This window comes from Candoia aspera, chromosome 1 (assembly GCF_035149785.1).
Source record: "Candoia aspera isolate rCanAsp1 chromosome 1, rCanAsp1.hap2, whole genome shotgun sequence".
NCBI classification, from domain to species: domain Eukaryota; kingdom Metazoa; phylum Chordata; class Lepidosauria; order Squamata; family Boidae; genus Candoia; species Candoia aspera.
Window position 1 is genome coordinate 173,974,093 of NC_086153.1, and position 114,708 is coordinate 174,088,800.

The 114,708-nt window shown below is 38.9% G+C and overlaps 4 protein-coding genes and 2 non-coding genes across 9 annotated transcripts in view; 3 read left to right on the forward strand and 3 right to left on the reverse strand.

Moving 5' to 3' along the window:
- CMKLR2 (chemerin chemokine-like receptor 2) overlaps positions 1 to 4,124 on the forward strand; it is a 17,272-nt gene extending 13,148 nt beyond the window's left edge. For all 3 annotated transcript variants that reach the window (XM_063317949.1, XM_063317951.1, XM_063317950.1), the window contains exons 2-3: positions 276 to 361; positions 1,412 to 4,124. In XM_063317949.1, the coding sequence (XP_063174019.1) occupies positions 1,442 to 2,521 (1,080 nt within the window). In that variant the 5' untranslated portion in view covers positions 276 to 361; positions 1,412 to 1,441 and the 3' untranslated portion in view covers positions 2,522 to 4,124. The remainder of the gene's footprint in view (positions 1 to 275; positions 362 to 1,411) is intronic.
- Positions 4,125 to 14,171: 10,047 nt separating this feature from the next.
- Positions 14,172 to 22,421, reverse strand: EEF1B2 (eukaryotic translation elongation factor 1 beta 2). The gene is made up of 6 exons (XM_063317959.1): positions 22,267 to 22,421; positions 21,016 to 21,138; positions 19,255 to 19,378; positions 16,176 to 16,242; positions 15,398 to 15,523; positions 14,172 to 14,361 (listed from the first exon to the last, which is right to left on the reverse strand). The coding sequence occupies exons 1-6, from the start codon at positions 22,344 to 22,346 to the stop codon at positions 14,207 to 14,209; spliced, it is 675 nt and encodes a 224-aa protein (XP_063174029.1). The 5' UTR covers positions 22,347 to 22,421; the 3' UTR covers positions 14,172 to 14,206.
- LOC134488691 (small nucleolar RNA SNORA41) lies at positions 15,768 to 15,901 on the reverse strand. Its single transcript, XR_010067010.1, has one exon. It is a non-coding gene; the product is annotated as a small nucleolar RNA SNORA41 (small nucleolar RNA).
- Positions 16,300 to 16,375, reverse strand: LOC134488680 (small nucleolar RNA SNORD51). The gene has a single exon (XR_010066999.1). It is a non-coding gene; the product is annotated as a small nucleolar RNA SNORD51 (small nucleolar RNA).
- A 130-nt stretch (positions 22,422 to 22,551) lies between the features above and the next one.
- NDUFS1 (NADH:ubiquinone oxidoreductase core subunit S1) lies at positions 22,552 to 54,123 on the forward strand. 2 transcript variants are annotated; one of them, XM_063317956.1, is made up of 19 exons: positions 22,552 to 22,712; positions 29,302 to 29,369; positions 30,848 to 30,939; positions 37,360 to 37,467; positions 38,600 to 38,676; positions 38,961 to 39,042; positions 39,133 to 39,263; positions 40,603 to 40,792; positions 41,392 to 41,522; positions 43,974 to 44,088; positions 44,971 to 45,116; positions 45,513 to 45,641; positions 46,454 to 46,583; positions 46,699 to 46,859; positions 48,743 to 48,897; positions 51,935 to 52,110; positions 52,770 to 52,907; positions 53,399 to 53,468; positions 53,790 to 54,123. In XM_063317956.1, exons 2-19 carry the CDS (start codon positions 29,306 to 29,308, stop codon positions 53,879 to 53,881), a joined length of 2,187 nt encoding a protein of 728 aa, XP_063174026.1. In that variant the 5' UTR covers positions 22,552 to 22,712; positions 29,302 to 29,305; the 3' UTR covers positions 53,882 to 54,123. The 2 variants fall into 2 exon arrangements, 1 of the variants encoding a protein (XP_063174026.1); XR_010068897.1 differs by having other exon boundaries at positions 22,553 to 22,712; positions 29,277 to 29,369; positions 52,770 to 53,468.
- A 7,262-nt stretch (positions 54,124 to 61,385) lies between these two features.
- Positions 61,386 to 98,552, forward strand: INO80D (INO80 complex subunit D). The gene is made up of 11 exons (XM_063317952.1): positions 61,386 to 61,527; positions 72,862 to 72,957; positions 73,049 to 73,295; positions 77,904 to 78,664; positions 78,950 to 79,058; positions 84,202 to 84,426; positions 86,994 to 87,097; positions 89,783 to 89,916; positions 90,827 to 91,044; positions 92,813 to 92,970; positions 95,658 to 98,552. Exons 3-11 carry the CDS (start codon positions 73,078 to 73,080, stop codon positions 96,827 to 96,829), a joined length of 3,099 nt encoding a protein of 1,032 aa, XP_063174022.1. The 5' UTR covers positions 61,386 to 61,527; positions 72,862 to 72,957; positions 73,049 to 73,077; the 3' UTR covers positions 96,830 to 98,552.
- The last annotated feature ends 16,156 nt before the right edge of the window (positions 98,553 to 114,708 follow it).

A 114,708-nucleotide genomic window follows, 5' to 3' on the forward strand; every position in this document is an offset into this window, starting at 1 on the left:
AGGGTTGTAAAGAGTTCACCTATGTTTTAATGGCATGGTATTCATAGAGTAGCAAACATTTGAGTTTCATAGAACTTTTCTATCTGACTTCCTTTCAGAAGGGTTCTGTGGAGGGGAAGGTGTTGCAGCAATTAATGTATTGTAAAGAAGCATCTCTTCTTAATTTAATTGTAATTTTATTTTTCCAGACAGTAAAGAATTTCTGTTTTAAACAATGTTGCTTTCTGACAATTTCAATTTTTTTCATGCTTTACCACTTTTGATTTGTCTTGCAGGTATTTATAGGACGGTACCCTATAGCTGTTGACTCAAACACTTTTGACAAGCAATAACCAGCCAAGCTTCCCAACTCTTTTGAGAGGTACTATGTTTTCCCTTCTTGCTGCTTTAAGTGCATGTTTCAGTATGTCTGCTTCTCCATATGCATTTTTTGTGTGTGCCTCTGAGTCAGTTTTTTGACTCCTGGTGACTGCCTTGACTAGTTCCTGCAGTTTTCTTGGGAAGATTTCAGAAGTGGTTTGCCATTGCCTCCTTCCCAGGCTCAGAGAGAGGGACTGGCCCAAAGTCTCCCAGCTGGCTTTGTGTCCAAGGTGGGACTAGAACTGACAGTTACTAGCCTGATGCCTTCACCACTATGCCATGTGTTTTACAGAAAGGATGGACTTTCACATGCAGAGCTGTACTTTGCATCATCATATTTTGTGAATTCAGAATTGGCTGAATTCATACCTCACACCAAGCCACAGATCAAGAAGTAAAAACTGCAAGCCTTCATTCATACATCATGTTAAGTCAGACCCAACAAAGCACATTATGGCTGATTTAGTGCAAGTGTGAACCCTGTCAACATCACAGGGAGCATTAAGGAAAAAGCACTGAAAGGAAAGGCAGTCAGTTTCTGTGACAGCTCTTCCCAACCTGTTTTTTTCTTTTTTTAATATATGTAATGGATTGGAACATCCATTTATAGAAATGTCAATGAGATACAAGGCAAGGTGTCTCTGGAAAATATATACAATGAGAATTTTAAAAAGCCTTCAAATCATAAGCAGAGCCTACTGGCATAAAACTATAGGCTCTTTCCTCAACTAGGCTCACACTTCCAAGGTTCAAGCAATCTTCCTTGTCCTTGGACAAAATGCTAGTTATAATCAGGAACGCGAGGTAGTCCAGATGAACTGTGCCCTGCACTGTTAGGTTGGGCAAAGTTGGTGCATGGATACCTTACTGTTTCCTGACATATTGCATTCTCGTATCTTTTAAGAATCCATCTACCATGCAGATCAATATTTGAAGACTGTTATGCATGGTTGAATCACTGAGCTGCATTGTGAGCCTACAGATACTAGCAAGTTGCTTTAAAGTGTCACTGTCATACTTGTAACTACCTGCTCTATCCCATTTCCCCCAGACCCAAGTTCCTGGGAGACAGAGTGTGGTCATGTCATCAGCTGACTTCCTGTACCAAGATAACTTCACTGACTACTTTGAGAATTTTGAAGAAGATCAACCACCCCAGTCCTACCTCAGTTATGCACAAATTGCTTCTCTTGTGTTACAGATGGTGGCTTTTCTCTTAGGAGTACCTGGCAATGCAATAGTTATCTGGATCATGGGCTTCAAATGGAATAAGACAGTTACTTCCATCTGGTTCCTCAACTTGGCAATTGCAGACTTAATATTTGTCTTTTTTCTGCCTCTTTATATTGCATATGTCATCATGGGCTTCCACTGGCCCTTTGGGAAATGGTTGTGCAAAGCAAATTCCTTTATTGCCTTGCTCAACATGTTTGCCAGTGTCTTCTTCCTGACAGCAATCAGCCTTGACCGCTATGTCCATCTGATCCACCCTGCCTTCTCCTATAAACATCGGACACTCAGGAATGCCTTTATCCTGATTCTATTCATTTGGATTTTGGCCACAGTTCTTGGAAGCCCAGCACTGTATTTCAGAGACACCCTTACATTACCAAAAAATGTCACCATATGCTATTACAACTTTCACCCACATGACTTTGATCTTATTGTACTCAGACATCATGCACTTACGTGGGTAAGGTTCATTTGTGGCTACCTCTTTCCTCTCTTAACTATGATTGTTTGTTACTCCCTTCTGATCAGCCAGGTTAAAAAAAGTGCATTATTAACCTCCAGCAGGCTCTTCTGGACTATTCTCATTGTTGTTGTGGTTTTTTTTGTTTGCTGGACCCCATATCACTTATTTAGCATTCTGGAATTGTCAGCTCATCATACTGCCTCTTTGCATGATTTGCTTCAGGATGCTGTCCCTCTTTCTGTTGGCTTTGCCTTCATGAATAGTTGCCTGAACCCCATCCTTTATGTCCTTCTCAGTAAGAAGCTCTCATCCTGTTTTAGTGTGACATTCTCAGAGCTGGTCAAACACACTCTGTGGGAAGTCAGCCGATCTGCAACAGTGAGCGATCATGTGCAGAATTCCATGATTCTGCAGTTGACTGAAGCCCCAGAGATAAAGCAGCCTCTGGAGGAAATCTTGCAGTGACTGCATCTCTCTTTGCAAACTACATTCAATTTGGCACCAGATTAACATCTGTCTGGGGACAAATATGTACATGAGCTTGGTAGATAAGTTTTTTTACAGGCTCTCTTAAGTACCTCTGCTTTTTGACAGGGCTCTCAGAGTTTATGTGCCTCTCTTAACTCCTGGCTATCACGATGCTGCAGACACAAAAACAGTCCCCATCCCAAGTCTGCTAACCCATCATTTCAAGGGGTTTGGATGATTCTAATCAGCCAAATAGTGATGAACATTGTATTTAATGGGACTTGGATCAATGTGAGTGTATGGCTGAAGGTCCCGACACATTGCTTGCAGGTATAATAACTCAAAGCTTCTGCAGTCTGTCTTTCTCACTGTTCATCCTTTAGGAGTTAGAAGGGAGCAGTCTCAGACTGGAAAAGTACAGCAATCTGAGAATAATCTTTGCTTTCCTTTCAGTTTCAACTGTGTGAATTTTTCAAGGCTGAGATTAAAAACGTTTAGAAAGGGAAACACACACAAGAAGAAACAAAAAGACGTTTTGTAGAAACGTAAGATTTTGAAGCAGATTCTGTGTCATAGTATTGCCTTATTTTTATCATTCTTCAAAATAAAAAGGGTATCAGTGGGGATCTCAGCGCAGGCTCTAGTCCTGTGCTATATATGTATGAGGAAGTCTTAGTATAATTACTTTCTCCTTTGCTGCCTAAAATGCACTATCTTACAATATTTATAGTAATACTCTCTGTTATGCTTCTGGCACAAATGAAAATGTACAATGTAAGCACAATTTCATCTCTTTTTTGTTACTGTTGTTGCTAGGATATATACGTTTACATATCTTAAATGAGTTTTATGTTACTGCTTTCAGGGAGGCACCTGAATTAGTAATCTTGCTAACAAGTTATCTCAATGATTAATACAGCTTGTTATTTTATGTACCACTAGAGCTGCACATAATGTTAACATTTTGCAGGGCAGCCCATGATTAAAGTGAGACATTTATACATGAAGTTTGTGGGCCATTAAAAGGTTTACACTCACCAGAATCCATGGGAATATTTGTATTTTCAGAAAGAAGCAGCAGCCTAGCAACTTTTATAATGTAACAGAAGAAAAATGGGATTCATAAATAAAGAAATGGGGGCTTTTAAAATTCAAGGAGTCATGCAATGAAGATAGATGTAATCATAAGCAATTAGAAAATGGCTTACAATGCCACTACCACTCATGGCTTTCAGATCAGACTCATAGCACTGTGAAATTTCTTCAGACTGACTAATTCCCCTGTTCACTGGATAATTCTTGCCTATATTCCACATCTGCTTGACCTTCCTTTTGGGGGCATTTCCATACTAATGTTGCTCCTACTATCCAAATGTTCTTATACAGTTCAAAGCTGTCCTGAAATCATGTTCACAACTGCTGAGTTCAAAATGCTGAGAACATGCATGGAACACCATTAACCAGCCAGCACATGCCTCCATCTGATCAAAGGAGAATGCAGAGATTTCAGCCAGTGTGTTCTGCTGTGAGCTACTCCAGGGCCCAGAGCAACAACATTCCATCTCTCTTCCACTGCATGAATAAAAGAAAATAAATTGCTGATGCCCCCTCTCCCGTCATGTTTTCAGTACATGCATTTATCTGGCTACGTACATGCATTTATGGCCAGCTGTTATAGCACAATGGTGAACAAACAGTATTTGGCATTTTGCAACCAGATGGTTCTCTCTGGTTGGAATGGAGAGAGAGGAACAAGATGCCGAAGCAGGGTGATGTTAGAGTTCCAGGCAATGGAAAGGCAGAGCACCCACAAGCTCCACAGAGAGAGAATGTGGCAAGCAATGCACCAACTTTCTCCAGTTTTAAATAAACCACCACTGAGCTGCTCCCCTCCCAGATTCAGTCCTTAAAGCCGTATGATACCAGAACGAGTTTCAAAAGGGGATAAAGCCTTCATGTGGAAGTGCCTTTCTTTTCTTTTGTTCACCAGTATTTTGCTTACTTGGCACTCTTTCTTCAGTAGGTACAACACATACAAAAAGGCGTTAGAATTTTTTTTTATTACCTTACCAGGTTCGTTTCTGAGCCGGGACCAAAGAAACAGGCAGTTGCATGAAATTAAGTTCTTTATTCTTCACCCAAGAGCAAAAGCAATGACAGCAAGCTGTTAGGTGGGCGGCCGCGCAGGACCCCCTCCTTACAGCACAGTATATAGTTTCCATTCAACTCCTCCTTCAGAATACCACCCCTTCCTCAGTTACCCATACTCCACTTTAACCTCATTCCGTATTAGGAATTTCCTTCCTTTCCTCTATCATCATTCCATATAAGGGACTTCCTTTCACCCTTGCTAGGGCACCTTGACCATTATTAAACAATGCCTTTCCTCTGGAGAAGCCATCCTTGGAATGTACACCTTATCTTGTTTCTATGGGCACAGCTATCTATCAAGGCCTGTAGGCCTGTGAGAAAGGAAGAGTGAGAAAGTCAACAAAACTCTTCAAGGAAATATAACATGGTTTCAGAGCCATAAGTGCAAATGTTTCTAATATATTACTAATAAATATAAAACATATGAATATGAAATATATTTGTATTTAAGTTCTATATATGTAAAATCTATCAAAGGGGTGAAGATTTGATTTCACAGTCAGGGCCACCATATTGATTTTTTTGACCACTCTCCTACAGGTGATCTGTAAGCTCTTTGTCACTTGGTTTTATTGCAGTAAGAATCATAGAATGGGTATTGATTTCATTAGGACTTAACTGCTCAGGGCTGTATGCTTTGTGCCTGGAACCATATTTCTATCCCATTTGTAGAAAATAACTGCTATGTGTGTATTTTCTCTGTATTCTGTTTCCTGGAGATGCATGGTAGAAACTGCTTAGAATAACATTTCCTGCAATATGTTAAGATGCATCATGGTATTCACAAATTAAAATGACAACATATGTAATAATTTTTAAATTTATTTGTTTTCTTTGGATGTGGTTTTATTTGCAAAACTTATCTTGTGGGCTTATTTGTAATACTAACAAACTTGCCAGCTGCCTTCTCTTCCATTCTGGATAAAGAATGCTTTTTCTGCCTGTCTCATTTTATTTCTTAAATGAAAGGAATATAGTGTCTGTTTAACTGGGGAATGTGCACGGTGCATGTGCATGCCAATTTTGAGCTTTTAAGAAGCCTAGTGTAAGTTGCAAGTAGTTCTTCCACCACAAGACTAAATTGTCACTGACTGAATTTATATATTATGCTAAAAAAAATTAAATCATTGTTTATTGAATAAGCCATAACTGGCTTCACATAATATACTAACACACAAACCATGGCTTATATACCACAGTGAGTAGTTTCATATATCACACTAAACTGGAACCAAACCCAATATGACTGAGTCAATGTATGATCCTAACCTCTGTTGTTTCCCTTATGTATTTCTTTCCTAGAATGTCTCCTTAATGGCTAATATGCTGTCTATTAAACCTAGGATACAGCTGAGCTCCCCAGGTTTGAGATGTAGATTAAGGTTTTGGTTGGCTTGTTTTCCTTAATCCATTTTAGACCAGCCTAAATAATAGTTCAACCACACCCACCTGATATTCAAAGATCAGTTTCTTTTTTCCATGTTATGGCAAAAGGTCCATGTTCAAATAAGCATGACTACAGTTATCACATCTTTTTTTGCTCCCAGATTCCATTTGCCTTAACTGAGAATATACACAGATAATGTATGCGTAATTATAATTCTTGCAAATTTGAATAGGTTGGAAATGGTAATAAATCCATGACTGAGGCACTGTGACTTTGCCAAAATAAGTCATTAAGCTGAATGGCAAATGACAAGGGTAGCATTAGAATGTACTTTAAAATCTTAGATGCTTTGACCACCTACCAAGTTGGATGATCACATTCTACTATTGATGATGGAAGTTTTAGTCCCACAACTGGAAAACCAAGCGTAGAAATGGCTGCATTAGATTGACATCTCTCATCAGTGGCTGAACTCAACATCACTACAAATCATGGGTTATGATGAAGTGTGATATGTGATCCTAGCCTAACCTAATCTAGGCTTCCTCAATCTGGTGTCTTTCAGATATGTTGGGACTACAACTCCTAGACTTGCTCCATCTGTTATTTCATTATATTTTATCTTCTGTAGATCACCCAGATAGCTATGAATTTCATCTTAGAGTATTCGGATTCCAGGCATTCCAACTTCTATCCATTTGAATGCATATTTAAGCAAGGAGACCTCATGGCAGAGAAGAGGAATTGTTCCATAGTCCTTTCTTCCCTTCCAAAATATGACTGCCTCCCTAGTTATGTACCACTTGCGTTAACTTGATCAATTGATCCCCAGTGGGTTGCTAGTAGACCTAGTCTCCCACAGAAAGCTTTGGAAAGATTTAAATGGTTTACTCATTCCTCAAATCTAAAAAAATAATTGGTGTCAGTGACAGACAATTTTATCCTTGATAAAACTGAAAGCATTTTAACCACTTGTTTTATGTCTTTCTATTAAAAGATCCATAAGTCTATGAAGATTGCTGGGATAGGTCTTTTCTCTGAGGTTTTTTTTTTTTTGCTTTTTCAGCTGCTTAGGGGGAACAAAGCCAACAAACTGCTGAAGCAGAGGTATTGCACCTGCTCTTCCATGTGGCTCAACTCAGCACTTTTTTTCAGAAAGACATCTAGTGTTTAACTTCTAACCCTCCATCCCTCAAATGAAGATATTTTCAGCAATGTGCAGATAGTTAAAAATAAAGTCCCAACCAAGCAGTTTAAAGTCTCTTTCCACAAAGCAACCAACCTATATTGCTGTTCAGTCCTAAAGGGTTATGTTGTGCATTATGTTATACACAAAATTACAGGGCATGGCTTTCGTTTTAAATTTGATTACTGTCTTTTTAATTCCAAATTATGGATTTCAGGAGTTGTACATTGCTCAGAGTCAGCGGATTGGAGTGGTCTATAAACCCTATAAGTAAGTAAGTGAATGAATGAATGAATGAATTCCCCACCACCACCAAAAGAACAAAGTTTACCATCCTATTTTTCTGATTTTGCCAAGGTCCAAGTTGCCGAACCTAACCGTAGAAGACAATAGCTTAATGAACATTGCAACAATCCTTTGGAGGTACCACTAACCATCTCACTGCACAAACAGAAGAAGGCTAACCTGTCACAACACCATAAAGGAGGCAGGGGGCTGAACTAGAATTAGTCTTAGCACATAGGCTGTTTGCTTATAACCATTTCAAAGTGGCAGTTCACCATTAATAATAATAATAATAATAATAATAATAATGCTTTATTGATTAGCCATTAAGCTATATCAGAATAGTTCATGCCTTCTTCGTTGCTCTACAGACATCTAGACGATTTAATGATTGAATAGGCATGTGAATTCAGGTCTTGTTTCCTTGACTGAAATATAGATTGAGATACTGGGTTGATTTTTATTAGGTGATTGAGGCAAAAAGAACAAATATGTATAGTTTGCTCCATGTAAAGACAATCAATGAGGGGATACCTCAACCATGTAAAGACAATCAAGAAGCGATACCTACCCTAATGAGCCATGACCAAGTATGGAGTTTTAAAATAGCTAGAGGCTAGAAGTGAAAGGGTGCACCCACATGAGATTTTGCTAATTGGAACTGACTGTAAACTTAGAGGGCGATTAATCCATCCCAATAGGACAAGGTCTGCAGACAAATGACACTGCCTTTTCTTTTTCAAGCAAAGCCGTCTTATTTAAGAGAGACTTCAGATCAAGATCTCTTAGCTACCATGGTATGAATGAGATTCAGATGGATGATACTGAATTAAGACCACTGTTTCCACTTCAGGGCAGCTTTCAGATTCCTTACGTTTATAGACCAGAAACTGGGAATTTTTTCAAGCCAAAAGATGCTCCACTGAATGCTATCCACTGAAACATTTGTGTGTCATGTTCGCCGTTCCAATGTTGCTGGTACATCGTAACGTTTCGCATGTCATTTCACTGATACGTGTTTCATCTGGGAAGGGCGGAGGATTCCATCTCGTGGAGTTGTTATCTGTTGGCTGCTGGGTTGGAATGTGTTTGGGTTATCTCATTTGTTCAAGGTTACTTTCCCAGGACATCAGCAGAAATGGTTACCAGCACCTGGGAGGGGGTGGTTGCTAAGGATGGGCGAGGGGAGGGATTACGTGTTGAGCTGAGGGATTTTAGTTTGTATTTGGCGCGCTTTTGCTCATTCTCAGCTTTCTCTGTATTTGCACACTATTCTTCTAATAAATCAGAGATCATTAAGTACCTGCTTGTGAGTCTGAGTCTATTGGGATAGGCAATCATTACATTGTGACATTAATATCACTTGTTTTGCTTTCACAGTCATTGAGAAACTTTCTGCTTGCGTTAAATTATAGCAGTTTTAAATGTACTGTGATTGAAATCCTCCAGTGAAAATGCATTCACAGTACAGAGAACCTTTACCAAAAGAGTTTGCTCTTCTCTAAAAATATTACAATGTATTTGGAAGTACCTACATGTAAGAGAAGCAGTGGAGTCACAATCTCTATGTGCAGCGAGTAAGGAAGATGACCTTGATGGAGATGTGCAGGAAACGTTATCTAGTCCAAGGGTCTGAAGTATGTTTTAATTCTAAAACAAGGAAATAGTATTCAGAAGTGCCTCAGGCAGACTGCCCTGATTCACTGGCGTATCAGGAGGAGGAGGAGGAAAAGCAAAATCGGACTTGCAGGATTCTGTTATTATAGCCACTCGCAATAAAAGTAATTTTAGCCTTCCCGTGGAGTTGATTTCCTGGTCTGGTCTACCTAGTGGGGCTGATACCACCTGTCTGATCACAACATTTGAAGTTCAGCTGTCCAATATAAGATTTGGGCTCAGGAAACCATCTGCAACAAAACATTTCTAATGAATCAAATCAGGTGTAACCTTAACTATATAATTAGTTCAATTATACAAAGGGTGGGGTATGAATATGAGCTTCACTGGCAGACCCCTTCTTCCAAGGGTTTCCCAGTAAAAGATACTTAATTTTGACTGTCACCAATCAAGATGAATCTGCTGATACTGCGTAGTCTATTCAGCTATGGGGTTCTAGTCTTTTTACAAAGACCTTTTCCTTGAACCAGGTCTTAGGGAAGCATTTGAATTTCTTACCAAATGTCCAGAAGCAAGCTATTTAACATACTTTATGCTTCTCCTGAAACAGAAGTGACAGCTGGGTAATGTAGGCTTGTATGTGGGGAAAGTTTCACAGCAAGTTCTCTTTTTAAGCCAAAATTGCATAAAGCAGAAAATGTGTTTTATTTTGACTGTAAAACAAAACAGTGCAACCTGAGAGTTCCAGCAAAATGATTCATATTGCTCATGGTTTGGCAGAAAAAACGGTGAGCCAGTGTGCATGTTCTCAGTTCCACCAGAACAAAGCTTGAAACAGGATTTGAATGTTTCACCCTGGGGGACTCATGCACAAATCCAGACCAGCACTAATGGCAGGAAATAGATACAGAAAGCATTCTTGGTTGCTATCACCTAGTGCTTATCCAGAGTTTGCAGCCCACATTTTCTAGCTCTAGCCTTCCTTGAACTCAGAGTACACCAATATCATTTGCCCTTTGTGTATGCTAACTGAAAGGAACATAGATTACTAGAAGGATCTCTGGGTTTTAGAACATTTTCAGAAGAGAAAGAAAAATCCTTTCCAATCAGTTACATCCTCTAGGGCACTAGGACATCCTGGCAGAAAATATTCAATTCTAGTCAGTCCAATAAGTTGCTTTTAAAAATGTTTCAGAATAACCCCCTTGCCTTTGCCCAACCTTACCCTGAAAACAGGAATATGGATTTCTCCTTCACTGCAGGATTTTAAAGGTTCATCTGCAGTGCAGATTTACTGTGGGGGGGGTGGGGGAGAGCAAGAAAGTAAGATGCTGCCCAGGAGTGAGGCCCACCCAAGGAGCAAATTCAAGTCAATCCTTGCCTGCCTGGATGCCAGCATTTACATCTAAAATATAAAGTACATTGGTTTAACAGATCAAAGGAGTCATGCTTGCGTCCTTGCTCAGCAAACAACCTTTCTTCTTGCATTTTCAGTGCCAAAGGGACAGACTGAAGAAATGCAGCAAACAGATCTCAAACCAATACTTTCAAACATACCTTTGCACCAAAGCATACTGTACCATAGAGTCACTTGGATTCATCAGCAGAATCCAAGAGTGCACACTTCCCTCAGGTTAGCAGGCCAACTAGTAAGGCCTTCTGGGTTTTTGAAGATGCGCTCCAAAGTCTCCGTGGAGAAAGAGGCACACGGGAATGCAATCCTCAGAATACAAAGATGAACAAACACCACTAAAAAAAGCAGAGGAAGCCAACCAACCAGCGTTCCATTTGTTTTTCAAATGCACTCCAAGTCAAAAACTCTAAAAGCACCTATCAAAGCCATCAGCACAGAATTTGGGGGAAGAAGATAACAACACTGATGATGGCTTTCTAGGCTGAAGTGTTCACGCATACTTTGTCCTGTGGATTGTGGAATGCTTGGAGTGCCTCCGAAGATAACAACACACAGCATACAGAAAGACATTCTGGATCTTAATATTAATGGGCCCAAGAACTTACACCCAGTGCATTTGCACATGTTCAGCAGGCCAGGTAGACCAACATTATACTACTACTTTTTGGCATTTACATCTCATCCACCATTTGTCTGTGAACTTTAGTATAATAATGCAAATGCATATGCATGTACAAACCGATGCCTGATATTACCTGCCACATTCTACCCGCTTTTCTTTTGAGGGCCACACATATTGACTCCCCACAGGAGTCCACGAAAGAACAACAGTGGCTTACTTTTCTGGCACTCAGCCAATGGCCTGATGAGTGGGGAAGAAGAGACCTCTTCCTTTTCTTGACTATGTGCTAGAACATCCTCTGTGCTATATATGAGTACTAGAGTACAACCCCGGCACTAGAGCACTTAGTTTGAATCAGCTGGTCCAGAGACTGAGAGCCGGCAACTTCCTCATTGGCCACGCATGAAGATAGGCCGTGGCAATGGGCCTGAGGTAGGAAAGGCAGCCACAGAAGAGATGATGGATTAATTCTACTGAAACTCAGATGGTGCAGGGATTAGATAAACCCACATGGGGCCTCATCCAGTGTAAGCCTCCCTTTCTGAAGTCCTGAAAGGGACAGCCCATCGGCACCTCTCAAGTAACATGAGCCAGGGACTCCATTGAAATCTGTATCCTTTCTGAGATATTAGTTACTAATAACTAATATCTGCTTATTAGTATAACTGGTTTCTAGCCAGTTTGGTCTAGTGGTTAAGGCACCGGGCTAGAAACCAGGAGCCTGAGAGTTCTAGTCCCGCCTTAGGCCTGAAAGCCAGCTGGGTGACCTCGGGCCAGTCCCTCTCCCTCAGCCCAGCTCACCTCACAGGGTTGCTGTTGTGGGGAAGGAGTATTAGGTATGTTCCCCACCTTGAGTTATTTATAAAAAATAATAAAGGCGGGATAGAAAATAAATAATTCAGCCCATGTAAAAAACTCTTTCAGATAAGAAAGTTATAGCTGGCTTAGCCATTTTAACTCTTTTCTGCCTGGTCCTTTAGTTCCCTCTAGTGTCCATCTGCAACCTTCATCAAGCCTCAATTCCTAATATGAATTTAGTTCCATTTCAGTCCTTTCCCATGAGTATATTACTTATAGTTTTTCAAATCTTACAGCAAAACTAACCAATACTCCAAATCTCTCTGGTCTCCCAATCCATTTAAAACTTTCTTAAATCAAAATCCCCCCCTTTTTGCCAATTGTGTATAATTTTATATTCTTGAGACTCTATTTAAAATTTCTTCAATCTGAAGGTAAAATTTACCAGGTGTCAAACTGAGCTGTTTTGAAGGTCTCTAATATCCATAAATTGGTTAACACTTATTATTTCCAAAAGTGATTAAAAAGTGAGTTTGGCGGGCTTTGTGTCCTTATGAGAACAAAGATGTCATCTCCTTTGGCACTCAAACCTGCAGGAGACCACTGTTTTATGGTCTCCTCATGAGGAGCTGCAATTCACAGCACTTGTGGGCAATCTCCTGATCTTTCCTTCTCCGGAGAAATTCAAAGGACTGGTCTACTTGCTGGCCTTTCGTTTTGCAGTGGTTGTCATCTCCTCTTGTTCATGGAGACGTCTTCAGCCAGCCATGACTCACACTGGAAGCCTTCAACTAGGAATTCTTGACAGCATTCACCCTTGGGTGACACGGGCTGACAAATGCTTCCTCAGTATCTAAGGGCTTCAGTCTCTGCACAACTCCAGTGAAATGAATGAAGTGAAATGAAGTGAAAATGCCAAAGTTCTGCTACCTTCAGAACCCACGTTCTCCTGGACTTTACTCAAGTACTTTTCTAAAGAAGCAAGGCCAGAACCCTGATCAATGGCCTGTGCCTATACTTAGAGGTTTATTGCAAAGACTGGCTCAAGTGCAGACACTGCCTCTGTCATGACTCTACACTCTCAAGAGGTCGAGATACAGAAGATGCCCTGAGTGCCTTGCAATTGGGTCTGAGATGGTTGCATTAGAGCATGAACTCTGTAACAATAGGTTACAATCCTGTGAAGGCTCATGGGCAATGTTTTTACTTGCTGCACCTATTTGGGGAGCAAAGCCTGGAATAAGGGCTGAAATACAGGGCCAGGGGATCACGCTCCCACTCCATAAGCCCTGGGGGGGGGGCAAAAAGCTCAAGCTTAGAGCAGCAAGGGAAGGAATGCAGCCTGGTTTCCGCTTGACAATCAGCTGCCAAGGGGATGCGGCCAGTGAAGGGGGGATCTAGAGCCCTATTCTCCTTCCCCAGCAGATAGGCCAGTTTCAGGATCACCCATGCTGCTCCTTGCTTGCATCAGGCTTTTGGCAAGTGAAAGCAAATTGTCCTTGGGACTGCTAGGAAGGGATGTCCTTGCTCTACAGCCAATGCCAGTAAGCCTAAGTCATTCTAAGCTCTTAGCAATCACATAGATTTCCTCCATGACGATCTGTCCCCAACCCGGTCTTTCAAGCTTTCCAATGGTAAACTCATCACCACCATACCTGAGTCCATCCACCTTGCTGGTGGTCCTCTTCTCTTTCCTTCCACCATTCCCAGCATTAGAGCCTTCTCCAGAGAGCTCGGTCTTTGCAGAATGTGTCCAAAGTATGATAATTTGAGCCTGGTTATTTTTGACTTGAGTGATAACTCTGGGTTGATTTGTTTGATGATCCATTTGTTTGTTTAGGGTACAGTGGGTTTAAGTTACTTCTCCTTAGGTGGTTCACATGTAACATTAAGTTTGAGGGGAGTCCCATGAAATGAGCCATCCCCCTCTCCTTTTACCCAGCAAAACTGTCAAACTCCTCCATTTCAGTGCTTTCAATGTCAGAGCAACCTATTATGTCAGGTAAAGAGCTATTCAATCAATCAGAGGATTTGGTTCAGCAGAGGTAGAATCACAACTTGGAATTCCTCTCAAGCATAGAAGAGTGGGACTATGGAAAACCCATCTCCTGCCTCTGAACTAGGTGAACCTCAGTTTTAAACTTGATTTTTTAAAGTTGAACAGTTGAAGAGAACAAAACACAACACTTCTGCTGCGATAGTTTTATTCCTAAAGCTACAACTTAAATTTTGTTGAAAGCGGCCACATCCATTGATTGTACATAATCTTCGAATGCAGTGATCTTTTCTTCCAACATATCCGTTCCAACTTTATCATCTTCAACTACACACTGAATTTGAAGCTTCTTTATCCCATAACCAACTGGAACTAGTTTAGCTAGAAAGATAATAAAACAACTGTTAAAACTGCTGATCTATTCTGCATATTTTCCCCCTATAATTGGTGCTCAATGTGGATGATGTGTAGAAGCAAGCATTCAGGAACCTGAATTACAGTTCCCCTTGTTTCAATCTCACTTAAGTACAGCAGCGGAGAAATGATTTTAGAAAGGGGAAGAGAAAGACACCTCCCATTCATCATTTTACAGAAGGAATCTGGTAGCACCTTCTTCTGTGATGTCTTTTACGAAAATGTGTTAGTCTGAAAAGGTGCCACCAGACTCCTGATTTATGGCTAAACAGGTTGACCTAACTTTGGTCCTACCACATTCATCATTTAAGTTTTAGATGCAGTAGAAAGTCAGTATTTTCCTCACTGAAACTTATCTCTATTGATAGGTTCCAATGGGGAAAATTACCTAAGTGCATTGAAGGCTGTCATATGCAGGAGCAGCAAGCAGTAATAAACACAGTTTAAGATAACGGGGTAATGACACTGATGTTTGTGAGGAGTTTAGAGAAGTTTGGTAAATTTAAAAGCTATGTCAGTGGCTGTGTACCACGTGTAGAACAGTGGGGTGGGAAGAGAGTAACTGATGCACTTAAAAAGAGTGCTAGCCCATCTACATCTGCCCATCGGGTACAAAGTGAGAGAGAGAATTATTAAACTTTTACTTAAGAGGTTCAATAGGGTGAAGTAATTCACCCCTATATGTGTCTCAGACTCTCAAACACAGATAAAGTGGTTGTAAGGTGAATTGCGTAAGTCATCAGAATTCAGTGATCTAGTCCACAATCCAGCCAAAATTCCATTCTGGGGCATTTAGTGGAGAAACTTGACTAGCCCCACCTGTTTAACAGTCCGAAGTTCTCAACAAACGGCCCATTATTCTGTGAAATGGAAACAAGAACCTCCACCAACTTCTGAGGACATGATTTAAGAAGCAATTCACCTGAATGCAGATCTTATACAAGTGAAGGGTACTCTAAAAGTAATAAGCCGTAATTGTTTCCATCACAAAGCAGTTACTTACAGGATCCCCACACCAGACCATCAGCCTGGATGCTTCGGACACAATCCTCCAATTTGGCCATGTCTGTTTCATCATCCCAAGGTTTTACATCTAATAAAATGGATGACTTGGCAACAAGTGCTGGTTCTACAGAAACCAAAGAGTAATTCAATAAAAGCAGGAGGTTGTTTTATGTGCATTCAGGAACTTAGACCAACTGCACTGTAACAAATTCCATTACACATCCTAATAATAGCACCCAAACAAAAAATGTTATTGTTTCTACTTTATTAAAAGGCTGATGGTATCAAGCACTAAATGTTTAAACCATCTAAACTGTAAGGTAAAATTAAATTATTTAATCAGCATATGAGAAGACTACAAGATATGGTATTGTTTGTTACACTGAAATTCTCTTCTCCTGGTTGGGAAAGGAGCATTCTGCAAGTGTAACGGCTATTTTCCCACAGTTGGAATACTGCAACTGCTACAGCACAGAACAGTTTCAGGCCAGTACCTGTGGAATCCTGTATCTGCTATAAAGAGAAGTCAGTATTTCACCATTGACAGAAAAACAGGTGATCTAGGCAGCATGTTGAACTACTTCTATAGCCCTGGGAATTTATCTTGAGCTGTATTCAGACATTTGAACTGTAAATGACAGCTTTTAAATCAAATAGCTGTAATAGGAAAGATGTCTGTAACACTTATGTGCGGTGAGCTTACCGAGATTGCTGTTAATCTAGGAAATAATTCAGACTCAGTAAATTTAAGGAGTGCTGAAGGGCTGGTAACTTACTTTTAGCCTTCTTTGATTCATACTGAGCAAGCCGCTCCTCCCTTAATTTTTTTGCTTCTTCACTTTCCTGAAGAAAAAAAAGTTAAAATAAAGCAATTGTTTCTTTATCAAGCTCAAACTCAACTGGATCTTTCAGTAAAACAAATCATCATGATTTCAGACGAAAGATAGTGATTTGGTTTTATTCATCATGTCACCAATTCAAAGCTTTGAAAAAGATGAGATTGCTCTTGAGAACTAATAATTTTAAAACACTGTATCTACAGACAACTTTAATATGCATTATAGAGTAAATATAAAAAGCGGTAGAGCCTCTGTAAGAAACCCCAAATGAAGAAGCTTCACTCATTCTCTTTGTAGAAATAGAAAGCTCTTTAACATGGGATAGAATGCACAGTTCAACAGAAAAGCTGCAACTGTCAAATTTGGTGGCGATTTCTAATTAAAACATTCTTCTCTCAGTGAGCTCATCTTCCCCCTCCCGCATCTGGCTGAAGCCATTAGTTTGACCTTGGTTCCTGGTGCTCTGCTCCTGCTGGAATCCAACCCCTCCCACTATGTAGTCCAAACAATCTTGACACGCATTCAGCCATCTCAGTCTGCCTGGTACTGACAGGAACCAGCAATCAAATGCACTGAGCTCGCTTGATTGTGTGATCCTGACAGCCTCCCTCAGGTGTGGCATGATTCCTGGTTACTATGTGTCCACATAGTTTTCTTGGCAAAAATACACAAGTGCTTTGTGACTACTACTTTCTAGGACATTTTTTGGCCTCCCAGTCTAGACTACTGCCCTAGGCTTCTCCAGGAGTCATCCATCCAAAATTTACTGTGATCTAACCCTACTTGAGGGATGCGGTGGCACTGAGGGTTAAACCGCTGAGCTGCTGAGCTTGCCGATCGGAAGGTCGGCGGTTCGAATCCGCGTGACGGGGTGAGCTCCCGTTGCTAGTCCCAGCTCCTGCCAACCTAGCAGTTCGAAAACATGCAAACGTGAGTAGATTAATAGGTACCGCTTCGGCGGGTAGGCAATGGTGTTCCGTTTAGTCATGCCCGCCACATGACCACGGAAGTGTCTACGGACAAACGCCGGCTCTTCGGCTTTGAAACAGAGATGAGCACTGCCCCCTAGAGTCGGACACGACTGGACTTCACGTCAAGGGAAACCTTTACCTTTACTTTAACCCTACTTAGTTTTTTCAGGATCAGCGAAGATTGGCTAGGTTCTGCTACCTACTGTGGTTTTACAGACTAAAGCATTATTTAATGATTTATTAGATTTTTACCAAGTGTTTCCACCAAAATATAGTACACACACAAAAAAGGCTAAAAATTAGTAATACACAATATATTTAAAAATAAGCAAAACAAAATTAACCTAATTGCAAACTTTAAGTTATCACTACACAACCCATCAATTAAATGGCCAAATAAAAGACTGTCTGAATTATCTTGCAAAGCTAAAGGGAGTGTTTTTCATAGTCAACTATTGGAGAAAACCTTTTGCACTAATGGAAGCTGCCAAGCACTTTTCTGGGCACAACCCTATCCAAACTGCAGTGTAGTCAACTCCTAGTGATATAATGGAAACATGAGTAATTGTTGCCAGATATGACCACTTAGAACCAGCTGTTTCTACAAATTAATATTACTGTTCAAGTGCACTTGTCTCTGCCACTATTTTGAAGTGAAGGATCAGCTCAGGATCTAACAGACCTTTCAAAGTGAGCATAACCCTTTAAGGAGATATAACAAGCAATAGTCCCTCTTCTGGATACAACCCAACCCTAATGACTAGAACCCAGATTTGTCAGGTAGCCCCAAAGGACACTGTGGTCAAATTACACTAAAGGCCACAGAAAGCTCCAAAAGAACTAATAAAGCCACATTCCAATGCACAGCACTTTTCATTCACCAAAGAACTTTCCATTCCACATCCTTGTTTAAATTCCAAATGAAACTGGTTTAGACAATCAAGTATATCTGAGATACATCTGCAAAGTCACCTTCTTGGTCACTTTGGACCAAAGTTTGTATTTAAGCCAGGCATACAATTACTGAATTCTACTGTGTCAATGGAAAGCTTCTTTAATGGTCATGCTCTTCCCATAATAAAGCATTAATAATAGGGCTAGTTCTGTTTTTATTGTTAGGAACAATAAAAAGATAGCAACACTAATTTCCTTCCAAATCTTGTACCCATTTCCAAGTTACAGAAGCTGAAAGGAATCTCAACAAGAGACAAACTGATTTGTTTAATAGCTGTACTCCAAGGTTCTGACAGATTTTAGCCACACTGCCCACCAGATAATGTCAAGCTAGTACGCCTTCTTTGTTGCCCTCATCTCTAGCTCCAAGTGGACTCTACAGTGCGCTCAGTCTGGCTTGTCAGCTTTTTCTCTATTCTTTTAAAGAAACCAAGTGTCCATTCCGCTTCATTGCCCTCACTCTCAGTTAAGTGAATAAATGACCTGGTTCTGCTGGGGGCTCATGCTGCTTAATAAAATAAGCCTCAGCTGTGTGAGATAATTTATATTGGTCATGGCTTCAACTAGAACACTGATAGAGGCTGGAAAATCCCCTACTGAGGAAGTTATTAGAAGCCATTTGGCTCTTGAGATGAAACATTTTTACTCACCCAACATCCCTGCAGAATTTTATGCTGGCAGCCAGTCTAAAGCTATCAAGAGAATGATCCTTCTATGCTAATGGATTAACACATAACTGCTCTTCCTTCAGATCACCAACCAACTGCACAGAATTCCAAATCAACTGTGTACTTTGCTTCACACATGGGGCAGATATTAACTGGGACTGGATGTGGTTGGAATGGCAGACAAAAAATGCTAAACTGAGCAACCTCTGCAGGAACACTTAAATCTCCCAAGCAAGAAGCTAAGTATGTTCCAATGGCAATTCTAAGATGCCCCAGCTAGCCCAGTTGAGCAGTACTGTAGACAGTGTCTCACACAGACAGGGTCTTAACCATTTCGTCTCAGCTGCATCATATTCTATTACAGTATCCAATTAAGTTCATGCTGCTATTAATGTAAGTCCCACAACTGAAAGTTTTGAGTACCTCATCTTCATCAGAACCAAAAAGATCAATGTCATCATCATCTTTGCTATCTCCACCTGTGCCCGTACTGTCTTCAACATCTGCAGGGCCATATTTTCCCAAAGCTTTCTTCACGCCAGGCAGACTAGAAGACAGATAGCATTTAATTATTGACTGTACATTCCTACTAATTCAGTATGGTCCAGAATTAGGCTGTAAAAGCGCACCCTGCCTTTGCCATTCAATTAGCAAACAGCTGTCCTTAACCATATTGAAATTTCAAAGGCACCGGATGCCCTGCAGACTTTTTATTACTTCTCAGAGGAATAAAGAGAGACCAGACCTCACAAGCAGCAGAATAAGATGGGAATACTGCAACAGAACAATGTGTAATTTCAGAATGTTAACTGTGAAGTACTTTTCATTTTTTGAATACTTCCATGTATCTAAAAACTCCTTGCAAGAAGATAGCTGACACATCAAAGAAAAGGGCTTTTACATCAATCCTTTGCCTTCAGCACTCATTTACTATTAAGAGACTTTTTTTAACAAGAGGATTTCTCTATCTCCAGTCTGAAGTAACGTAGTAGTGTCAGTGGAGTACAGGAAGGCCTGGTGTGCTACGGTCCATGGGGTCACGAAGAGTCGGACATGACTTAACGACTGAACAACAACAACAAAAGTAATGTCTACTACTTAATTCTGCTGTACGCTGAGAATTAGGGTCAACGGACCTGGAGTTTGTTCAATCTGTTTTGAAAATTAAGAAACACTAGCTGAAAAATGAATGAGGATATTACAAACCAAGAAGCAAACTTTTTTTGAGATACTGTACTGCATTTGAGACAAGTACTTCAAGTGGCAAGTATGTAATAACATTTTCTAGCACAAGCCTGGTATTCACAAGATGACTGGGAATTATTGTACAGGTAGGCAAGATAGCAAAGAAAGAATAGGCCTTCTGCCCATGTCTGTTCTGTCAGCCCTCTGTAGGCCAGTACGGTTAATGGGCTTACTTAACTGTGTTAGATGTGGTATCAGCCTTTTCTACTACTAGATTTACTCAGTAACACACAAAATGTTCCTTTGATATCTAATTCTCTTCAATGCTAGACAGGCAAATTCCAATTTAAATGGTTACAAATATATATCCAGTACAGGTCTGAGCATCAGTAAGGCAGACTTGCTGTCCCTGATTTGGCTAACAATGCCAGTAAGTGTCTTCAGAGGTTTTTATATATTAATCAATACATACATGTTAAAAAAGATTAAACAACAAAGTTTGAAATTGGGAATTTTCCAAGTCTACTGGGATCAGATTTAGATCATGTGGATTATGGGGTGCTCCCCATCTCTTAAGTTTATAATGTGGTTTTCTCAATGGCATTCACCAGAAAAAGTTAATTACAAATTTGAAACTATCCAGTTAGACAGATACTAAAAATATTTATTATTCATATATGATGAGCTTTCTCTCCCTCCCCTTAGCTGCCAATGTCCTTGGTCTTTCCCCCATTCCTTCTCCCAAACCACTTCTGCCAGGATCAAAATAGTCCTGGTGTTCCAGGCTAGACCAAAACAGACTTAACGTGCATGTTTTCGGTGACATGGGCCACCCATTCCAGCTTGCTGTGCAATGAATATTTTCCACATCCCTACTGGAAAATATCCAGAGCCCGTGATTTCTGAAAAAGGAACATCTTATAATTCTGTGAGCTGTAGCTGAAACACAGACTGTAGGCAGAACAGAACAGTCATATAAATTGTGCAAATGAGTCTCACCTTGCTTTTTGTTTATCGTAAGATTTAATGTGGTTGTACCACCGGAGGGCATGGTATAGCTCAGGAGGAGGGGATGAACCAACTGCTTCAAATACAGCAATGTCTGCCTGGGATGGAACATACCTACAAGGAAACATGTCATCATGAATTTTAATTAGTAAAACTGGTTTAATTTACCACAATAACTACCATAATTACTATAAATCAAATAATAATAGTGTTGATTCTATGGCTGCTTTGTGACTTTCACCTTTGGGAAAAGTACAGGGTAGCTGAACTTATTAACAGCTGACACTAGGCGGCTCTTCAGATGGAATGCCTGCAACTGTCTGATGGGAAGCAGCAGGCCTTCCCTTTCCACCATCCAGACCACTATGGCTTTGAATAAAAGCAATCCTGTCCTGGGGTTAGGTTGTGACCTTCAGATCTGGTACTTTAGGGATGGACAGACCATGCCCATTACCCAGAACAGCCACAGTATATCTTCATACTGAAGTACTGTAGATGAATTTACAAGAAAGGGGGAGGCGAGTTCACTGTTAAAAGCAACAATTTTAAGTTACAGCTCCTATGTATGTGTTTACATTTTTTTTATTCTAGCAATTAACCCCAAATTAATAAAAACTGTTCCATGACATTGACAAGTCAGGCTCACAGGCTTGTTTCAAGTATTTTTTTTTACTCATTCCATGTTTCTCTAGTTACAATGAAAGTAATTTTACCTAAGCAGAGTTTATTTCCAACACAAGCTACTTTATAAAAGTGGTCCCGACATCTGCTATAAATCCTTTTGAGCTGCAAAAGGTTTTGATTTAAATCCCTACTAGGCAGTCGTTTATTAGACCACCTACCTAGTCTGTTCTCTGCAATAAATTACCAACCGCATACCATTTTTGAAAAAACGAAACCAAGATAATGTAGATTAAAACAACGTTGAACGTTCCAGGAACGAGATGAATATTCGTTAAAATGTAATTATGCTCCTTGCTTTTCGGTGTTTTTATAAACGGGTGTAAAAAGAAATGCGCTCTGCTTTTACTCGTATCCGATCGCATGGTGCTACTAAAGCTCAGGGCCAGATCTTGCCGCATAACCCTCCCCAACGTTACTCGGGAAACCCATGTCAACGAAAGGCTATCAGGGCCTACAACGCCGAGAGCGAGCGGAGAAATAACCACTTTTCTCAAAGGTTCCCACACAGTGACACACAGAAAGACAAGACGCGCGGAAGCTGCTGCTTGGGCCCCTCACCCCTCGATGTAACTTTTATCTGCCAAGAAGGAGTTCAGGAGCTGCAGCCCCGCGGGAGATTTCAGGTCCCCAAATCCCATGATGGCGCCGGTGTCAGTTGCAAAGGAAACAGAGAAAGGCTCCAACCAGCAGCCACCACGAGCACACCGCCGCCCCAAAGAGGCCGCATTCTTTCTCTGTGAATCTTATATAGACGGCAAGGGATCCTTCCGCACTTTCTAGAGATAAGATATCCTTCCGCCGCGCACGCCCCTCAACTAACACCTCTCGTTCTTTCTCTGTGCCGCTCCAGAGGAAGTCGCGCGCGTTTTCCGTCCGGCCTTTCCCGGCGGCCGGAGATTACCGAGCAGCTCGCGGAAATTGCCGAGGGCGCCGCCATATTTTGCTGAAGGGGGCCTCCGAGGGCAGTTGTGTTTTGAGGTGGAGGAGCCTCCCCGGCTGAGGAGGTAACAGCAGAAAAGTGGCGGTCGGTTGGTCGAGCGAGAGGGCAGTCCCCCTTATCGGAGGCCTCTTCCCCGCGCCGAGAGGGAGAAGGCGGGGCGGGCTTGCCTGGGATGGGGACGCCCTTGACCGAGGTCGACCACCCTAAGTCTTCTGGGCTCCTTTTTGCTGCCCCTCCCGTCCTTCCTCTCACCTGCAGGAGGCCCTTCCTTGGTCTCTAAACGCAGTGGAGCCTCGCGGCCTCTTTAAAAGTTGCCGGGGGGTAAGGTAGTGCTGTTGTTCTCTGTGCAAACCCGTTTCCTAGGCACTTATGAAATGTTATCGTCACGTGGCAAAGATTCCCGCTGGAATCGCGGAGGAATAGGAGGCTAGAAGAGCGTGACTTAAAAAAGGACGGGGTGGCCGCGGGGATGTTTAAGGACAGAGGTCCAGTCGGAAGATCTCCGCCTGACGGGTTAATTCAATACGCATTGTGTATGCAAGTCCACGAATCAGTTTAATATCTAGGTTTTTTTTAAAACGATACTTCCATATTCAGTAATCTAGCTTTAAGGCTTCCTTTGAAGTTTTTTGCCCCCAAATGCTACTGCTTTTCAGATCTTTTAACAGTTCATGCAAGAAGCACCGTGCGATCTTGTAGCCTTTGTTTATAAGCACCAGTACGTTTAATTAGATTTGGCTTTTAGTAAGCGTGTTCCGTATTGCAACAGCAAATGTTATACTACTCCTAGCTTCGAATGCTGTTGCTCTTAAAACCAGGTTTGATTTCATTTTGCACAGAGGCTGCTGGTCTGTTTACCGTACGTCATTGTAGGGCATCTGTCGCCAGCGGAAGTATGCTGCTGTCTGTTGACAACCAAGCTCAGCCCCCTTTTCCTTCCCATTAGAGATGTTTATTGGCAGTGCTTACGGGATTTGCTCAGGGTTGAAATTTACCTGGGGATGTTTGGAGAAACTTGCTTTATTTCCATGGATATGTTCATGTGAATTGGCCCTAAGTAACAAGCCCTCCTTGCACTATTACACTTATTAAGCAACAATTACAAAGGTTTCTTACATCTTTCAATAGCTGAACAGAAGAAGCTTGAAAGAGGTGCCATTTAATAAACTGCATCTAATGCTGTGGAAACTGAAACTATAGATCCTGTTTATGTTTAATACTTTGGTCTGAAATTCCTTACAGTTTACAAAAGCTGTAAACAAAATTGGTAACCATAAATAACTCAGTTTCATCCACTTGTTAAAAATCTGGATGCCTACCCTTGCTTGCTTATGGTCACTAGTTCCTGATCCTTAAAACTTTAGGAATTCAAAGGACATGATTGTTGCCAAAAATATTCCCAGTGTGGCAGAACAACTGAAGCTTCCAAACAATCAGATCTTCCCACCTATGCAAAAGATTGGGCTGTAATCTACAAGTTCTTTGTGATCTAGAGGATGTTGCTAGGAAAGTTTTAGCTATTTAGCTCATTGTGGGGCAACCCTATAATCATTGTTTGCTTGGCTCTACATATGCTCACACAACACCTTGCTATCATTAAAAATACAGTAGTTGCTAAGTTATATAGCAGTGTGTAGTATAGTGGTTGCTGCAAGCTGTGTATGAAAACAAGATTACAGCTAACTATTTAAAATTATTTGTGTACTGTATTCTCTGTCCGGATTGTTGTATTCATCCAGACTTCTTGACATGCTCGGATAGGGATATTTTGTAAAAAAAAAAAATGTTGATCAAAGAGGTAATTTCTTATTGCTTTTGAATATCACAGTAGGGGGCAGGTACTAAGTGATCTTGGCAGGGTCAAACTAGCTTGGTACTAGGAAATGAAGAAATTCTCCTGTCAAACTTCTGTACAGACATAACAATAAATCTCCAAATACTCTATTCAGGAACATGCTTAAGCAGAAGACATGACGCTGTTAGATTAATTGCTTTATTGCATGTAAGAATAATGAATAATGATTTTTTTTTACTTCCTGGCATTTTTCCTGCATGTGCAGGGTCTGCTTTTTTGGGGGGATCAACCAAATGTTGATCCATTGTTTGCGACTGGCTTGTCACCCAAGCCTGATGTCAGGGACTGAGAGAGGGACTGGCCCAAAGTCACCCAGCTGGCTTTCATGGCTAAGGTGGGACTATAACTCACAGCTTCCTGGTTTCTAGCCTGGAGCCTTAACCACTACACCAAACTGGCTGAATAATGAATTTACCTGGGAAAACATCTGCATATTGTGGTACCTGGAACTCTAAGCCTCTGTGTGTGTGTGTGTGTCTGTCTGTATATTCCAGGGGTTAAATTTTACATCTCTTCTTCCTGCCTTTTGGAGTCAACAAAAGATTAGCTGCTCTCTACACAATTTTGAAATTGGGAGATACTTGCTTCTTGTATATGTAATGGTTCTGTCTTAGCAGCTTCATTCCTTATTCCCAAGGCTGTTGACTACAATGGAAGTTGAAAAAACATTCTGAATGAAGGCAGCAGCAAACCACTTACATATTGTTGCCAAGAAAGCAACACGGACATGTGCATCAGGAGTTCAGTCTGACTCAGGAAGTTTTTATTTTTTATCTACTTGTTAATATGGGGACAAAAAAAAGGTTGGGCAATTGATCTCTCTCTGAAAGGTCAGAGACAAGGGAAGTCAGTTCTGTGATATATCTGACCAAGAAGAAAGAGTCTGGATGTGCATGTAAAGGACAAGGGAGATGAATAGAAAGTAAAACACAGTGAGCAGAACATATTCTTGCAGTCCTTAGGAGTTGAGTAATATGCTTCTGGTTCTGTAGTGTATCTTCTGTTGCCTAAACCTCAATCATGGCTTTAAGAAATAAATGATGTTTTGATATCATTTAAGATAGGCAAGAATGCAAAATCAAATATTGCAGCAAAAAATGCAATATTTTGTTGCCCTGTGAACCATCTTTAAGAGAAATGCTCTTAACTCTGAAGACATTGAAGGGACCATATCAAGCATGCAGTATGTTTTTTCTTTTCTGGATTTGGATTGGCTTATGGTGAAATTCTTACATTTGAAAAAAAAATAGAGTTCTTAGATTAAGATAATTTGATGCACTTATACAGGCAGATAGTCTTTTTACTGTTCCATTTTTATCAGTGCATGCTGTTTGTAATACAAAACAAGCAGTAGGCACACTGTTTTGACCTATTTAGATAACAAAATAGAAGCTGCTGATGGTTATCACAAAATGTTTTTAGTAAGATAAAGGTGTAAACTAGGTTACTATCCTTGCCTCTAGCCATACCTCATACAGCATTTTTTGCTAATGGTAAGGACACAGTACCATTAGCATTGGTATTGTGTCCTTACCATTCACTTTGGGCACATTTTGGCCAATTTGCCACAAGAACTACCAGAGTCCAGTTTTACTCCAGCACACTATACTATGCAGGCTAGGAAGTCTATTCTAAATATCTTGCAAGAATACCGTGTACAGTTGCCTATGTCCCACCAACTATGAGGTTTGTTTAGGAATGCTCAGGATTGAGTTTGTATGTACGTGCACGCACACACATATACATATATGGAGAGCAAGTTTGGTGTAGTGTTTAAGGCACCATGCTAGGAACCAGGAGACTGGGAATTCTGGTCCCACCTTAAGCACAAAGCCAGCTGGGTGACTTTGCCTTTGGGCCAGTCACTTCCTCTAGGAGTTAGGGAGAAGGCAATGGCAAATCACTTCCAAAAATGTTGCCAAGAAAACTGCAGGGACTTGTCCAGGCAGTTGCTAGGAGACAAAGGCTCCATAAGTAAATAAGAGTGAATATGTACTGCCCATCTTACCTTAAAAGTGACTCTGGGCGGCTTACAGATAAAAGTTATAAAACCATTATAAAAGTATAAAAAATATAAAATTAGAAGAAGATAAAAGGGGGAAACTAAAAGGCAGAGAGAGCATATTTAAGCCACTAACCACCCCCAGGGCTGCCTATTACTCTTAGTTGGCAGAGCCAGGTCTTGACACTCTTCCTGAAGGCCAGAAGAGTGGGGGCCAACCTCACTTATATGTTGAGATGCAGGGAAAGAGTGGGAAAGTCCTGTTGGAAGGACTTGAAAAGATTCTCCCCCCAAAAAGTGAGATATGAGAGATTAAAAAAAAAACACAGTATGTAGTGGGGTATGGGTGTAATGGAAGCAAGGATTGATTTGTGCGATACAGTTAATAGCAATGATGTAAACTGGATTTAGCTATATTTCTTTTTTCCCCCTCTTCTGATCTCAGTTTATTTTCCCCATTCTTTCTCATTCTCTTTTTTGCACTTTGCATTACACTGTTTACCTAAAAGGGAATAGAGAGTGCACATATGCATGATGATTGTCTGCTGACACTACCTTTAGGGTCATTATTCTGTCTTTCTGCACTTCTGTTACTTCTGCAGTGTCATCTAGCAGGATCTGGGAGGTGTTCATTCTCTGTTGCTGCTCCCACCCTTTGGAACAGCATCACTCCTGAGATTCAGTTTACCCCAACGCTGCTAGCCTTTTGCAAGGCATTAAAGACCTGTTTTTTTCCCCCAGACATTGGTATGATCTGCTCTATGAGCTTTGCCCCAGTGCTTCTGTGTTTGTACACTGCTTTTTGGATTGTGTTTTTATATTTTGTTGTATTATGTGGGTTGGTTTTTTTAAATTGTTGCTGTTTTGATGTTTTACCCCATTTTGAATCATGTGCTTAGGAAGACAGCCATATAAATCAAATAAATAAATGCTGTCTACCATTCAGAGTTACCTGATAACAGTGCTCTGGTCATATTACGTATGTCATCATGCTGGAGTAAAAAGTAAAAATGCCCTCAAATCATTCTTCCTGGTGACCGCTTCATGCAGTTTTATTGGCAGTGTTACAGAAGTGGTTTGCCATTGCCTTCTTCCTGGACTTTTTCTAAACTTCCTAATTTAGGCATAGATAATTTGTAAGAAAATATAGTAGGTTGAAGTTGGCCATTGTGAAAAACAAAATGCTGGACTAAGATGGGCCTCAGCTTGATGTAGCAGGGCTGTTCTTATGTTCTTATGTTGTAAAAATGAAATCTGCATCTTTCCTTGAGCTCTAAAGAATAATCAAATTATATCAAATAACAGACTGCAGTTTTAACTAAAACAGTGATTATAGAATTCTTAATTAATAAATTGTGATTTAAATAATTCAGCCTTCCTGACTAGTGATGTATATATTTAAATTGATTTGATTTACATTTATATTAATTAGGTTTTTGCATTCTCCCACAGACGATTCTGTTAACTATTTTTATTCTCTAAGTTGATATAATTGAAGACATCAACTTTCATTTTAGATGTCAGTATGTCATCAAGTCAGTATGATAATACTGTATGATAATAATTCCCAATATGAAGTGGGAGAAATGTTATAATAATACTGGGATTAAATATGACATGTGGGGGAATAGCTTCAATTAGATTTTCATTGTAACTGCTAATGACTGCAAAATTGAAGATCAGATGATGCTTACAGTCCAGTACATTAGGCTACCATCAGGTTGGAGAAAGGCTTTCACTTATTACTAGATTTTTTTCTGTAAGCTGTACTGGAAATGGATAAACAGACATTCAAAGACATGCAGGCTGATAAGTAGATTTATTGTAGCAAGATTAGTGAAGTCATTATGAAAGATTCCAGTGATGATTGTATATCGCATTTATTTATTTATACCTTATTTATTGTGAAATCAAAGTTCAAATTTGTGTACCTATTTCCCCCCTCCCCCGCATGATGAAATAGGCTAGAAGGCACTTTCTTTTGGATAAGAGAGATGGTCTCTATTCACGTTTTTGTAACAGACTGATCTGGAATCAGTCTCTTTGCTTCTCCCTATTCAAGAACTGGTTCCCATACTTAATTCTGTTAAGCAATGAAGAACTTTTGTATTGTTTGTTGGCTCAAAAGTCACACTGTACGTGCCCAATTAAAGCAAGATGAGAAACCTCTTGTATAGACACATGCTTTTGAGAAGCTTGCATTTTTTTTTCCTTTAGGGTGGGACAGAATGGACAGAGGTAAAGACAGTCTCCCTCCCAGTTCTGTAATGATTTGCCTCAAATATTACTCTGATGGTGCACCATGTTCCCTCCTTTGAAAGGTCTGAGGGCTGCACTATTTATATGTAATACACCAGGATCTTTCTGGGTTGTAAGAGCTACGACAGTAAATCATGGTATTCCCTTTCTGTATGTTACTGGATTGTCTTGGTGAGCATTCTCGTGTGATTCAGGGAGAAGAATGATGTATAAACTTATTGCCCTGTGGCAAGTCTCAGAAACAACCAACCATTTCCTATGAACACCAGATCATAAGATCTCATCCTGCTTCAGTGTTCCAATGACTGTTAGGAGATCTAGAATACCAGTACTAATGTATGTATATTCCTAGTACTCAGCACAGACTTTTCATTAAACACTGAATTATTAAATAGATTTTCATTATATGAAAATCCATATCTTTGGTATCAGTTACCATTATATAAATCTGAATTAATCTTCAGTTCTTACCATTTTAAATTACAAACTATTGCTTGAACTTCATCCTACAGGGTTTTTCCTAAAATTTATTTTCAGCACCATGCTGCGACTCCCTGCTATCCACAAGACTTTAGTTGGTGTTACCCGAACTGCTACGGGCTGTGGTAAGTTGACTTTCCATCCAGATTCTTTGTATGACAATTCTTCCATTTTAATTTTCATTATTGAGTTTACTATAATTTCATATTTTTTTCAGGCGTTCCATTATTGCTTGAAGGGCTGATTCCAAAAAGTAGTAGTTTCCTTCCTTCCTTGGATGTGGTAACTCTCAGCCCACAGTAGCACCTCTCTAGTGTCAGGATTGAATTACAGTGTTTTGCTCCTTGAAATAAGTGATGATGTGCCGCCTCAAAAGCCTGGGCCAGTGTACACTGGTTTGAAGACATACATTCACTCCTGGACTTAAGATATGGTTTTTCCCTTGTCCCTTTGGAAACAGAGCTCATGTATCTTCATCAAAGTCATCTTTCTTACTCTGTACAGATGGCTTTCAGAGGTGCTGCCCCACAGATAACCAGCTGTGATGTTGATGATACTCAGTTATACATCTCTGCCCTGGGCCAACCGAGTGATAATGCTGGAGTGTCTGGAGACTACAGGGTCTCAGTGTCTGGAGGCTGTAGGGCTTGGGTGGAGAGGAACAGGTTTCAATTTAACCTTAGCAAGATTGAGTGGCTCTAGGTTTTAGGGCCTCCTGGATCTAGTAATTTTCCAGCTTTAATTTTGGATGGGTGGCACTATCCCAAATAGAACTGGTGTTCAAGGAACATGGTAACCGTGGCCAGGAGGTTTTTGCAGTTACAAGTTGTGTGCCAACTGACTTTTTCCTGAACCAGGAGGCACTGCTCACAGTCACTCATATCTTGGTCACCTCCTGAGGGGATTATTATAACACACTACATGAGGCTGACTTTGAAGAGCATCTGGAAGCTTCAATTGGTCCAGAATGTGGCAGCACAGGCAATTATGGGTATACCTCGTTTTGCCCATGTCACACCTTTGTGAGCTGCACTGGGTCCCAGTTTGCTTCCAGGTGCAATTCAGAGTACTGATTACTACCTATAAAGCCCAGACTGGCATGGGACCAGGATATTTGAGAGACCACCTTACATCCACCATCTCTACTCATCCCATTAGATCAGGCAGGAGGGGCACGCTCTGGGTCCCATCAATCACGGACTGTCATTTAGTGACACCCAGGAAGTAGGCCTTTTCTGTTGCAGCGCCTGTCCTCTGGAACACCATATCGCTCACATTGAGATCCAGCTGGTTCCAACTTTCTAGTATTCAGAGTTTTAAAGCCTTAAAAACATGGCTATTTTCCCAGGTGTGAAAGTCAGGGGGGCGTCCAATGAGATGGCTGCTATGTTTGTGGTTGTTGCTGTCCATGGCTGCCACTGTAGATACTTTATTATGACTTTTCAAAAAATTTGGTTATCCACCCAGAGTTGCTGCTTGTCAGATGGATGGCTATATAAATGTATTGAAATGAAATAAATGATATATAATAATAAATACTTAAAAGAAGAAATTGATTATTACTTTATGCATTAAATAATTATGTAACTATATTTTATTCAAGTGCGCACCACCTCTACAGCAACTAGCAACCTGATAGAAGTTTTTGTTGATGGTCATCCTATTATGGTACCTCCAGGAACCACAGTACTTCAGGTAGAATGAATTTCTGCTCTATATAATTCCATGCAAATATTTGTATTGTTTTATTTTCATCCCTTTAAATGCTGCACACATAACCCTTACCAAGATTTGTGATACCAAGTTTGGGTAGATTACAGTCCACTTCTCCAGATTAATGGAATACTGTCCCATGGTTATGTTTGTGTGAGGAGGAAGAGTGAGGAGAGAATATAGTAAAAGGTGAGAAAAAAAATTAAATATAGAAGTTAAGGAGATAATTACCTATAGATCATAGTAACTCACAACAATTGAGCATGATAAAGACACTCTTGAATTGCTGAGTTGATTAATGCATGTAACATAACAGCCTTTTGTCTCTATGAAGTTGATTTATAATTATTCCTGCTTTTCAGTCCTTCCAAAACAGTTTACAAGCAATTGAAACAATTTAAAAGAGGTACAATATATCTTCTTTATAAACAGTTCATGGGACAGTTAGTGAAAAATGATCTGGTAGAGAGTGGGGAAGGGAACAGTCTAAATGACCAAGCTTCTATGATGGTCTCTGCCTTCTTCCATTCAGGGATCCTTCCCACAAGGCAGTTAGTGGTAAAAGTGATTTGTGATAAATAATAATGAACCTCCTAATGAATTCCAACTCAGGTGTTTCATCATTACATCAGAACTTGTAATTTCTTTGCTTAAAGATCACCAGCTTCAGATTGCTGTTGGAATGTTCTGGAGAACTGAAGTGTTCTCCCACTGTTGTTGTTTTTTTAATAGTATCATTTACTTTTGCCCTGTTGAGATGTTATTTCTGTTTAAGACACACCCAGCTGAAATCCTTTGTATAGAACTTGTTTGTAAACAATTATGTGATAGAAGCTGAAAACATGGTTACTTGTAGCAATCAGTTTGTTTCAAGTACAAATTGTGCTTATATAACCATTATTAAGTTATTCTACAGTGTCTATAGTATTGTGTTGGTTCAAATTAGTGTAGGATGAAAGTTACTGAATCAGTTAAAAATTAGTGTTCTACTATACTGGTCCATTGTATTAAAGTAGGCTAAAATAAAGACTTCTTCAAGCTGAGCTTGGCTCCTGATTATGTCATGGACACCTCCATTCATTTCATTTTTCTTGGTACAGTATGGAAGTGGTATCTTGGCAACAGTACAGAAGAGTTGCTTTTTTTGAGGATTTTCCTAACTTTCCAGTCATATTTTCTGTAGTCCCCCATCCAGCTGGTCTGCCCCTGCTTAACTTCCAAACACTGACATGTGTGAGCTATCTTTCAAATATTCCACAACTAAAAAAAGGTTTTAGATAAGGTGGTGTTCTACATCTTTCACATCTAAGTTTCTTACTAAGAGAAAACAAAAACTATTATTTTTCAAATGCAAACCGTTACTAAATACCTGATACTAAGTAAATACTTTTTTTTCCTTCCCTAAATTGTGCTGTTTACAGGGAGTAGCTATGCCTAGGCAAATGTGACTCTCACCCTTCATTTTTATTGTAAAGGAGGCAAACGTTAAGTGTTATTTTACTGTAATAGCTAAATTACTTTGAAAAACTATAAGTAGGCTTTTTTTAAAAAGTTGTGGGGCTCCTAACATCCTAACAGAAGCTACTGTAAACCTGGAATTGGTTGTTTTTACTTATTTCTTCTTAGCATCATTTAAGAGTATCTGTACATAAGTGATTAATCCATATTAATCTAGTGAGAAAAATTATTTGGGACTGCACGGTTGTTTTTGTGCCAGCCTCTGGCCTTTCAGTAAAGTGATCTTAAACTGTATTTAATTAGATAGATAATTTAGTACAAAGGAAATATGCTTGTTTACAATATCTCTAAATCATCAGCTAACATTTCCCAAGCATATTCCAAAGAGATTTTTATTTATGCAATTTGATTATTTCAAACCACTGTGTGGCTTTAATAGTCATGAAACGTAATATACGGTATAGAAGGCATATAGGAAAGAATATCTATTGCTTTAAAACTTGGTCCTTATGATTCAAACAATGGTTTGTGTTAACCATGGTTATTGAATAAGCCAGAAGTGGTTGGGCTTACACATTGTGCTGACATAAGATGTGATTTCTTGGTTTCATTTTAGCTTGTTGTGTGGTTTATACATCATGATTTATGATTTAATATGCATGTGAATTGGCATATCCTTTTAAACTAAGTTGTATGAGAGAAAATTAATTTGCCTTACAGTGATCAAATATGTTGTATTTTTTAAATGGATGGGCATATTATGCAAAAAGTTGTATTTCTCAATGTTGACACAAAAATTAGAAGAAAAATGTTTGTAAATTATCTTTGACTTCAACATTTTTCATTTATATATCTATGAATGGAACTACCAATGACTTTTTTCAGCATATAGTTTTGAGGAGTTTTTTATAAGTGATGTGGGCAAAATAAACCTGTTGCATTTAAACATTCAGCTAACATACAGAGCTGAGTTGCTATTGTATTTTGGGGATCTGGTTAAAAACTCTTATCATACTGGTTCTCTTTTTTTTGTCCCATACAGTATTCTTCCTCTAAACAACTTGCAAGTTTTGTTTTGAACTGCTCTTTATCTTTAGTTTTTATTTTTGTTTGGTCACTTCCACAAAAAACGAAAAACCGTAGTTGCTTTAATATAGCAACAGAGATAAATCAACTTCTTTCATGACTAATCTGCGGGGGGTGGGATATTATGCAGTGCCATCTGCAGTTTCATATCCCTTCTCTGAACATAGGTGAGAATGAAGTTAAGAGAGCAACAAAAAATAAAATCTCCTTTGAGTCATGCCCAGAACCTGGTGACTTCATCTATACAGTCATGTAGTCTTCTTGACAATAATGCAAAGCAACAAATATCTTTAATTGTAACTAAACAATTATACACACACACGTTCGTATACGTATCATATTTTACATAAACCCTGATTGAGCATGTATTTGTATAGCCTGAGATGGCTGAATGAGCCTAGGAGTTCATATGATGCTACCATCTAAGCAATACATTTTTGTTTCTGTGTATTATTGTATAGAGCTGTTAGTACCGAAAAAACAATATGGGATGTGGCAGAAAAAACAGTCAAGGAAATTCCAGTAGTTCATTACCAGTATTATTATTAATATAAATTTCTAATGTGAGGATAGCAATATAAAAGCCTACTCTGGTCTGGAAGGTACATTCTAAAGTTTATTTTTTTCATAAAGCTTTGTTAGTTTTTCAGAATATATAATTAAAATATAAAATACAGAATATAGGACAGATAGAATACAAGTCTAAAAAAGAAACAAGAAAAACTAAAACAGTGCAAGGATAGACTGAAAAACATAAAAGATAGGTGACTTCCGACTTTCTCCAACACAGATATAAAAGCACATAAAAGTTAATCTCTTGCTATTAATTAAACATTTAGTAAGATTATTTCTCTAAAATCAAACCATTTAATCATCAAAACCCAAAATCAGAACTTCATTTTTTTCCGTTACCAGCAAATAGTCCAAAAGCAGCTTCCAAATAGAAACAAATTCAGTTACAGTATTTTCTCTTATCAGTGCTGTCAGTTTAGCCATTTGCACCAGTTCCATTAACGTAATCATCCAATCCTCCATTGAGGGAATTTTTGGATCCTTCTGTCTTTTATATGCTCAAAGTCTTGCTACTATTATCATATATAAGAACAGAATTCCATGTTGCCTTTCAAACTGTTGGTCCATCAAACCCAAGAGAAACTCTGGTTTCAATTGTAAGTCTACTTTGAGAATCTTTTGAATAATAATACATATTTGATTCCAATCTAAAAGCCATAGATGATCTCTTTATTTTCAGACTTACTGGATTATGATCAGAGAAAGTCTTTGATAAAATATCAACCTTACAAATTTTATTGGCTAAATTATTTGAAATCCATATCATGTCAATTCTTGAAAAAAAGTTTATGTCTTTCTGAGTAAAAGGTATATTCCCTTGCCAATCCATTTTTGTTTGCCAGGGATCTACTAATGCCAAATTGTCTATCATGTCAAAAAAGGACTGTGGGAGTCTTCCTTGTTTAAATTAATTTCCTTTTCAGATGTCCAATCGTGGGGAAGTTACACCATTCCAGTCTCCTAGTAGACACCAGCTTTGATATGAAAAAGACGACAATTCATTCAGAAGATGTCTTAAAAATTTTACTTTTATCCTCATTTGGTACATATATCCTCACAACAATAGATTTACCTCCATTAAGCTCAACTTCCACTACTACATATCTGCCATGTTTGTCAGAAAGCAATAAATGTGGTCTCAGTTGTGGTTTAACATATATTACAAGTCTATTTATCTTCTTCAAACCTGCTGAAATAAATTCCTCTCCCAAATTTTTTTTCATCAAATATTTAATATCTTTTTTCCTTATATAAGTCTCCTGTAAGCATATCACATCATGGTTTAACTTCTTCAAATAAGGAAAAAAAATTATTTTGTGTGGGGCATTTGCCCCATTCATGTTCCAAGTAAGGTAACTACAAGCCATGATTAAGCAGACATCAATGTCCTTAGAGGTAGCACCCATGTCTACACCTTGTAGAGCAGATTCTTGGGGTCTAGTTCCAGGTGCAGGTTTCTCATCTACACCCCGATCCAAACTATATCTGTATCTAGGAAGAAAGTCCTTGGCCTTATGGATGGAGGTCAATCTGAATCTTTGCTGTTGAAACATGAAACTTACACCTTCCAATCTTTCCCATCAAAAAAGGAATATTTTTCCCAGAATCTCTGTTAAAAAAGCATAGTCTTTTCTTTTTCCCAGAATCCTTACAGGAGTCTCTTTCAAAGCAATTATATCCACATTTTCAATATTTAATCTTGATTCAAAGTGAGTTTGCAAAACCTGATCTCTTATTTTCCTTCTAGTAAAATGGACCAAAACATCTCTTGGTTTATTATTTGCAGCTGCATAGCTTGAGTTTATATGAAGAACTTTATCTAATTCCTCCCAATTTTATCTTCCTCCCAATCCAATAATTTTGCCAAACCCTCTAGGATTATTTCAGTAATATTCTCCCCTTTCACCTCAGGAATTCTTCTCAGTCTCAGACAAAAATCCATGTCCCTAAGTTCTAACAGAGCCATTTTATCAAGCTCTTTTTCTCTCTCTTGCCTCAGTATTATCCATCTTAGGTTCTAACACCTCCACTCAATACATTACTTGTTTCACCTCTCCAGCAGTTTTTTCCATTTGATGTTCAATCTTTTTCTCAAAGTCAGAATATTTACTTTCCATCATTTTCTCAAAGTCTCCATATTTAATTTCCATCTTTTTCTCTAAGTCAGAATATCTATTTTCCATTTTCTTCTCAAAGGCATCCAAAGATTGTTTAAAGGTATTAGTAATTCCATTGATCATATTTCTCATCATCTCCACATCATCAGAACCATGACGAGGTGGTCTCCTAGAAGCCATGATTAATTCCCTGGTTAAATTTAGCCAATACAGCCAAATCTTAAAGTCAGTGGAAAAATACTAGAGACTAAGATCTTTCAAAAGCGAAAGTCTTGTCACTAGAGGTGTTTACGGGAAGTATCCAATTAACTCATTAAGGAAAAAGCAACAACACTCACTTTCTCACGATAGCCATGAAAGTTCCAATTCTGACAGGACAGATTTGTTAAATCCCAAAAGGAAACAATAAAAATACCACCAATTAAATCCAAAAAATATATAGTCCTTTGCTTCTATAAAATAAATCCACAGTTCAGCTTTCGGTTCTTTTTGCCTTAAACCTAAAGTACAAAACCAAGTTCAAATGCTCAACAGTTAAGTTTCAAAAATAATGTAGAAGTTACCAAGAGAAATCTCATCTCTCTGGTGGGAAAAGCCTTCTTTAAAAAAAGAAAAGGCAAACAAATTGGTGTATTAAGAAATGGGGTGGTCAGTTTTAAAGTCCGTTTAAACGGCTGCAGCATGGCTTGGGAAAGGATTACAATCCTACCTCCCAGCTGATCGCTCATTGCTGGATCTATAAACTCCATTTACAGTCTTCTGGCTATGACCAGCCGTCTGGAGGACATGTAATTCCTAGGGTTCTCCTTTATCCAGGGAACACTTTTGGGCTCCAGGGAATCCTGCCCGAGCCCTAAAAATGCCGTGCTGCCAGGTCTACTTGCGAAGCTAAATCGCAAAGAGATGCTGTTCAAGCCGCCATTCCCACCGGAAGCTGGAAGGTACATTCTAAAGTTTAGAGTGTCTACTGTAATAAACCTTCAAAGCATACTGAACTTTTTCTCTTATAGGTGTATCTCTTTATAGCAGATTGAACTTATTATTGCAACCCAGCTGCAAAAATTGTAAGCAAAGGAAAAAGAAAATTTATTCTTTTAGGAATGTAGTTTTGTGTAGGAAAACATACAAATGCAACCTGTACCTTGACATTCACTCATTTCATCTTTAGGCCTGTGAAAAGGTTGGAATGCAAATCCCTCGGTTTTGCTATCACGACAGATTGTCTGTGGCTGGAAATTGCAGGATGTGTCTTGTGGAGATAGAGAAAGCCCCCAAGGTATTAATACAAATATATTTGCTTGAAATTGATGTGTTCTAAAAGTTTGAGGTATGTAATTTTTGATATATCTATTACTAGCAGCTGCTTTCTGATATTATGTTAAATGTTGAGTTCATCTGGAATTACTCACAAAAGTTTAATTGCATCTTTTGTCCTGTATGTTTGCTTGAATTATTCCAAGGTCATTATGTCAGTGGTAGAATTTTAATGGGCCTTCAATTTATTATTGTGACTGAGAAACCCGGTTCCTATGTAGAGAAAGACTCTCAGGAGAGTTATGAGACGTACAGAATACCAACATTTTTCATATGACGTACGGTTAGGATTAACGTCCAGTTGCTAACCTCCCAAACCCAATCCCCTCTTTTCTTACATGCAGAACATTAGGGTGATGCAGGTTGCCTTCCCCTGGCATTGCTTCTTACTGACCAAGATCAGATGCTTTTAGAAAGAACATTAAGAAAAACAAAAAAGTCACTGCTATCACATGCTCTTCTTGTTTCCCTTTTTCCTGCACTTTGCTTTTGATGTGACAGTTTTGGTTAACCATTGAATTACCACTCATAGATGTACTCTCATATATATTTGCCTTTAAAATCTGATTGTAAAGCCTTTTTTTTGGTCAGTAAATTTTTTTTTTGTCAGAGTTCATTAAAATGTATGTTTTGTTTTTTATTCATAGCTATCCATTTCACAGGCAATCTTCAGTTTTAATGTTATGGGAGTGGGAAATCTTTCTATCCAGTTTTTCTAGAATATTCATGTCCTCCTACTTTATTCTGGTATTCTTTCTTAAACTAAAAAGTCTTTCATGCTGTAGTTTTTTTGTCACAGAGGAAATACACCAGATTACTTCACTCTTTTGGTTTGCTGTTGTTAAAGCTCTTGAGACTCTACAAAGTCTCTTTGAAGATGGGGTGACCAAAATGTTCAACAATATTCAGATCTGATAGCACGGTGGAGTTGTACAGAATAGTGGCCGTAAAACATCAGTATGTTAAATTATTGCATAGAATTTAACAGATTGATGCTTACACAATAAAAACATCAGTATGTTTAAATTATTGTCATTGTGTAAGTGTGTATGTTCACAAATGCATTAGTGAAATATCCTTGTAATGGGTTGCAGCCTGTTGCTGCTTGTGCCATGCCAGTCATGAAGGGTTGGAACATTCTGACAAATTCTGAGAAGTCCAGGAAAGCAAGGTAAGCTACCTCTCACTACATGCAACTCACAGCATAATTCTCTGCTTGCTTACATGGGAGGGCTGTCCTTATATTTTCTTAATATATTAGAATAATTTCAGGGGGTTGGATCTGTCCCATTTTTTCATTCTCCATTTAAAAAATATATAATTCAAGCACCTTTTAAGAGGAAGAGGACTGTTGTTGGTAAATAAATCTATTTGTTTCATATAATTTTCCAGTGTTTTAGTATGTTAGATACCATATTGATACCATTCTTGTTTTCACACGTGGGCCTACCACAGAGAAGGCGTAATGGAGTTCTTGTTGGCTAACCATCCATTGGACTGTCCCATCTGTGATCAGGGAGGGGAGTGTGACCTTCAGGTATTGTTTCCTAGGATATTTTTAAAATACTCTTTGGAGAAAACTGTTTCTCAACCACATGAGTTGGTTTGCTTTGTTAATTATCTGTAGGATCAGTCAATGATGTTTGGCAGCGATAGGAGCAGATTTCTGGAAAGCAAACGTGCTGTTGAAGACAAGAATATTGGCCCTCTTGTGAAAACTATCATGACCCGGTGTATACAATGTACGCGATGCATCAGGTAACTTCTGTGTACACCAACAGACTACAATATGCTTTATGAATGGGAATACCCACATGTCAGTGGGTCATAACATTATACGGGTATTTTACCACGCACCCACACCCATACCAATAGATAAATAGACTGGTTTTCAGGAAGGCCAGATCAGGCTAAGAAGACCATGCCCATCATTTGTTCAGATGACTAGTGAGGATTCTGCTTCTGTTCCATATTCAGTTACAACCCTTATTAGAACCATTGGCAGACAACGATGCAACATTAAGTGCAAGTAGCACTTGCAAAACTTCTTGACTCATATGTCCTCATAACACCATGTCACATTGCCACCTGGGACTACTGCTTGAATGGCACTTGTACAGGAAAAGAAAGATAAGAGTTGTATATAGCAGGCCCTGGGCTAGCAAGGTTGGTTGTTTGTCCTGGTCCCATTTACACTTTGCAGTTTGTCCCCTAGCATGCTACTCAAAAACAAGTGGGTTCCTCAGCTACAAAAAAAATTATAAATTCCTATTTTATTTGATGATCTCCATCAAATACAGGTAGTCCTTGTTTAGCAACAGCCTGACTTAGCAGCTGTTCGCAGTTACAGTGGTGATGAAAAAGTAACATCAGTAAAGGAGGACTACTTGTATACAGGGAGATAAAAACACATCATTATTTCCATCCTGCAAAGAAAAATTGAACCTGTTTTTCTCCTAAGGAATAGCAAGGCAGAGCAAAAACCAAGTGGAACATGTGTTTTATTTTGAATGTGAAACAAAATTCTCATCTGGAACTTTCCATCAATGCTTCAAATTACCTCCATTTTAACAAAACAAAACTTAAAGCAACTTAAGTGTTACATGTTTGTCGAAATAAAATTTGAAGAGCTTCAAGTGTTTTGGCTATGGGAAACAGTGGGAACATGAAAAAGACTCTTGTTTTCTTCTTTACATCCCAGATCACAAGAATGGAAAGGTTCATGCTGAACTAGCTTGTAGAAGAATTGATGGGGGTGGGTGGCTGGGAAATCCTATTATGGAAGTTTTGCTTCATTTTCTTCATATGCTGCCTTCTTCATTTACATATGAGGCGCGTGATTGAAACCTAGTACAGCTAGCATAGAAATGTTACATTGATTGCTTAGCTTTTGGTTGAAATTGAAGCTTCTGAACATTTTTGAAAAGCAGCGTCACAAAGAACACATTATAGTAGCTTTGATTGGATGTAAGCGGAGTATGAATGATTGGAGAAATGTGAACTTTTTCTAGTACATGTAACTGTTGAATCAGCTGGGACTGATAAACAATCTGTGGTAACCTTCTGTGCCTTACCTGTTTATGCTTGCCTTTACCAGGTTTGCAAGTGAAATTGCAGGGGTTGATGATCTAGGAACCACAGGAAGAGGAAATGAGATGCAAGTTGGCACTTACATTGAAAAAATGTTTATGTCTGAATTGTCAGGCAATGTGATTGATATTTGCCCAGTGGGTGCCCTTACGTCCAAGCCTTATGCATTTACTGCTCGACCCTGGGAAACCAGGCATGTATCTTTGCTGATATTTTAAACATTATATTACATTTATAGTGTTTGTCATTTATTAAATGCCAGATAAAAAGATTACTCTTTGAAGCTTGTAACCTCTTTGAATATTAAAAGAATCCCAGTAAATCTGAGCTAATACAAAATGATTTCCTATGGAGTAGGGATTATCTAGGGAGAAAAGCAACATCTGTTAAACTGGAAGAATTTGTACATTATTAGTCATTTCAGAACATAATTCCTCCTTAATGCCATGCGGTGACATTACTATAACTGCTCTTACATTAGATGAGCCATCTTGGAAACAAAACACTTACCACTTACTAGTTTAGCTCCTTAGGATACGGCACAGAAGAAGGAGGGAAGAGAAAGGAAGGAGAATTGAGGTAGTAATGGAACAAGGGGCAGCCTTGTGCAAAACCATGTCTTGAATACTTCCTATTGCTGGCCATTAGTTTCTAGTGAAAAACAAGAGTAAGCATGGGCAACACCAGTTAATCCACGACCACGGTGGTCGCAAACGTAGTAGCATTTGAGTTAAGATCTATTAATAAAAGCTGATACTACAAACATTTGCTAGTTTGTGTGCTTTCTCTTAGGAAGACAGAGTCTATTGATGTTCTTGATGCAGTAGGAAGTAACATCGTGGTAAACACACGAACTGGAGAAGTGATGAGAATTTTGCCAAGATTACATGAAGGTATCAACGAGGAGTGGATTTCTGATAAAACAAGGTATATTTATATAATTCATTATCATCTCAAACATACAGTTTTATTTTTTACAGTATCGTGCTAGAAGTTTGAACGGGTTTTAGAACTGTTTCTAAAATGATACTTTCTATTCACGCATGGAAATAGCGTGAAAATCACTTTTTGTGATCCAGATCCTGAAGTTGTTTTTAATCAAAGAAAGGTAATGCGTGGCTGCTTCTTTCAAAGCATTAGAATTTAGCTGTGCTCAACTGGGTTGTTTGTAAAGGGTTTAAAACAATTTTTAAGTTGGAAAAATGTAAGATTATCTTTTTCTGGTGTTTTGTCACTTATACTGGCATGTCGACTATAGAGGAAGAAAAACTGTTTGTGTTGGTGAAGATGGCAGAACTAGCAGAGATGGCAAAACAAACACGTTTGATTAGAGGAAGACCAACAATTACATTTATTAGTGACTGGAAACCCCTTATGGACTTTTTGCTGGAAAAATGGTTATCCTTGCAGCTGTAAGCTTGTATCTTTAATAAATTATGGTATCTTTTGTTAATGTGCCTTCACATTATACCTAATAAAAAAATTGTGGTTTCATTTTGAATTTGATCCCTAACATTCTCTGAACAATGCTGTGTATATCTTTCCAATACTTTGGGGATTTTTTTTTAATGTCCACCGCATACAATAGAACGTTCTTTCGGTTTCACAGCATTTCCAGCATTTATTGTTGTATGATTTGTCCATTTTGGCAATTATTGATAGAACTTTATACCATCTGCAAAACGTTTTATACCAGTTCTCTCAAACGATAGCTTGGAGTGAACGTTATAGTTCTGTTCTTCAGTTCTTCCCGTTGCTCTGTTCAGACTGTTTCTTTGAAGTTTTGCATCCAGTTTGTTTGTTTGTTTGTTTGTTTGTTTATATTTCAAATTTCTGTCACCGCCCATCTCCCCTGAAGGGGGACTCTGGGTAGTTTACAATAAAATAAACAAATAAAAACCACAAAACATAAATTACAATACAGACCATCATTATAAATAGATAAATATGCGGCGAAAAGTTCTCATTCGGTGGGGAGGGCGCTATGGCGCCAGCCACCCCCAGGAAGAGCTGTTGCCCTTCCCACCCCAGGCGAGGCGGCAGAACCAGGTCTTCAAATTCTTCTGGAAGGCCGGGAGCGAAGGGGCCTGCCTCACCTCCGGGGGCAGAGTGTTCCAGAGGGCGGGCGCCACTGCAGAGAAGGCTTGCCTCATCTGTAACATATTTAAGTAGGAGTTTATATATACATCCTAATAAGTGATCTTGATTCTGTATAAGCATTTCAAATTCTGTCGGTTTTCTTAATGTCTCTTCCTTATTTTTGAGATGAGATTTTATTCTTCCAGCAATTTGTAAATACAACAGCCATGGTATATCCTGGCCTTTGCTGAGCAGTTCTTGCTGTGTCTTTAATCTGTTTATGAGGTCTGGGTGGACCATGTTTGCATATGTGATTACACTTTTCTTATTGTAATTGTCTCCAGCATGAAAAGATTATTTTTCTCATGGAGTTCCATACTTTTATCAAGCTTCATCTTATATGTCCTTTTAGGTTTTTATCCTGTTTTAGCTGGGCCAGCTTTTTCCAATAGTGACATTCTGCTATTTGGGGATTTAACCCACTCTGTTAACTGTGATAAATAGCTTGCTCTGTGATACAGTTTGAAATTTGGAAGAGAAAGGCTGCCTATATTTTTGACGTTTTGTAAAATTTTAAGTTTGACTCTGGGTTTTTTTCTACTCCATATAAATTTGCTAACAATTTCTTGTCATTCATGTCATATTTTTCTGGAATTTTCCAGAATAAAAAGATTAATGCTGCTTTCTTCCTTTTTTTGTTGATATGTTAATTATAAACCCGCTTGATGTTTCTTTTCAGGATATAATCTGTTTGGCTGATGTGTATTATATCTGGAACACGTAATTTTAGGCATTCAGCTAGTATTGTTACAAGTATTTCATAGTCATTTTTTGCCCTTTAATTTTAGGAATACATTGTACCTGAGCCTTTGTTATTGTGGTTTTAAACAACTGGCAAGCTTTCTGGAGGGAGTGTGCTCTTTCAACCTTCCCTTTGAGTTTCCTTTTCACCAGTCTCCTAAATTTTGAGAAGCTCCCCTTTTTGAAGTCACAATGACTGGGTAAAACTTGGTATGAGGTTATCACTTCTTTGAATGTTGAATTTTATTGCATTATGGTCACTATTCTCAGATAGTCTGACTATATATATTTCTCTCACCAGCTCGCTAAGCACTACTTAAGAGTAGGTCTAGTATTGCCCCCTCCCTCATCAATTCCATGACCAACTGCTCCAGCAGATAGTCATTTATTGTTATTATGGAGAAGAATATTGTGTGCTGAAAGAGTTTATGAGTCATCAGTGGGATTGGTATTTCAGTTGTAGATGCTTCCATAATCAGTTTTATCTTTGCTTTTCAGATTTGCATATGATGGCCTGAAACGTCAGCGACTTACTGAGCCAATGATAAAAAATAAAGAAGGGCTGTTCACTTACGTATCTTGGGAAGAAGCCTTGAGCTGTGTAGCAAGTGCAGTAAGTATATGTGCTTAACAGACTATTTAACACTACTTCTAGATTTTATACACATTCACTTATGAATTCTTATACTCTGGGGAATGCTACTTTCCACACTGCATAAACAAGGAATTTGTTTGTTTATTTGATTTAATTTAATTTATATGGCCGCCCATCTCACTTGCATGTGACTCTGGGTGGCGTACGCAGTCAAAACACAAGTGACAATCATGGTCTTCTGCCATTAAAAACAATTAAAAGCTACATTTAAAAAATACAATAATAAAAAGACAGAGGGGAGTGCAGTCTAAGTATATACAGTATAACCATTTAATGGGCTACACGCTTCCTTGGGATCCCCAAGCCCAGTGGCACATCCAAGTTTTGAGGGCCTTCTGGAAGGCCGGCAGGGTTGGGGCCAGTCTTGCCTTGGGGGAATGATGTTCCAGAGGGTGGATGCCACGACAGAGAAGGCTCTCTTTCTGGATCCCGCCAGACAAAGTTTCTTGGCTGATGGGATCTGCAACATGCCCCTTCTGCTGGATCTGATGGGACCCACAGATGTAACTGGGGGAAGGTGGCCCCCCAAACGACCTGGCCCCATGCCCTGTAGGCCTTTAAAGGCCATTTTGCTTTATGTCTTGTGGTTAAGGGGTAAGGTAAAAGTATGTGCGCATCATGGAGATAGCATCCCTTTTGTCAAACGTCTCAGAACAAGTTGGCATTTACCACTGTACAGATGCAGCTTTGCAACTGTGTGGTATCTCTCTTTTATGAAAATTACTTTGCTTTCCTGGGTTGTCTTAGGAAAAATAATGCTCTAAAATGGTGGTTCTTTTCTTTTAAAAGATAGTGGTGAAGTAATACTTGCTTTGTGGCGTTTTGTGTTTTCTGCTGCAGTTTCAAGGCAGTCAAGGTAACGAGGTAGCTGCAATTGCAGGAGGACTGGTGGATGCAGAAGCGCTAGTATCGCTCAAAGACTTGCTGAATAGAATGAACTCGGATAATATATGCACTGAAGAGGCTTTCCCTGCTGCAGGAGCTGGGTAAGAGCTTGTAACGAGTGATCACAGTAAGAGAAATGGCGCTGTAGTAATCTTGAGAGAACGTGGCAGGATTAGAAATTTGGACAGTAAGTGAAATTCACGTGGGTTCCTCCAGCCCTTACCTTTAAAGGCTTCTAAATGTTCTACATCAGGCATTAAGTTCACAATTCTTAATTGGAAGTATATTGTGAAAATTGAAAAACATTTTTCTAAAGGAAAGTAAACATGCTGCTTATTTACTGGCCAATGGAATAAAGAAAAAATTGAGATTGGTACTGTGCAGATACAGTAGTTGTTACTTTTAAGTGTCAAATTAAAGCCGTATTTGAAGTCCTTCCCACTGGAGCTCCGTATCACAGTTACATTCTTTATGACTGTTTGTGCATTCTGTTATAGAATAGATCTGCGATCTAACTACTTACTTAATACCAAGATTGCAGGAGTGGAAGAGGCAGATTTCCTACTTCTGGTTGGCACCAATCCACGCTTTGAGGCACCATTATTTAATGCAAGGATTAGAAAAAGGTTTGTTGACATGCAGTCAAATTGATTTTCTTTCTGTGGATTAGGAAGTATATTGTAAGAGGCCATACCTGTTTTTGTTTTTTTTTACCATTTTTATCTCGAGCATAAACATGTTAATAGAACCAGAGCTGGAAATAATCCTAGAGGTGTCTAGTCTCCTCCTTAGTACCAGTCTAGTTCCACTAGAGCATCGAGTCTGGAAGCTGATTGTGTTTGCTGATATGTCAGTGGTTGACTTAAGATACTGACATGTGGTGGTGGTTGTATCATATATATATATATATATATATATATATATATATATATATATATATATATATATATGCATCTTTCCCAAACTAAGTGCCCTCTGGATGTTTTGGCTTCTAGAAATCTTAGCAGTGGCCATATGGTCAGGGAATTCTAGGCCACATCTGGAAGGTGTCTGGATTGGAGGCAGCTGTGCTGATGAACTATATTTTTTAAGCGTGTAATACTAAGGGGGCTTTTTTTAATACAGAAGGGATGCAAATAGGGGTATTTCAAAGATAAAATGCTATTATCAGAATCACCTGTTGCAAAAGGAATGGGCCCCTGTCCAAAGGTCCACTTGTTTCTGCATGTGCGTTGGCACTTAGTTCTCCTTTGGCAGAGGCATCATGCTAAATTATGGAATGTGCTCCCTCAGTCCTTAAGCTCTCCACTGCTTAGAAGAAATTCAGAAACTTCTGTGGAAAGAGCTCAGGCAGAAATGTACAAAAATAAACTCATCTCATGCAGCTTGCCTATATACTATAAGACCTTACATATTTTTGTGCTTACTCCATTTTCAGCTGGCTACAAAATGAGCTAAAAGTGGCTCTTGTTGGCAGCCCAGTTGATTTGACTTACAATTATGATCATCTGGGAGATTCCCCACAGATACTGTTAGACATTGCTTCAGAGAAACATCCATTCAGCAAGGTACATTCAATTAAAAAATCTCTGGTTTTGTCTCTAACTTTTCTTGAAAATTGGTCTGTTACGATGTTACAATGGAGTGATTTTTCACTCTCTTGTCTCTCATTTCTTCTGAAAGGTCCTGAGCCAGGCTAAAAAGCCAATGGTGGTGGTGGGCAGTGCTGCGCTGCAACGTGGGGATGGAGCAGCTATTCATTCAGCCGTTTCTACTATTGCACAAAATATTAGGGCAAAAAGTGGAGTAGATGCTGACTGGAAAATTATGAACATTCTTCATAGGTTTGTCCAAGTTCATTTTCTATTTTGATTTCTATGTCTTATACTAGAGTCATAAAGATTTCTATCATAGTTCATTTATTTATTTACAATTATTTTTATGCTGCCTACTCAACTGATTTTAAGTGGTTTGCAACTCTAAAACAATAAACATTTCAATAAAAGGAGTTGCCAACAAAAACCATAACAGTTTATGTGGCCAAGCCAACAGCTTCCCATTAAAATACTGACCATCTCATATAGTGCTTTCTTCTCTGAAAGCTCTGTAGAAAAGCATGATCGCGACTGCTTTACTAAAAGATAATAGGACAGGGCAGTTCTAGGGGAATGAGGCTGTGATCAAGGTCATCCTTATGTCCTCGGAGGTGTAAGGCCTCATAGTATGACTTCAGCCTGCACATACTGGGCAGGCAGATTCCATCCACTGTAATGGATATGTTCTCAAAGGTAACAAGGACCCAGCCTTCAGCCTGGAAGCAAACCAGCAACCAATGCAACCCCTGTAATATTGGTGTCACTGTGGTGTAGTGCTTTACCTTGGTCAGCAGGTGGGTGGCTGTGTTCTGTTCCAGCAGTAGACAGTTGAATGTAGAGCAGATTGGAGAGTGTAACGACGGGATGGTAAGGACCCAAATCTTTGTAGATATAGTCCCTGATTCAGGAAAGGTTTCACCTGACAAACTAGCAATGCTGTCCAGTGCACTCTTCACCTTAGCCTTCACTTGCTGCTCCTTCAGGGAATACCAGGAGAACTCCCAGATTGCATACCTCCTCCTTCAGAGAGTACCATCCCCTCCAGAGCTAAAGATAAACTTCTGTAATAGTATGTGGGAATGACCCTGGGAGACAGGTGGAAGAGCTGCAGACTAGACAGTAGTCATACAAGCAGCAGCTGAGCCCGCAGAAGGAATGTGGGTGTGGCAAATGTCTCAGAAGGGACCCTCCCTAGTTTCTTGGACTGTAAAGAGTGGGGGGAGAGATGTACTTTCAGACTTGCAAGATTCCGTTAATCTAACCTTACAATAAAGTTAGAACTAGCACTTCTGGGTGTGCTTCTTGTCTGGATGACCTCACAAGGCTGACAACTACCCTGGAACCAAATGGCTTCTAAACATATAGTAGCTGTTTGCTAAGGTTCATTTTGAGCCTATTCTGACTCATCTTGTCCCTCAGTCTCTGGGCACTGGGTCAGGACTTCCTTGTTAACTACAGCCATCTGGTTGAAGTATAAAATAGAATTTTAAAAACGAACAGGTTTTTAAAATTGCTGATTTCACATTGGCTTGAACAATGTTTCTTTCTTTCTTGAACAACATAGAGTAAATTGATATCTAGAAAAGGGCTTAGCTCAAATATGTAATACACCTGAATACATTCAGAGTGACGTAAACTTATTTTCAGAACTGAAGATGGTTGAACTCTAGATATAAGGACTCTTTTTTATGTTAAACTTCCTCTCCCCATACTTCTAAATTACGTGCTTGACATGCATTTTTATGTATTAAACTCTAGAGTCTGGAAAGTGTATCATGTAATTATATTAAGCTTTGTCTTTGTAGCCTTCAGGACATTTTATGATTATCTCTACATTTCAAAATTTTTGAGATACAAAAATCTATTTTGAGAGAAGATAAATACTCAGTTATAGAGAAAGGACTTAAAGATCCATTAACTCATTTTGCTATATTTTTTCCCAAGATGCTTCTGCCAAAGGTAGTAAAGCAAAGGAAGATTATTTTTTTCAGCAAGACATGATTCTACAAAATAGGAAGTTGTTCTGAGGACAAAATGTGTACAACTTATAATTATGTGTTAAAGGGTTTAGGGTCTATCAGTCTTTCAGGGTTGAGAATACTCTCAGGGTGAAACAATCTCTTCTTCCATAGAGTGGCAAGCCAAGTAGCTGCTCTTGACCTAGGTTACAAACCAGGAGTGGATGGAATCAGGAAGAACCCTCCGAAAGTGCTGTATCTCTTAGGGGCTGATGTAGGCTGTATTACCCGGCAAGATTTGCCTAAGAATTGCCTTATCGTCTATCAGGGTGAGTAACACTATCTCATTACCTTACTTTGTATTTGAATTAGCAACAAACTAAATTTGTGTCTGTTGTGCATTCCAAAACTACTATGGATGATAGATATATACAAATTACTCGAATCTTAAAATGGTCATTTTAATGTTTTGAATGAAACAATGTATATTTCAAAAGTTCTGTTTTGAAAACTTGTTTGTTTCAAGCGGGAATTGTTTTTGATAACAAACTCTAAACAGACTTTCAGTGGGTACCAGCAGAGGTACGTTCCTATTGTTTACTCTAAGGATTTATTTTAATGTTTTCAAATATTTTAAAAATCATCAATTCAACCAATTTTTTTGTGCAGTCTGGGTAGTAGGTAATACTAAGCATGGACTACTACCCACCCACTCCTATGGTCCTAATAAGAAAAATGGAGTGGCAGGTGGTCCTGAGCTCCTGTTGTTTCCTATGATCAGAACGCTCAAGCTGTTTAAATGTTGTTCTGTTGGAATCCACCCAACTCAAAACATCCCAATGAAAGTAGGGCTGTTTTGTTCTGAGATCAAAACAAACCATGTCTTCACGTACACCTCTGAAATTTTGTTCTGAACTAAAAAAGTTCAAGCCAAATAACTGCTAAAGGCAGAACTAAATTATTACTGAAAGTAATCTAGGAACTGCTGACATGGCAATGTCTATTATTAGACTATTTCATTTATTAAACTATTTCCCTTATCTAAATTGCTAGAGTATTTGCATACGGAGACAACTTGTCATGCCAAACTGACCAGTTAATTCTGATAAGAAAATAATTTGAAATGGCTACATACATATATAAGTACATACTAATCATGCTGTTCCCTTTTGTGGTGAGCAGAGTTATCAAAACAGAAAAACAGTGAGAAGTAGTAGGCAAGAGATAAAAAAATAGAAAGGAAATACAAGTACTCAGCTTTTGTAACAAAATAGGCAGAAGCATAGTCTTGACAAATCTTTGCAACAGAATTGCATGCTCCCACTGCCAGCATTTGCACATCTTAAGCTTTCTTCATACATTTTCCCATCTTTAATAAATATTCCAACCAGGTACACAAATTCATCTACTTGCTCTAGTTTTTTGCCGTTTACGTAAAACTTGCAGTTGGTCAGTCCATTTTCTCAACTGTTGACCCAAACACTTTTTTGGTCTTTGGTACATGAATTTTGAGATCCATACTCCTCATTGCATCCCAGTCTAACATTTCCTGCAAATCATTCTGGATGTCACCCAGCAACACTGCATAATTGACATAATAGGACACATGAATTCACATTCCTAACCAACATACTTCTAATGTATCAACAAACATTACTTAAACATTTATCCATAAAGGTATTAAACAACCAAGAGGATATCACACATCCTTACCTTGCTACCTGCTCAGTGCTGAATCATTCACAAAGTTGCATTTATTTCCACATATACAGGTAGTCTTCGACTTAACCATTTGTTCAGTGACTGTTCAAAGTTACGAAGGCACCGAATGGTAGTTACGACTGGTCCTTGAAGTTATGGCCATTGCAGCACCCCCGTCATGTGATCAGAATTCAGGTGCTTGGCAGCCTGACTGCATTTACAACCACAGGGTATGCTTCAACTCCCCCCACCCGCCTATCTCTTCCCCCATCTCTGCCCTTTTGGCCTCCCTGCATTCCATCCCCACTGCCCCCAACTGATCTTTGCTGTCTTTTTCCACTGCTGATGAGGCACTCCAGGCAGAAGCAGCTGCTGGCCCTTTGCAAAGCCTTTGTGAGGCCTTTGCAGAGGCCTCATGAGGTGTCATGGAGGCCTCATGAAGAGCCAGCAACTGCCTCAGCCAGGCGCACCTCATCAGCAGCGGGAGGAAGAAGATGGTGGACGTCAGCTGGGGCAGTGGGGTAGACGGTGGAGGAGTGTAGGGTGGTTGAAAGGGCAGAGATGGGGGGCGGAGATTGGAGGGTGAGGAAGTTTAAGCAGAAGTGAGCACAGCAGGGCAAGAGAAGTGTGAAGTCCTCACTTAGCTGCAATAGGGACTATTAGAACTATTGTCGCTAAGTGGCATGGTCACATGATGTTTCACCTAATGATTGCTTTGCTTAATAATGGAAATTCCAGTCCCAATTAGGGTTGTCAAGCAAGGACACCTGAAAACTGTATCATATACTTTCTCTAAATTATCTTCCCATGCTCATTTCTCAATAACCTTCTATTAGGGCAGTGATGGTAAACCTATGACACCTGTGTCAAAGGTGACATGCCACAATGTTTTGGGTGACATGCCACCAACACCTGACAACTATGCTCCCTATTTGAGTTACCATAGAAACTGACCGTGTAAATCTGATCTGTAAGTGTGCAGTTTATAGGCAATGAGTGCAAAGTAAAGAGAAATCGATAATAAGAAATACAAAAGCATATAAACTGTAGAAATGCTGTGTTAGTCTGTTGTGGCAATAAATCAGGAGGAGTCTAGTAGCATCTTTTTGACTTACACATTTTATTAAAAGGCACGTCTCACATGTAACCTGTACCTACATAGCCAACTTGTCCTTCCTTTCCTCCCTCCCCATCTCACTCCAATTTAAATCCTGTATCAGTCTAGCCACTCTATGCATCTAGTGGAGTGAGCTGCAGCTCATGAAAGCTTATGCCTTTTAATAAAAGTTGTTAACTCAAAAAGGTGCTATCAAAAGTATACAAAGGGTATCTGGATAAATAGTATGTGGCATTAATTTAGAATAAATGGAGCTGTTGGAAATCTGTTGAAACTGGAGAAGGTTTGTTGCAGCTTAAAATCCAATGAATTCTTTGGATTCATTTTTATGCAGCACATAATGCACATTTAATATTAAGCTATAATTAAATATTAAAGACTTATATTTCAAAAGTGGTGTCTGAAAGGAACCACTCAAGCTTTGCATTATTTGTATTAAGAAAAAGGTTGTAGCTAAAGAAGCAAATGGGGGTTCAGAGTTACAAAGCCTAATATAAAGTTCAGTCAAAAATGAGAAGTAACCCCACTGGTGCTGCAATCCTTTTCAGGTCACCATGGTGATACTGGAGCTTCTATGGCTGATGTAATTCTTCCAGGAGCAGCTTATACAGAAAAGGCTGCAACCTATGTAAATACCGAAGGCAGAGCTCAGCAAACCAGAGTAGCAGTGACACCACCTGGCATGGCAAGAGAGGACTGGAAAATTATTAGAGCAATCTCTGAGGTACTATAAATGCCCTAAACATTGGACATTTCCCAAGAACTTGAATTAACACTTGAGAAACTGAATTTGTTGTATTTGGGAGCTGAAATCATGAGCTCCCTAATCCAGCCAGTCTTTGAAAAGTAATTGACCACAAAATGCACAGAAATCTCATAGTAATATAAATAATGTCTGTAGTGACTGTATTTTCTGGAACTGTGAGATCTGAGTGTGAAGACTGTTAAATTCTGTTTAAAAGCTTGTGGAGGTTGGACAATTAAATGTGCATTTTGACATAGGATTCTGAAGAGAAAGCTGGGTATAGTCTATGGGTTTTTCTTTACTGATTGAGTTAGAATTGTTTCATGCTGAACGGGTACTATTATAACATTTTGAGGCCAAATACTCTAAAACATCTTTTTGTGATACTCTCAATAGCAAAGATGGCAAGTTTGCTTTTTTATATTTCTTGTGCCATTCAGAAGAAATATATTTTGCTACATCATTAAGTTGCAAAATGCAGTAATCTTAAATTGTTAAACCACATGGAATAGTCACAACTGTAACTTCTGAAATTATATAATTTTGGGTTTGTATCGTGCAAATATTGGATATTAACAAAAAGAAACATATCCACACTTGATCTTGAATTTGTTTCTTCCTCTCTTTGTATTTTTCAGCTGGCTGGTGTGACCCTCCCTTATGACAACCTTGATCAAGTGAGGAGGAGATTAGAAGAAGTGTCCCCTAACTTGGTCCGATACGATGATGTGGAAGAAGCCAACTACTTTATTCAAGCAAATGAGTTGTCCAAGTTATGTTCCCTTTTACTGTACATATTTATCTAGCTATAATATTGTGTCGTACTGAAACATGTAATGTACCATGTGACAAGTGGGTAACAACTTTCTCAAGGTGACTGCTCCATTACACCATTTGGCCATAAAAACTTCAAGATAGTTACTTTTCATATAAACTATTATTATATTAAAAAATCATTGATCTTTCTGCCTTAAGCTTACATAAAAATATCCTAGTATTGTACAATAACATGCCAGGTTTAGAAGGTTTGTATTATATCATGGAAACCTTACGTAACTATTCTGTTTTCCATGACTTTCTCCTGGATTTTCCTTAGAGCCGTTTAAAAAAAAATTTTTTTTTCAAAGACTTTTTTTCTTTCTTCTATCATATGAAGCATTCCAGGATATAATGAATTTTTGTTTTGTTTTTGTGGTTCAACTTACAGATATCTATTGGGAGAGAGAAATTTGCTAATATTTGCCATTCTTTCCTTAAATTATAGATTGTGAATCAGAAACTTCTTGCTGTTCCTCTTGTTCCTCCTCAGCTTACAGTTAAAGACTTTTATATGACAGGTAATAGTAGTTCTCCTACATACATGCAGAATTCCCTGTATAATTAAGAAGCAAACAAAATGTGCTTTCCTGCTACATGAAATACTTGATTACTAAAATAAGAAGTGCTGTTCATTGACCACAGTGACTGGGTTCACACATTGTGTTAAGCCACAGTTTGTTGAATAACATCAGATATACTAAGCCATATATCATGGTTTATAAGCCATAATGGCTGGATTTCACAGAGCACTTACTCAAAACTAGATTATTTAAGTTTACGTATAATCTATTCATCAAGTCAGACATTTAGAATTATAACACAGATTTTTGTCTTCGCAGATCCAATAAGTAGAGCTTCGCAGACAATGGCAAAATGTGTGAAAGCAGTTACACAGGGCGCCAAAGCAATTGAAGAACCTTCCATTTGCTAAAGAATGAAATCCAGAGTCCATCAGACACTATTGCAATCAATTTATATTTTTAAATAAGGAACTGTTGTGTGTGGTCTTTTTTTTGTTCCTATTTTCTTTATGGAAACAAGTGAAAGTTGTTAAGGCCAGTTCTCTAGTATGCATATGATAATTATGTTCAGCACCATTTACCATACAAAGATATTATGTATACTGATTGTATACAAACAGGGTGTAAAATTAAAAGTATTACATAACCAAGACTATTTATTTGCAGTGTGACTCTTCAATAACTAACATATGTATTAAAATCTTCCCAAATAAATCGATAGCAAATTTTCAACATTGAAATTCAAGATAAAAAGCCATCTTCTTGCATTTCAGCATGTTCTTAATTTTAGTGATATTATTGGTTTGTGGCAATGTGCCACTCAATATATTTAAGATTATTTTAAAATTAAATAATGTAATTTTTATTCAAAGAAAGAAAATTTGTCTTGATCCTTTTGATATTGTGTGTGTGTGTGTGCGCCAAGTCAGTCTTGACTCCTAGTAATTGCCCAGACTAGTCCCTGCAGTTTTCTTGGCATCAATTTTAGAAGTAGTTTGCCACTGCCTTCTTCCCAGGGCCAAGAGATTGTGACTGGTTTTGTGCCTAAGGCAAGACTAGAACTCACAGTCATGGTTCTAGCCTGATGCCTTTAACCACTACACCAAACTAGCTCTCTCCTTTGAATGGATTCATCTCAAGTTCTAAATGCACTAAATAGTGATATAATTACTTAGTTCCTTCCACAAAAATCCAAACTGGTATGATTATGCAATGTATCTCTTTTGAAGCAAAAAGGCCCTTCAAAGCTTGAAAGATAGCATCTGTCTGCAATTTCTGAAAGCAGCCACCTCTTTTCCCAGGATCACACTTCTTTCCTCTGCATTTGTTTTATGCTTCCAGGAAAAGATGAGTTTGGTTTAAGGAACTGCAGACAGGTGCTATGTTTTTGTTCCTGTGAGCACTGAAGCATCTCCAAACTTAAAATCCTACAACAGTCCTACATAACAGTTCTCAAAGCAAATGTAAGGGCACACAACAACAAAGAAGCTATCCGTCCAAATATTCTTACCCAGCTTTCAGTTACGGCATTTTTTTTTCAACATTAGTTATTCTGAAGTAGTTTATAATAGACGAAATAACTGGCATGGAATAGTCTGCTTATCAAATACAATCAGAAGTGGTAGCTTAAAGATTATTTAAGAAACATTGGCTAATTCAAGAATTTACCAGATGTTTTGTTGCTTCATAAATCTTAATTTATATTCTCTCTTCATGTTACCAAAAGAGAAAAGGCTGCAATCCATAGAATTGAATTCTGCACTTTTCTGAAATCTATTACACATTTTGGAAGTCCTTCAATTCCCAGAAGGTATTGGGAAGGAGATGAAAACCATCTCATTGATAACAACTTTATTTAAAATACATTAATAGAACATTCTTCTGTTACTCCACTACAGTTACCCAATTAACCTAAACCCTTGTGATTATCTTTTCTTACGGACATTTTTAAGGTGAACTCCCCAAAGTGGATTAAGTTTATTCAGTAAACTACAGCATAGTTAGTCTTCTATACCAAAACAAGCTTTTTGCTATGACCTCTTGATGCGTTCATCATTCTTGTGATCTAAAAAATGTAAAAGGGCTCAGACTGAAATCTATACAGTTGTGTTGGGTTGGACTCCGGAAAACCCTATTTCAGATCTGCATTTGTTTATACAGCTCCAGGGAGATTTGTCTTTTATTTAGAGCGTTTTTAACTCGAGTTTTGAAAAAGAAATCCAAAGCAGGGAACAATCAAAAGCAGTGTATACTATAAAGACTGAAACCAATCATTAAAATCTAAAAATAATAAACAGCTTTTAAACTAAGATACCAAACCAGATTGGAATGCACAGTAGCACCAAAATAACTGAATGCCTGTCCTGACTAAGCAAAGACCATGCCGAGATGAGGAGGAAGTCTCTAGTGTTTTATTACTGCTATTGTAGACAGAAAATCCTACCAAACTGAAGAAGCGTGGGAAAACCAGACAGATAAACCCCAAAAGTCAAGGCGGGTCTCTGCTGGGTTTCTTTGAATGACAGCTCAAATTCTCTAAACTATGCATGCATTTTCCCCCCTGGATAGGGGCCCCCTCCTGCTCACCATCAGTTCTCATGACAATGCCAGGGTGGACAGGTGCCAAAAGCTTTAAAGTCTTGGTGGTAACAATATATTAGGGATGCACATACCGCCCTCTCTTAGGTTGTCACATAGGTAATTGTTAACATATGCAGCATCTTCAAGATTTATACTAGATCTTAGCTGATGGGTGGGTATATAACAGAACATGCATTCTGTTAGATACCACATCCCAAGCCATAGAGGGCTTTGAATATTGTTTGAACCTTGAACTTTGTTCTGTAATAAAGTGAGAGGCAATGTAGTGCCTTCAGGACAGATGTAACATGTTAGGCTATTCTCTTCATAGCAGCGTAAAGTCTGAGTTGAGCTTGACTCCCACTGACTTCATGGATACATCCATGTAGTTTTCTTGGAAACAACACCTCCCAGGATGCTTTTTTCAACTTTCCAGTGTGGCTCACAGCTCTGGAGTTTCCTGGTGGTCTCCCATCACAGAATTAAACAGATTTTCAAGATCAGACAAATTTGGCTAAATGCTTACACCAACATAGCTGCAGCATCTTGCAGTAACTTCAGCTCTCAAGCCAACTGGAGTTTTAGCCACATATACAATGCACTGCAATAGTAAAGTTCTGATTATTTAAGTTCTCCCTTCCAGATACCAATTGTACCTTCAACGGAGGTGGTTTTAGAAGTGATACAAGATAATATGCTTGGTCTTTCAGTGGAAGTGCACTCCCATCCAAAGGATGCAATTTCCCTAATCCCTAGACAAACTATGAACTGACAATGCTTCTCTCATGGGTGATTTACCTACTCATTGAACTTTTATCATCTCTCAGCTCAACCTACTTCATATATTTATTAAGAGAATATGAACTTGAATGCCTTACACTTAAGGGTGGGATATAAACTGAAATGAATAAAACGAGGGGAGATGTATGCTGCCTTCAACTCCTAGAGTAAAGATAGGATAATAGTGTTATAGGTATGGAGAGACTTCTAACTTAATCTCTGGGCAGGCTCTTTGATGCTAAATATTTCCAAAAAAGTCCTGATTTCAAGACTACAGTAATAGAGCAACTAAGGTTATGAAAAGGTGAAATGGCAAGTAAGTAGGGGTAGATATCTATCTACCACATTTCTTCCAAATGTTTGCATTATTATTTGTGGTTAATCCTTTCTCTTACCTAATATCCTAATTGGAATTTCCTTTAAAATAATTACATCCACATTATCAATTTTCAGTCTTGTATTAAAATGGCATTATAAAATTTGATCCCTTGTCTTCTTTCTCACGAAGTGCACTATTACATCTCTGGGCACATGCCTTACTGCAGCAAAAGGAGTTAACTGGTTAAGTTTTGTCAATTTCCTCTTCCCATTTTAAAAAAATCTGATAATGCATACCTTTTTTCTTACATCCTCATCCTGATTTTCTGGAATGGCTCTAAACCTCAGGCAGAACTCCTTTTCCCTAAGTTCCAACAAAGCCACATTATCCATTCCTCTTTCTAATTCCATCTCTCTCACTTGATTTATTCTCCATACGTTCCATTCTGTCAGCAACTTGTTTTATTTTTCCAGATATTTGTTGTATATTTCCAGACATTTGATTTATAGAAGCATCCATCTTTTCTAATTTTTCATCTATCTTTTTATCCATCCTATCCAGCCTTTCATCCATCTTCTCAAGTCATAAATTTGATATCAAATGATTGAACCAGTTTAGTGCCAAATTCATCAAACATTATTTTAAGTGGTCACTGAAATTAATGTATCCCCTTTCTCATCTCTGTCTGAAGACTGCTCAACTGATCCTTTCAGTTCCTTTGCCCTACGCACTGCCATCCTAAAAGAAGCAGTAATGAAAATAAAAGTAAACTGATAGATCTGTGTCTATTACTTAACCAGCTGTAATTGCCAGCACACGCCTCCAGTTAATTCAAATTACAACTGCTTGTTTTGCAAATCCAGCCAACTGACAGGCTCATGAAAGGCAAACAAAAAACTTTCCCATGAAGTTAGTAATCCAAATAATGTAGCTGGAGTTTAATTGAAGCAGATTCATAAAGTTTAAACTTTTTGTTCCAGAAAGAAAAATCAATCTTCCCCTTCCAAAATTAATTTTTAAATTCTTTTTGTATTCTGACTCTTTGCAAGTTATTCACCTTACAAAGCTCTGATTCTTCTTTTTTAGCTTAATAGTTCCTCCCCCAAAATGAGAAAGCACCAAGAACAATACTTATCTGTAGCAAACAAAGGTCTCTCTTAAGTTATAAAATAACTAGAATCCAAAAGTGATTAGAAATAGGGCTTGGTAGGTTCTAGAGTCCAAGAAACATGCTGCACCACAGCTGAGAACAAAGTTGGTTCCCCTGCCTCCCAGCCGCTCAACTTGCAAGCTGCTCATGAAGGCTTCCGTCTTTGAGACTAACTCACAAGTAATGGCTGTCCAGGGATTGAATGGGGCAATTTCTCGCTTCCTCCTTGATCCAGAGAGAGTTCACCACCCACTAAGTGCCCAAAAAACACCTGCCAGATGTCAATCAAGCTGGGATGCCGTCTTTGAGCTCTTTGAAGGCGTTCAAGCTGCCATAGTCCCCACTGGAAGTCCTGTACATTTTCAAGACTTCATTATTGATTAGACTGATACGTTGAGCATTGGTGTATGTATGCTATTGGCTTCTGTTGATGAATTTTCATAATGCATTTAATACAAATTTTGTAGGTTTGTAGAGCCTACAAAATTGCAAATGGTAGTTAGTTTTGCTTTTGCTATTGTAATGTTAATGCTAGCTATGCAAGATTTAAGAAGAAACTGCATGATTTGTTTTGCTCACAAACTCAGCAAAGAGCAACATCACAGTTGCTATTGGGCTTGTGCTTGTCATCCAGGCAGGCTGTAAAGAAAAGCGTGCTAAAACCTGTGTTTTAACTTTCTGCAATTGCTCCTATGGATTAGTTTTAATGTTTTTAAAAAGCATTTAAATACTCTTGGCCAATTTTTCAGTATGTTGAGTGGCTGGTAGCAGTTAGCATGGGTTTCTATCCCATCTATTCTTATGTCCCTGGGGTTAAAAAAATAAGACAATCTAGGGGCTTTCTGAGCATTTAAGCCACTTTGAGTTTTATTCTCTCAGAACACAGCCAGTCCAGAATCTGAGTAGGGAGATTTGAAGCAAAACACATTTCCCCTTTTATGCACATAACTTTAAGTTCTCCTTTCTCTTGCCCAAGCAAAAGTTGAGCCTCTCCTTTTGACTACAGGCTAGCTTCACCAAATTAAAATATGTGGGAGCTTCATATAGGAAGCTCATGTGGAAAACCTGCACTCAGATCTAGTAATCAGAGACAGCAGCAATAATTTTTAGCATCTTTATTTTAGACAAAATATCACGATAATAGAAGATGACAGTGTATTTACTATCTATATACAGCACCTAGAAAAGGATAAAATCCTGCCCTGTACTTTGTCTATTGTTAAACCACAGTAGCTTAACATCTGAAAAACATTTGAATTTGTAAATCCTAAAGTTAACCAACATAATTTTACACTTGACCAATTTTTAGTTTAAAAAGAGAAAATAACACATTGAAGTGTTCAATTAAATGTAGGGTATAATAAACTTTAAAAATCTATAGATTTACAGATTCTAGGCTCTCTTATGTAAAAAGCTTCAATTAGTTATAATGCAAAGATAACCAGAACTGTCCATTGCAGCCTCAATCCAGCCATTCTGCAATTCTAAGTCATTTACTTTAGTAGACAGGCCCTTCTAAAGATCAAAGATAGCATACTATCAAGGAAAGCAAGATAACTGCTAAATATTCAGAACTAAAGGTATTGACAAGATTAGCAGATAATATTGCCAACAGTTGGGAAAAATTACTTAATACTAGATTCACTCTGCTATGTTTAAAGATTAGTAATCTGTAAGGTCATGGACATGCAAAAAAGGTTCATAGAAATTAATGGGAATTAAATTAATTATAAACAGATTAGGATTGCAGGGCCCAGATCAAAGAAATTGAGACATCTGAAACATAAATTCAGGACTGACCTAAATGAGACTAGATTATTAAGAGGTGCAATTCATGTCTGTTTAACTAAATTTAACAACATAAATAAGTTAAAACATAAATTTCGTTAAACATTATAAATAGAATTCTTAACTATGCAATCAATATAAAAGTCAATGAGCCATTTTCTAAGTAGTTAATATTGTAGATTATAATTTTCTGTTCCTTTGTTCAGTTTAGCCTTTCACAGTATCTTTTACATACACATCATTCATTACAGATTCAGCTTCCTATTAGGGTCAAGTTTTTTCCCTGAAAAATAGAAGCTTAATAAGTTTCTCAACTTTGAAAAACATCCAACTTTGTACTTCAGTCAAAACACAGCCCAAATCAAGAAATTTCTACAAGGGTTAATACCCTGATAACATTCTAAAATATATTAAAAGTCCAATCAATCCTTAAAAGTTTCTAAAATCCGTTTGATTTCCCCCCTTACACTACCAGAAACACAGTAGTCTGGGGAAAACACATATATTGCATTTACTAGTATTTCACCTTTTTGATTCCTGGTTTTGATTCCTTGTATCCTAAACACCTATCTTTTCACCACCAAAATTTTGATCCCTTTAGCTTACCTTGAGCAAAAAAGATCCAGTTCTGTCAAAATAATCCAGTATCAATTTTAGCTTCCTTATTATACAAGAATATGAATCATTCCATGAGAGTTTCCTCAGATTTTCAGAACTACCTCAGTTTTTATCTCACACTTTCAACTTCACCCCAAGGAAATCAGACACTGTCCTGTTTTTATTTTAAAATAATACATGAATAAAAACTTCTTGAAAATAGTCCATTATTTCATTCTAAGTTGCACTTGAGCTTCAAATGAAAATTGTTCCACAAATCACCATCCCCCCCTCCGGTTGTATCTCTCTAAAAAAGTGTGTTTTAACATATCACACTTCATAAAAACGCACTGTACTTTTCTCCCCTTCTCCTCTTCTTCCTCCTCCTCCTCCACCTTCTTCTTTCTCTCTATACTACCTCCAAGATGGTAGGAAAGTTGTTGTTTTGGAGGGCAGAGAAGCCGCTCTCTGGTGTTATGTCCTCTCAGTGCCTGTAGTGGTGCTGTAGGAGGCTGCTCAGCTCTCTTCTTGAGCAGCCCCAACAGCCCTGCCTTCTTTGCTGGAGAATATATTCAGGGATTCCCCTTAATAATCACCTACCCTCTGAGCACTTTGTAGTTTTAAAATAATAAAGAGCTCCCGTTCAAAGCTTTCTTCTCTTCTAAAAGCAGGAATCTTTCTCCTCAGAGCCAGGGGGGCAGCAACAGCAGCAGCTCCTCAGCACTGAAGCAGCTCCGAGCTCATTCCCCGGTCCCTCTGCTGGGGAGGAAACTCTGGTCTGTCAGCCCAACAGAGGGAAAGGGGGGAGAGGAGAGAGGAGAGAAAAAAAAGCAGCTGGAAAGGTAAGCCAGGCCCGGCCTCCATCCCCGGGCTCACGTAGAGCAGCAGGCGGCGCTATGTGCGCAGGGCGGGCGGCCGAGCGGGGTACGCGAGGCCGGGGATTCGAAGGGGCGCTCTAGGCCTCGAGGGAGACTGGTGGGGTTTTGAAAGCCGCGGGGTGCCGCGAAAGGAAAAGGGGGGCGAGGCGGCCTCTACCTCGTAATGGTGGGGAAGAGGCAGCGGCTCGGACCGTCTTAGGTGGAGCGGGGGCGCTCAACCCAGGGCAGGCCTGTGAGTTCCCCACCCCCGCAGGGTCCCGCTCCAGCGCCCGGCGGGCCCAAACCGCAGAGATTAATGCGGGTTCAGTAGAAACCCTCCCGATTCCACGTTGTTTTGGGGTTCGGGGGTGGCGCTTAAGTCCGGGAGCGCCGGCCGAGGCCCTGCGCCGGCCGTTAACGGGCAGCTGGGCCGGGGGGGGGGGCTGGGAGCCGAGAGCCGGGGGCAGGCGAGGAAGGGGGCTACGCCGGCGATTATTGGGATAAAATATCACGCTAGGTGCTATTTCGGCCGCGTCACCCGCGCCCAGCTTTTACCGCGGGTGGGTGCGCCCCGGCAAGGCTCGGGGAGCACGTCTCCTGGAGCCCCCACCGCCGGCCTTTAAAGTTTAATTTGAGGCATCGGAGCCTTCGGTCTTCTTCAAAATCCCCGTTCCTTTTCCTCCCGAGTATTAAAATAAACCTTGTTCTGAAATGAGTGTGGGAATACTCTACGTCCCTTCCTAAATTGCAGAGAGGGGTCTTCTCCGCCTTCTCCACGCCCTATAGCCCACTCCGTCGCCTCTCCTTCGACAGTCTTAAGGTTAATTCTCATTTAAACTTAGGCTCGTGGAAACTTTCCGAAATGCCCCTGGCACCCGTGAGCTGGTTACAGGTCCTAGGAAGCGGGAGGAAGGGAATTTTGCTACATCGATGTTACAAGGTCCCTCCAGAAATACTCTTGCAGTGTTTTAGTTTTAGGACAGTAGAGCCTTGGTGGGCAGGGGGTGCACAGTGCTGCTACCCACCCAGCTTCCTATGTTTGGACTCTTGTGCAGGATTACTCGATCTTCCCATTTCGGGAGTTTGTAGGTACTGTCACCCAGAGTCCAGTGTGTTCATTGAACCCACATGGTTTTTTGAATGAGTTGTAGGGCAACTCATGATCTATCTCCGGTCGGAGAGGGTCGGCAAAAAACTCTTATGCCAAAGCATTGGATCCAAAATTTATTCTATGAGCACACGGAGGAGATTGTTGAATTAGTTGTATGGCCGGTGGTTTTGGAAAAAACCTTCAAGAGAAAGTTGGAACGGCAGATCATTTAGATTAGTTTCAAAAATGAACCTGTCATTCCCTCTGGATAGTTAAGTGAGATTGCCTAGACAGAATTACACAGAACACAGAAGGCAATAATGACCATGTTTCTGGACTAATTTTAAGAAGAGTTCCTTAAGTTTGTCCATCTCATCTAAAATAATTTAGGTGAGGTTTGGTCGAGATATAAATGACTATTGATACAGCTCTGTACATCCAAGAGAATTTTGGGCTTCTGTATCTCAAACTGCAGCTTTTCAAGCTGCACATGAATCAATTTCTGAAATTGAGTGGAGTTGGGATCTGCTATTTGTTGAAAAAGAAAGTTTCTTAAGTAAGTGCTTACAGGTTCTTGGGTGATGCGCTGAAAGCAGCTCATTGGATCCCACTTTTGATTTGTGTGCAATATAGAAATTCATTCCATGATGGGAGGAGGTGAAGTTTTATGAAATGTCCAATGAAAAAATATATTATGGTCAAATTTGTATGATTCCTAGATGAATGCAACACATTTTCTTTTGTGGCAGAAGTCTAAATTCAACTGTATGCTGTGCAAACCACTCATATAAACATTCTTTGATTAATCAAGTAGAGTTGTGTCTCAGAATAGGATGCCAGTGTTTAGAAGATTATTTTATTGAATAGAATAACAGCAATTTTGTCACACTTTAAAATGGTAGACTGAAATTGTAGCTTAGATCTTTTAAGTCTATGCTGGATGGGGGCATTTTATTAAAAACTTTTGGACTGCAGAAAAGTGAACTGAAGTCAAGCCTATGCTTTCACAAAATTAACTCCATTTAAAGCAAACCTTTTTAACTGATAAGAAGTCTTCTTTTGTTACAGTTTTTGTCATTTATATAGCATAATTAACATGTAAGGTATTTTCAGAAATGATTTCTGGTCCAAGGACTCTACAGTCTTTCTCCCTGCTCCTTTACTTAAGCTTAAATACTGCAATATTTAATATTTATTATAGGATAGCAACTGTATGCATTATCGATTTTCCCCATTCCCACTTTCCAACTATAGAAGGTGCCTCCATTAAAATAAATGGGATTTGCTCTTAAAATGCATGTTAAGATGTGCTTATAAAAATTTGTTTTAAAAAATGTGCTGAACGATGCTTCACACTGTTTAATAATATTTGATGTTTTATAGCAGACCCTAAGCTTAATAATGTGTTTTTACCAAGATATTTTAAAAAATCAGTTCAATTTCTGCAATATCAAAATTTTATTTTTGATTGAGTCTTCTACTCCAGTTTAAGAAAAATAGCCCTCGGTGAATTTGCTGAATAGACAAATCAGCAACCTTGGTAGAGTGGAAGGATTGAAGTCAAATTGCGGTGGAGTTTAGTTTCAATCCAGATAAAGAGCCCATCCACACAGCCACTGCGTTTATTCCTCTGACCCTCAGAATCACTTTCACACTGTTGCAATTCTCTCAATCTCCATGTGGGATGGGTAGCAATGTCTGTAGTTGACCAATTAGGGGAATGCAAAAATTGGCCTCAGCTAGCACCTTAACCCCATCTCCAGTTTCTGCTGCATTTTTACTAATTTCTCAGACCACCTAAAGATCAGTTACAGTGTAAAGAAGCTCTTCTGCTGTAATTCGGAAGGCTGGTGTGAAGATCATGAGGTGGCAGAGGGGAAGAGCTCAATACAGTTGTGGGATGAAGCAAGAGTCCCCCCCCCTGCTACCAGGCTTCAGCACTACAACTGCAAGACTGTATGGGCAGCAGAGCAGGGAATTAATTGGTTCTGTTGCTCAGTAGTGAGAATGGTATGAGATCATGCCGGTGTACCAATGATCTGCATGGGGAGGTAGTCAGTGTCATATTTAGAGCAGACCCTTTTGTCAATTTTTTGGGTTCACAGAACTGAAAATGCTCAGAATGTAACCCTGATTTAGCAGCTCGTGTAACTGCAATTGGGGAGTTCCTTGAAACAGGGCAACCAAGTAGCAGCACTAAATATAATCCTAGTAACATTGTCAGGACTCTGTCCTAGTACAAAATTGTTAAGTAAAGTTAATTGACTAAAACCTAGGTACCTAATGACAAGATTCTTTCTTTCCTTAAATAGAGTGTACTGTAATAATGTTCTGCCAGTCCATCTGATTGCAATAGAATTAAGGTCAGTTATGAACACCTTCATGGTTACTTTACATATTTGTGAGGACTTCAGGTGAATATGATTTAATGTTCCCATGCAGGCGCTTGTATTTAACCTGTTACCTTCAACATCTTCCTGTATGGAGAGAAGAATTTTATCAAATATCCACTCCTAATAAGAACTTCATAGAATCAGAAATAATAATGCATTTATTTCATGAATGAGACTGGTTCTCTACTTGACATATGTGGACAGGGGGAGGGGGGTATAATGACTTGATAAAACTTAATTCTGACAGTGATCACAATAATCTAGCATATACTTCATTATGGGTGTGCGGTCTGAACATTTTGCTTCTGAAACTCAGTTTTAGAAAGATGGAATTGTGGCAGTTTTGTCATTTCTAGATTCTGGATTTTATTTTTTAATAGCCTGCAGTGTTCAAATATAGAATTACAGATGATAATGAGAAAAATGATGCCTGGACTAAATTAACATCTTTCTGATATGTGGGAGTTAGCATTAAGAGCAAGATGATGTGAGTCATTTTCATTCTGATCCTAAATTCATGTGGAAATAACTTGTATGGGTTTATGGAACTTATGCTAGCTGCACATCCATGTATATGGCTGGGAGTGAACCACATTAAGCACCCTTCTGAGTAAGCTTACATGGGATTGAGTTGCAAATGTGAATATAATGAGGCTTTATAACTGATCTAATGTCCATGCAGAAGAGAGATTTGTACTGATGGTATTGTCTGTAGTCTTCAGTAGCTATTCTTGAAGCTAAGTCTCTCCTGTGAGCCCAAAAACTGGAAAAGCAATTTGCCAATTCATATGCATAAGCTCTTGCTATAGAAGACTATACAAATAAAACTTGTAAATGGGACATTATAACTGCTCCGTAGAGGTCCATGGTAATGATATGATAAAATGTTCATTAAATTAATACTATCTGTTGATGCTATGTGATTTTAATATTAATCTTTACAATGTGAGGTATAATAAGACTTTACCTTAGTAACTTTATTGGTCTGAAATGTCTGGTTGCCATTCTACGCATACTTATTAGAGAGTAAGGATTATTGATTTCAGTGAAACTTGCTTCTTAGTAAATGTGGTTAGAATCAAGTTGCCAGAAATGTATTGTAGCATATGTTGTCATATGGTAAAATCTAATGTTACATAACAAAAAGCTAGAACATTCTTTTACTTCTTGTATTCTCCACATTTCCTAAAAATAAACTTTGGAGTGATCCCCAACTATTCAGAGGTGATTTGGGGGATATGAGGGGGCAGGGTTATGGGGAATTACCCCTCCTTTGTTCTATTGCTGGAAGCATTTTTTTCTTCCACAGTGGGAAAATTGGACTGGATTTTACTGTATCTCATTTGTTAGTTTATAAGCAACCCAGTTACAATTCATCTGTCACCCCTGACAGTTTTGGTAGTGTTATATTGTATTCATATAGATGCCGTAGAAGGACTGATATTTGTGAAGAGGGTAAATAGTGGATCCAACCACATCCCAGACTCAGAGGCAGAATGGGATAATTTAGACCAAAGTCCTGAGATCCATTCAAGCAAGCTCTCAGCCTTAACAAAGCTCTGTGTTTTGTGGCTCTTCAAATGTCAGTGCCATGGCAACTACAATAAAATAAATAAAAACTCAGTGTTTACACTTTCAGGCTGCTTAAAAAACATATTTCAGAAGAGTGTCACTCAAAACTGTGCACCAAATTATGTAAAATCCCAATTTCCCCTTATAACTCTTTAGCTTTGCTTAGAAATTTAATTCCAGTGTGTCCTCTCACAAGGGGGAAAAGTTTATAACCACTGAAGTTTACCTATGCTAAACAATGAGAAGGTGAACGTCTGTTTTTCTGAATCTTCCTCTGGATGTAGGCATTGAGCCTGCTCAGCCTACTTTTGGAGTTAAAGTACTTGGGCTCAGACAAGCTGATTCTGAAGCTCTGAACCAGACTGGGTAGTCTCTGCACATTAAGGTTTTTTTGTTTATGGGCCACTCCATTTCTGAAGATTCTGAGCAGCTTAAAATAGTTAATGCAGAAACAGAAAGTTAAAAATAGCAAAAAAAAAAGAAAAAACGGTAACATTAATAACAACCATAAGGATTACTGCAATATTAGAACAAGGATAACGGTATGCTTCATAGATTTATACTGGGGGTGGGCAGCCTGCAGACCTCAGACCAGAACCCCACTCCCTATTTTGTAACTCCCAGAGCAATCACAAGTTGCACTGTTGAAATTTTGCAACAAAACCATAATTTTTCAGAGGTGCAATATTTTTTTGGTTTTTTTCTTTTTTTAGCAACACAACCATATCATCCCTTTAACTTGCCCTAAATTCTAAAAAGCTGTTCCCCAGTAACATTGCTGTGTCACAGTTTGTCTTTGGAGGCCTAAAAATAAAGTTTAATGTATATTCCTTATCTTAAAAAAAGTGTGATCCACAGTTGAAAAAAAAAAGGCTCTAATTTACAGCAAAGATAATTACTAAAAATAATCCTTCTTCAAAAGGATCTCCAAATCACCTGTTTACTTGTTTGTTTCTATTATAAAGATTCTGTAAGTTGTGAGCATTTTAGGAGCATCTTATAGAAGATAATTTTACAACAGTTTTCAGTATAAGAATTGCAAACATCCATATGGGTCGAAAAATGAGAGCATACTATGTTTCATATATTATGGGATATGTAACAGGTTTCAAAGGGTAATAAATGATACATTTTGAAATCAACAGGCTGTTTTCAGTAGACTAGGAAGACTTTTGTAGTACTCTTGATCCTTCTGGGAGAATTCTCATTCAGAGCAAGAGATGCAGGGAATTTGAAAACAGGCTCCATCCTTTACAATACTTCCTTTCTTTTAGACAGAATTAGGTAATATTTCTAGGTATAATCGATCCTTTTGTGGCATACACTTTGCCAAATTTGTATTGATAGATATAGAGGTGGCTGTACAAAGGGAATATTTATAGATGCAGAATGGTAGAAACAAAGTTTCATTAATTCCCATCCATAGTATTACTAATTTTTGATAGGTGATGTCTATGTAAACAGCAAACATACTCAACCTATTCCAAATGAAAGAGATTTGCGATTTTAAGATTTTGTGCAGAGAGGGAGGATTTGCATCTCCCATAGCCACCTTGTAGCTGTGTGAACAATGATGGAAATATGAGGGGGGAAAGTGACTTTCTAAGACTGAACAAATGGTGGCAGAGTTTGGAGCCTCTTAACATTTTATTTATTTATTTATTTATTATATGATTTATATAGCTGCCATCTCACCAAGATGACTCTAGGAGGCGTACAGAAATTAAAACCAAAGGAACAGTTTACGAAATATATGTACACCCCCCCCCCAAAAAAAACAATCAAGGAGCTGAAAATAAAAACTTTGCCTGTCCTTCCTGAGACACCTGATATCTGAGGTACCTGAGGGGAAAAGATGGGGGATGGATAAGCATTTTGGGTAGATGGCAGTTCTTATTTAGCCCCAGAGAAGCTTGTGGAAAACATAGAAGGATATAAGAACGCCCTTATTTGAGGAGGATGGGTCTAAGACTGTGGCAAAAAAGCTTGCACCTATTGAACAAGGACTGTCTTTGCAGTTGTTGTAAGTGGGCAAGTGGCTAATTGAATTAAGGAAGGCTAGATCCTTGTCAGGTGGGCACAATTGTCATATACAGAAGGAAAAGAGTTACTTAGGTGAAATGGGCGGCCATACAAATTGAATAAATAATAAATAACACAGTGCCTTAATGTTTATTGTTTCTGTGCTTCAATGAAGGAACATATGAAGAAAGATTTCAGCCATAGCTTGACTATATAGAAGAAATTGAAAATTAAAAATAGAGTCAAGGTGATAAAAGTGAACACAATCGACACTCAGGGAAACGTACAGTATATGAAAAGGCAAGAAACTGAACTGCTTGAAGCAGACAGTCACACGTCACAGCCCCCTGCAATTCTAGGGTTCTCCGTCAGTAGCAGAGTGAGGCTGGCACTTCCCCTGAGGTGTTTGGGAAAGATTGACTTTCAAGAATATCAGTTACTCTCTCAAAACAGTTTCCAGATGGCTATAATGGGGTATAAGAGTATTAACTGTCATCAAGAAATGTGAGGGGCTGGGGGGAAAACTGTTTGCTTGATTTTACAAAATTGAAGAAAAATTAAAAATTATTGACGTTTTCTTTTTAAATGGTACAGAAAATGGTTAAGATGTAAAAGAAATCGCTCCCTAGTGGGAAATATACCAAACCATGAAATAAACAAATAGGTGAAAGTGTAGAAAAGCTTTTCTCAATACCGGTAAGTATTCAGTTTCAGAAGTTCTTAAAAATTATAAAAAAAGGAATGGAAGAAGAAGAAACTTCTGGTTACACTTTGGATTCAGAAAATGAGACTAAGTAGAAAAGATTTGATTCTCATCATTTTTTTCTTAGTTTTATCATGTGTGTATGCATATATATAAAAAAAATTCCAGAAAGCCCAGAATATGTTTTTAAAAAAAGTGCAATATTTATGGCATTTTTTCTATTCAGTATTAGCATTTTAGTTACCTGCTTCTCCTAAACAGGCAAAAATTAAGAGATGCTAGTCCCTCTGATGGGAGGAGATGGTTGGTGCCAAATTTGATAAATAAATAAATACTCTAGGGTTCAACAGCTTTAGTTTCCCAAATCTTCCCCCCACCCCCACCCCAGGTTTGTGTGTGTGGAAATGAAAACTTTCTTTCAGTATCTGTAAGAGTTTTAAAATTTTTATATTTCTGCTTTTCAGAAATTATCCTTTGACTTTTGGGATCAAGGTGGACGGGCACAGCAACTCCTGCTGAGCCCTGCTGTGTTTGGTTATGGGCTGTCCCGGTGCCCTTGGGGATGCACTGCATCAGCTAATGCATTGGCAAAGTCCAAACAGCATGTTGACGGAGTGGGGGCACATTGCTGCTCTGCTTACCAACTCTCCTGACAGCGCTGGCTTAGAGTGCCACCCTCCCTGGGCAGACAGAACTGCTGGGGGTGTTGTAAAATGGCAGTGCAGGACAGGCTTCTGAGGGGCTCCATCTGAGTAGTGTAAAGGACTGGTCTTCCTCGGCCAGGGTCTCATCATCAAAACAATTAATTATCTAGGGTGATGTTGGGAAGCATAATTACACCCCCACCCTCACAACCCATGTCTTCCAAAATGGTCTGCGTAAGCCTCTGCTGCTTAGGAGGAAGAGACTGAGGGGAATTTCTCATAACTCTGTGCTTACACCAGTTTTGCTTTTTTCTCCATATTGGAACAGACTGGAGCTACCTTCGCACTTCAGTAACCTTCTTGGTTCTCCTGGTTGAAGCTTATTTTGCAGTCCCAAGAGGCAGCATAGGCTGGGATCTGCTGCCCCCATAAAAATATTTCATCCAGTACTTTGCCTCTTCTTTGCCGATCCCTGACAGTTTTCAGAACAGTAGTCTTCCCGCCAATAAAAAAGTAAGGCAGGGAGAAAGTACTAAATAATACTGATGTCCCTATTCCTACCTCCACAATGCTCACTATAAAAAGATTGTTGCTAATTTCCCCAGGGCATTGTAGCCATGTAAAATACATCCCTCTTCTGTATCCATGACTTCATCACATCAGAAGAACAGTGAAAGATGTTTCCCTCCGTTCTTTCTTGCATCACTAAGGCCAGGGTTGCCAAGGCTTCAGCAGCAGTACTAGTCCAATTGCTCCCTCTTCTGCAAAACAACCGTCAGACCTTGCTCCTCCTGTGCATGTAGTAAGGATGTGGGACTTAACTGGATGTAAGCAGTTACAATAATCAACCCTGACTCAGGCTTTGGGTTCCATATAGGATATAACATGAACCACTAGAAGGGGAATTATGAAGATAAATGTGCATGTTAACTAGACTGAATTGGAATGTGAATGGGGTCAGAAAGGAATAGAAAACTGAAAGCCTTGGGATTTATTTAATTTAAAATTAAGATTGGAGAATTATCTAACAAAAATCTTAGTAACAATTCCACTAATATACTAGAAGAAAGATACAGTGTAAACTTGGAACAAGGGGCTGAAACAGCTAAGTAAAATAATAATAAAATGGTTATCCACACTACCAAGACAGTTTCCAACTCTTTCATTGAGAATCTGATCATTAAAAAAGAGCAGAAACTAGAGATTTGGTGACAAATTAGTCTCTGTAATTAGAATATAAACCTGCCATTCGCTCAGTTCAGCTCCTCTTCCTTTCCCTACCCTTGCTTTTTTTGAAAACTGAAATGCAGGTATACAAAGCCTTGTCCCACTTTGAAGCAACCCTGCTTTGCCTTAGACTCTTGCAGATATGTTTGAAGTAGCCTTGTCAACTCAGAATTCATTCAAATTCTACGCATATTCCTACTACCTACTGTTAGTTTTGCAGATACACATAAATGGTGGTGATGTAATAGTGAGGGAGCAGGATGGTATAATGTGATATGCAGTTGTCCCGTGCTACTGACTTTCTGACTAGCAGTACCTCAAAAAGATAGATGTGGAATGCTTCTAATGCTGTTTAAACATAATTTTAAGCAAAGAATCCTGTCTTTTTTTTTAAACTATAAAGTTTTCCTTTTGTTTCTACTTTTTTTTCCTTGTTCACATGATTGTGTAAACAAGCCATGCATAGATAGTTTAATACGACATTTGAACCAGAAGTTATGCTTTATGGTACTTAAACCAGAATTGTATTACAGGTTTAAACTAGAGTTTGTTGCCTTGTGGATGCCTGTTTCTTTAGGCACAGTAAGTCATAATCCTGGCTCTGGGTTCAGTATTCACCTTACCAAACTATTCATGTTTGGTTTGTTTAACTGCTCATGTGAACAAATAGATGATATACGCTAACACATGCTTATTGGCATTATTGGTTCGTAAATCAAGGGTCCTGGCTTAAAGTGATAAGTGAATATGTTTGTTGTTAAACACTTTAAACCTGGAACATCTTTAAAACCTGGAAAGAAAAAAAAACTTCAGATAAAATTAATTGTGCAGAAGACTTGTTAGTGCAGGCAGCCTAAGAGTAAGTAACATTAATAAAAAGGGAGAATGAAGATCACTGTACAGAAAATACAGTAGATATAATGATTGAGGAAAGAAATCTAGTATATATATTTCCTCTTTCTTTCACATACTCATGAATTTGTTGTCTCACAAACTATTCATAAGTGGATTTATTCAAAAACTAGCTGCACGCTTTTTAAATCAAACTACTGTATTTCAATGTAACACATATGTACACACCTTTGTCCTGTGCCTCAAAATTCAGTTGTAAGTAAGTGCAGTTGGGTATTTTATACTTGATTTCAATCAGAAATACATATATTGATTCCTAATAGAAGAAATGAAAGTCATTTAGAGCTAAGAAGAGCTGAGCCATTGCCCTTTGCTCCATTTAGTATCCCATGAAAGTAGTTTTTTTAAAAAAAAAAGTTTACGGAAATTGGTTTATGTTAATTTGCATATGGTGCAATCTTCAGGCTATGGATCTGGTGATCAAAGGGCTGAAGTTCAAGGAGTCTGAAAGTTGTAGTGCATATGGAACTAAGGACACAAGTACATTTGCCCATATTTAAATGGAGGAAGTCAGTGGAACAAGCTGTCTTTGGAAGATTCATGATATCTGCAATATATTTTTGCATGTAAAGATTTAGATAATTATTCTCTGATTGTTGGCCAGGCTAGTTGGGTCTTGGAAATTAGAGCCCAAAACATTTGGCAAGTATGAAGGTACTTGCATCTGAGTAATAATATGATTTGGTTTTATGCCCTAAGTGGTGCAGCTCTATCACATGTATTCTTTGATACATTTTTCCTGTGATTTTTTCTTAGACAATCTACTTCATCTTGACTCATCATCATTCCAAGATAGTGGCATCTCTGGGGCTCTCTGCTAATGTTAATATGGTACAGAAGATTTAAAATTAGGTAAATCCTGATATTCATATAGATTAACATCAATATGTGTTGTGAGCTTCTCCTTTTACATTTTAACTTTTTTGTTGGGGTTTTCTTTCAGCTGATGTTCACAAGAAAAAGAGTCACGTGATGTATGAAGGCAAACATATACACTTTTCTGAGGTTGACAATAAGCCGTTGTGCTCCTACAGCCCCAAACTGTGTAAGCAGAGGCGACTAAATGGCTACGCCTTCTGTATCAGGCATGTTCTGGAGGATAAGACCGCCCCATTCAAGCAATGTGAATATGTGGCGAAATACAATAGCCAACGCTGCACCAACCCCATCCCTAAATCTGAGGACCGTAGGTAAGTGAGAGCAGCATAACTAAAACAAAAACAAAAAGTTAAGGTAAGTATTGGAAGCTATATAAATCTGTGAATGATCAGTGATATAAGTGAGAGGCCACTTGTGCTTATGTCACACAAGCCTCTAGGCGGCTCACAACAATCCATAAAATGTAGTTAAAAACAAAGGTACCCTTCCCTCCACCCCCACCCCCACCCCGGCACCAGACCAAACATCCTCGCAGCTCAGCCGCCATCCTAGCCCAATGCTTGGGGGAAGAGCTCAATATAACAACCTGAGCTTCCATTTTAGTTGGAGGAATAAAATAGGAAAAAAAAAATCTGTTGGGAAGATAGTTGGATATCACGAAGATTAGACTAGGTATAACAAAAAGTCTTCTCAGTAAACAGGCAAACTTGGTATTTTTAAATGTACCCATGCAACCATGCAATCTAGTATATTTTCACGAAAGCTGAGTTCCTATGTACACAAAATGCCGTGTTTAAAAAAAATGCAAAAAGAAACATTAAATGAGAAGCAGGCATGCTACAGTCTAAAGCACCAGCAACATAAAGCACCTTTTTATTTCCAATAAGGCCTCTAGCTGTCATATAGGCCCTCTGAGGAAATTAAAAATGGTAGGAGACTGTAACACAGTACTTTGCTTTGGCAGTCTTTTCCTGAATAGGCAAGTTCCCTCATGACTGTCACTTTATGAGTATAAATACAGTGTGCTATAATATTAGTAGGTGTACCTATAGGACCTCTTGGACCATAATTGCTTCTGTTCTAATTTTCTGAACCATTTATTATTTTCCTCTTTTGAAGAACTTTTGGCTTATCCAATGGCCTGTTAGTTCTGCTTTCAAGTGGCTAAATACACTAATAGTGAGACATGACTTTAAATAATGTCTGTTTTCCAAAATATAAACATTTCTGGAATTCCTTCATGAGGAAAATGTACTTTAAATTCTAGCCCAATAATATTTGAAATACAGTACATATATTTATGGCAACTTAGAGTGAGAATAAAAAGATTAATAGATCTGTAAATTAATGATGGACAACTTGACTTGTTTCCCACTACGTGAGCAGCAAACTTACAGTGGTCTCTTTTTCAAGATACAGGTAGTCTTCATTTAGCAGCTGACTTGTTTAGTGACTGTTTGCAGTTACAATGGTAATGAAAATGTAACTTTGCGACCAGTCCTTGTATTTATGACCTTTGCAGGTCTGTAAAGCAAAGGAAAGCTGAAGTAAGATCATAAGCACAGTTGCAGTTTCACTTAGTGTCCGCTTTGCTTAACGACCGGGTTGCCGATCTTAATTAGAGTCACTAAACAATGACTACCTGTAAAAGGATAGCACTGAATAGAATGAGGCAATTCTAGTTCTCTGCTGCAGTGCAGTTAGCTTGGATGTTAATACGGATATATGCAACTGCTGTGACCCTCCCTTACCTCTTCTCCCAAGTTCTTGTATTTTCCTTCTGTGCAGCCTGCAGGCCTTAATGAGGTGTCACTGAAAGGACAGAAGTGAAAGTGAGGATCAGGAGACTTTCTTTAACTTGTTTATCAGTCCTATTCTAAGTATATAGGGTAGATTATAGTACAGATCTGGTTTCTTCTCAAACAGAATAAAACTTTGCTCTGCCATTTCAACAGACAGTGATAATTACTGCAGTTGGAGAAGTTTGTACCACAAAGAAGATTTTGCAGCAATGCCACTAAACTTTATATATTTGTAAATAACCCAGCCATTCTATTAACAGTATTCAAAATAATATGCGTCCTTAATTCTACGTATCAGAAAATCATCTGAGACTCACTGTGTACATACTTCCATACACTTGTATTACAAATATTTTCTAACCTTCATAGATTTAAAATATTTGGCTGAGGCCTGCTAAGATGTTTTTAGCTAAAGAAGTAATTGCTAAAATAATTGAGTAAAAGAATGCTCTGTTGTGGCTTTCAATATAAAAACCTGTCTTGTGTATTCTTTGCTACATATTGCAAGTAGGAAGGCTAATAAAATGTGTGAAACATTACATCATTGCAATGGAAAACAGGATGCCAGGAAGTAAGGAATACAAATTGCTAAGGCAAACTTTTGGAGATACTTATGTGTAAAAATGAATAGAAATCTGATTCTCCTCAAGTTACTTTTTAGATATCTATCTATGCAAGACATATATCAAACTTCTGCAGTTAAGGAAAGTAAAATTCTGCAACACCTCAGTGAGCATCGCATCATTCTCAGTATTTACTTTGAGGATGTACATTATTTTTTTAAAATCAAAATCAAACTTTGCATTAGTCAAAACTAATTTTAAAAGCAGTGTTCTATTTATCTTTCCCTCTGTGTGTGTGTTATTTGCACGGGACTGGGTCCAAATTCTGGATAGCATGACTGAATATGACCTACTTATAGCAATTCACCTCATAGCCAATGGCAGGTGAGAATTGAGAAGGACCTTTCAAGTGGAACATAAGCTCATATTATATAGGTATGGTTTGAAGAAAAAATTTGGAAAATAATTATGTGCCACCAAGTTGACGTTGACTCTTAGCAACCATATAGATACATTCTCTCCAGGAGGAACTGACCCTAGCCTGGTCCTTCAGGTCTTCCAACAATGCACCCATCGCCTCTGTAATTGAGTCCATTCATTTTACTGCTGCTTATCCTCCTCTTCTCTTTCCTTCCACCTTTCCCAGCATTATAGACTTCTCCAGAAAGCTAGGTCTTTGCATAATGAATCCACACTATGATCATTTGAGCCTGGTCATTTATGCCTTGAGTGAGAAATCTGGGTTGATTTGTTCAGTGATTCACTTGTTTGTTTTTTTTGGCTGTCCATGGTATTGTCAGGAGTCTTCTCCAACTTCAAGGTTCAAAAAGTGTCAATACTTTCTATCCTGATCTTTCAAAGCCCAACTTTCACTGCCATAGAGTGTCACAGGGAAAATTGCCAATATGGTTCTGATCTTCGTAGGTATAGGCCCGGCCTGCACCATGCACAATGTATAGAGTGGAAAAGGCCACATTGATAAATTAAAAATAATTGCAGGCTACAAAGGAATATTTGGTGGACCAATCAGCTGGTCAGTGGCTAGGGTAGTAACAGCAGCAATGGAGCTGGTGGCCTTGGTGAGACCTAAAGCATTGGAGGCACTTGGCAGTATTTCTTTTGCAGCAGGCGGCAATGTTTTGTTTCGTTGGAGCCTCCAGTAAAGGCTGCAGCTATCCTATCTGGAAAAAGATGTTTCTGGCCACCTTTGCCATTTGATTATTCAAGAGTACATCCTAACAAAAATCCGCTGTTTCAAGGGACAGACAGTTCTGGTCAAATTTAAAGCATTCTTTTTCTCCAAGAAGTCTTAAATTATATGTTCCAGACTACAAGTTGTGTTTTCACCATGGTGTTCCTGAAAACCAGGAAGAGCAGGGAAATTATGATTCTGTGATTAGTGTTGTAATTGCCTAAATGTAGAAGAAGTGTCATTGAATCTACAGTACTTCTCACGTTAAGCCTTCCAAGATGATGTCTGAAATCCAAACAGAAAATTGCAGAGTTTTGGGGGGGGGGTGTTTGTGTCTGTCTGTCTGGTTATGGTGTCTTGACACCTGGGTTATCCTGATTCATTTGGCTCTGCAAGCAGAAAATTGTAGCAGGAAACTTTGTACTGGAGAAAAAAAATGATTTTAGACTTTATACTTCCTGCTTGGCTTACTTACAGCGTTGCTTGTGGCTGTTTATTATTTCATGGAATACTGATAACAGGCCTCTTGAGGACAGGGTCCTGAAATCAATGGCCTGAATTTTGCTGAGAACTGAAAATGATGTGAATCTGGTACTCTGTCATCTTAATAATTGCATCTCACCATCTAAGGAGCTTAGGGCAGCATACATTATTCTTCCACTTCTTTTATATCATCACAACAATTCTGTGAGGATGGTTAATTTATAAAAAATGAGTGGCATAAGATTGCCTGGTACATTTCATTGTGAGTAAGGGGCTGAGCTCACCTTGCTCCTAGTTTCATGGAGTTTGTAACAGACAACAACATATTGCACATTTTTGTCTTGGAACTGGTAAAGCTGAAATGATAGACTTTTCTGTTCTTAAACTATTTTCTGTGACTTGGGCTATTAAATTAGAAAAAATTTACACTTTTCTACATTTCAAGCATAAGACTGGAGTGTTGGAGAAGTAAGCTTCCACAAAATGTGTTAATTCTAACACAGCTATTTTTATTAGGATATGAAAAAGATCGTCTTGAAAGATTTCTGTTATGCTTAAATTGTCACTCCCACCTTCCCTTACAAATGGGCATCATTTAAATGCAGGTTATAATTGCAAATGTTCTGATCTGTGGATATGATGAGGGTTCTGTAAAATGTTTACTGTAATTCATGTTTTGCTTCCATTTTTGAAGAGTTGAGGAGCATAAGAGTTTATATGTCCTTCACTGAGTCTTCCCACAAATATAAATAGACAATTTTTTTTTTTCTCAGTTGAGGTTTGACTGACAAATCGTTGATGATCAGCTTTTCGTTCCTGATTTTTTCAGGCATAAATAATGGGAGAAAAATATAATTTTTCTGCTTTTGATTCTCAAAGGTATTGCAACAGTCACCTACAAGTTCTTGGCTTTTTACCGAAAAAGGAGAGGAAGAAAAAGAACGATCCAACAGAAGAGGTAAAAGTTCGGCACCAGATGGATTCAATAGCCTTCAGCCTGACGGTTCCTCCACTGGCCTTGAAGATGCCTAATGGCCTGGATGGGATGTCCCTCTCTCCACCAGGGGCCCGGCTTCCTCTCCACTACTTGGAAGCAGAATTGGAAGACCCCTTTGCTTTCAATGAGGAAGATGAAGATCTCAAGAAAGGGACAGCTGTGAAGAAAAAGTTGCAGGGTAAATTAGCCCAAAACCATCAACGCCAGAGAGAAACTGAGATTCTGAAAGTTCGCCAAGAGCACTTTAGCCCCCTTCCTGCACCTTTGCAGCAGCAGCAGCAGCCGCCGCCTTTGCAACCACAGCAACATGCCCATCTCTCACCTATACCAACGTCTTTAAAGCCAGCAGTGCTCCCACAGGGCTTAGTCTGCAAGTCACCTCAACCTCAGAATACCAGCCTACCAATGCAGGGAGTGGCACCCACCACACATTCTATAGCACAAGCTAGGCAGTCCAACAAAAGACCTCTGCCTCTCTTGCACCCTACTAAAGTTCATGCCCCAGACCCACCCAGGGCTGACAGGATCCTAATGAAAGCCACAGTCTTCTCCCCATACTCATTCTGTAGGAGCCGGTTACAGAGACTGGTGAAACTGTGCACTCAAAAACAGCAGCTGGATGCTGATCTCTTTCCACATTTAGGTAAGTACAGAAATATATCTGCATTTTCATTGGGTGTAAACAGACAGTAATTGTATGCTAATAAACTAATTGGAAGAGCATTGGGTCTTTTCATCTGCATCTATTTATTGGAAAGAATAAGGTAATCCCTAAATGAATGTCTCACTGTGCTTCCTCAGAGTTTACAGGGTACTCTACCATTTTATATCTGAAAAAGTCAGAAATATGTATCTTCTGTACTGGCAAAAGAGATTCAGGGGCACTTGAACGTAGTTGAGGATGCTCATCTTCTGTCACCCTTTTCAGGGTTGGACTGGTCTGAAGACAGTGGAGAAGAACTGGAAGAATTAGACCAAACCTCACCATACCAGGTTGCGTGGTCTATCCGGGAAGCCCTCAGATATGAAAGGAATGAGTAAGTACATGAATAAGAGCAGGAAACCAAAAAAGTACAAAATAAAACCTGGTTTTTAGATGCACATTCTTATGTAGAACATAGACAACAGTGAAGAAGATGGTTAAACTGATCTTGGAAGTCCTAAGCACAGCACTCACATTAGTTCTGATTCTATCTGACACACATTTGAGGTGTAAAGCCTCAATATAACTGACCATTCAGGAGGAGGATGTATGTTAAATTTCATTGTCCGTTAATCCTGAATTTACATAATTTGTGTAATTACATGATTGAGGTAACTGGCATCATTTACAGTAAAACCTTGATTTAACAACAACAACCCCCCCCCCCATCAGTTTAGTGGACATTAAATGAGATCTGAATGAAAAAATTCTCTGCTGTATTCATAGTTTGTTACACCAAGGTTGTTAAATGTTTTACTACAAAAAGGTTAGTCTTTGTTCAGCAAAAAGCCTGAAAAATATTGTTTCTAAATTTCTTGTACTTTGATGGAAACGAATCTTTCAGTAATATAATTTACTGAGCAGGTGGATATCATCTGCAAAATTTGCAAAAAAATGATTTGAATAATGCAGAAACCTGTGATCAGAATCACTGAATCCTAGAATTGGAAGTGGCTTTTTAGGTCTTTGTGTCCAACTCTCTGATCAGTGCAAAGATCCAAATTAGAACTTCCTTGGTAGATGGATGTCCAACCTCTGCTTGGACATCTCCAGTGAAGGGGAGTCCACCAGTTCTTTGGGTAATTGATTCCGCTGTCAAATTGGTTTCACAGCTAGGAAGGATTTTTTTTTAGTTTATTCACTTTTTAAAAAAAACTGTATTTTAGGTGCCGTATGGTCAAAAACATATAAAGTAGCATAAAAATCTAAGCAATCTCTCAGATTGGTAATTAAACAACTAACCCATATTGTTTTCCATCCTATGTGAGGCTCAGGGCCTATCTCCAAAGGCCCTGTGGAAAAACCCATTTTTTACTGCTTTCCTGACATTCAACTTTTAATCAAAACAACAAAACATAGCTTTCTTCTCCTTATAATTTTTATCATTGCTCGTGGTTTTGGTCTATTCCTCTTTCAGGATATAAACATTATTCCTATGAGTAACTGCAGAGACAGAATTCCTGGGTTGCATGGTATTACAAATGAGCAAGGCTGTTACATAAGAACAAATGTTTGTAAAAACCGCTGCCAGTGGATTGTTGTGTTGGAGGTGCTGTTGGCAAAGATTAGCAAAAGGGTGGGAGATAGAACTGGAAATGATCTTTTTGGCATTTATCTATTTATTTACAGCAAATTATACCCTGCCCGCCCCTCCAACAGACTCTGGGATAGGTCACGTAAAATTTCAAATATAATTAAAACAATTAAATTTCGTTGATTAAAAATTATAACCCAGAGATAAAGAATAATGTACCCACCTAATATACCTCAGCCTCAGATGCTCTTCAGAAAAGCCAGGTCTTCGCTGCTTTTCAGAATATTAAAAGGGGTGTGGGTGAGGCTTGAGAGGTATCCAGATTGCAGGTGTAGGTTTCTCCAGAGGAAGAGAACTACCCCGAAAAAAGCCTGTTCCAGGTTCCCATTGCTCGGCATCTCACAGAGAGCGTACTTACAGCATACCCCTTTGGCTGATAGAACAAGACAGGGAGATGCTGTTTGAAGAAGGTGGTCCTGTGGATAAGGCATTTAGGTCTTTATAGGACCAACAATTTTAATTATAGTCAGAAACCTATTGGCAACCAATGTAGTGTCTGTCATAAAGGTAGCACACTGCTGAAACAGTTCTTACCCATGAGGGCTGCTGCATTCTGTACTATCTGCAGATTCTGGGTAGTTTTGATAGGCAGTCCCAAGTACAATGCAGGGACTCTAACTCCAAAAAATGCAATAAAGTCAAGCAAAGTCTCCCCTGGCCATCAAACTCCATGGTTTGATCTAATAGGAGCTGTGTTACAGGCCTGCTCTTTCAGATGGAGTTCAATCATGTCCAGAGCCAGTGCAGGGTCAATAAGCGCACCAACAGGATTCAATGTCAGCTTGTTTTGTCCCATCTAACCCAATCCCTTCCAGCCTCCAGACATCAGGTGAGAACTCCACTTTATCTCTTGCCTGGCTCAGGCTGGAGTGATGGATGACTACTGAACTGATGGATGACTTCCTTGAATAACATGGGAGAGAAGACTGAGCACTGTGATAGCTGTACAAGAGTGGCTAAGGGCTCATTCGCTAATCCCCCAGTGCTACAAACTCTCTTCTTAGGGAGGAATGTGCCCATAACTTCCAGCTCTCACAGATGGTCCAGATGATATCGTGATTAAGGCTATCAAAAAACACCAAAAGATTTAATTGAATAAAGGTCCCATTCTCTTCACTGAAGCCCTGGAAGACCTTTGTGCAGAAAAGTAGCTTTGAGGATCATGTTGAAATAGAAAAATCACATACAGGAACATTATAAAAGGAGGCTCTTATATTGCCCATTCAATCCAATATTTCTCAGGATGGGTGACATAAATGATTGAATTACAGAGATTATGGACATTTTAACTCCTGGGCACCAGATTGGGGAAGGTTGTCAGAGGAAGTGGCACTGGGAGTTGCATGAGAAAAGGAGAATCAATTATTGCCTCCACTGGCAGGAAAAGGAGCTCTTCCTTTTACAAAAAACAAATATCTCAGCCAACATTTAAAGCAGCAAAGTAAAAATAACAATAGATGCAGGTGGTAAAATTTCTCAGATGGTAAAAGCTGAAAGGATTTTAATAAAAGCACCAGGTGATTCTTTCAGGAGAACAGATTTCATAAATAGACCATAACAAACTGTCTCACAGGTTGCCTCATCACTTATATAGTAGGACTGTATTGCCTTTTATATGATTTATTTGTGGACAAGTGGACTGACCTGGCTGGACATCCACTTCATGGAGACAGGTCCAGCCATATTTCATGGTTTTCATAATCCTGACCCTGGGAAAGGTAATGTGGCAATTGTTTACCGGGAGATGCTAGCTGTTGCAAGGAGTGCTGTTCACTGGTTGGCTGGATGTGAAGCCTTCCTCATGACTCATGGGGATTCTGGGGATGCTGCTGTGGTACCATCCTCCTAGCTGCATGGCAGCATGCCTTTCCAAGCTGCTGGATCTCATTATAGAAGTTGTGGATTCACCCAGACTATTAGTATTGGATGATTTCAGTCTCACCTCCCTGGGATTGAAGGGACCTCAAGAATTCATGGCTACCATGACAAACCTGGACTTGTCTCAGATCCTCACTGCCCTGCCCCAAAAAGCTGGGCAAATTTTAGGTCTTGTATTCACCTCAGATCAATTTTGTTATGATTTGGTTCTGAGGGACTCTCTCAGTCCACTGTAATGGTCAAACCACTTCCTCGTGATCATGGGGTTAAGTAGAGCCACCCCCTGGTCCTGTGCAGCTCCTTTGGTTCATTGAATTGGTCCGGGAAATAAAGCAGAATAAGGAGATGCCTGGAGTCACACTGGCCAAAACCAGGAAGCAAATGTGATCAGACGCAAGTAGTGTTAAAAATGGCGAGGTGTAATTACTTTTGTACCCTTATTGTACTTGGGACACTATTTAAAGTCTCTCACACCCTTTTGGGAAAGGATGGGTTGGAAGACCTAATCAGTGGTGATCATCTGGCTGAGCATTTAATTGATAGCATTGCTCATGTTTGCTCCAGGTTGGAAGCCAGACTGACAGAATTTATCAAGATGTGGAGATGATGTCATGTGATGTTATCTTAGAGGCTTTTTTGCCTGTGGATCCTAAGAAAGTGGCCAGAGCCTCTGCAATCTTAGCTCAGAAACTTGTAGGTTGGACCCCTACGCCACGTGGCTAATAAAAGTGACTAAGAAGAGGGTGGGGGTTGGATCTGGGCTATAGTCAATGCTCCTCTGAGGGAAGGGGAATTACAAAGGTTTGTAACTTCTACCTGAGTAGGCAGGTGCAGATGGTGGTTGCAGGAGGGAAGATCAGACCCATATGCAGTTCATTACAGTGCCTCAGCGTTCAGTCCTTTTCACTATCCTGTTTAATATTTACATGAAACCACTCAGAGAGGTCATTTGTTGGTTTAGGGTGAGATATCAATATGCAGATAATGCTCAGTTCATACATCTCCACTCCAGGTTCATTGGGAGATGCTGTGGAAGTCATGGCCTAATGTCTGGAGGCTGGCAGAGTCTGGGTGGGGAAAAACAAGCTAGGATTCAACCTAAGCAAGATGGTGTGGCTGTTGATTCAGAGGATTGCTCCATCTTTGGCTTTTGTTGGAGCTGCACTCCTGCAGAAAGAGCAGGCTTGCAATCTGGGGTCTTCTGCTCAAAAAGCAGATGGAGCATGGCCAGGAGGGCTTTTGTACAGCTGCAGCTAGTGCACCATTTGCTGCCCTGCCTGGAATAGGATGCACTGAAGATGGTTGCTCATGCCATTTTCATCTCTGGATTAGGTTACTGTAATTTGATCTATGTGGGGCTGCCCTTGAAGACCATTTGGAAACTTCAGCTCATCTAGATCACAGGGGCACATGTACTCTGGGGACAGTTGCAATACTGCCACATTGCACTTCTGCTGCAGGGGCTGCACTGGTTACCACTAGGTTTCCAAGTATGGTTCAAAGTGCAGGTCACTTATCTGTGAAGCCATATATGGTTCAGGGCCTGGATATCTTAGAGATTGCCTTTCCCTGATAATTTTTGCCTGCTACATCTGGACAATTAATTGTCCTCTGAAGCAGGGATGATCCCACTCCTTATGGTCTTTCATAAGCAGGTGAAAACATGGCTCTCCCAGAAGACCTTTGAGGATTAATTATAGCCAATGGTACCATACAAAATGCCATACAATAATTTTACTCATTATTTTATTATCTGATTTGAATAAGCAGATTGTGGAAGCTATTATTCAGATTTTTAAAAGTTTTTTTTCCTGTATTTATATTGTAAATTCTGTAAGCCACCTAGAGTCCATTAGGTTTCAGGTAGTAAATCAATTGCATAAATAAATAAATGGTAACTAAAGCTCTATGGAAAATAATTTAGTAGCATATATTAGTGCAACAATAATATTACATTTAAATACAGTTTATTTTATCAGCTTTCCCCCTTTTCCCAATCTTACAGGCCAGATGGTGATTATGCCAGCGGCAGGAGAACCCGCATTTCCCAACTTTGCACTTACTTTCAGCAGAAATACAAGCACCTCTGCCGCCTGGAGCGGGCAGAATCTCAACAAAGGAAATGCCAACATACTTTCCAGAAAGCATTGCTGCGGGCAGCAAACAGAGAACCAGAATGTGCTGGGCAGTTGATACAAGAACTTCGTAGAGCTTCTTGTAGTCGGACCAGGTGAGGAACTTACCCACACTAATGCAGCAACCTAACGCCGTGGAAAATGCAAAATACTATTTTAACGGAACTTGGAGAATTTTAGTAATTAAATCTAAGAATCTAATGTTCTAGTATTTGTAGTTCACATCTATGATTTTCCTACCTGAGAATAATCATATATAGCAAATTCATTCCAAATTAGGAGTGACAGAATGTTACTGGTCAATTGCCAAGACTTGGTAATAGGATTCAGTTCTGCATTCAGATTGATTTTAGCTCTCTAATAATAAAGTGGATTGTACTCTAATGTCTGAGTAGAGTATTATGAGCACAGTGGGCTTCTTTTCATAAATAGCCTTGGAATGGGTTCCACTGGCTATTCTTCACCTTTTATGACTGGCAAGAGAAATAATGCTGAAATTGGTGCTACACCTCTTACTTCATATATCGCTGATAAAACAATAGATAATTTTTAAATGTTTTTTTTTAAAAGCAACTTCTTTTGCTGAATCATCTGACTTGGATGTTGCTGGAGCATGGGTAACAATTAACAAGATATTTCTGGTCAAGGGAGCTGACTCACCTACTTCAGGAAATAGAAGACACTTAAGGCTACCTTTTGGGGTTCCAGGCTCAGTGCTGGATCTCAGAGTTGGAGTCTGACTGGACACGTCCAGTTCAGGTGCCTGAGGCAGGGCTTTGTAGGGTTATCTGGAGTGAGTTTGATTTCCTGACTCCCAAGGAAGTGGGCAGGGTTCTTCAGTCTGGGAACTTGACCACCTGTTTGTTAGATTCAGGTCCTTCCTGGATGTTTGAGCCCACCTGGGAGGTGACCTGTGGTTGGTGGTGTCTGCTTCTCTAGGATAGGGGGTAGTTCCCTCAGCCTTGAAGGAAGCTGTGGCTTGCCCTCTCCTTAAAATGCCATTGCTGGACCTACCTATCCTAAACAATTCCCATCCAGTCTCCACAGTGGGGTTGCACTTCCCCATTTGAGACTTATGTGCAATGTGGAAGTCGTCTTGGACTCACAGCTCCTGCTCAATGAGAAAATGGCAACTGTGACCCAAAGAGCCTTTGCACAGGTTCATCTGTGCTCCAGTTACACCTGTTCTTGGACCATGAGGCCCTTCAGACAGTCAAGCCTTGGTCATCTCACAACTGAATTACTGTAATGTACTGTACATGGAATTGCTCTTGAAGAATATCTAGAAGCTACAGCTGGTCAGTGATGAGCTTGTTGTGGTATGCTCATGTGTCCCCACTCCTTCACAAGCTGCACTGGTTACCTATTGACTTCTGAGTGCAATTCAAGGATCTGATTATCGCCTATAGAGCCCTTTATGGTATAGGGCCTGGCTACTTGAGGGACCGCTAGTCTTTGAATTATCTGGTGAGATCGGGCAGAATGGGCACACTTTAGGTTCCATCAATAAACAGGAAGGATTGAGAGAGAGAGAGAACCCCAAATGGAATTGTTGAATCAGGTGGCTTCTGAAATTGAAATGAATAAACAAACAAATAAATAATATCAGCCCCAGAATGGATTACCTAATTCTTCAAGGAGAGTGCATTCCAGTCCAGAACTGCTTAAACCCCATTTTTCTAATCTGGTGAAGAGCCAACTGAAAGTGTACCTATCTTGTCTAGACTGAGATCAGTTTATTAGCATCAGCTATCCATCATCATTGCTAGGTACCAGCTCATCACTTTTAGTGCTTCCATTGAGTTAGATGTAAAAGGTAAGGTGGATTTTCACTACAGGTGTACTGATTTCTCATTTCAAAATCCCTAAATGGTTTTCTGCAACAATTTCATACAGTTACCAAAATATACACTTGCAAACCTAATATTGCAAATGCCAAACAGAAGTTTCCCACTTCTGCCTTCTATGGTAGAATTAGTCTGATTAGTGATATCAAAGCCACCTAAGAGATCTGGGAATAAGAATACAGTCTTATACATTAGGCTGACAAAACCTTTTGGGAACAAATTCTAGTTCAAAATCATGCAAACAATTTGTATGGATTTGCATTATTTAGCATACTATATACAGAATTTTTTGATATTTTAATGATTTAGTCTCACTTTATTTGTAAAGAGATACTGTAGATAAGAATATTGAAACCCTGACCCTTAACTGTTGAAAATTTTTCTCACTCACTCCTCCTGTTTATACTTGCTTGATAGTTGTATATGTGTATTTTAATAGAAAAACAGAAATTTTCAGAAACTTGGATTTTGCATATACTGTACTAGTCTGTTTATACTGTTGGTCCAATAAGGACAGAAAGGTACTAATTATTTTAATTCTGTATTACATGGAGAATAGATACACTGGATGTTACAAGGGGTGCAATCTCTGTCTGTACAGTGCATCTGTCTATTATACAGTACATGGTAACAGCTAATAACTGGGAATAAATACTGACACCTTCCCCTGTTTGTGAATGTTTTGCAGGATGTATAGAATACTTCTGCAGCGCGAAGCTAGAAATGAACAATAATGAAATTTTAAAATTTTTGATTTGTGTATATTAATAAGCATTTATTTATTTGTGTGGGGTGTGTGTGTACATATATTTCAGCCCAAGCCAAGTAAAGCAGAGGGATGCATCACCATGCAGTGGAACCACAAAGGGTGAACCATGCACTAACAAGGCTCTTCCATTCACTAAACATTGTTTTCAACGTATCCTTTTCATTATTCTTCTGTTTATCTGTGGGATGAAAGGGATCAATTTTGGTCCATTTTGATTTTCAGTAAATATCTCTTGGCATTTTTATTTGGTTGCACTTCTTTCACATTGTGCATTAAGAGACTGGATTGACTTGCAAGAGTGTTCTGGTATAATCGATTTGTAAGGCAAGAAGGCCTAGTTAGAAAATTAAGCTTGTAACTCCATACTTAGAAATATTAAATATAGCATAATTTTGTATGATTTTAGATAATTAGATATTGGATTAAAAAACCCAGAATTTTGTTAAAATAGATGTAAAGATAAAATGGTAAATGTATTAAATGTAGGAGCAGATAAGATCTGCTAGTTATTTTATTCGTTGTATTATGTATCAAATTTCTATGTAGCTGAATTTTCAGGACTCTCAGTGGCTTACCACATACTCAAATGCAGTAAAAAAATACAGAGAATAATAACATATTAAAAGACAATATTTAATAGTAACAATAATTATGGTACCTAATAATAATAGACATCCATGCGGTGATAATCATAAAGCTTCCTCAAAGATAGCCCAGAGAAGCTCCATCTTTAAGCTTCTGGAAGTTCATCAGCAAGGGACACAGGCTAATTCCTAGAAGGAGCTTGTTTCATAATGTGCTGTAGGTGCTGTGATGTGAAAGCAGTGCCTTCTAGCTCAGCCCCCCTCACCTCACAGGAGCAGGGTATCGCAAGTAGCTTCTTCTGAGGGGATTTTATCAGTCGGGTTGAATCCAGTTGGAGTAGGTAATTCTGTAAGTATCTAGGTACCAAGCTATAAAGAGCACTATTAGTCAAAACTAGCCCCTGGAAAACTATTGGCAACCAGTGTAGGCCTGCGAAATAGGTGCAATATGTTCATCGCAGTAATGCCAGCCAACAAGCGAGCTGCTGCATACTGAACCGACTGGAGTTTCTGGATGGTCTTCAAAGGCACCAAAGTGAAATGAATTGCAGCAGTCTAACCTAATGATGATAAGGACATGAGTCACTATTGCAAGATCCTCCCACTCCAGTAAGGACTTCAACTTTGCAGCTGATGAAGCTGTGCAAAAGCCCTCCTGGACATGGTCTCTTCTTGTCCATCTAGCAGCAGCTGTGAGTCCAGGAATATATGAATTGCAGAAGCAATGAAATAAAAGGTAAAAGTTCCAGATTAGATTGAATGAGCTCAGAATTTTAATGTCTGTCTTTCATGCTGTTCTTCGTACCTTACACATTCACTTAAATTTCTTCCAGCATTTTCTTCCATTCTTTGTTTTTAAACCCAAGTTTATCCTTAATTTATAGTCATTCTAGGCATGAAAAAAGCCTGAAAATTATAAAGTGAACAATGAAGGCAGGAATGACAACATAGAAATGACCTTGTAGATGAAATAAGAATGAAGTATCTGAAAGAAAATAACATACTGTACTTACTCATAGTGCTGAAAAGTTTTAAAAATCTCATGTTGTAGGTATTTCTAGACTAGAGTTGGACAATTACATATGTTAGCACAGTCTACAGACTTGTGGATTGTACTTTGTTTTCATTAGCAGCCTGGAGACCAATAGGAGATGGTACAGAAGTGATATACCTAGAACTAAAGTGTTCTGAGCCCCAAGATCTGTTCTGAATACCAGAACTAAGTGCAGCTTATAACACTGCTCCTCACTAGCACCTTCTGTTCATCATGCCCTCTTCATTCCAATGGACTGTAGAATGGGAAAGAGTCACTTGCTGCTGATGTTAATGAAGTCAGAAATCCTTCCTGATATCCTGCAGATCACCCAGAAATCTCCATACCATCTTTCTCGCTATGCGCATTAAATTACTTTACAAATCCAGCAGCCATTAGGTAAAGTATTGTCGGTATAAACAATCACTCTCATGAGCTATACTTTCTTCTGCAATTATTTATATGAGTAAATCAGCCTTTCTTTGACACACCATAGATTTTATCATTTGGCTTGTCTCCCCAAGCTTATGGCTTTAAGCAATCCCTAGCCATTAGTTACGTATTCTTACTCACTGCCTCCTGTACCTGACATAACATTGCTCATTTTGTTAAGTAGAGAAAGACGTGTTAAATGTTGAACATATTTTTATGACCATGGAAGTGAAGCAGCTATCACATGAAAACATAATTTTGAAGGAAGGTATCTGCTACAAATTGAGCAAGGGAACTTAGCCAAAGAGAGACTAAAGAGGCTCCAAGTTATATATCTTTTATAAGCAATCTAAGTTCAAATTCAGAATTCTATTTATTGATTTCCTCTCTGTATCATCTTTCAGAAAGACAGGATTTTTTGAGTTTTATCTTCTCAGATACCGGTGATAGAAATCTTCCTTTTAATATATGTACTCTAGTTTTCCATTGGTTCATTAGAAAGTAGTCTATTGATTATATTTTGCTTCCCTCTGACAATACTGATTAAGAATTTTTAGGAAACAGACACAGACTCATTAGCAAAATACCTACTTCAATAAACCCATCTTAGTACAATAGAAAATCATTGACAGTTCTGCTGGAAGGCTGTCTGTTGTTCAATCTTCCAAATGTTGAAATACAGAAATAATTGAGAATTATATTTAACAAATACAAGTGTGGGGTTTGAAAATCAAGTCGTATTTTCTCACCAATATTGCATATTATTCCTTACACTGGTATATGTAGATATCCTCTTGAACCGATCACAGCAGCTTTTTTCAAGTTGTACAGCTAAATTTGCTGATGGACAGCAATGCTCCGTGCCCGTTTTTGACATTACACACCAGACCCCCTTGTGTGAAGAACATGCCAAAAAAATGGTAAGTACACTTATAGTCAAGCACATAAAAGGCACACATTCAGAACAACAGAATTTCTAGCAAACTGACAGGTAAGATCTAAGTGCAGAATGTTCCACTTTTACAGTTCTTTTCAGAAGGCTGTAAAATGGTTTGCCAGTTACAATTAAAATATAGGATATCAACTGACTTAACTGAGCTAATCAAAAGGATTATGGGAAGATACTTAAGAGCCCTTAACAAATTTTGAATATTGTCCTAGGGTTATTGCTCATTAATTATTACATAGTGAAGTACAAATTGTTCTGAGTTCAGAATGGTTGTTTCCCATTCAAAATAGTCTGTTTTGATAATTTTGAACTCAAAATGATGAGTTTGAAACATTGTGTTTTGGACCAGAAACATTTTCAGAATGATTGAAACAGCCTGTTTCAACCGTTTTGAACTTGAACAGGGCATTTTGAATTACAAACTGACATTCAGATTCAAACTGTTATGCACACTCCTGTTGCATAGCATATTTGCAGTATTTTTCATTTGTTCTGATAAGCAGTACCATTCCGATATCAGTGTGATATGCTAAATTGACTAATCCACATTGACAGAAAAATAATCTGATTATTTCCAACTTTAGCCTCTGAAAGTCATTCTTTCTAATGACTTCAATGTCATTAATGTCTTTTTAACCTTCACGCACCTGCAGATCTCAGTTTAAATTAACATTTATACTGGTATGATTACATTTGGAAGTATTTTTACCTCTATGTGCTGTTAATTCTCTTGTCCTTGCTATTGATGAAATGGATTCATGGCTTATTTTTCAACTTGTCAAATATTCTGTCTGAATTTTGTGATGTAATTATACTTACGGAATTTCAAGGAAAGAAAAAAGGAAAGACGTATCTTAATGCCTTCTTTCCCACTCTGAAAGGATAACTTCTTGAGAGGAGACAGCTGTCGTAAAGTTCAACACCAGCAGCAGAGGAAACCCAGGAAAAAAACAAAGCCCCCGGCGCTTACCAAAAAACACAAGAAAAAGAGAAGGCGAGGGCCACGACGCCCTCAAAAGCCAATTCCTCCTGCTGTGCCCCAAGGAAACCTTATTATGCCCACCAGCATCTCACTGCCAATGGAGATAGCTCATATACGGTCAGTGCTCAGCTCTGGATAAATTGTACATTATTCAGCAGATGTTGGAAAAGATGGGCCAAGTGAATTTTCTGCTCGCATACCAGGAGGAGAATCACCAATTTCTATGCCCTCCTTTGCATGGAAAGAAGTTCTGGTGAACATGCTGTTTCTGAGTAAACATGTATAGCTTCAGGCCTTAAGTTTGCTTTCACGCAATGGTGGGTTAAGTATTGAAGTGGGAGATGAATTGTCTTTACCCACACTTGGAGGAATCACGATTCTCATGGCATTGCTGCTATGCCAGATAATCACTACTGATGTAATGTAGTTTTTTAAATTACTCTTGAGCTCTTTCTTTCTATTGGCCTTAAGTATGCAGACTTTCACTCTGACACTCTCCATTTTTACATTATTTGTTTCAGAATACAGGTAGTCCTCACTTACCGACCACTCATTCAGCAACCGTTTGAAGCTATGACAGTATTGAAAAACCAGACTTACAGTTGGTCCTTGAAGTTGTGGCCATCGCAGCATCCCCGTAGTCGTGATCACGATTCGGATGCTTGGCAACCAGCTCACATTTACGATGGTCACAGCATCCTGAGGCCACGTGATCGCCATTTGCGACCTTCACAGCTGGCTTCCAACAAGCACAGTCAGTGGGGAAGCCGGCAGGAAGTTGCAAGTTGTGGTCATGTGATGTTGCACTTAATAACCTGAAGTAGTTTGCTTAACAACCACAGATGATGTCGTAAGTCAGCATGGTCATGTGACATTGCGCTTAATGACAGCACCCCTTAGTGATGGAGTTGCTGGTCCCTATTGGGGTCAGTAAGTGAGGACTACCTGTACTGGAAAAGGCAGAATTGTAGTTATGCAGCTATTCTATATCAGCCGGACAACTCCATATGTTTATGTGGCTAATGATTATGGTTCTTAATGACATCTATAGTGTCTCAGTTTACTAACATTTAATATAGCAACCTTGGTGGCACACCAGCTCCTAAATATTATCAAAATCAACAACTATGTTCATTGACTTATGTACTAGCCCTGAAAGCAATCATTGTCTTCTAGATTTTTGATGCTTTGCCTTTTCCTCTGGATAAAAACTGCTATTTAGTCTTACAGTTCAATCTTAAATTTAGAGATAACTATTTTTTCTTCAGTTCCTGGGAATTCCTTCTTCCCATCTAACTTGGAGAAGTTAAATTAATGCTGCCTCCTGGCACTCCAACCCGCATTATATCTCAGGAATGGAGCTGTATATCAAAAAGTGGTATTACTTTTTTGAATTTCTCTTCTCCTGACAGTGTGTGGTCTGAGTTGGAATCTTAGTGCAACATCTCTAGAGCTCCTATTTCCATCAAAGAAAGCTAGTTGGACCCATTCTGCAAATGGCATGGAGCGATGGATGTGTCCCAAGTACATAGGAGTGGCTGACAGTGTTAGAACCTCTGACACAAACTCAGGCAGTGGTCTCTTCTGTGTCAATCTTGAGTTCAGCAGGCTTCAGCAGAGCTCTGGCATCAGCCCTGTCTGTGCACCATTGGGAAAAAGAAGAGCGATACAGCTTCCTATATCCTCACCGGTCAGGTTGCCTGTCGAAAGCATTTTCTAATGTTAGGGTTCTGATGTAGTAGTATAGTTCCTGTTTTCTCTTCATGGATTTAAACTCTGTTGGGGGAACTGCTTAAAACTTTTGAAAAGGGAGACAGAGCATTTCACCCTAGTAGGGTGATCAGCAGTGGAACCTGGTCTCTACCTGCCTTCTCGGTATTCCTAGGAGCCCCTCCACCCCTGAGCTGAGTACGGATGAGCTGCCAGATGACATTGCCAATGAAATCACAGACATTCCGCATGACTTGGAATTGAATCAGGAGGACTTCTCCGATGTCCTGCCCCGGCTGCCTGATGACTTGCAAGATTTTGATTTCTTTGAAGGTATCTTCTTTTGTTTTCACATGATGTTCCATGCTAACAGTAAATGCCACTCAACTCTGGGTTGTAAGATAAAAGGGTGACTTCTGCAACATTTTGGAAATAATTGTATGATTTAAAAATCAAATACATTGGGGAAATTGCTGAAAGATGAGAATGAAGTAAGTGATGGCTCAGGGTTTGTTCTAATGCTGCATGTCAAATAGATGTTGTGGTCCCCTGCACTGGAAAGAAATCAGCTTTGAGCTGTATGATGTTACCACACTGGCCTTTTCTGCCTCACAGAACCATATTATATTTTCTTCCCATTTTAAAATGTAGAGTTTGTATAATGTATGTAAAGTGATCTTGACAATATAAATGTTATGCGGCTTTTCATTTTTATTTTTACATTTGTGTCCAGATTTAAGGTTCAGTTGCTGATTTCATTATTTACAGTAGAAAGTTGAAGATTATGAATTTGAAAAGGGCTAAGTTTTAAAAAAGGCTTACAAACAAAATGCAATTCTGAATAAAAAATAATTGCAACTGTCCACTGAGAATCTTACAAACTTGCTATCACAGAAAACTGTCTTCCCTGAATGCTTGAGGCTAATTTTCCCCCATATGTGCTTTCCATGGTGATAAGATCTTTCTCCGAGTTCTTCTCTTTATCTTCCCCATTTCAGAAAGGTGACAAGCAGCAGTAGGAGAAAACACTTTTTCAGCCATGGCTTACTTCCCCAAGGAGGTCTGCACCAACATCACAATTTCCACTTAACTATTACTTTAGGATCAGATTGGAATCTGGATTTTCTTTTAAAATGTCCTTGAATGTAATGTTATATGTATCTTCGTATTTTATTCTGTTGTCTTTTTTTATTCAAGGTCTTCATACATTTTATTTAATATTAGCTGCACGCATAACATTGTTGAAAAATTAGATAGAAAGATAGTAAATGAATAGTATAAGTAAATCAGAGACTAGTATAGGTACTGCATGGCTTTGGAAGTAGCTGAGAATCAACTGTACTTCTCTTTTCTCCCTTTTTATGTGAAATCGTTAGTCTAGGAATATCTGGCAAAAGTGCTCTGTGTTGCACTGCATCCTGAGAATTAATTATCCTTATTGTTAACAGTGAGAGCCAGGATGGTATTGTGGTTAAGGTGCAGGAAGACCAGATTCTAGTCCTCCCTTAGGCATGGAAACCAACTGGGTGACTTTGGGCCAGTCACTCCCTCTCAGCCCTTGACTGGGGAGTTGAAAAAATACCTTTCTACTAACCTGCACTGGAATAGTGTGGTGGTTATGGCCTATAATCTTCAGTGAAGAGGTCTTCATCCTGAAGTGGATTGATTTGCACTGATAACAACTGTGAGCGTTATGCAAGTGTCATTGGTGTTGGTTCTCACTTCATTTATTTTTATGACTAGGCCTAAACCATCCAGTCTGTGTAGTTTGATTATGTGATGTATAGGTACAGTGACCATACATCCTTTATTATAAAGGACAGTCCTTTATTTCAGAAAGCTGTCCTTTAGATTAATTTAATTTAATTATTTATTTTCTTGGTTTTGCTCTTGAATTTTCCGTTGTAAAGCAAAGTTATAAACGTAAACATTTTTTTATGCTTATGAACCTCCTTCAGATTTGCCCCTTTTTCAGGTTTGTCCTTTATTTTTTCCAAGAAAATATGGTCCCTGTATGTATACAGCTAGATGCATTGGCCTCTAATGTACATAGGTCCTATACAATATGTGATAAAACAATGTGCAGTTAACGGGGCAGGCCTTTGAGGATAACAGAAGCCTGGTGCTAATCCTTTCACTGCAGACAGACTCAGCACTTAAAAGTTACATTTGATTTTCATTGACTCCTTTGTTGAGTCTTTGCTTGTACGTGTAATTCTTTACATGCATGGCTTTATTATCCTTTGCCACGTAGTGACTGTGGCTTAGAGAATGAGTATCTACAAAATGCTGCTTTGCATACTAACAGTAATGAATCCCCAGAAGCCTAGTTTTCAAGCGGCAAATTTTGTAATAGACTTTTTAGGCAGCTTTAGTCTCATGGAATGCACGAGACTTTAACTAATTGTGAAGTTCCCATGAACATGTGTTTCAGTCACATTCACAGTTGCAAGTATTCTTTCCCTTACATTTTTTAAAAAAATGTGTTCAACATTTTCAGGCTTGACAAGAATGAGAACCTTAAAAAGCTGTTTTATAAAGGACTGGTTCAATTTAAGGCAAGAAGTTCTTTTTTATTTTTTGTTTTCAAAACATTTCACCACTGCAAGGATCTACAACATTATATGTCTGAACTATATACAGGTTCCTATTAACCGACTGATAACACCTTTGCTGAACTTATATATTATTATATAAACATATTATATAGAACATGAGAATGAATAAAAATTAAGCTGAGTGTTACACAAATCTGCAAGTAAGTTTTTAAAATATAAATTACAAGTCTGTAGGATTTAAATGTGCTGGAACTCTTTAGCCTCTCCTCCATAGTTCTCATTTGGATTGGCTTCCTATTTACACAAAAAAGAAAAGTTTCATTTGGTAAATCATGGAAGTTCTTTTGCAAACAACACATTTCAGAGTTACCTGCTAGATTGGTTGACATCTCTGCTACGTTAAAGATCTTCAACAGCTTGTCTCATAGGCATATGCTAATTTTTTTTTTTACTTTGATGAAGGTAAAAATGGAGACCTCCTCCCTACCACCGAAGAGGCAGAAGAACTGGAACGAGCCCTGCAGGCTGTAACTTCTCTTGAGTGCCTGAGTACTATTGGAGTGCTCACTCAAACAGATGGTGTACCAGTTCAGGAACTATCAGACAGAGGAATAGGGGTGTTTTCCCCAGGTGCTGAAACTTCAGGAATTCAATCTCTGAGCCGAGAAGTCAATGCAGATCTAGGTGAGCTGCTGAATGGGCGCATAGTACATGATGACAATTTCTCTAGCCTGGATCTTGATGAGAGCTTGCTCCGTTCTGCTACCTTATCCAACCCATCTACGCCCCTGGCAGGGCAGATTCAGGGGCAATTCTCTGCCCCAGCCAACGTTGGCCTTACTTCGGCTACTCTGATAAGCCAGAGTGCACTTGGGGAGAGAGCCTTCCCAGGACAGTTTCAAGGACTTCACGATGGCAGCCATGCCTCCCAGAGGCCACACCCTGCCCAGCTGCTAAGCAAGGCAGATGACCTAATCACCTCACGACAGCAATACAGCAGTGACCATTCACACTCCTCACCCCATGGAAGCCATTATGACAGTGAGCATGTGCCATCACCCTACAGTGACCATATAAAGTCCCCTAGTTCCACCTCCTATTCTAGCAACAATTTGGCAGCTACTTTCTCTACTGAGATGCCCATCATAGCACAGCATCTGCTCCCATCGCAACTGGAGGTGCCACTTAGTGGGGTGGTGAATCCCAGAACTCACTGGGGGAGTCTCCCTGTAAACCTTGGTGACCATTCTCCATTTAGTAACCTGCTTGGTGCAGATGGACACCTTCTTTCCACCTCCCTGTCTACACCACCTACTACATCGCACTCAGAGACCACCCAGCCTGCCTTCGCCACCGTGACCCCCAACAGCTCCAGCGTGCTTCCGGGGTTACCACAGACCAGTTTCAGTGGCATGGGTGCTGCATCTTCTGAACTCATGGCCTCCACTTCTCCTAAGCAGCAGCTCCCACAGTTCAGTGCAGCCTTTGGCCACCAACTAAGCTCCCACAGTGGCATTCCCAAGGACCTGCAGCCCAGCCACAGTTCCATAGCTCCTCCGACTGGCTTTGCAGTAACAGGTGCCACAGCTACAAGTACCAATAATGCATCAGCTCCCTTTACCACCTCCAGCTGAGCTTGTCTGCCTGTGAATGGCAGGCGGTTTGGGTACCTTGTGTAACCACCACTGCATCCACCACCACCTTCTCTCTTCCTGGTTTTTGTCATCCCCTTCTTTTTAAAGACTTTTTTTTAAAATATAAAACAAAAAAGAGGGGCTAATGTCCTGATTCAGTACAGACCAGGGTTTTCCTGCTAAGCTCTGCTCTAATTATCCTATGTGCTGTTTATGTATTGGTGCTCATTTATTTCTGGCAGGTTGCTAGACTTATCCAGTTAATATCCAGTTAGGGAATACAGCACAGATACTGGATGTAATAGATTTTAGTCAAAGAAAGGAGAGATGGATGTAATTGACCTTAGAATCAGAAATGAGAAGATACCTCAAATAAAACAAATGCAAGTTCCTAAGGTTCAGATTGGACTTTCCGTCCCATTAGCATCTGGGGAGGAGGTGGGAGTTGAAAGTCAGCCTTTTTGATTTGGTAACTGGGCACTATAGAATTAAGCCAAGACCATAATCCAGTTGTTAATTCTGTCAGCTTAACAAGTGGGCTCTTGACCTCTTCTGTGAATTTAGAGGTGTGTTTGTGTGTGTAAGTATATTGATGGATAAATGGCAATTCTTTCCTTTCTTGTCTTGAAGAAGCCTCCTCAAGCCAGTGACTGTTCCTACTGCAAGGTGTGTGTGTGTGTGTGTGTGTGTGTGTGTAATTGAGTCTATCAAATAGAAGGAAGATTGGTTGAGTAAGTCAGATTGTACTTTTCTTGTTAAAAATTTTTCCAATTCTTCTCATAAACCAGCTGAAGTACTAAGGATCTGTTTTGTTCTGTTGTGTTTTGTTTCAGTCAAACCAATATACATTAGAACTGATGGAATGATTTTGCATAATAATCGCCAGTTCCAGATATTTGAGGCCCCTTAAATTTCCTACAGCAGTAGAGAGCCTTCAATGTACTCCATAATATTTTAGAAAATGTAGGTGTATTTTGGGAAATCAGGTGTGGGAAAGAACCAACATTCTACTCTGCTGAAGTTTTAAAAAAATTACACAAGGCATCCTTTCGCTTTTTATCATTGCTTTCACTAATAAGTTGGATTTTTTTAAGGTCAGGTATTCTGTTTGTGTGTGTTTCATGCTCTTAATGCTGAAGAGATGCAACTATCCAATTGTAAGGAGTTTGCCAGCATAAGGGCTGCCTTCTCCGTGAAATACTATTTATCAATCACATTCATTATCATACCTGCTTCTACCCCACCCCCATCAACACTTTGTACTTGTGATTTTGGTTCTTCAAAGAATGAAAATAGATTATGCATTTTACTTGTCATGAAGTCAGTTTCTTTTCAGTGAAAATAATCCTTTATATCTGTAGTTCCTCCCCACCTCCATTGGGTGGACATGGAAAGAATGGCAAGCCATTCTTAAGAACAGCCTTCATTATACGTTCCGGCAGAAGGTTTGAACTGTACATAATTGCATCTAATTTTATAATATATTTTAAAAAAATTGAAGAGAAAGTACACTTTAGTATGTTGTTTTTATTGGTTTTAAATTAGGAACAGAAGCTCTGATTTTCCTTTGAGAGTGAATCAGTTATTTCCTACAATAGATTTTGAATCCACGTAAAATGGTGCTCTTGTGTAAAATCTGACACAGGTCCTTCTGCTCTCAAACTTTTTGAGGAAAGAGTTTTCCAGGAATTGCCTGTTGATTATTAGGATTATTGCCTTCTTTTTTTAAAAAAAAAAAGCTGTGCTGCTTATGATTCTGAAAAGATCAGGGAGTTAGGAGTTTGCCCTTGAAAAAAGTACGTAGCTGGAAAACACGTTTGTGCTTTGAACTTTGTGAACTCTTCCCTTTTTCCCTGCATTGAAATTGAACTGTATAATAAACATCTAAGTGTGATAAAATATATTTGTAATGTAAATCTTTTAAGTCATATGAAGGAGCCGAAGTAAAGTCCTTTACCTCTTCCTTATTTTATTTTATTTTATTTTATTTTATTTTATTTTATTTTATTTTATTTTATTTTATTTTATTTTATTTTATTTTATTTTATTTTATTTTATTTTATTATTTTAGTGCATGGTGTATTGTGATACGAGGCACTACTGGCAGAATGCAATTCTTCCCCTCCCCTCCAGGCCTTTGTCCTTTTGCTAAACAAATTATAATTCCCCCTCTCCCCTACTTGTCTCTTTCCACAGAGTCTGAATAGCTGAAATTATTACCTCTTATAGAAAGATTTGGGGGTGTGTGACAAACTGCAAATTCTTGCTCATCAGTGCCCTTTGGTTGCCTTCTTCTCCATATCTGAAAATGTAACAGGACTGCTTGGATCCAAGGAAGGGGGTACCCACCTCCTCTTTCCTCCTGCATCACCCCTAGCCCCCTGAAAAGCTGCTTTTAAAAGTCAAGGGAGAGATCATGCTGGGCAGCATTCCCATAATGCACGAAGGGAGGGCAGGCCTGTGGTCAGTGGGAATTGGCCCATTGAAGAAATGGCTACTTCCTTTCCCTACCATCCTCACTGCCTTTAACAAACAAAGCTAACACTGTTCTGGTAACCCTGATGTCACTCTTCTGAATATAACCCAGGGGTTGTGTTAGGTCAACTGTATTACTTATTATGATAGAAACGAATGATCCCACCCTTCCTCACACACACAAGGTTTGTGTTTCCATTCTTTCTCTAGTTCAGGGGCAAGGATGAATTCAGAAGGTTGTGCTTCTATTTTTGAACATCCACAACTTCTTCCACAACAAATGTTATTTGTTGTTGGTGAACTTAGCCTGCTTCTATCAGCCAGAGTTAAGATAAATAAAAGTTATGAATTGAGTAGTAACAATAGACCCAAAGGGGAAGGGGAAGTTTCCCAAGGTGTCTTTGCAACTGCAGCCCAGGCAGAGGGGGATCTACAAGGTGAGGGTGGGAGCAAGGGAGGCTTGCTCATTCCCATCATGATAACCATGGCCTAGTGGGAAGACCAAACACAATAATGGGAGAATTCTATGAGACTCTTAACATTTGGGTAGGAGGCAGATCGTATTTTGGGTTACAGGCAAGGCTGCCTTAGTGGAAATTGAAAACAGAAATTCAAACTTGGGTTTCTGATTCCTTAAGGAATTATCATTGTTGATAAAAATAAGGTCAGCCACAGATCTTGTTTCTTCTAGTTACTGTTTGTTATTCTTACCCCTCTTGCTTACTGCCTTTTAAAACTCCCACCCACCCACCCCCACCTCCCAAAAATCTGTTGTACAGAAGAGTCAAAGTGTAGGCTTCAAATGTATTTCAACCAGAATATAAATTTTTCATGTTGTACTGTAGACTGCAGTTTCCAAATGAATCTTGGGAAATTTCATTCACAGCTTTTGTTTTATTTCACATACTTCATGTTTTAGTGAATCCTTTTTGTTTTTCTGTTAAGGAACCTGAGCCAGCATCCAATTATATGATATATGTCATAGTAATGCAGAATATATTTCATATGTGGTCAAGACAGATAATATGAGAGAGTAATATTTTTTAAATGACACTTCCCTGAAAAGTAGGAATGGCCCTGGAAGAGGAGGGACCAATTTTGTATTATTTTGGCATGTTAATAAAACAGCTTGAAAATAACGCTTTCTCTAAATTATGATGCTGATGTAAAAATCCCAAAACTTTATTCTCATTAACAATCAGCTTCTTATCTGATAAGTACAAAAGGTACAATGATCATTCATCATTGTCTGTAAAAGGTAAAACAAGGCTTGTAACTGAAAAACAACTTAATTTATTTCTGTGGCAAATTGATCTGTATAAATTGTGCCTTTCTTCCATTCTTTCTTCCTGTTTTTCTGGTTGTGGGCCACTTAGCTTTCAAGTTGTCTCCAAGTTACAGGATTTCTAGAAAGGCAAAAGAAAGTACTGTAGCCTCCTTTGCATTGCCACTGGAGGGCAGCATTTGGAAAGATTTTTTTTTTCACTGTAGAGGATCTGAGATTTATGGACCCCTAATCCAGTATCCACTTTGTCCTGGAATGTGAGAGAGCTAGAGAGAGAGAAAAAAACCACTCAGGGCTAAAAAAATAAGAATGAAAAAAAAAATGTTATACTCTAACCCACTGCAACATGCAAGCCTATTGTATATACACCTATATGTTGAGCTTGAACACCTAATGTGTGTCTTTACCTTCTAGGACCCATGTTTATTATTAAGTTTATAGGATGGTAATGTTCCCAAATCTGGCTTGCAAGAAAGGTACACAATTACTTCAGCCATAGACTGGGCTGAGTTATCTTGAAACAACCCTTCAACCTTCAAAAAGAAAGAAACGGGGGAATGGATCTAGCTTGAAGAAGCGGGCGGTTAGGTTGTGTAATGAAATACCTGTTTCTCTTGAGAGAATGGAGTTGATTGTGGATCAGGTTCTGTGAATGGCGATGTTGATTACGAGCCAATTTGGGGCATGTCTCAGGGATTCCATACAGAAATAAGAGCAGGTAAAGTATTTTTAAGCAAGTAAATTTTGTCATCCAAGTATGAGCACTAGAAGGAAAAAGCCATGTTTATTTTTGCAGCTCATAAAGAGAGGGTTGTGTGTGTGTTAGTGTGTGCATGTGTGCATGTGTGCATGTGCATCATTCTCCTCTAGAGATGGTGCTGAAGTCCAGCAGACAAAATCTTCCTCCTTGCCATAGCCAGCTTGAGCTTTTCCTCTTTGTCATGCCAAGGGGATACAGAATACTTAGTGTAGGATTTTTTTGTTTTTTTTAAAAAGAAAAAGTATATTAATTTATGCTTTAACATCACCTCATTAATTATTTTATACTAAAAGTTATTGACTATAATGAAGTATGCTACACAGGTGTTTTAGCTATAAAATTATATGCATTTAAAAAAAAAAAGTCCCCCTCCCCTCCAGTGAAGCACCTTTTTACACTGGATCTTTGCTGTGTCAGGGTGTATAGTTATTCTGTGCTAACTTACAGATATAAGTATATGAATAAAAATATAAAACATAAAGTGAAAGTGTTATCTCATATTGCCAGGCATAAAACTCTTCTCGCCCTTTTGGCACGCTGATTTTTTTCTGCAATAATTTCTGTAACTTTGATGACGAGTTGTTTTAGTTACAGCATAAAAATAAAGATTATTGCAGCTGGAAATTGTGAAATACATTTTGAATATATTCCAGTTTGCTCTGCAGGTTGGAAGTTCAGATGGAAAAACATCAGTTCTAGAACCCACAGTGTCTTATCTGGGAATGTCTCTCTTCCTATCCCCATCACAAAGGAATTCCCACTGTGACTTATAATTAGAACCCAAGTATACTATACACACACAGAACACACACACACACAGAGACACAAATATGCATTGAGGGAATTGTATGTATGATATATGAATGTTTATATAGTATGTAGATCACCAATTTTGTTTTTGTTTGCTTTTGTGAAAAAAAAAGTCACTGATGGAGGTGATAGAATGTATTGTGGAAATACAATTGCTTGGCTGAAGTTCATTTTATGCTCTCTATTGTGCAAATAACCATATAGGTTTTTTGGCTTGTTTCAAGGCTAACTCTACTATCATGTTTCCTTGTTTATTTTTTATTTTCAGAATCCAATCATACTGAGCCCTGTTAAAATGACAGAAAATGCCCTAATTCCAAGACAGCCTTTTAACATAAATAAATAGATAGATAATAAATACATAAATGGAGTGCTGGTTAAGGAGAGTTTAAAGTGGATCTTCTGCATGTGATGGGAACACTGAGTGTGGGAATCAGCTTTGCAAAATTTAGAACAGTTTTAATATTTCCTGCCTCTGATTTTGAAACAGTATATTTGTTACTTTGCAACTTCATGTGCAATGTGGTTTTCTATCTTCATAATTAGCTTTTCACATCAATATACTGTAGCTCCAAAGGGGATCAGGTGCTTGAATATGGTAGCTTTATATAGAACTCATACAGTACAGCTTTTTACTTCCAAAGATGGCCACTCTGATAATTACTTTAGCTACTGTTCCCTTCTTATCTTGAGAGGAATGGCTTCTCACTTGGCTCAGTGCAAATTTAACTCTGACTCCCCTTCCTCAGGCATATTACCTACCTCCCCCCTTCATTTTGATTAAACACCAGTATTGACCACAGCTACAGGTTATCCTTGAACAAGGACCTGAAACCCATTTTAAGCCCCATTTCAGGTTCTGATTTAAGGAAAATTTTCATTAGCTTTAACCACACAGGTAAGAGCTGGGTTAGAGCGTCAAGTGAAATTATAGTGTAGCATTGCACAAGCCTGTTCCCTTCTCTCCTCTTTGGGCAGGGACAACTGTGAGGAAAGAAGAGGATAGACTTTTTCCCACATTTCAGTGCACAACCATAAAGATACCATAACAACCATATTTATGAAATATGTTGTTGGCAATTTGCTTTTACCAAATGTCTAAGCTTTTGAATTCACAAGAGTCGGGTAGTGAGAAAGTGGAAGGAGATGAACAAAGCGAGAAAGCTCCAAAAGAAGTTAAGCATTCCTTTATGTTATTAAAAGTTCAAGAGCGGGTCAGGCCAATCGCTGGCTACCTCATGCCTGTGGGACCTACTAGTGACAAACGCCTTTGGTCCCCAGCCTCCATTTGGAGATTAAATTGAAGACCTCACAACCACAATCATTCACTTCTTTTGGGATTCCTCTAATTGGGCTGGCAGTCTTCTTCAGTACAAGTGAATGGGGAGAGGGACTTCACTCCACAGCATGGAAAATTGTTGGGAGAGGCAGAGCAGAGTCCCCCTGTGAGGGAGATGGGCGGTGAATAAATTTATTAAATAAATAAATAGATAGATAAATCTCCAAGTATTGCTTATTTTGGTGCATCTGCACCAGTCTTTCAGAGTAGATAAGAGACCAACCCCAATATTTCTGCTTGTTCCCTTTCTCATGTGGATGACATATTGAACTGCAATATTCAAATTCAAAGGAGCTCTGCCTTCAGTGCTGTGTGTTCTGTTGCTGTAAACACCATGTCATTTACATTAAACCCTTCCATCCAAATTTACTTTGTTGCCCATATTTCCATCTCAGAGTTTTTGATGACAAGCTTGCATTTCAAAACAGATTTTATAGATCAACTTTTATATTATACACACACAGAGAACTGGCTGATTTCCCCTACTTTTTTTTTTCAATTATTTTTTAGGGAAATCATTCTTTGTACATATGCATGCAGCGTGAAGGGGGAAATGTGGGTTGTTTATGGTCTTTGCTTCCTATTAGTGCTGAAAATGGGAAGTACCAGAGTAAATTTATTTATGGAAAAGAATAGACTTCTTATGTGTATATGTGTACAGAGAGATATATATCAGATGTGGCAGCACTTTGCTGAATGTGGAATTGCCCTTTCTATGTACAACAGATAATATTAATGTGAGATTCTTCAATCTAAAAATATGTGCATATTTGTATCCATATGCTAAGTATACATCTAGGGCACGCAAAATACATTAATTGAGTACATGTCTGGGATAAAAATCTGTGTGAGACGGTGAAATTGTCATTCCACCTGAAGGGTTTTGGTGATTCAGACTGCTATTTTGATTGTCATAATTTTTGTTAGCATGGAGTCCTCTAGTGTGTTGGCTTTTGTTTCTAGTAAAAAAACCCTGCTATGATTTTGGCCCATTTTCTACCACTGGAGGCCTTTTAACTAACTTTCCTTTATTATTTTGTCAGAATGCACCTCTCTTTTGGTATTCCATCATTTACCTGGGTTTGTCTCAACCTTTCTTAGCTGGAGCGGAGCTCTTACCCAGTACAGTCAGAGCTAAACCATACCTTGATACTCATCCCTAGCTTCTTTAAACAGATTATTTGGTGGTCAGTTACTTTTACCCTGAATTCCTTTTTTATTATACCAAAACAGAAGCCCTTAATTCGTTTTTTGTCATTTTCATTTCCACATGTGACATGCAACCTAGATCTTCGTTTTCTCTTTACATTCCTAATTCTTAAAATTCCCAATTTTCCAATTCTCATAAAATCTTAAAAGTGGGTATTTCATGGGGTTTAATGGCTATTAAAGAATTGTTTTCAAAGAGATCCTTTCTCTATAGTAGATCAGGACTGTATTCAGCCAAAGGTTTGCTTATGTGACCCAAAGTCAGGCCTGCACTTGGTTGACTTCAGCATACACAATCGTTGGCTGCATAAAGAGGTTCTCATCTGATTGCAGAGACAGCTTGTTTTTCCACAGATAATGGTGGAGATGTGAGGAATGAAAGCTCCTCAAGCATTGCTAGTTCTCTTGATGCATGATGAACGATTTGCTGTGTGCTCCCTTATACTTCCCATTTGTTCAGACCTGAGCTAATTTTGAGTAAAGTGAAAAGCCTCACCCTAGGACTCTTAGCAGAACTAGATACTTCAGTAATACAAAAGTCCCACTGAAATTCATGCCCAATATATCTTCTAGTCTTCAAAACCCAAAGCTTTCCCATTTAAACAATAGTAATAAACAATGAGAGAAAATTTTATTCCCTGACAGGAAAGTATAAGATCCTCAATATCCATGAACAACTCAAGAATTGATATTTGTAGGGCTAAATATTTCTGTATATGGTTGTGTATGTACATAACACACTATTTCAGGGCATAAGTAAATATAGATATAGATATAGATATGTATGCAATATATATTATATATATTTTCTCATTCCACTCTGCATTCATGAATGTGAAATAGAGTGTAGACCGTTATATGAATTTTGGTTCAGTTTTGACATTTAGCAAACTGCTGTCCCCTCTGGTGTACTTAAGCTGCATTTTGCAGTTATATGTCATAAATGAAAGAAAAATATTTATAATACGCAAAAGCCATTTGAAATTGTCTTTTAGCAAAAAGAGATCCGTTTATTAAATGGTGCCCTATTTCAGATAGGGAAGGTGCCTCTTCCTAAGTGTGGGATCCTGATTGTAATGAATTGCCTTTTCCTTTTCATCTTATTTTTAAATTAAAATGGTAAAGGTTTGCATTTTTCTGTGAACCATTTCCCTACAATCACCATGCTTCCGTCACTGTGCATTTGATACCATTGGTGTCACTGAGGAGACAGTACATATATTGATGCCTCTGCAGGAAAAAAAACAATATTGCCTCATTGTTCTGTCACAATTAACCGTCTTTTTATTCACTGAGAAAGTTCTTCACTGGGAATTACTGTTTTCAAAAGAATTTCTCAGAGTTTTGTTACTTGTTGCGGGTGGGGGGAGAGAATTTTTAACGCATATCATTTATGTAACTCTTTATTGGTGTCCAAACTTATTTACTGCATTCAGGGACAGAATGTGGAGAGGAAGAATCTGAGTTTAAAATATGTCTAGGTTGAGCAAGTCCAGATACGAGGCAAAGTTGGAAAGGAGGAAATAATCAAATGATTGAATGCCAGTCAAAAAAAAAAATTGTAATGTACATTCTGTCTCAAGCCTAAATGGGTATTATATGTCATTTTAAAAGTAAAGTAGATCCATTATAACCTCATAAAGAATTCTGTGAGAATTATTTGTGAAACAGGGAGGACGCTGCAGTGAGAAAATCAAGCTGAGCCAGGCATTGTAGAAAGTACAGCTTGCTCGTGTTAACTTGTGTCCTGAGTAACTGCGCAGTGGCAAGCTGCATTCAGATGTTAGTCGCACCCCAGCACTCTAATTGCATTTTTCTTTCAAGTACATTGTCTTAAGAGCAAAGGAAATCTTTTTAACAATTAAAGATTAAAAATCTTAAAGGGGATATGAGCAAACATGATATTAGCATAGACAAGAAAGCCAAATATGACATCTAATCTCATGATAAGAATGGGTAGGGACAATCAAGAACAATCAAGAACTGTATCCCAGTATGTTCCAGCATGCATAGAGAAAACCACATCTTCACACATTTACAGCTGGAAAGTTTCAAGGCAACATCCTAAGGGGATGGTGAGACTGGCATTTGTACCTTCCCTTTAAATCAAAAGGCCCACATGTTCCTCATATTCTCAATGAATGTATTGTATTATGGTTTTTTAAAAAGACTCAAAGAAATTGTAAGAGGGGTCACCTTTGGTTATCTAGTCCTTGTTTAATTGGGTTAAGGTTCTTTTGTATAGAGAAGTTTACACTTTTATGTATATTCTTGTGTAAAAAAATGTAATATGTGTATAAAACACTGTATGTATTATCTGTATATAGTGTGAGAAAATGATTTTTTCCCTTTCTTTTGGATGTATTAATAAATCTTGCTGTGAAGAAGCTTTGATTTATTTAATTAGGATAACGCTGTCATCTGAAGTTATATTTTTCTGTATTGCAACACGTGGTGTGTGCATATTGCACATACAAAACAGCATACACAAGTGGTGATACCATCTAGAGCTACTTATCTAAGCTTCCACATAATCTTCAGAATTTACACTTTTTAAAAGGCAGTCCCTTTTAAAAGGCAGATTTCTAGCCATCAAGAAAAGATCTTAAAAACAAAAAGGCAAAATTTATGTACTTAAACAAGCATATCATAATGTAATACTGATTAACTATGACAGCTGTTAAGAGATTATTCAAAGCAAGAGGCATGTGCAGTAAACTATAATAATACTAAAATCAATATATTTTTTTAGCCCGGTAAAAAAGCCACTGTATACAAGTAATGGAAATGTCTATGTACTCTGTTCTTGATTCCCATTGCGGAAGTTGGGGATGGGGGTGATCTAATGAACAAAAGTTGTAATATGAGACCAACATTCCCTTTTTCCATAGGGTTTAGAAATAAAAGCATATAACAGTATTGCTTTATCTATGCAGAGGCATGTTGTAGTTTCATTTCTATCATATCCTATTAACTTTTATTTTAGCAGATTCATATTATTTCCATGTTTCTTGTCCTAGTGCCAAACTGAAGTTCCAAACTGATCCTTCCCAAACTAACTTATGCCTAGATCTTAGGGGAGGGGCAACCTGCATTTACATAAAAGGGGAATGGATCTTGCTCTTTTGTGGAACTGAATTTGTAAAAATTGATACGGATTCAGTAGCCCTTTTCACCCCAGAAGCTAGGGTTCTTTCAAACATTTCAGACACAGGAAGTTAACTGAAATGTTCCCACCCACTGTTTTTATTACTATGCTTCATCAGATAAGGCCATGGGAAAAGAGAGATCTTACAAGTAATTTGGAGAGAGTAACAGCGGTTTGAGCTTTATATATTAACTTTGTTTTGAAAGAAGAGTGGCTATTTCCAAATTTATTGGATGACCAAACAGTAATGAGATCAGATGAGCCATAAAAGACTGAAGCTGCCTGTCTTTACCTCTTTATATTATGATTACCAGGGTAAGAAGTGAAAGGCTCCCCTGAGTCAAGCTGGACTCCTGGGGATGTCACACCAGCTAAAAGCCATTTGATATCTTCCCTGAGGCAGGACAGGGAAATGCTTGGTCCGGCTACGAGAAAGGAAGGACTAGCAGAAGTGAAGATAACTATGGGTAAACCATAGAAAGCAATGGTTGAAAGGAACTTTGGAGATCATCTGGCCCTGCCTATTTTTTTTACCAAAGTCTGACCACTTCTAGAGTGTGATCACTGGAGGGAAACTTGTCCTTGAGCTGAAAAAGTTTCCTAACAGCTTATTTATGCAAAATAGTGACTTCAGGCTGCCATTTGGTGTAGGTCTGGGATTTTCTGAAGTGAAAAGGAATTAGTCTTTACCATTTCATTCAGAGCTTTAAAAGCAAGTTCTCGTCCATAACAAGACTTAAATGGATTGTTTATTTTTGTTTCAATAAATGAACATTATAGTTATTCGTTGGCCCCATTGCCTCTTAGCCAACATCTCACTCAGACAGCATAGCATGGCTGTGATCAATCCACAGCATGGCTTCTTAAATCCTAACTTCTGGTTCGTGACGAAGTCTAGAAGCAACCAGTTCCAAAGAGAGTTTTCTTTGCTTGTACCAGACATCGTGGAGAGCCTTCATTTGAAAAATGTGATCACAGGATAAGCAGCTGTCTTTGCCAGCTAAGTTACAACTCTTTCTTACCTCTTTATTCTGTATATTTTCTTGCAATCTACCCATCATTTTGTCATCTCACCTCATCTTTGCTCAAGTGAAAGGACCTTCAACCGCATTCCTAACACATCTGTACCTTGAAAACTTTCTATAAACAACTTACTATAAACAACAAACTTATTTTGGATTATCAGAAATGATCACAGAATGACATTAATCAATGCTGTCTGAACAGTGAGATTCCAGATCCAGATCTACCTTCTCCTGAGGTCAGAATAGCTGCAATTTATGCAAGCATGCAATGTACTGATGCAACTTCAGAAGCTTTGTGAAATGAGTTAGGTGGATTCTGGCATGTGGCAAGAGACTGCATTCTCTGCAAAGCTGGAGGGGGCAGGGAAACCATTTCTGCAATAAGGAATTTCAAATGAAATCTTCACACTGCAGCAGAGTTGGCAGCATGAGAAGGAAAATGGTACTTCCAGCTGTCATCTCTTGAATAGGGATGCTAATGCTGTTTCTGTTATTTAAGCTCTTAGCCTGTAATCATCCCATTTCTTGCCAGACAGGAAGTATCTCCTGTTTTATTAATATTATTGCTGAATTCGTAGTTTTTGAAAAGATGCTGAGTTGACATCCTTGGGCTTTGACTAGCCTTTATTAAATAAATAGGAAAGATTTATCGCCTTCAATACACAAGACTGCTAGTATTCAGCACCTATACGCTTGCTGGAAAAATCATTTTTAATTTTGCACCAAAATTCAAATTCTGTGATCATAAATAGTAAAATATCTTTATTGCATACAAATAAAATAGTGCATTTTGTTCTGAACTGATACCGGAAATTTGAAAAAATAATGCCATTTTTTAACAAAGAACAGCCTGATTTCCTGAGAAAGGTACAAATAAGTTAAAAGCAGACCCCTTGGCCAAGATCAGCAAAAGAGCCCCCATGCCAATAGAGCTCCATAAAATATCCAAGAAGATCAGGAATGTGACCTAAAAGATACATTTGTTTCTGTAACCAGCCAAGTTTGGGGTGGGGGAGGGGACACAGATCCATTAGTGCTATGTGTCGTGGGGAGCGGGTACTCTTGAGATTGGTTCAAAGCTATATCTACTGTAGGTATCTTGTAAAAGGTAGGGGCTACCAGAAATGGACTTCTGCAGGCACTTGTTGCCAGTTTGTCACTTGTTAAAGTTTTAGACACTTGTAAAAGTCCTATATGGGTTTGGGATCTGGATAGCTAAAGAAAATGCATGTTGCCTGCCCATCAACTATGATGTAGTGGAGATGTCCTCTTGAAGGTGTTGTAGGTTGATATGTAGCAACCCAAGGGAAGGCATTCCCAATACAATCATCCATCCCTCTTCCAATATGGGTGGCACCAAGCCATTTTACCTTCTGGCACCAGCTTAAACTGTACCAGAACAGCTGGGCTTTCAGTTAAACAGATGATGCAGTGCTGCTCTGGTTTGCTCTGGTACTATTGTTTCAAATTTTGGTGTTTTTATTAAGTTTTGAACTATTTCAAAAATACTTGTTTTAATTATGTTTAATACTGTCAAACAGTTTGTAATAAATGGTATCCCACTTTGGAATTGTTTTAGTGATGAAAAAGCAGAGCAGAAGTAAAATCACAAATAAATAAAACATTTCATCCAAAGCAATTGAAGAGGATGTGAGTGAAGGTACATTCATGCTTCAGGCATGGGTTCCCTCAACCATTTAAAGAGGAATCTGAGAAGACTGAGAGGGGAATTTTGTTTGCGGAAATGAAGGTTTGGTGGGTTTAAGTCTCACTTAAAACTCCTCAGCTGACCCAGACAGTCTTTCAACTTTTAGGTCTCTAGTGATGTAATACAGTGTACCCAGAGCATGGTTTAAAATGCAGAGAGAGAGAAGACCTGCACAAGGAACATGATATGGTCTCTTCAATATTTTCACTCAACAGCAGTACCTGTAGCACTGTGGGGGCTTGATCCCCTTTCCCAACTTTGTTTCAGCCTTGGAAAAGGGAGGTAACAGCAGGTGCAACTTACCCATATCCTGGGATTTGAGTGGGAACAAAACAAAGAGTCCAGCATCCTTGCCTAAGGACCTTATTTTAAACTGCGGTACATTCAAGTTATTGACACAAGCTGGGAGCTTTTACTTACAGCTTAGACAACTTTCTGCCCTTCCCCTCCTCCTTGCAATGTTCCTGCTGCCATCACTAGCTGACAGTTCTTTGTCCCCTGAAACAATGCAGAGCTGCCACCACACCAACCTCAACAGCTTTGAAAAGATAAAACCCTGTGTTTATCCAGATTTATCCTAAGGATTTTTATCAGAGTGTATTTTTCACACCGTTATTACTCCTGTGTTGTTCCACTGTTTTCTTCCATACGTTTTCCTCCATACTAATGTTTAGGTGGTTTTCCTCCATGTGCTTTCTTGAATAGCTCACCACGCACTCACATACACACTCAGAGGATCAAGCATGGTGCTGCATCATGGAAATAGGCTTTTTAAGAAAAATTACCATACGTACACTGTGTGTGTGTGTACTGTATGGTAAATTTAAATAGTATTAAATACAATAGCTTCGGACAGGTTTTTGCCCATTAAATGAAGAGAGGTAAAGATGTGCTTGAAGGTTTCAGAACTTTCAGCACATCTTGACTTCTTGGGTCCTTTTGAATAAACATAGTCGCCGACTTATTTTATCCAATTACATTTAAATGTGTGTGTTTGGGTGGGTATGTAATTTCTGATATGCCAAGATGTATAGTGATGATGCTTTCCGTGGCATATATCCCGGGGATAAAGACTGCTGATCTCATAGCTTCCCAGAGTGGAGCGTCTGGGAAGCTAGAATTCCCAAACATGAGCTTTGTAGAAGTGTCATCTCAAATCAAGATGATTCCTCTCACATTTTTGTACTTAAAATATAAAGATGCCTCCCTGAATGAACGTTGGATAAATGAGCCTTTTGCTTCTGTTCCCTCCCTCCTTTTTAGTGAAAGGTTTTTATATTGTTTATGTTTAATTGTATTTATATTTTATAAACTGCTTCAGGATCCATTTGCATAGGAAGCAATGTAGTAAATAAATAACTGGGGGGTTGCAAAGGACTCTCAGAAAAAGGAGACTATCTCTGAATGATACTTCTGCCTCAGATTCCCTACATGCAACAGGCTGTTGCATTTGGAAAGAAAATGCATCAATTTCTTGAACTGATAATACACATACACAGCAATGTTCAAATGGAAGAAGAATTCAAGTTTGGGCCAAAGTTCTTCAGAGTGGCAATAGTGATGTCCTCACTCTCTTTATTGAAGTACAGTAAGTGAGGAAGGGGATTTAATACACACAGACACAGACACACACACACACACACGGATTTCTGGCTTTTCTATTGTTGTTGACAGGTTAGCATATAGAAAATCAGAGATTTATTTATAAGATTGCACATAATCCTGGTTTGCTAACAATAAATATACTCAAAAATACAAAAAATAAAAAACCTCATAAAATTAAAGAATATCACATCCCAATCCAGGAATTAGAAACCAACTGAGCAGAGGCTGGATATTTCTTTTTCTTTGCTAAATTCTTATTTTCTGCTAGCACTCTAAATAGTAATCCTTCTTATGTCCAAATTTCTAATTAAAAGCTAAACACTGCATTTTAACTGACTGAAGATCTTTTGGTGATGATCAATGTGTTTAACAAATGAAACATACAGGCAAGATAAAACTACCAGTGAAATGGCAATTATTCCAGGGAACCATGCAATAAGAACTCATAAATCTGACTGTGAGATTTCATAAATAGTTCATGTGCTTGTTTGGATGTCTGTGATTTATGATGTGATAGCCTCAGTGTGTGTATATCTGTGTGTGCGTGCATGTCTGCCCACCCCCTTTTCCTCTTCAGAAAGTCACACGTTCCTCTTTTGAGAGAACTGAGCCATTCATATTGGCTAAACTCTAGCATCCTTGTTTTGTATGGAACAGATGCAAGCAGAACAAGCAGGAATATGTTTCACCCTTGCAGGGTTTTATTTATTAGTTAACAGGTACAAGCAGATTTTCAGTTTCACTTACCTAAAGTCCTAAACCTAGCTATTTCCTACTAGGTAGAAAGCAGAGTAAGAGCCTCATGTGGCACAGAGTGGTAGGCGGCAGTATTGCAACGGAGACTCTCCCCACAACCTGAGTTCGATCCCAGCGGAAGCTGGATTCTTGGGTAGCCGGCTCAGATCGACTCAGCCCTCCATCCTTCCCAGGTTGGTAAAATGAGTCCCCAGCTTGCTGGGGGAGGTGACGACTGGGGAAGGCAATGGCAAACCACCCCGCTCTATAGTCTGCCAAGAAAACATTGCGAAAGCAGCGTCCCCCCAAAGGGTCAGGCATGACTCAATGCTTGCACAGGGGACCTTTCACCTCAGATAGCACAATATTAACTTACTGCCTACAGGCTTTTCCTATGATCTTACTGCCTGGTTTACAGAATCTTCAAATAAGCTTCTTATGACTTTGTGTACTGAATCAAACAATTACACGGTCTCTTCTAATATTCATGACTACTGCCTTAAGTGCTGTTAAAATCGCTTCAGCTGCTTTAACTCGCTTTCACTTTCGGTCTCAATTTGTACACAGTTATTTTGTCCTACCAGCTCTCAGCAGATACTCTGTTTCTGCCTCTCAACAATTCCTTTTCAGGCTGGGTTAACTAGCTTCAACTCTCTCTCAGACCATTACTTTGGCACTGGTTGCTTTCTGTGTTAGAAGACTGCTTCTCCCTTTCCCTCAAGCTATTCTCTCCCTGTCTTCTTCTTAGTCTCACAACATCTTAGCTCCTGGTATTCACTGTCCCATGCAATCTTCCTCCTTGGCTCATGTCTTCTTTCTTCCTTTGGACAAAAGTGTAATCTCCGTACAGTACACGAGAGCTTCAGCAAGAAGCTCCCAACTTCTGCAACCAAAACCTTGTTTCTGTTGGAGTTCTACATAGCAGGTGTTTGCTGGAATTATTGTCTTGATTTTTAAAAGCTTTATTGCTGGTGGGGTTGCTGAAATTGTTTTAAGAATTGGTCGCAGAGTTTGCCTGCCTAGCTTTTCCATTTTAGGAGAACAAGGAATTGATGCTTCTAAGTCAACTATCTGGCCTTTGGTTTTCAAGTGGTTCTTTGCTCCACCAGGAATGATTAGATAAGGATAGGAAGAGTGTAGCATTTTGTAGGGGTATACAGGTATCCTCCAAGTGGCCTGGGACAAACAAGACCACCCCTCTATCTGAAATAACCCCAGGATCCTTGATCATGTAAACAAAGCCCATGTGAAATTAGTTATGCTTCAAACCAGAGGAAAACACAAACTGGTCCAAATTCACATCCCTGAACTGTGTTTTTCTTGGCATTTTTATCAAAGGCTGAGAAAGATCTGGGAACTGTGTTTTGCTGCTGGCTAGGGGTCAAATTCTGCTCTTCTCAGTTTACGCTGCTGGCATTACTGAGAGGGGCTGGCATGAAATAATATGCAATTATTCCATAAAGCAATCTGTTTCAGTTTTTATTAACAGAGAACCATCATGTATATTAATGGAGGTCATTCTCAGAAAAAGATGCTGCCTATTAAAATAATTTTCAATTTTCTTTCTAACCTGCAGAATTAAACCTAATTGAGTGTAAATAGAAGTTTCAGGTGCCTTGAAAATCTGCCTTTCTTAGGAAGGAAGGCATCTTAGAAAATTTTAGAGAATTTAGGAAGGCATTTTAGAGAATTTTAGAAAAGCGGGTGAGGAAAAGTTCTAAAGAATTTTAGAAAAGTGAGTGAGGAAAAGCAGGTGAGGATAGGTTTTACAAAACTTACA

Bases quoted from the DNA above. Each gene is read 5' to 3' on its own strand.
- INO80D (XM_063317952.1), top strand. From the start codon at position 73,078: ATGTATGAAGGCAAACATATACACTTTTCTGAGGTTGACAATAAGCCG. The intron at 79,059-84,201 runs GTAAGTACATGA...CCAATCTTACAG, and splicing joins CTCAGATATGAAAGGAATGA to GCCAGATGGTGATTATGCCA. The intron at 87,098-89,782 runs GTATCCTTTTCA...TGGTATATGTAG, and splicing joins CACTAAACATTGTTTTCAAC to ATATCCTCTTGAACCGATCA.
- NDUFS1 (XM_063317956.1), top strand. From the start codon at position 29,306: ATGCTGCGACTCCCTGCTATCCACAAGACTTTAGTTGGTGTTACCCGA. The intron at 40,793-41,391 runs GTATCTTTGCTG...TCTCTTAGGAAG, and splicing joins GACCCTGGGAAACCAGGCAT to ACAGAGTCTATTGATGTTCT. The intron at 48,898-51,934 runs GTGAGTAACACT...AATCCTTTTCAG, and splicing joins TTGCCTTATCGTCTATCAGG to GTCACCATGGTGATACTGGA.
- EEF1B2 (XM_063317959.1), bottom strand. From the start codon at position 22,346: ATGGGATTTGGGGACCTGAAATCTCCCGCGGGGCTGCAGCTCCTGAAC. The intron at 15,524-16,175 runs GTAAGTTACCAG...TGGTTTCTGTAG, and splicing joins TGAATCAAAGAAGGCTAAAA to AACCAGCACTTGTTGCCAAG. The intron at 14,362-15,397 runs GTAAGTAACTGC...TTATCTTTCTAG, and splicing joins TGGTCTGGTGTGGGGATCCT to CTAAACTAGTTCCAGTTGGT.